Source organism: Echeneis naucrates, chromosome 4, assembly GCF_900963305.1.
Source record: "Echeneis naucrates chromosome 4, fEcheNa1.1, whole genome shotgun sequence".
Classification (NCBI taxonomy): Eukaryota; Metazoa; Chordata; class Actinopteri; order Carangiformes; family Echeneidae; genus Echeneis; species Echeneis naucrates.
Window position 1 is genome coordinate 7,530,678 of NC_042514.1, and position 141,571 is coordinate 7,672,248.

The 141,571-nt window shown below is 40.7% G+C and overlaps 10 protein-coding genes and 1 non-coding gene across 14 annotated transcripts in view; 4 read left to right on the forward strand and 7 right to left on the reverse strand.

The window, feature by feature from the left end:
• The window catches only part of tcf3b (transcription factor 3b), a 24,688-nt gene extending 16,514 nt beyond the window's left edge, over positions 1-8,174 (forward strand). The window contains exons 9-21 of one of the 2 annotated variants that reach the window (XM_029500188.1): positions 543-642; positions 740-840; positions 1,130-1,253; positions 1,403-1,461; positions 2,078-2,153; positions 2,583-2,644; positions 2,844-3,041; positions 3,778-3,889; positions 4,111-4,255; positions 4,543-4,596; positions 5,129-5,364; positions 5,481-5,629; positions 5,735-8,174. In XM_029500188.1, coding sequence (XP_029356048.1) covers positions 543-642; positions 740-840; positions 1,130-1,253; positions 1,403-1,461; positions 2,078-2,153; positions 2,583-2,644; positions 2,844-3,041; positions 3,778-3,889; positions 4,111-4,255; positions 4,543-4,596; positions 5,129-5,364; positions 5,481-5,623 — 1,410 coding nt within the window. In that variant the 3' untranslated portion in view covers positions 5,624-5,629; positions 5,735-8,174. The remainder of the gene's footprint in view (positions 1-542; positions 643-739; positions 841-1,129; positions 1,254-1,402; positions 1,462-2,077; positions 2,154-2,582; positions 2,645-2,843; positions 3,042-3,777; positions 3,890-4,110; positions 4,256-4,542; positions 4,597-5,128; positions 5,365-5,480; positions 5,630-5,734) is intronic. The other variant, XM_029500189.1, reaches the window with a different exon arrangement.
• Positions 8,175-9,550: 1,376 nt separating this feature from the next.
• LOC115042363 (cytochrome b-c1 complex subunit 10-like) lies at positions 9,551-11,601 on the forward strand. Its single transcript, XM_029500537.1, has 3 exons — positions 9,551-9,674; positions 10,478-10,619; positions 11,416-11,601. Exons 1-2 carry the CDS (start codon positions 9,613-9,615, stop codon positions 10,596-10,598), a joined length of 183 nt encoding a protein of 60 aa, XP_029356397.1. The 5' UTR covers positions 9,551-9,612; the 3' UTR covers positions 10,599-10,619; positions 11,416-11,601.
• A 373-nt stretch (positions 11,602-11,974) lies between these two features.
• mbd3b (methyl-CpG binding domain protein 3b) lies at positions 11,975-19,574 on the forward strand. 2 transcript variants are annotated; one of them, XM_029499848.1, is made up of 7 exons: positions 11,975-12,046; positions 15,583-15,742; positions 16,618-16,755; positions 16,842-16,932; positions 17,130-17,307; positions 17,840-17,992; positions 18,222-19,574. In XM_029499848.1, the coding sequence occupies exons 1-6, from the start codon at positions 12,033-12,035 to the stop codon at positions 17,985-17,987; spliced, it is 729 nt and encodes a 242-aa protein (XP_029355708.1). In that variant the 5' UTR covers positions 11,975-12,032; the 3' UTR covers positions 17,988-17,992; positions 18,222-19,574. The 2 variants fall into 2 exon arrangements, with proteins under 2 accessions (XP_029355708.1, XP_029355707.1); XM_029499847.1 differs by lacking the exon at positions 11,975-12,046 and adding an exon at positions 14,108-14,451.
• Positions 19,575-19,818: 244 nt separating this feature from the next.
• Positions 19,819-35,856, forward strand: LOC115041707 (unconventional myosin-Vb). The gene is made up of 35 exons (XM_029499398.1): positions 19,819-19,900; positions 20,567-20,677; positions 20,809-20,977; positions 21,750-21,894; positions 22,077-22,233; positions 22,325-22,468; positions 22,627-22,708; positions 22,854-22,961; positions 23,102-23,214; positions 23,335-23,603; positions 23,683-23,764; positions 24,279-24,419; positions 24,622-24,753; positions 24,943-25,026; positions 25,118-25,234; positions 25,344-25,441; positions 25,530-25,616; positions 25,773-26,093; positions 26,347-26,503; positions 26,677-26,916; positions 27,047-27,256; positions 27,392-27,485; positions 27,592-27,740; positions 27,843-28,058; positions 28,233-28,333; positions 28,454-28,568; positions 28,827-28,932; positions 29,278-29,391; positions 29,967-30,118; positions 30,439-30,528; positions 30,616-30,748; positions 30,832-31,132; positions 31,802-31,976; positions 32,063-32,143; positions 32,227-35,856. Exons 1-35 carry the CDS (start codon positions 19,871-19,873, stop codon positions 32,386-32,388), a joined length of 4,986 nt encoding a protein of 1,661 aa, XP_029355258.1. The 5' UTR covers positions 19,819-19,870; the 3' UTR covers positions 32,389-35,856.
• unc13a (unc-13 homolog A (C. elegans)) lies at positions 32,755-74,030 on the reverse strand. Its single transcript, XM_029499397.1, has 44 exons — positions 74,009-74,030; positions 69,598-69,627; positions 69,400-69,499; positions 67,816-67,933; positions 66,346-66,469; positions 65,712-65,782; positions 65,455-65,509; positions 64,759-64,788; positions 64,141-64,336; positions 62,821-62,940; positions 60,543-61,358; positions 60,096-60,189; positions 58,971-59,017; positions 58,695-58,773; positions 57,837-57,842; positions 57,555-57,629; positions 57,240-57,459; positions 56,075-56,302; positions 55,696-55,837; positions 55,130-55,299; positions 54,853-54,968; positions 53,928-54,091; positions 53,663-53,816; positions 53,398-53,466; positions 53,020-53,109; positions 52,719-52,853; positions 51,324-51,457; positions 51,144-51,229; positions 50,056-50,182; positions 49,837-49,933; positions 48,887-49,030; positions 48,685-48,762; positions 48,404-48,481; positions 48,116-48,204; positions 47,829-47,975; positions 47,316-47,439; positions 46,130-46,135; positions 44,168-44,197; positions 42,961-43,017; positions 42,768-42,848; positions 41,991-42,138; positions 37,836-37,928; positions 36,390-36,549; positions 32,755-36,293 (listed from the first exon to the last, which is right to left on the reverse strand). Exons 1-44 carry the CDS (start codon positions 74,028-74,030, stop codon positions 36,005-36,007), a joined length of 5,439 nt encoding a protein of 1,812 aa, XP_029355257.1. The 3' UTR covers positions 32,755-36,004.
• A 1,162-nt stretch (positions 74,031-75,192) lies between these two features.
• Positions 75,193-79,139, reverse strand: hmg20b (high mobility group 20B). Of its 2 annotated transcripts, none has more exons than XM_029500595.1 (9): positions 79,108-79,139; positions 78,612-78,725; positions 77,637-77,837; positions 77,164-77,284; positions 76,961-77,013; positions 76,777-76,843; positions 76,389-76,604; positions 76,062-76,194; positions 75,193-75,853 (listed from the first exon to the last, which is right to left on the reverse strand). In XM_029500595.1, the coding sequence occupies exons 2-9, from the start codon at positions 78,690-78,692 to the stop codon at positions 75,841-75,843; spliced, it is 885 nt and encodes a 294-aa protein (XP_029356455.1). In that variant the 5' UTR covers positions 78,693-78,725; positions 79,108-79,139; the 3' UTR covers positions 75,193-75,840. The 2 variants fall into 2 exon arrangements, with proteins under 2 accessions (XP_029356455.1, XP_029356456.1); XM_029500596.1 differs by lacking the exon at positions 79,108-79,139 and adding an exon at positions 78,845-78,867.
• A 1,592-nt stretch (positions 79,140-80,731) lies between these two features.
• On the reverse strand, positions 80,732-86,947 carry LOC115042251 (elongation factor 2-like). The gene is made up of 13 exons (XM_029500345.1): positions 86,844-86,947; positions 85,377-85,591; positions 84,648-84,829; positions 84,327-84,535; positions 83,993-84,171; positions 83,669-83,774; positions 83,125-83,377; positions 82,810-83,005; positions 82,335-82,701; positions 81,899-82,252; positions 81,584-81,766; positions 81,216-81,348; positions 80,732-81,084 (listed from the first exon to the last, which is right to left on the reverse strand). Exons 1-13 carry the CDS (start codon positions 86,844-86,846, stop codon positions 80,891-80,893), a joined length of 2,574 nt encoding a protein of 857 aa, XP_029356205.1. The 5' UTR covers positions 86,847-86,947; the 3' UTR covers positions 80,732-80,890.
• Positions 83,490-83,557, reverse strand: LOC115042665 (small nucleolar RNA SNORD37). The gene has a single exon (XR_003840702.1). It is a non-coding gene; the product is annotated as a small nucleolar RNA SNORD37 (small nucleolar RNA).
• A 21,648-nt stretch (positions 86,948-108,595) lies between the features above and the next one.
• On the reverse strand, positions 108,596-109,907 carry rxfp3.2b (relaxin family peptide receptor 3.2b). Its single transcript, XM_029500695.1, has one exon. It carries the CDS (start codon positions 109,781-109,783, stop codon positions 108,596-108,598), a length of 1,188 nt encoding a protein of 395 aa, XP_029356555.1. The 5' UTR covers positions 109,784-109,907.
• Positions 109,908-117,934: 8,027 nt separating this feature from the next.
• creb3l3a (cAMP responsive element binding protein 3-like 3a) lies at positions 117,935-122,496 on the reverse strand. Its single transcript, XM_029500803.1, has 10 exons — positions 122,476-122,496; positions 122,035-122,151; positions 121,612-121,855; positions 121,079-121,212; positions 120,216-120,326; positions 120,001-120,107; positions 119,425-119,493; positions 119,177-119,261; positions 118,521-118,614; positions 117,935-118,251 (listed from the first exon to the last, which is right to left on the reverse strand). Exons 1-10 carry the CDS (start codon positions 122,494-122,496, stop codon positions 117,935-117,937), a joined length of 1,299 nt encoding a protein of 432 aa, XP_029356663.1.
• Positions 122,497-131,762: 9,266 nt separating this feature from the next.
• Positions 131,763-133,936, reverse strand: LOC115042071 (homeodomain-interacting protein kinase 1-like). The gene is made up of 3 exons (XM_029500097.1): positions 133,354-133,936; positions 132,042-132,183; positions 131,763-131,778 (listed from the first exon to the last, which is right to left on the reverse strand). Exons 1-3 carry the CDS (start codon positions 133,934-133,936, stop codon positions 131,763-131,765), a joined length of 741 nt encoding a protein of 246 aa, XP_029355957.1.
• Between the last annotated feature and the right edge of the window lie 7,635 nt (positions 133,937-141,571).

A 141,571-nucleotide genomic window follows, 5' to 3' on the forward strand; every position in this document is an offset into this window, starting at 1 on the left:
TACGGTTGTCAGTTGATGCCATGGAGAATGTGATAATGCTAGTTTTAGGGTATTGCTAGTGGAGTGTGCATGGGTGTGTGTTGGCTCATTGAATGTATGGTATGTGTGCGAGCTGATACCGAATGTGTTTTAGGGAGGGGCTGCAGGCCAGGCAGTGCAATGTCACTGGGGTCCTGGGAGCTAGAGGAAGTGCTCACTGTGCACTGGGATTCAAGCCGTCGCTGTGCCCAGCATGCCATGGCCGCTGTGTTCTCCACAGGCGAGGGGCCGGCTTGCCTACACTGCCGGCAGACTCCCTCTTGCCATCTTGTGGCCACTTCAAGCTAGTGTTTTGTTTTGGCTTTTTTTTTTTGTTGTTGTTGTTGCCCCCCCCGCCCGCCTTAGATAGAGAGGATCGATACATTGCTACTTTGTCTCTAATAATATTCAAGAGTTGCATAGGAAACATTTTAAACTAGAATCATAAAAAATTTATATTTCAATGTGTAGTAATTATTGTAGAAATCATGGACTAAATACGACCCCTTTTCATGTGTGTTTAGGTGTACGCCTCCACATCTGGTGACGAGTACACCAGAGACAATGGAGGATATCCCGGTGCTAAGCCTGGAGCAGTCTACCCTGGTTCTTTCTACATGCAAGGTAACTTTTTGGAACATTTCAATGGAATGAGTTTTAATTTTGCTAATGCTTTGTGTCAATTCATTTTTCTTTGAAAATGTGTCTTGACTTCACTTAGAAGACCCCTGGTCATCCTCTGGCTACTCAGCCATGCTGGGCAACTCTCCACACATTGGACAGCCAGGCTCTTTTTCTGCAATTAACCCACAGGACAGGATGGTGGGTAGAAACAGCTTCTGTCCCTTTGTACTCTCACCCTCATCTTTTTTTTTTTTTTTATGGTTTTTGTATTCTATTGTCGTTTTTATGGAAATTAAATAATGATCTTGAAGGCTTAAGTTAATATTTAGACCAAGTATTTTGTCTTCTGCTCTTCCTAGCATCAGAAATGCTTCATTTTATTTGTCTGTGAATACATATTGAGTAATAAAACTTCCATCATGAGACTGATTTAGCTTGTTATGAGTGGAGTATGTGCCTTATGAAGCTGCTTGTATCCCTCCTCCAGAAGCGTCAACCCCTGCCTCTGTCCCCACAGAACTATCCTCTTCACGGCAGCGAAGTCAACGGCTTCCACGCAGCCCCCACTACCTACAACCACACACCCACCATCAATGGAGAAGGCATCATGGGTAAGGAACTTTTGAAATGAACCCATCATACAAGTGACACCGTTTGAACACCCTGTCCATTATACTTGTTCTTCCCCCCCTTCCCTCTTCTCTTCTCAAAAACAAATTATCGGGTCATCTGACTCACTTTACATATTTTGTCTCTGCAGCCAACCGAGGCACCACAGCTGGCAGTTCAGGAGATGAAATTGGGAAGGCTCTTGCCTCAGTGAGTTGCTCTCTGTTTGTTGGGTTTTTAAATTAGTGCTGGGTAATAAAACAATTACAACGGTCGTCACCAGGATTTTATTTCCTCTGACAATGCAACAATGTGATATTGTTGGGCAATTCATGTGAAGAAATGATGAATAAGAAGGAATTTAACTAAGAATGGCAATGCTGCTGACAACATTTCCATCAGTGGTTTATTTCTTATTTTTCCTGGTTAAATTCAAAACATGAGTGCTTTGTAAATTAGATTGATGACACAGCCTGACAAGGCCAAATTGAAGGGCTATTAATAATTGTCAACCTAAAATAGTAAATTATAGATTGTAAAATTTCTGTTATTGGTTAAAACTAACTCAACAAACAATCTTCCAGTTTGGCAGGCTTACCTTACATTTGGCTAGGGAGATTTATTTGGTCAGTTTGAATAATAGTTTTATGACAGGCTACATGACAGGATTTTTGAGAGATGGATTGCAAATATGTCTGTGGTTATATGTTTTTATTATATTGTCCATTACTGCATAGAATGGATTGACATGACTACTTTAAAAAGCATCGTTGCATTAGATACAGGCATGTGGATAATATTAGGGTGTTTTGGTTCAATCTTTCAGATTTACCCATCGGACCACAACAGTAATAACTTCTCCTCAGCTCCGTCTACTCCTGGATCTCCTCAGGGCATTGCAGGTAAAGCTGAGTCTACATAAGTAGATAATTTATGACAATGAAAAAATAATCAAAAGAAAAGTTTTTATATGTTTTGTTGAGGCAATAAATGTTCTTTACTAGCTTGTCTCTAGGTAAGATTCATGGCAAACCCTGTACATTTTGAAGGGTTTATAAACTGTAAAATTTTTATGGTTTTACCTTCTCACCCTGCTCATAAATTTCAGACAAATGATCAATTTCAGCCACAAAAATAAGTACATCAGACAAATTCATTCCATTTATTCAGTTTTCATCACAAGCTTTTGTTGGCACACAAAAAAGAATCAGTGAACTTCTTGGAGCAAAAATTATTCTCTGCATGTTAAATGTTCTTTAGCTCAGAAATGTGTCTGCAGCTCCATCTGGTGTTAAGTTAAATTAACACTATTCCAATATTTCTCTCTGCAGGTGGTCAGTCTCAGTGGCAAAGACCAACCACACCCAACTATGAAGGGCAACCGCATGCGCTGGTATGTTAAAACATTTTCCTGTTAGATCCAAGTTATTTGGACGCATGGACTTCCAGTAACATATTCTACTGCCATTATTTACTTTACACAAATACACCTCTAAAAACATTAAATGGAAACTTTTCTGTGTACACATGCTTCTTTGAATTTCATCTTGTCATGTTTATTTCTAAGTATGCAATTTGTTTTATTTATGTAGCAGAATAAAATGGAGGATCGTTTGGAGGAGGCCATCCATGTACTGCGTAGCCATGCTGTGGGCCAAGGCCCTGGCTTAGATGGCACCCACTCTGACATGCACAGCCTGCTGTCTTCAGTACACAATGGAGGCCTCGGAGGCCTCTCTCCAGCTTTTCCTAATGCTAGCCTCGCCCTCAGCAACAGACATCCTGCCATGGTGAGTCACCCACTCTCACAATTTATTTGTCTTTGAAAGACACTTTTAATGGTCTGGAACAAAAATGTGAGGCAAGTAAGAGTGTTCGTTTGTGCTTTTGATTAATTTGATCACAAACACAAGCTGTGTTGTCAACCAGTACATGCACATTTCACAAGCCTTTGTAAAAGAAACTTTCAGTATATTACAAAAATCACTTTTGTGTTGTTTGTAACATGGCTTACAAGAATGATAACAGTCAGTGTTACGTGTTTGCTGCACGTTGGATATTTTGATTAATTACAGCAGCTTAATTTTAGGTTAGTTTTAGAATGCAAGACAAATTGCACTTTTACATATGATTTGTCTGTCCTCGTGAGCTCAAAATGTTCCAAGGGGAAAATAAATGAAAATTGGTCTGCTGCATACACAATACACATACAGTGCAGTATCATTTATGCCACCTTCTGGTCAGAAATTAAAAATTCAAGCAGCTTTTTTTCTTTAATGCATAATTTTCAGACTTGCATAGCAATTCAAAATTATCTGCAAAATGAAATGAGAAGTGTAGTTATATGGCTAGGATTTGATTTTACTCAGCTGATGACGCGTACCTCTTCCCAGAGTTATTCTTTGCAGCCTCTTTCTACTTCAGTAAAACTAATACATGTAATTGAGGGAACATTTGTAAATGGTTTTGGACTGGTTCTGTGCATGTTCTCACCGGTTTCTCGTTGTTTTTCTCTACCCTCATTAGCAGGGAGGGAAACATGAGGAGCCCACAGGCCTTCCTCCCAGCAGTACTCTTCTGCACGGTCATCATGCATCCGGACCCACACCGTCAGCTGGCCAACCAGAAGGTTTTACTAGTAGGTTTGATTTAGAAGACCATAAAAATTGTTGACCAGTAACATTACATTATTCAATGTCCCCTATTTTGGCACTGAAAATCAAAGAAAAGCTTTTGTAGTTATTTTTTTCTGACATATTATTTTCCACCTGAATATTTGAAAACAATCTCCTCTGATTAACCCATGTTGTGAAAGTGAATATTTGAAGTTTTTTAAATGCCTTTAAAATCTCATTTTAGGTCTCCCTGGTGGCATGGCCCGCTCCACACACTCCTCCAGCAGCTCAGACATCAAGAGAGAAGACAAAGAGGATGATGAAAACTCAATTGGAGACAAGTCTGATGAGGAAAAAAAGGACTCCAAGGTAGCACGTAGTCGAACAAGGTAAGGTGGCTTTACTCTGGATTTATGTTTTTACTGGAAACTTAATAAAACGGATTAATCATGATATTAAATTCACATGCAAACAATATAATCACATAATGGTAGAGAATTTCTTCTCACAAATGCCAATTGTGAGAGTATAAAAGAGAAAATTTGATGCTGGAAATGTCCGCTACAAGGTTCCGAATGTCAGCTGTTACTCTTTCCTGTGTGTCCCGCTAATAGCTCAGTCTATGTTAGATGTTTAACGATGTCAAAATCCCCCTCCCTTCATGTCACGTTTTCAGAAAGGAGGCGTTGACCCTCCAGATGCTCTCTGGCCTTTCAGACCAGAAAGATGAGTAAGTTTCTCCAATAGAGAATCAATGTCTTGTGCTTTGTGGGCTCTTGCCAGACATCATTCAAAGCACATATTAATGGCACCAGTATCTATTAAATCCTTCTTGACAGAAGTGAAATGCTATGACATTTTTAACCCATCTGACTCTCTGTATATATGCTGCCAAGCAATTTTAAACTTTGATAGGGAAAAGATTGACTCCCAGTCACGCCAACACAACATGTCAAAGATTTTTTTATTTTTTTTTTTTTATTTTTTTGGGGGGGATGACCAAATGGTACAAGCCTGAGCTCTGGCTTATCATGCCTTCCCTTCTTACTAACTTACTTTGGTGTGGTAAACATTTTGATCGAGTCAAGAATGATGTTGCTTTTTTCAGTTTTCACTTTAAATTATTATTAACTGCTCATGCAACTCCATTCAGTACAGTAACAAATCCATTCAGTACAAAGTTCAACACTCCAGGGTGTGATGGTTTATTTTAAACATCTTTCGACCCATGGCTTGATTATTTCATCTCTTTTTGTACCCAGTCAGGACAATGAAGATGATGAGGACATTCCCCCTGAGGTGAAGCTGGAGCGCGAGAGGGAACGAAGAGTGGCGAACAACGCCCGTGAACGTCTCAGAGTACGGGACATCAACGAGGCATTTAAGGAACTTGGGAGGATGTGCCAGCTGCATCTCAGCCATGACAAACCTCAGACCAAACTTCTCATCCTGCACCAAGCTGTCAATGTCATCCTCAATTTAGAACAACAAGTCAGAGGTCAGTCCAAACGTCACACATTGTGGATGGGAAATACCTTTTTTGTTTAGCCCAATTAAAAATGCAAATATTATTTCATACTGATAAGGCCTCTTTCTGGTTTCCTTTTCTTTCAGAGCGTAACCTTAACCCCAAGGCAGCATGTTTAAAACGCCGTGAGGAGGAGAAGGTGTCTGGGGTCGGTGAAGCACCCATGCAGCTCTCAGGAGGCCATCCTAGTATGGGAGGAGATGGCCACAATCCAGTTGGCCACATGTAACACCAGGTAGGTCTTGAGGATTTGTTTGTTTAAAATCTGAACCTGAAGATTTAACTTGTATGACTTTTACAAGACAAGCCGTGAGCATAATGTTTGGTGTCCTTTTCACAGATCTGGTGGTGTTTCCTTGGCTGTCAGAGGATGTGGCCTTAACAAATTTCTTCCACCCATTATTCTCAGTGTGTGTGTATATGTGGACATGTCTGTGTATTGTCCGTTCAAGTTTCAAGATGCACATTCACACACTCGTACACACATGCATACTGCCAAAACTGACACAGCCTGTTTGTCACACTCCCAACCATGACTACAAGCTCAAATGTGAAGAACTTTTTTTTTTTTTTTTTTAATTTTTCCTTTGTTTTATACATTAAAAAAATTTTTTCCTTTTTTGGTTTCCACAAGATGATGGAACGCCGGAGTACTTTATGTCCTGCCACAAATTGGGACTTCACACACTGCCGAGAGGTGCTCTGGTGAAAGAAAGGAGACCTAAACAAACACAAATTGAATCAAGGATTTGTGCCTAATTGTTACATGTTTTCTATTTGACATTTAAGCAAATTGCTTTACATGTGAGGAACATTTATTGTAAGGGATTGCTTATATGTATGAGCAATTATTTTTAATGTATGTCATTCCCAGCGTGATGGTACAGTCTTACATATGTTATGTAACCAAACCTATAGTTGAAACTGAATTGTCTAAATTCATTGACTTTTCCTTGATCTCATCAGCAAATGTTTTGGGGAGAGCTGTTAAAGGTCACAAGGGAAGGTCAAAGATTTTACCATTCAAATGCAACTTACAAGACGGGAAGAGGCCCAGAGACCTGAAGGCAGTCTCTGACAGGAGCTGGTCTCGTCCCACAAGGCATCTGGAGACTTGGAATAGAAGACTCCTTCCTTGAAGGTCATGAATTATCCAAGTGGTAGAATCTGTCAACTACAAAACTGTTCTTCCTCTGTGTTGACCACGAATTCTAGTATTACTCCAGTAGTTCCTTGTCATAGGTTCAGGTTTTTGTACTGCTTTATATACTAAAGCATTCATAGACAAGACAAAGCACAGTTGTATAGGTTTAGGCTGGAAGTTAAATGTTGACCTGTAGTGCATTTCAGTCCCTGAAAGTCCTGTTTTAAAAGCCATTTGAGACTTGAGTAATAAGCGCCACCCAGTGCTGTTACTTTCATGAAATTGTTCACTGATGATGCCAGCAGACTTAACAGTTCCAAGCCCCTCGTCCCCTAATTGATCTTGTGTAAAAGACAAATAAATCTGGGTTCCTGTGATGGAGGGATCTCATCAGTGCGCAGTTGTTAAAGCAGATAAGCCTTTGTGTAACGAAGGCTTTCTTTTCCTAAGCGAGCATTCCCACTGAATTACAGCCCTTCACCTATCTCCAGAGTAAGTTTGTTCTCATGTTTCTTACTGAGAGAAGTGTGACGTGTCAATTCACTTCATACATTACTCTTTCATTTTTCAAAATTAAATATATATAAAAATATATATTTTTTGTTAGTCTATACATTGTAGATTTTTTACATAAATGGCAATATTAGTTTGAAGTTTAGAGTGTATTGTAGATGAGCTGAATAAGGGAATTTGACATTGATATGAATTTCTTCAAAAATTAATTCAAAATTGAACCAAGATGGCAGAGGAAAAGGGTCAACGGGTGATTGAAGACAAATGTTGGAAGCGTTGTGTATCCTGTATTTCAGTTTTAGTTATATGGCATATCATCAGCTACCCAGAGGAATTCTTTCTTTCCATTTGGGGGTATGTGGACAGTTTGTGCTGCAATCTTGTTAAAGTGGTCTGGCTTTAGCAGTGAGGCGCGGAGGAAAAGTGTGGGAAGGGATTTTTGTCTCTAACAGTAATTATGCAACTGGTTTTTGAATGTAGCTACCATACAAATGTCAATCGCCTTCATTTTCAAAGTTGTGTTCCTGGGTTTTGTCAATACAGTGTAAGTTTTCATTTCACCTTTTTCTAATGTCTGCCCTCAACTAAGTGACTCTGTGTGCAGCTCGCTTCTTTTTTTTTTTTCTTTTTTTTTTTTTTTTAGTTTCCTGCACATATTTTGGAGGCAGATGTCCGTATTTGTGTGTAAGGTAATGGATAATATGGAGAACAAAACAGTGTTATTGTGATGTTAATCCCATGTCATGTCATGTTTTGACTGCATTTTACCAACGTGTAATCACAAATGGGAGGTAAAGCATTTTGTGTGTTTAATTTCTACAAAAAGAGATGACGAGAAAGACCTATACAAGTCAATAGTGTGGCCTTTTCATTCTCAAGACTTAAGATGTCATGATGGGAGAGTGATACCTTATCAGTGCCTGAACTTGTATTTTCATTTAAAACAGTTTTAATTTGTGAACCATATCATTTCATTTATCATGGAGATTAAAGAGGTACTTGTTCATTCCCCCACCCTCCCTTCTCCTAATGCTTTTTTCAATTTTCAGGAAGAAGTTTAAATGGTATAAAGAGATTTTCTTTCTTGTATCTAGTTAAATAAATAAATGTTACATAGATCTTGTTTAGTTCTTATTCCTTTTTTCTAATTATTCAACTGGATTATATTGTCCAAACTGCTGTTTTAGTTAAGGTCATGGGTCCAGGTCATGAGTTTTCTTTCTATCTGCCCTATATTAAATCACTTGACAACAGGGTTCTGGAGATGCTACTTTTGGCTCTGATTGTCTGCTTTTGATGCACATTAACATGTTTCAGTGTATGTGTTGCTTCACTTTCAATGTAGGGAGTGAGTTTTATTTTCGATAGTAGCTAGAGTCTGATGACTTGGATAATTTTAAATTTCTGTATATCAGAGTGCAAGCCCTCTGCTGCAGTGGCTTTTGGTATATTTTGTCTTCAGTGACAACTTTCACCCCTGACCTTTTACTCTTCCAGCTCTTTGGTAACATTGACAGTGGCTTTTTGTGAGAAGTTCTAATCACTTCTATCAAAAAGTTGTATTTCAAGTTTTTTTTGTTTTGTTTTGTTTTTTTTAATATAATTATTACAAGATCAATAAGTGTGCTGAATATTGTCAATTTGTTCCAAGGGAAAATCTGACTTGATGTCAATTAGTATTCTGTGAACACCCCATTAGCCTGCAAGCTATATGCTGAAATTTTTGTTTGGGGGAAACTTAATTTCTCAACACAAGTTTTGACAGTTTGTGGAAAAGCATCCCTGACCACTGCAGGAGCACATAATGTCAACAGAAAGTGACAATATTATGATAGAAAGTGTTCAGTTGACAGGCTTGGACTTGTTTTGGTAAAGGAAAGCAGTAATAAAACACTTGCTTTCAACGATTTTTGTCATATCTTTGTTGAACTAAAAGGAGGAGAGACTATTGAGTGTTAAATACATTCACAGGTACAATGTCTGCCATCTTGGGAGTGACTCCTACAAGGTCGTGGGGGTGTCTCACTCAATCTCTCTCTCTCTCTCTCTTTTATATATATATATATACATATATATATATAAATATATATAGTTGAACTGTCCTGTATATAACAGTAATGTAGCAATAAATGTGCCATTTTTAATAACAGATTATACCTTTTCCAATGTCTGGCTTTTGAATATTGTATACATAAAAAGGAAAATAAAGGAAAACATTGTAATAAAGGGATTACTGTAGTTCGGAAAATGAATTTGTTCATACTTGCCATTGCTAATAGCCGAATAGGGAGCAGTTTCATATAAACAACCAAAAGCACCACAATAAATCCAAGGCGAGATAACAGCTGATCACTTAAATTCAGACGGATGCTTTAAATCGTTTGTGCTGAAAGCGGAGACCTTTACGTGTGGTGGCCTGGAACAACCCGGAGCTGCCGCTGCAGCCCGTGCAGGCCCTAGTTTATTTCTATCAGGCGCAGGAGCAGACAGCCTGGGGTCCTTCGCTGCCATCTGCCAGACAACGCTGCGTGGAGTTCAGAGCAACAAACAGGAGCGCCAGGATGGTCCAGAAAATACTAAGTACCTTCGTCGGTGCTAAGTACATCTCTATTTTGAGGACCTGGTGAGTTTGTTCAGTAACAAAGGTGAGGTGCGAAGCTGGAAACATTTCTCCCCCCCCCCCCCCAGACATTTTGTCGCGTTCAATACGACCCAGTCACCACCTCCGTGTCCTTCTGAGTGACCCGCTCTGTTTATTAGCCAACGTTAGCTTAGCCTGCTCCTTCATTTGCTGTTGTATGCGCTAGCCAGGCTAGTTAGCATCATCTTGTTTACCAAGTGAGCTGGCCAGATGGGGAGGGAGGTGCACAGATTGTTGTTAGTCACAGCCATCTCACACCAAGTTAGCTCGACGTGGATAAATAGTATTGCTAGAATTCAGTTAGTGTGAAGACATGTGGCTCTCAGTAACCTCCTGGCAGCTGTTTTAGTAGAAACATACTGTGTTCGCAGTAATTACTTTGACCTTGCAAAATGCACAAGCTCCCATAACTGGCCACAAATGTATAATCAAGAAGTATGCTAAAAAAAAACAAGTAAATTAAAATAAATACTACAACCGATAAGTTAGTTAAAAGCTATTCTTACTGTTGGTCACTAATTACTGGATAGTTAGGTTGTTCAATAATTTATTAAAATAAGTGTTTTCTCTCTTGTTTAACACAGCAGTTCAATATACATAAGACAGTTAAAAAAGAAGATGGATAAAAGAAAAGGGAAGAAGACTTATGCTGAGAAACATCATCCTGACAAAGAACATAATGATACTTGAGGGGTATAAGTGTCTAAATTGATGTTACCTTGCATGATTTCTACATTTCCGCCTCGTTTACGAATCCTATGATTGTTGTTTTTTTTCCTCTCTAGGGTACCGAACTTGGCTGCCTGGGGAACAGTGGGTGCAGTGGCAGTTGTTCACTTTACAGACTGGCGGTTAATACTAAACTATGTGCCATACATTAACGGGAAGTTCAAAAAGGATGAGTAAAGTCTCACACAACATTAACATGTGAGTGAATTGTTCATGTAACAGGCGCATGTAACTGTAAGTTCCTTCCACATATTTTGTTAGTAATGTTCAGTTGGATTGCTTATTAGTTTAAGCCACACCCGTGTATTTCTGATAAGAACCAGATGGGTGTAACTATACCAGGTGCATGTCCTGATTGTTCAAATAAACACTCTTGAGTCATGTTTTTTTTTTTTTTTAAGTTACTGGCATGCTTACACCTGGCTGCACCTGCAAACCATTTTGTCCCTCACTCTAAACTAAATGTTTGGAACAAGGTCAGACCAGTTTTGAAATAGAAACTGAATGAGATTATGATGAAAACAAAGCTTTAGAAGAAATTAAGTATTTAGCTAGGTCTGAGAATTGCATTTCACGGGTGACCTAGTTTTTCTTTTTTTTCTTTTTTTGTGTTTAAGTGTGTCCTTGGTTAATTAATAAGATACACTTGACTCTTTAGGTCATTAAAATTTGTTCTTCCCCGATAAGATTCCTTATCATAATACTACAAATCATAAATCCCAATAATATCCATGAAACCTATTCAGACCTCAAACTAATATATAGAAGTTCTGAGACCTGGTAAGACTTGCACACCTGTATCCTATACACTGTGCCACCCCATCATCACTGCCCTGAAACCTCATTTTGAGTGCAGTTACATCACAATATCACCCGGTTCAGACAGGAAACAGGTTTCCAGTCTGAGATAGAGGAAGGATGTGCTTTTCAAACATTCAAACAGATGGGTTTATGTACACTTTTACTAATGAATGGGCTGTGTGTCTGCCTGCAGGACCAGAACTTGGGGATGGGCACATGGGTGGATTGCTTTCACAACGCAAACATAAGTGGGATGCCCTGGCCTGACATTCGGTCACTGTGGGCTTGTTAAGAGTTTGGACTTCGGGATGCGCTGTGTATAAACACTGTTTTTGATTCAGTATTATTTAATATGAATAAATCTTTAACTTTGTCTCAATTTGTTTCTTTTTACTTTCCCAACTATGATTTGATGTGAGGTTTTATAATTTATTGTGTTGAAATCTTAAATCTTCCGTTGCATGTGGCAGATTGAGAAAAAAAAAAACATGATTGTGAAAATCTGATCTTGGTTTGACTGCTCATGACTATTTGTACTGTTAGAAAAATATTTTTAAAAATGTCTGAGGATGCATTTGTAAAGTCTTTTGGAAAATAACTCACGGTGCACAAAATGCTAATTTTACAGGTATTTCTGAAAGTATCACACTGACAATTCAGCAGACATTAGACTCATTTTATTAAGCAGGCTGCGAAAATTTGCGTGGATAATGTCTTTCATTTCTCCCATCGAAGGGGGAGGGGACTGAGAGGAGAGGGGAGAAGGGATTTAACAGAGCGACAGGCTGAAAACCAGATAGTGTCTTCAAGATGGATAAAAACGAGTAAGTACATCATTTGCAGGCTGATAAAACCACCGAGCAGGGCGTTAATTGTATCCGCAGCGTTTTATCGGCGGGTATGTCGTCTTCATTATACATGTGTAAGTTATGTTTATCTTCGATCCGCCAAATGCACTCGGTGGTCTCGCTTTTGCAAATAGCAACGATGTAGTCTGCAGCCAGGATGTCGGTCTCTCCTTCTAACATCACTGTGTTAAATGAGTCCGATCTCCCTGATATGTACAGCTAATGCTGGATCAAGCATGGAGTCGGTACAGTGCGTCGACAGGCAGCTATGTGCTGTTTCGACATTCATTTTTTTTTTTGTTTTTTTTTAACCGCACATAGCAGATATCGCTCTTATTTTTTCCAACGTGCTCGCTGCAGAGCCGGGCTTTGTAAATACATGACATGCTGGTTAAAATGGAGTTTGTGTTTCGTCGGTGGGGTTTACTTTGTTCATTCATAAAAGCCGGCTCCAAGTCCGCTGAATGACAACGGTGGGCTTTGTGGCGAAACGGCTCCCGTTTCTCGCAGCTCACATGAAACGATCCTTTTTTCTTTTTCTTTTTTTTTTTTTAAACTGTAACACGAGTCTCACTCTTTATTTCACTATTTCTACTAAATCACATCATCCGACCGCGTCCACTGCTGCTGTCACAACTGCATCTGCATGGTCACTATTTACCGTCTTATCTGTAGCAGTTGGATAATTTATGTTTCCCATCGGTTAATATGACTGAGCGGTCACTCAGGGTCAAGATAAAGATGTTATACAATAACACCGCCGGTAAAACACTTCAAAACAAAAGACCAGCATGCACATAGCGGGTCTTAAATGTCAGTCTTTCACTCCAGAAATCACCTCACCCTCGTTTTTCAAGATTTCATAATTCAATGTTTTGAGATAATCCTAATCATATATATATATATATATATATATATATATATATAAGCAAAATTCAACAAGATTACATAATATTGTTAAAAACAAAAGCTAAAGAGCAGCTTTCAGTTAACATTCTCTCAAGTCAATAAGTGTGCACACTCATGAATTTATAATAAAACTTAATGTAACTAAACATTTTACAATGAAATGTTTTGAATCCTTTTACAACTACCCTGCTTCAAATTCAAATCAGAATATTTAAATATGTAAATACACCTGTGCAAGTTTGATCAAGGGAGATGCTAAATTGATGACTTAATACAGTTATCAGATTAATATACTTATTTCATGCATTTAAATGTATAAAGTAGATTAATTTGTGTTAGAATTTTGTCCTACTAAAGAAAATAAGTATGATTACATTTATTCTATTTTCTGCACCTCTGTTCTGCTTTTATTTAAAGAGGTAATTAAGATCCTACAAGATTTTGATCTAAATTTTGGTGTAAATACCCAGAATAAATAAATAAATTCAGGACATCAAAAATATTTAAGAATTAAGAAAAATTAAATATCTGTATTAACAACTCTTAACATCTCTAAAGTTTACAGTTTACATAAATTGCAAATAGTGTGAGTTGTTTTTGAATGTATTTATTTATTTATTTATTTTTACAGAATTTAAATGTGGAATATTTAAAAGGTATCATTTATCTGATGTGGTAGCCCATGTTTAATGCTGATCACTGAGTTGGTGGTTTGATCTGAGGCTCATCTTAACCAGAAAAGCATCCGGAGTAAAATCTGCTCCAAAGCAAACATCCACAAGTGACCCTCAAAGATAGATAGATCGATAGATAGACACTTCGACAATCTGTTGTTGAACTATCAGTTCACGACCTTGTGGTTTTTTTTTGTGTTAAAGTTTGGAGAGTTTGATTGAAAATGGAAAAATATGTTGTGACTTCAGTTTAAACTTGGTTTCACCTCAGCCCCATCTCAGTACTTTTTCCACCCAGATGACTTGATGACTTAGACTAATATGTGCTTTTACTCTGAAGTCATAATTCCATAACTTCCTGTCACGTCCCGGCTCCCTCGTGGTGTCTTGATTTAGCCCGCGCGGTCCTAAGTTTCCCCGGCGGATGTAGCCCTCGTGGCCCGGCTTAGAGGAGCAGGTAGTGCTGCGGCCGAGGTCCGCGGCGGAGGGATCGGCGCGACGACAAAGAGATGAGATGTTGTTCGCCGCCGGGAGATCCCATTACGGAGGACGCATGTAGAAACATGGTGGAAACAAAAGCGTAAGAAGCGATAGGCCTGTCGTGCAGAGAGAAAAAGAAACACATCTTTAAAACCAGCTCACTCATCCGCACAAACTTTTAGTGGATTTATAAAGTCGGCGCGCCGAAATGGAGAAGAAAAGATGGGATTGCACTGCTCTCCCCAAGGGCTGGAAAATGGAAGAAGTGACCAGAAAGTCGGGTTTGTCCGCTGGAAAGAGCGATGTCTATTATTTTAGGTACTGACACAACCAGGGCTTACAAAAAAAAAAAAAAAAATCAACAACAGCAAAAAAAAAACAAAAAAACAAACAAACTCACAGATGCACATGACACAAGTTGGAGTAAAATAAGTAGTGTGTGTGGTCGGTATAAAGTTTGGGTTGGGATGGGGAGAGGGAGGGGAGGCGGCCCGACAAGGCCGAGCTCCTCTCACTGTTGGGGGGGGGGGTAAAGAAGGAGCCCGGCCCGGCCGCCTGGTAGCAGAGCCCCGGCAGGTCAGCACGCCTGCTCGAGGCCTCGGATGAATAAAACACGGTGTCATCTCAGTTTAAAACTCTCAGTCTTGCCATTGAAAGTGAATCAACAACGGCAGATTTGTTTCCATTTAGCAGAGGAGAAGAGCAAGATGAGGAACAGAGGCAAGAGAGGGGGGAGGCGGGTCGGTTGTATAGTTTGTGGTAGGCTAACTGTACAATCATACTGGTGTTAACTGTGCTGTGTGGTGTAAGATACATTTTGCATGAGTTACTAGCACGTATCCACCCACAGTTGTGCCTTCTGTTGGTCATTGCTCAGGCTTAAAGGTAATGTGTTGCTCCCACAAGTTGGAGCTGCGATGTTTCCATTATGAAACATTTGATCAAAGTGTTAGTATCTCCATGTTTACATCGTCTCCACTGATCCACACAGGCTGTATTTGAAGCTGTCCATGCAATGTTTTGTTTGGTATTTTTATTATATAAATATATATATATATGTGTGTGTGTGTGTGTGTTCATATTTACTGAGGATGAAAACAGTTTTCAATAAATATCTGGCCTCGAGTCAAGTATTGATGTAAGATTGCACCCATCTCATAGAGTAATGTGATCTCAGTGTCTTTTGTCATCTGAATGTGCTCTGCTCCTGTTTGCTTTTGACTTGTTGCATGTTGTCGGGTCTGTGGAAGTATTCTGTGTGATGAAGTGTGACTTGTCTGCTCTGGATCTCTGCCCTCACCGCTGATCAGTTCTCGGTGTTGACATCCTCTGTTTCTGGCCTCTCTGTTGTAGTTTTTTGTTTGTTTGTTTGTTTGTTTGTCTTTCTTTGGAAACGTTAATGCTAATACGGTGTTTTCTCGTGTCCTGTCACTGCCTCCAACCCGCTAGTCCGTCTGGGAAGAAGTTTCGGAGCAAGCCTCAGCTGGCCCGTTACCTTGGCAACCAGATGGACCTCAGCTCCTTCGATTTCCGTACAGGGAAGATGCTGATGAGCAAGCTGAACAAGAACCGCCAGAGACTGCGGTATGATAACAACAACCAGAATAAGGTGAGATGAACCAGACTCAGCCAGGCCACTCACTGTCGAACACAGCTGAAGGTGGCCCTGACACTAATGCTTCAGCCAAATCTTTTTCAGCTTAAAGAGATGTAAAAGTTATCAAATAGCAATGCAATTCACAGTGCGGAAGCAAAAATGACGATCATACATAAGTGTTGGTAAACTCACTTTACTGCTATGATAGAGTAAAATATGGAGCGTCCATAATACAGAAAGGAGGGAATGATGGCGTTAATGCAACCTGCAAAAAACAGTTTTGCATATTGCTGTGGCAGGTGCACCCAAAAAACATCTGCTCCACTCAAATGTTAAGCATGTACCAGACGTTTATTGTGCTTTTATAGGGAATGCAACCTCTCATCAGACAGCTGGGATCAGATCTACCTAAATGTCCATGTTGGTTCGAAACTGTTCAACTAATTTCAAGCAAGAGAAAGTTGTGAGTTGTAAGTGGATTGAAATTGAACATCATCTTATAAGACACGTGTCCCAGATGAGACTGTTGTTGCGAATTTAAAGAAAAACTTCATAAGAGGTGCTTTGTTTTATCTTCCACTAACACACCAGGTAGCAGTGTTCCGACTAAAAATAGCATTAAAGTTATTTCTTTCTCCTTTCAAACCTTTTTTTTTTTAACACCATATTAGTTAAATAAAGCCTTGGCCACTAACATAAAGCAGATCTGAAAATGCTACGTAATCTGGCACTCACATTGCTTTCAAGGCTTCGAATTTATGCATTTGTCTGTGCAGAGAACTGGATGCGGCCATTTTATGTCTAGTTTTTGATTGGTCTCTAATAACCCTGATTTGTTAAGTTGTGCATTTTGGCATCATTCTTTCTCTGTTTCTTTCATTATGAAGGGTAAACCTGACTTGAACACGTCACTCCCAGTTAGACAAACAGCCTCCATCTTCAAACAGCCTGTTACCAAGGTTACCAACCATCCCAACAATAAAGTGAAAACAGATCCTCAGAAAGCAGTCGACCAGCCCAGACAGGTAAACAGCATCTGCCCATCGCGGAGATTGTTGTTCAACAGAGACCTGAGACAAAAGTTATGATACTGTAACTTTCTTTCTCACAGTTATTCTGGGAGAAGAAACTTAGTGGTCTGAATGCTTATGACATTGCAGAGGAGCTAGTGAAAACAATGGAACTGCCTAAAGGATTGCAAGGTGACACAGCAGTTTTGTTTTTTTTTTTTTTCCCCCCAGATGAAAATAGTTATTTTCTTCAAAAACTTTGTTGTGTTTACCACATCAGTATCATTTAATGCTTTTTATACATTTTGTAGGCTATCACTAAACTTAAGCACAGCTGCAGAGTTAATGTTTCTTCAACATGTCTCACGAGCACGGTGTTGTCCTCCCAGGCGTTGGACCAGGCTGCACAGACAAGACTCTCTTGTCGGCCATTGCGAGCGCTCTCCACACTAGTGCTGCTCCCATCACTGGTCAGCTGTCTGCAGCTGTGGAGAAGAATCCGGGTGTGTGGCTCAACACGACACAGCCGCTGTGCAAGGCTTTTATAGTCACTGATGAGGACATCAGGTGGGAGAACACACATAGATTGTCACTTGTTTTTGTTTTGTATTTTCCAAGTTCTTTTTTTTTGTCAATATGCTACAGTCAATTTTGCAACTTGTTGGCATGTGTCTCTGTGAGAGAGGTGTATTGCAGATTTTCCCCCAGATCCTGGCTCCATTTAAAAGCAGGAAATAACTACTAAGGCAGTTTGAATAATAATATGAGTCATCTGTTTGACTAGTTCTTGAGATGTGAACTGGTTTTCTCTCTTCGGCAGCACAATAGAAACTATAGAAGAAATTCTAGAAAAAGCAGAGAGCAAAACTAATGATCTTTAAATGAACTTGCCAGTTAGGTCATCAGTTATTTGCCCAAAAATAAACCAGTGTAGCCTGTTGAAAATTTCAATAGTCCATAATAAGTGACCCTGCTCTTTGTTGAAAAGAAGGAAAAAAAAAAAAAAACAGATACACCATCTGTTGTTTGCTGATTCAGTGGCTGATATAGGCATCTGTAACTGCCAACTGTAACAGCTTCCTGTTGTGTTTATGTGTAGGAAACAGGAGGAGCTGGTGTACAGTGTGAGGAAAAGGCTGGAGGAGGCACTGATGGCTGATATGCTGGCCCATGTCGAAGAGGCTGCCAATGAAGGGGAGGCTCTGAAGGAGGAGGGCAACGGCAGTGAAGACATGGAGAGCGTATAGCACAGGTTGGTGAGGGGATGCTTGGAGAAATGGAGAAATTAAAAAATGCACCAGCTTGTTATTTTATTCCACCCGTGACTCACAGAGTAAGCAAACCTCAAATTTAACTGGTAATTTTAATCTCTTGCTCTTTCCTTTTAATGGGAGTTTCAAACTATTTGCCAAGTTTTTGTATGAACACATGACACAAAGTAGTTTGAACCCTGAAGAACTAATTGTTGTCTTCTCCTGTAGGGTTTTGTAAAGTCTGGATAGGTTTGTTCAACATCTGCGCACACTCATGGCCATGAACAGTAGGAGTCCTGCAGCAGCCCAGCCCTGAAGAACTGTCCCCCTGTATCTGCGTCCAGTTTAAACCTAAACCTGACTTACGCCTGTACAATGGAAAGACAACAACAAGAACTGAGTCTCCAATGCCTCCATTCGTCATTAACACCACTGGACAGGACTATTTGACCTCAGTACCCCTGAAGTGACTCAAAATTGATTTATTACTATGAAATTTAGTTTTTTCTTTAATCCTCTTAACAAGAAATGACCTAAAATGAACTTAGAAAAATTAAATATAACTTATATACAGTGTGCAAAGTTCCATGTTCAATGATGAGCGTATTTTTTACTAAAAAGCTTTGAATGGGGTTGTATTTTTTTTTTTTTTTTTTTTTTTGCGACAATCATGTCAAATCCAAACATTTTATGTCAGCAAAAAGTAAATTTGGGTGCTTATTGGTTTTGGCCAGATTGGAATTGAATGTTTTGTATTCTTGACGTGTCTCTGTCTTGATTTTTTTTTTGATGGTGAATACAGACTTCCCCTTTTCTGGTGGAACCAGTTTAGGGTTTACAACACTGAGTTGAGCTCATTTGAGGGCTATCCTGCAGACTGCTGACACTAATGCAGATGGTGTGGTTTGAAGCTACAGTACATCCATTGGCGAGGACTCAGTTAACTTTTTATTGTTGTATTTTCAAGGAAATATTATCTTTCGTGTCAGCTGTGTTACCCTGTGAGTTGTCCAGTATTGACCAAAGAGGAGTCATTTTGTCATTTTGAGAGGAGTAACCGTATTTGTAAAGTAAGAACGTGTGTACAATGGGGCTGAACATGGAAGAAGAGAAATGACTTGAAACCTCTTTGTATTGTACAACTATTACTGTTTGTAACTCATTATTATATAGGTGCTTACTGATGTTGTGAAACATTGCTTTTTAGTGCCAAGGCTTTGTTTCTGTCACAGCTTCAGTCCATGGTTTGGGGTTTGTTTGTTTGTTGTTGTTTTTTTTGTTTTGTTTTGTTTGTTTGTTTTTTTTTAACTTGTCAATGTTACCACACACATGCTGCCTCCATCTAAACCCACGCACAAAATTGGTGACAAAACAAATCATGGTAAAGATTCACTTTTCATGTCTTTTAATTTTTTACCTGAGGAATTTTTTTTATCCCTGTCTGTCAAGCCTTGATGGTGATTCACGTTCACATCATGAAATTCCCTTCTCAATATCAGCAGGCTGATTGCTGAAATGAATTTGATTGTATTACTTATTAAAATGAGTCAGTATGTCACTAAGTCTGCTGTTAGTGGGGTTTTTTTCTTTCTCACATATAAAATAAATGTAGAAATGTAACTGTATTTTGAAATACCTCAAACCTTGGATGTTGGTCATAATTCAATAATTAATAATATTAATTCAACATGCACGTCCAAATGGACAAGCCCCTGCTTCCTCTTTCAGATTAACAGTTAACCAGGCAGACCTTTGCCTATATATGGGCCTGGACAAAGTGCAGCATACTGTCACCTGCACACTGTGACTGCAGATGAGCAGGACATCAGCTCTTCCTTCACAGGGATGTCTTCATATTTGCCTTTCTGATCAACTTAATGATGGCAACACTAGAGCTATACAGCAAGGTAAGACTGAATTTATTTAAACATTTCTAATTGATGCACTCGATCAATATCTGCTGCATCATCTACCATTTCTTGGTCCTCTTAAAGAAAAGTAATGATTATGATGTCAAAGCAGCAGCGCCAATAGTTTCTGATTATTGCTTTACTGATTATATATGTTTGTTATGTTCTGGTCATTTAATCTGCCATAAAATGTGATTTAAAATTCAAATCACTACCTCTTCCTGATTTTTTAGGTACTCTTGAGCCGATCGGCCTCACTGAGTTAAAATCTGTGCTCTGCACTTTTTTTTCCACCGTATTTCTGTGAACCTGCACATTTTTAAGTCTCACTTTTTTGTAAAGCTAACACACTGATTTAGGCTTGTTGCATAGAGATAATGGATAACCCATGCAAGCAATTTAAAAGATGGATGACAAGCGTTAATTTTTAACACTGTTTAGGAGCCTTTTATGCTGATGAGGAACAAATCTGTTGTCAGGGTGGAACCAGGTAATGTGGCACATGCCTGAACTGTCAGACAGAGAATAAAACAAATGTCTCTTCTCTCCTAGATAGTTCCAACATAAGCCTATTGTGTTCAACCTGTTAGCTGTATCTACTTCCCTTTTATTTATTCACTGTGATATTTTTTGCAGTTTTGTAATACCATGTTCCTTTCGTAGGGAGCAAGTGTGTGGATTCCTGACCCTGATGCAGTCTGGGTGTCATCCCAGCTCCTCCAGGACTACAAACCTGGGGACAAACATCTCCTGCTACAGCTGTCAGATGGAAACGTGAGACAAGTATTCTCATTGTACAGAAATCAGTGTCAATGCTCAGGTTTTATAGTCTATAGAAAACTCCACCATGCCAATCTTACTGACTAATCTTGGTTATGATCGTCATTTCCCTTTTGCGTTGGCAGAAGGTTCATTATCCACTGGGCTCTGCCTCGGACCTCCCACCTCTGGGCAACCCCGACATCCTGGAGGGTGAAAATGATCTAACAGCTCTGAGCTTCCTCCATGAGCCTGCTGTCCTGCACAACCTCCGGGTTAGATTCCTGGACTACAACAGCATTTACACATACTGCGGTGAGCACTTCACAAGTCAACACAGTGTGAGATACAAATAAACTATCAAGACATCGGTGAACGTCACATTAAAACAGGGCCAACAAGTATACAAGTGACCAAAGGTCCTGGAGTTGTGCACTGGCAATATGTCAGAGACAGGCAGCTCCTGAATGCTTCTGTCTGCATAATTATATCTCATAATGTCACCTAAATGACACCAGGTCAAAGGCTGACACATGGAGGCAACTCCCTTTCTGCTACTGGTTACAGATTTTATTGCAAATTAGATCATGCAAACTTTCATCTCAAATAAATTTGTAAAGCAACTTATCATCCGAAACGTGAAAATCTTGTTTTTGCTGACTTCACTTGACTGCAGTGATTTGTATTGACAGCAGCAGAGTTTGAGTCTGGGGTTAAGTTAGATTGCTACATCAGCAACAAAAAAGATTTTCTGCAAAATACAGATAAGGTTTATCAGCGATGAAGCCAAGGAGCTTGAAGTTTATCATCTAGATGGCATCTAGATGGGAAACCATCCCCAAAATAATGTGACTACAACTACAATAACAGAGATAATCATGGAATCAGAAGTTACACAATTTTGGGATGTACCACATCAGGATTTTTCATTTGGATTAGTAGGTTGAACTGAAAACACTGAAGCCACTACTTCTGCTCATCCAGTATTTTCATAATAAATAAAAAAATACAGTGAAGTTCTATGAAATTAGTTTAAATCATCAAACTCATATTGATGAATATTTTCTGTGTTTTCCTCTCCCTGCAGGTATTGTGTTAGTTGCCATCAACCCCTATGACCAGCTGCCCATTTATGGAGAGGAGGTGATAGATGCATACAGCGGTCAGGACATGGCTGACATGGAACCTCACATCTTCTCAGTGGCAGAGGAGTCGTATCGCACTATGACCAGGTCAGAGCTCAAACGGCCAGTTCATGTTATCTTCATCGGGAGATGAAGTGTTTGTTGGCCTTTTTCATTGGAATGGTAACATTTCACACACTCTCTTGATATCCACTAGAAACCTGCAGCAACAGGGATAAGCATCACTTCACTATATGGGGCTTGATAGCCACTGTTCTTTGTGCTGCCAGGGAGGAGCAAAACCAGTCAATCATCATCAGTGGGGAATCTGGCTCAGGGAAAACTGTCTCAGCCAAATTCACCATGAGATACTTTGCTGCGGTTGGAGGAGCAGCACAGCAGACCAGCGTGGAGGAGAGAGTTTTGGCTTCTAATCCTATCATGGAGGTGATGGGTCTATATATATATATATATATATATATATGTAGAAAAAAACAAAACTAAACATGTAAAAAATAAAATTACTTCTTCTCTGCAGTCTATTGGAAATGCTAAAACCACTCGAAATGATAACAGCAGTCGTTTTGGGAAATATATTGAGATTGGCTTTGGAAGAAAAGGGGACATCATTGGGGCAAACATGAGGACGTATCTGCTGGAGAAGTCAAGGGTCGTCTTCCAGGTAATTTCTCACTCACTGCAAAAACTCGCTAAACCAAAAAAAAAAAAAAAACATTTCATATTTTAAAGCTTTCATTGTCAAAAACAGAAGCTTTATTGCCACAAAGTATATCAAATATCATGTGTTAATGTTCCCGATTGTTGTGGTTTGTCTGGAAGGCATCAGCAGAGAGGAATTATCACATCTTCTACCAGCTGTGTGCCTCCAGAGAGCTGCCTGAAATGAGATCCCTTAAACTGGGTGAGATGTAATCACAGTTAAATCAACCTCAGCTCGCTCACTCTCCATTGATAACCTTGCCCACACAGAATCCCTCCTCCATGTCCATGGTGTCCTGTTTGTTATGGTGTTGCATGTTGCTGAATGGTTTCATTCTCTGCTGCAGATGCACCTGAGTACTTCCGCTACACCAGCCAGGGAGGACAGATGCAGATACCTGGTACTGATGATGTGTCAGACCTGGAGCGCGCTCGCAACGCTTTTACTGTTCTGGGTAATATTATTATACAAAGCATTTGAATTCCCACGTACCTAATGTATTTGTAGACATTTGAGGAGACAAGTTTCAGATGCTGGTAGGATTGTTGTTGTTCTTGTCTGAACGTTAAAAGATGGTGTTTGTCAAAATTGCAGGTGTGCAGCCTGACCAACAGATGGAGCTCTTCAGGATCCTTTCAGCTGTTCTTCATCTGGGAAATGTTAACATCCAAGTCAGTGGGAGAAGTGCAGATAGAGCTCATATTGACGTAAGAAATTTGAAACAATCACCACTCACTCATTAAAAAAATTGTTTCCACATAGCCGTCATCCTATTTCCTCATCAGTGCATCACACCTTTATACTTGACAGTTTTTTTTTTTCCTCAGGCAGATGACCGCTCTTTGGCTGTCTTCTCTAAGCTGCTCGGCGTTGAAGGTCCTCAGATGGCCCACTGGCTGTGTCATCGCAGACTGGCCATAGGGGGAGAGATGCTGGTCAAGCCCATGTCGGGGCAGCAGGCGATGGAAGCCAGGGATGCTCTGGCTAAGCACATGTACGGCCAGCTGTTTACATGGACTGTGCAGAGACTCAACTCTGCCCTGCACACCCAAAGGGGACAGGTCAAATCTTTCATAGGGGTGCTAGATATCTATGGGTGAGTGGTTTGGCCTGGTGGTGTTTACAGATAAAATGTATCTTCACGCTGATCTGACAATGTCATTCTCTTGGAGCAGGTTTGAGACCTTTGATCGGAACAGTTTTGAGCAGTTCTGCATAAATTATGCAAATGAAAAACTCCAGCAGCAGTTTAACCGGGTAAGTCATGGCCAAGGCGTCCCTCTGTCTGTTGTTTTGGTGGGTTCGTATTCACGTGTGCCAATGGCAAAATTGTTCTCACTGTCACATACTTGGGTTAATCTCTCCTGCCACTTCTTGCCAAGAACTCCTTTAGTGTTTATTCCACTAACACAAACAGCAACACAGATGGAGCATGAGTGATTTTGACTCAGGATTAGAATAAATCTAGTCCTAAAGGTTGCTTCACACTTTTTTGTCATCCACTCTTTCCTCATTTTTAATGAACCTGTTTTAAATCACACCTAGTCACACAATGCAGGAGGAAGCACTGCTCTGTCCTGGCTTTCTGAGGAATGAGTACAGACTGTAAGAGAATATCTTTCCATAACAAAGCCGTCGATCATCTCAAATGGCTCCAAATGGTTGCCGTTTTTTTTTTTTGTTTTTTTTTTTGGTGTGTGTGTGTGTGTGTGTTTGTTTTTCTACCAGTTCAAATGTTTTCATTTTTCTAACTTCTGATTTTTTATTTTAGCATGTGTTCCACCTGGAGCAGGAGGAGTATGTGCGGGAGGAGCTGGCCTGGAATAGGATTGAGTTCAGTGACAATCAGCAGTGCATCAATCTCATCGAGGGCCAACTGGGCCTGTTTGATCTGTTGGATGAGGAGTGCAGGGTCAGTCTATCACCTCTTTTAGTCTTTTTTCTGACTCTCCTTACATCCCTATTTAACCATCTCTCTCTCACACATTTTTTTGCCTCAACTTTAAGATTGAAAATGTAGAATAGAAGCTTGAAGTCCATTTAAAAATCCAGTAGACGTTGGTGATAAGCTGTCCAGCTGCAGCCTCTGTGATCGTTTTGACATTTATGATCAGATGCCTAAAGGCTCAGACGAGAGTTGGGTCCAGAAGCTGTACAACCAGCACCTGACCAGCAAGAGACACCCTCACTTCCAGAAACCTCGCATGTCCAACAGCGCCTTTATCATTCTGCACTTCGCTGACATGGTGAGTAATGAAAACATTCCTCTGAGAAAAAAACTGGTTGTGAACTGTGAGAACCTTCCACTATTTATCACAATCTCTTACTGATGTTGCCAGGAAGCTGTTTGTCAAAGTTATGATTGCTGTCCAAAAGCAACTTATGATTCCCAGCAGTATTTGTATGGACAATTTTTGTGTTGTATTTTTTTTCAGGTGCAGTATGAATGTGACAGTTTCTTAGACAAGAATCGAGATACAGTCTTTGAGGAGCTAATTAACATCCTGAAAGCAAGTCAGGTAGACATGAGGTTCAAAATAAGTGTCTTAAGTTGATTTCATTTCTTTGTGAGCGGGGAATCAATGACATCTGTGTGTGTTTGTGTGTCAGTCTGAGCTGGTGGCTGAGTTGTTCCAGCAGCAGGAGAACGTGTCTGCTGTGGCCAATGGAAGCGTTCGATCCGGGAAAAGATCCACCCGAGAACACAAACTGACTGTGGGCTTCCAGGTGAGCTGCTTGTCATTTAGCCCATCTTTGTGTCTCGATAGAGCAACTCCTTAGCAACAGATTTCTGTATTAATCACACCTTAATGAGACTTTAATTTTTGCCTTCCAGTTCCGTCAGTCCTTACAGATGCTGATGGACACCCTCAATAGCACCACTCCTCACTACGTCCGCTGCATCAAACCCAACGACCTCAAAGAGCCTTTTATGTAAGTCCGCTCTGGGCTCACCTTCGCACTTAAGTCATTGTGCAACATTTGCATTACAGATGTGTTTTCACTAAACGACTCATGTTAGGTTTGACCCCAAGAGGACAGTCCAACAACTGAGAGCCTGTGGTGTGCTGGAGACTATCCGTATCAGTGCTGCAGGTTATCCATCCAGGTAAAGAGTTTTTCTTTGACACTCACGTCACTCCCTACAAAGCTCTCATACAGTTTGAGAGCTGATTCTTTAAAGTCATGCAGACAATATTATCGAGGAGGATCTTGATAATATTTCTTTTTGTGTGTGATTTCTTCACAAAATCTTCCCTTCTAGGTGGACGTACGAGGAGTTCTTCAGCAGGTACCATCTTCTTCTTCAGGGGTTTCGGAGTGAGGAGCAGGCCCAAGTCTCGTGCAGGAGGACCCTGCCTGATCTCATCCCCGACCCAGACCAGTACTGCTTTGGAAAGACCAAAGTATTTTTCCGGGCCGGTCAGGTGGCTCTTCTGGAGAGACTGAGAGCTGAGAAGCTGCGTGCCGCTGCTGTGATCATCCAGAGCCGAGTCAGAGGGTGGCTGTCCCGGATCAGATACAGCAAGATCCTCTGGGCAACGGTCACCATACAGAGATACTCCAGAGGCGCTCTGGCCAGACGGTGAGAACCAAAACAACACTTTTCTATCTACGTTCTGATGTTTTATTCAGTTTATAGGAGCCTGGCTTCCGTCAGTGGAGCTAAAACTGCACAATCATCACTCATTGCCATTCTCACACTGGCTTTAGAAAAACAAAACATGTTTCTGTGTCTTTTTTTACCCCGAGTTTCTTCATAATAAGACTTATTCCCTTTACTTATTTTTCCAAATCTTAATTAAATGTCTATTGTCTCTTTGTCTATTTGGCTGCAGGCTGGCTGAGACGTTGCGCTACACCAAGGCTGCCTTAATGATCCAGAAGACCTACCGCATGGTGGTGGTCAGACAGCTGTTTCTCATGATCCGCCAGGCGACCGTGACCATCCAGGCCTTCACCAGGGGTACACTGGTGCGCCGCAGATACAGAGAGGTCAGCGCTGAATACAAGGCTTAACCATCTAACTACCTTGATTAGATTTTAAATGTAGCTCTTTTCCCAGTTTAAGAGCATTTTGAGTTCCTTATTCTGCTCTGTTTAGAGGAGTAACTCATAGAGACATTACCTGAGCTGATTAAACCTTTCACTGTATTCACTTCCCTCAGTTGCTGGCAGAGCGAGCTGCAGTCTTACTACAGGCGAGAGTACGTGGTTGGCTGGCCAGGCAGATGTATAGGCGTGTGCGTGCTGCGGTGGTGTTCATGCAGTGCTGCGTGCGTCGCAGAGCCGCCAGGCGAGAGCTGCTGAAACTTAAGTCCGAGGCCCGCTCAGTAGAAAGGTACAGAGAGCTCAACAAAGGCATGGAAGTCAAACTGATGCAACTCCAGTTAAGAGCTGACCAGGAGGTAGGTGACAGGTTTCAACAGGGTCTTCATCCTGTGATGGGACCCCTGAAACTGCTAAAATATCTGATTTAAGACACCATTTTGTTTCATATTCTCTTTTCATAAATAAGTTATGTTTTCATGTGTCCAGGCCAGAGAGAGCTCCGCTTTGAGAGAGACCCTGCATGCAGAACGAGAGGCCACCAGCGCTGAGCTGGAGGCTCTGAGGGCCACTATACAGAAACTGGAGGCCCAGAAATATGAAAAACTTCAGCCCAGTCCTGCCATCAGTGAGGAAGAGGTCGAGAAGATGAGGAGAGCTGAGGACAAAGCTGCCCAGGAGATACTTCAACTCACAGAAGTAGGTCAAGAAAACTCTGACACCTTTCAAAATGCTTGTCTGTAATTACACATTTTCCTTCTATAATCCTTTGTTTAATAAATAAGTTTTCACCACTTTTAACTCTTTTCACTCTCCTTCATCCTTATTTTCAAGGAGCTGCAAGCCCTTCACAGAGAAAAGGACAGTTTTACCAAAGAGAGAGACGATCTTGCTGCTCGTCTCCTTGAACAAGAAAAAGCACAAGAAGGTGAGTTCTTGCAGCCACACAGTCAGCGCTAATGCCTAATTTTTTCTTTTTTATCCCCCTCTCGTTTCTATTTTCTTATTCTTACTCCATGTGTGTGTGTGCGCAGAGTTCATAAATCAGGCTTTAAATAAGGCAAGCACAGCTCTGAGGGAAGAGCTGGATGAAGAGAGAAGAAAGTACCAAGGTCTCCTGAGAGAGTTCACCAGACTGGAGCAGAGATATGACAACCTGCGAGAGATGAGTCTGCTCACAGAGGTTCATAACTGTGCCTGACTGAAATGTCCACAAAATTGCAGAATTTGTTTCAATTTCCACCTTTAAAATCCATCTTGTTTTTTTAATCCCAACTTATGACAGCACTCTAAGGGCCACAGAAGGGCCGACTCCGGCCAGAGTCTGAGCCTGGAGACTCTCTCGCCCTCACCTGTCCCACGGTCACCCCAGTCTCTCACCCCCGTCTCCCTGTCACCCTTCCCATCTGCTCTCCCCTCCCCGGAGGAGGTCCGCAGGATCAGCGTTACATCTCCTTGCTTGGAGGGGAGATTCTCAATGTGGAGCTCAGAAACATCGATGGTGAGAGAAAGTGGGAGTTGGAAAAACGACGAAACTTGGAACAAAAACAGAATGTCACAAAATGTTCCTCAGATTTATGTGTTTCATATATATATCCATCACACTATTTTGTGAGCACTTGTGATTGTTTTCCAGCTGCTGATTTAACACTTGAGTTTATGTTTGCTGCAACAGGACCAGCTGATGGAAAAGATGGATGTGGCCAAAGAGCCGGTGGTGAAGATGAGAGAAGAGGACCTGGCACACGCCTACGATGCTGTGCGAGTGGCCAATAAGTCAGTCTGAAGTTGCTCACTCGCTATCAGTGCCATTACCATCTCTGCCATCAATACTGCACGAACAACTGATAGATTGCCTCTGTTGTCTCATTTCATTTCTCTCTCTGTCTGTATCAGGTTTCTGGAGAATCAGCTGCGTACCCAGCGGAGTCAGTGGGAGCAGGAGATGGAGGCTCTCAGGTGTGAGCTCAGTCAAGCAATCTCTAGTTCTTCCTCTGCTGCACTGCAACAGGTATAAATTTATTAAAGCAGTCACCTGTCACGCATGAATTATTTATTCCTCTCTACTTTGTTTCCTACTTTCTCTCTACTCGCTTATCTCTTTCTCTCTTACATAAGCACAAGTCTCCAGAGTCAGTGTATTCTGAGGCATAGCTGCCCTCTCAACTCACTGCTTGTAATGCTGTTTATTTAAAAGCTTTTCCTCTGTTGCACTCCCTGTGAGTCACCTTGGTTGGAATCCAAAATGTAAGTGTGTTTGTGTGTGAAGGAACTGCAGGAACTGCTGGAGGCCAGAGAGAAGGAGTGTGTCAAACTGAGGAGGGAGCTGAAGGAGCTTAGAAACACAGTCTCATTGCGACAACTCCTCACTCAAGGTGAAATTTCATTTTCACGTCTCTCATATAGTCCAGCTCTTATATCAATATTTCCTACTTGTTTACAAATAATTGCTGTTCTACGAAAATTATAAAATCGAGTGTTTTCAATTATCAATACTTTATGGGACAATATTTGCTCTTTAAATGTTTTCCAAATGAGAACAGTTCAGTAAAAATCTATCATAAAATCACGTGTAGAAAAGAAGCCCTCACTCTGTTTACACCCAGCAGGTTAATGTATGATCATACTCTAACCCAGTTATCACAGCTTCTTTTACATCTCTGCAGTTTCTTTTTTGCTTTTGCTGCCGTTTCAGTTTCCCTTTTCTCTCCTCCTGTCAGCTTTTACCCCAGGGATCTTGTCCTACCCGTCACGACCGAAGCCAGCATCAGTGGCAGGTCTGCTTGAATGTCGGAAAAGAGATGAAACTAAACTCATCAAGAACCTCATCACAGGTGAGACTGACTCCTGCTTTCATCTGCATCATCCTCTTCCTACCACAACTCTCAATGCGAGGAACACGTAAAAAGTCTGTTGCACATCAGGGAAACAGAAGGACAACAATAATGAAAGATTTATTATGATACAGCGTATAGCAGAATGTACTTACTCACACATTGACATGCTGTTTGAGCAACCATAACGAACCACACTCCAACTTTATACAAAAAAATCGAAACATTTTATTTGCCTCATTCATTTGCCATCATCAAAATACAACTCAACTCGAAATATTTGAATATTTTAGCCAGGTGTTCATTGTGCATTCAGTCCATTTTAATCACTTGAAACTGAAAGGCTCTGATTAGAAGTGAAAAAGAAGACAAAACGTATCATAGCAAGATAAAATTCGCATAAAAAATAGAAACCTGTTTTTGACAATATATACATATGTACTTATTATAATAAGTACAGTGTCCCTGTGTGTGATGGTCTGACCATAGCAAGAGACCGCAACTTTGCAGCAACTCCTGTGTAGCTGACAGTTTTGACCTGGCCATGTTCACTCTGCTCTCTGTCTTTGCTCCAGACGTCCGTGTTGACAGCGCCCTGTCTCTGCCGCCTGGTCTCCCTGCCAGCGTGCTTTTCCTGTGTGTCCGCCAGGCCGACTGCAGCGGAGACCAAACTCGTGCTCGCTCACTCTGTAGCGCTGCTGTCACCGCTATGAAAGCGGCTCTGAAGGTAACCCGGGATCTGAACCTGTTTGGTGCACCATATGGTTGAGGGTTAATGCATTGAGGACAGTTCACATCTTGTCAGGTTGATTGTCACTTTACGGTAGAGGTCCACATGAACTAACTTTGAAAACACTGTCATGTGATTGCCCCTGATGGTTTTGCCCTACGTGTGCGTTTAACTCCAACAATCTAACTCCTAAGAGGAAAGTAAACAGCAATGTCCCACATGTATCTCTCTCTCACACTCATATGAAACATAAACACAATAGTGATGATGATCTCCACATGATGATGTCACGTCTTCTTATTTATCTGTTCCTACAGAAACATAGCAACGATATAGCTATGACAGCTCTGTGGCTGAAAAACACCTGTGTGTTAGGTGACCTGTTGACACAGCACTCCCCAAAACAGGTGGGATGAATATTCATTTATTAAAGAACAATTCTCATATTTCCAATATTGGCATATGAAAATATTTTTGGATGTATTACTTTTCAGACTCTTGATTCAGACGAACTGGTTCCACTGACGAGTGACCTGAGTGACCTTATTCGAGCCCTGAGTGACCTTTGTATCCAGGCCTATCAGCAGCTCCTCTCCATCACTGAGACACATCTGCAGAACATCATAGGTACGTCCACACTGAAGACGATACTGATGCTACTGCTCCTCTTCACGCTATCAGCTCACATGCTCACTGTCCCCTGCCCTCAGTCCCTGCCCTGTTGGAGTCTGAAACCATCACTGGTCTATCCGGGCCAGCAGCCAAGTTGGGAACACCTAGGAAGCGAGCAGGCTCGGAGCCCAGGACCGGACCAGGTGATGCCGCGCCCACTATGGCGTCAGTGTTGAGGGAGCTTGGCGCCCTTCACACCGCTCTTTCACATCAGGCCCTGCCCCTCGTGCTGATGGAACAGGCTTTCCGCCAGCTCACCTACTTCATCTCAGCATCCGCTCTAAACAGCTTGCTGCTGCGCAAAGACATGTGCTGCTGCAGCCGTGGCATGCAAATACGGTAAACAACCCTTAACTCTCCAAAGTTACACACACTTTAAAAATGTACAATGCTGAGAAATTGCTGACATAATTTTTGCTACTTTATGCTGCTGTTATCCTGAACCTGCCACTAACTGTGAGATTACTGTTTCTGAAAGATTTCTGATGAAGTACCATGATTTGTCAGGTGTTTAATTTACTGATCTAGCTGTGAATTCATTTATTTTAATTATATTAGTTTAACTTCCATATGTTATATCTTTACCTATTAAGATACATTGAACTAAAACGTCCCTCCATGTCATCTTCAGATGCAAATAGAGGTCAGAGGTCAAATCTAATTGTATATTTATTATCACAGTATACATAATATCTCTTTAGCTGTGTTATTTTATGGTGAGAATACTTATAAAATAAAATATTGTGAAGATTTTCGAGGATGTTCAAAAAATATCCATTGCATTTTATTAGAGCCTAAGGTGACACCATTAAACTGTTTTGTTTAATCTATAGGTCAGTCAAAACCCAAAGGAGACTTTACTGTGAATGCTTCATTTTCTGATTAATTATAATATAAAAGACATATTTAAGTTCTGTGTATAGTGTGCTTGTGTTTACACTTCGCCCTTTAGCTGCTGCCTGTACAAACGCATTAGATTTTCAGTCAACCTATCCTCCTGTCATTTAGGTACAATGTCAGCCTGTTGGAGGAGTGGCTGCGTGGCCGAGGTCTGCAAGCAGGAGGCGCTGCGGCCACACTGGAGCCGCTCATCCAGGCAGTGCAGCTTCTGCAGGCAGGGAAGAAAACGGAGGCAGATGCAGAGGCGCTGGTTCAGACCTGCACTGCGCTGTCCGGCCAGCAGGTGGGTCCATCTGTTGTCTGTCTTCAAAACAAAAATACAACGCTATGTTGATAACTTTTCACTGATCTCTGGTTTTTGTTTAACAGATTGTTAAGATCCTGACCCTCTACACTCCACACAGTGACCTGGATGAGAGAGTTACTCTCAATTTCATCCGTTCTGTCCAGGTACCACAGTCAAGCCCCATGACTGTAAGATCTGTTTTGGTTAACAACTTAAAAATAATGCGTCTCATCCTCTGCTTTCCCAGGGGCTTCTCAAAGGTCGCTGCGATGGGCAGCCTCCACATCTCCTGATGGATGTGAGGCGAGTGTTTCCTGTCACGTTCCCTTACTTGCCTCCTGCTGTCCTCCATGCTGAGCAGTTAGTCATCCCAGACTCCCTCAAGATCTCCTTTGTACGTAGAGTTTAGTAAATAGGTCATCTCCTCATCTCAGCGTCTTGATTTTAGTCCTTTGAAATTTAAATAACTTTCAGGATGTGATGCGACTTTAATTCCTCTCTTACATATTTTAGGGGCACTGATTTGTTTAATTAACCAATTGGTGATCAATGGGTTAGTCTGTATATGGTGTAACTGTAGACTTGGGTGAAGGAGGTGTGTGTTTCTGTCAAAATTTGCATCACAGCTCACAAACTAAACTTTGTTTGAAAAGGTATGAAGGCCAATTAATTGAAACTGAGTCATTTAAATTAGGCAATTCTGTAAAAAGAAATAAAAGTGTCAGTGTGACAAACATGGAGCAATATATATATATATATATTTTTTTTTTCATATTTTATTGGAAGCAGAAACACAATGAGACTGCAGTCCCAGTAACCTCAACCCTCAGTAAGAACAACCAGAATAATAATAAAAAAAAAAATTAGAAACATCTTGTGTATCAAAAAATTCTCATGCGAGTACTTTGTACCACTACACATCATCAGTAATACATATTTATATATTCACAACCATTTGAAAAATAGAAAACAAGAATGAAATATCAAAATAAAGGAGACAACAATTGGCAATTAACATCAAATAATTATGCGTGCTGGCACAAAACATTTTTTTTGTTTTATTGTTCCCCATCATGCACCATTTCTGGAAGTACAGGGACGGCACTGCTGTGCGGGCGTCTGTCTGTGTGGTCTGCTTAGCTGGACAGAACAGGACAAATCATGCATGTGTCTGCTCTGTCTCTCTGTGCTTTTCATTGTGCTTCTATATTTATCCTTTGTCCTTTCCGTCTATGTGCATTTCTGTTCCACATGCCAGCCTGTAACCCCAACACACAATCTGAGCCTCTGAGGGATGAAGACTTGCGTATCATTGTCAACAACAATAAACAATGATTTTTTTTCGTGGCATTTCCAGCTAGATGACAGTTGTTTACCTGTTCTTAAAGTTAGTAAAAGGTTGTGCAGATGGCCCCTTAGAGTAGCAGACCATGTACACACCAAAGAGTCTCACAACATGCTGAGATTCTGTTTAGTTTTGATTCCTAACTAGTTAACATTAGCAGCATGATGCTATATAATGCCAATGTCAAAACTACAACCTGGCAGTTAATTATTTGCTGTTTAGCCAACCTTTTCAACCTGACCTGATCTGAACAAATTGTTCATCTCCAGTGTGTACACAGTCTTCTTGTGTTTTCCAGTAATAGCTACATATCCAAAAAGGCACACGCGCACACACGCGCACACACGCACGCACACACACACATGCAATCTCGCACGCACACACGAATAATTCCCAACTGCCCAGTCACCTGGAGCAAGATTCAAGTCTACAAAAGAGCAGCAAACTTCACTTCACGTAGTCTGACATGTGTTGTTACATCCGAGCTATTTACAACACCCAACAACAACACTGACTGACATCTGTTCCACATTATTTTGTGTTTGTGTTGAAAAGCTCTAATCTCTAATCAGCTTGACTGCAGCTGTGATAGTTGGCCCATTACAATGGAGACAGCTTTTGCGACATATCAGACAACCACTTGTGCTGATATAATTAGGACAATAATCAATAATGTAAACATTATAAGACTGCTTCAAAAATGTCTCATCTACGTAGACTTTCTGATGCATAGAGTTCCTGCGTTCTTGTACCTCGTTCAAAAGAGGGCGCCATTTAAATTACTCCAAGCACTTTTGCAGGCAGAGGGGACTCCAAAGAGAAAAAACCAAAACTGCTGCCGTTAGATCATTTTGAAATCTTTTGTCCGTTTAAGTCTTGTAGACTCCAATCATCCTCATCACTGCTTTTTTGTTCACAACAAGCATAAAAACCTTATATAGACAAATAACACAATGAAAAAAAGGGGCATTCAGTGTGGCATGCTAGACGGTCCGTGGCCTATATTCAAAACATTTAGCTCCTGTAGACAAACAAAGCTAGAGCAGAGTATAAATGTGTTGCTATGGGTGCAGTAAAGACCCTGCGCTTCTGAATCTTCATACTACATCTCTGCACTGATTAACAGAGTAACTGACAAAATTGCAGGCCCTCCTTTTAGTGTCAGTTCCAGACATGGAGCGGTCTGGACCAGCAGCCCTTTAGCAGAGGTCTGACTTGTTATTAAGGATTCATCCCCTGCAGCTGGATCAATATACTTAGTAGTTCATTAGCTATTTGTGCTATCTATTTCTTGCATGCTATGTGGTCTTTTAACCCACAGGATGTTTTTGCAAACTCGGGTCTTGGGAACTCTTTGTTTTTCAGGCAAACTTTGATTTTCCAATTAATTTTTTCTTCTTTGTTAAAAGGTCAGATTTTCTCTCACACACCCGAGTGGAGGAATGTTTACAGTAACAAAGAATAGATGAGTAAATTACGCTTCAGAACTCTCCATCCTCTCTTCCTGTGTAATGGCTTTCTGTGATTACATTTGAAGGTAACAGGCAACACGGGTGGTAACATGAGGCCAACATTAGAACAAATTACAAACACACACTGCAAGCTCCACGTGTTCAAATGCAAATTATACTGTGACGTGCGGGCTCGCTCACTCCCTCTCTCACACACACACACACACACACACGTGAATGACAGTGCTTGACTACGTTTTTTTCTCCACCAGATTCATCTCTATACTGTCGCCATATAGGACACAGACATACTGTACAAGGGTCAACACGACAGAAGGCATTGAGGGTGTCAGGCAGTGTGCTCTGTTACAGGGTAGACAGACAGACAGACGGGGACAGTCTTTCAAGTTCCACATGTCCATTGAATAATCCTGTATAACTCTACATATGTCTGATATATTATACTTCACTTATAATGATAGAATTTTTCAAATATAAATATGATTTGCAAGAAAGCAGTAAATAAATATAAAAGTATCATAAATAAATAGTATTTTGTCCCCAATATGTGTTCCCCACCCTGATATCTGGAATGTTGGACGCTATACAGCCATTTTTGTTTTGCCATGGATTAGTTGGACAGTTGTGCTTTGGGCTGGTCTTGGCATATTTCAGCAATTATAGTAATATTCTGTTGGTCCCCCGGTTTAGCAGGGAGAAATGAGAGGAACTGGAAAGTAAGGGGAAAGGTGCTCAGGGTTTGGGGGAAGTAAGTAAAGGTAAGGTTAGTGAGAAGGCGGAGAACAGTGAGAAAAACAAAAGAAAACATTCAAAGGCTACAAGATATTTCTGACTGAATGGTCAAAATAAGTTTTTCTGGGCATGTCTGTGGTTATGGTATGTTATAATTCACCTCTATGGACAGAGCAAAATAGATACATACTCTATGATCAAACTGTATGTGGTGTTCATTTTAGAAGGATGGCTGATATCTGTAACGAAGACACTGGTGCTTTTCTGAAGAAAATCAAAGTGTTACTTAGCACTGGGCCCTTTCCACTGAAATAAATGTATTTACAGCACTGGGTGTGTGATGACTTGTCTTATCTGTGCTTTTCCAAGACTGGATTGTTAGGGCAGTTGTTAGCAGTGGCTCGGGAGAGCTCTAGGGCAGTAGGTGGTAACATCTGATTGCGCTTCAAACACTGTTTTAAATCGTGTTACGTCTCTTAGCTGCGGCCCTCCTCGGCAGAGCGTTGGTCGGACTTCAGCTTGACAAACTCCTTGGCCACGTCATCGTTGTTGCGCTGGGACAGGATGCGCAGCACGGTGAGGCCCGTCTCATCCATGTGGATGCGTTTACCAAGCGGCAGCCAGCAGGCGACGCTGCCTTTGGAGGCCACATCCTTCAGCTGCAGGACGGCCATGCCTACAGTGCGGTCCTCTCGGGCGAAGCAGTAGTCCTTCACACACACCTGCAGTTCGTAGCACTCGGGACCCACCTCGTTGCTCAGGGTGCTGCGGCAGAAAAGACACAAGCACAGGTGTTGCTGAAGCATCTCCACATAAGTGTACTTATGTCCACATAAGTAATCATCAACTTCAACTACTCACAAGGTGAAGGTTTCATTGTATTTAGGAGCCCAGCTGTTGTTCTTGGACTTTGTGGCGTATTTCCTCTTTTTGTCACTGAGGTGAGGCCCAATAATATAGACCTCCACAAACGGCCGGAATATTCCCTGCGTCTGCCACCTCAGGTCATTCGCTGCTACCACTGAGACAGAAGAGGTGGAAGGAGAGAGGCAGTTGGGAGGTGGGTGAGAGATTCATGAGGAGAAAACGTGTGAAAATGTGGTGTGAGAGCGAGCAAATCAAAAAATCCTGGCTCTCCCTCAGGCTTCACATTCAGTTTCCTGTCTAGATAGCGATGGCAGAATTGAAATTTGATACTCCATCACAATGCCATATTTCTTTGGCCACAGAAAAACAACCAGGCACTGGTTTCATATTCTATCTCCTGTATGGTCATATTACCTATTTTTATGTACGCATTACATTTACAGACTCACAGGTCCACTGATGATATTGATGTGTCCCATCAAAGGAGGTGAATATATATATTATGACATTTATAGTTCATTTCCTTCAGTTGAAGGCTTTTCAATTGATCTGAGTAATATATAAGAAAATAGCTGGAAATGGCTGCTCATGGGATTATTTATTCTTAGCTGTCCTTAGAAGTGGGAAAATAGATATTTTCATTTAATTAGTGGGAAATGTGAGGGGTCTCACCACAGCAGTAGCAGACCCTATTGTAAATGCAAAATACTAAATCTATTAAATAAAACAAAATCCAATAAGTGCAGAGATCTGAAGAAATGGAGGGATCGTAGAAAGTGCTGGTTAGCATAAACAGAGATGCTCTGGTCCTACGTACATTTGTTTTCTTGTTCCACCATCAGGGAAGCTGAGGCAGGAACAGGCTAGACTGTGATTGCCTTATCTGTATAATCCCTGTCGGAACACACAGGCTGTGTGATTGAGTTTAAATAGATGGGTACAGATCCAGAAGTCAGTCTGAACACCAGCAATAGTGACTTGAACTCGATAAGGCTGGCCAAAGGGAGTCAGCAGGGTGTGGAATGGCGTTTCCTTTTAGGAGTAAGAGATCAAGTGTCAAATTTGATGTTGTGATGGCGATATTGACTGGCTGGGATGATTAAGACAATCATTCAACCATGTGGCTATGACGGGGGAAACAAGCTGAGCTCTGCACAAACCTGGGGATCATCTTGCAGGAGTTGCAGGAGAATATCATATTGGGCTTCATCAGCATTGATAACTAACCCACTAATTTCAGTGTTGTACGTTTTAAACACACTGAATGACTCCAAACATTTCCTGAACTTGAGGTCCGCTTACCACCTTTTCCTGGAGCTTTCAACTGTATCACACAACCACATTAAAGATAGAATAGTGAGATGCAAACAGGACCAAGTCAGAGGCATGTCCCGCGGTGCAAGATCTGGAAAAGCCAAGTGGACCTTAAAACTTTTTTACCTTTCACAGTGACTTTGTGCTCTCCGGTGTTGGGGTGAGTGAAAATCTCCACATGAATGGACACCTCGCCGACAGCATCGTCTACTCCAGAGCCTGACAGGACAAACAAAACGTGTGGTAGGGGGGGGTTCATTAATACCCTGGATAAACTGTCTGTGCTCCTACCACAGGCCAAACATTAACACAACCCACTGTGCCCTAAAAAACAAGGCTCCATACCAATTCACTTGCAATTTCTGAAATTGAACATTGCAACTGATTTGGCTGTAACCGCTTGGATAGTACAAGCGAGCATCCCTTTATGCTAAAATAATCACTGTGTAATAGGAGGATTTTAAATAGAGCGCAGTGATCTGTTTGCTCAGGTTGTGCATATATTATGGTCTGGAGGTGGACAACCAGACAAAGCTGCTATGAGTGGGCAGTAGATTAAAAAAAAAAAATCTAAACACACGTACTGATGAAGTGGTTAGTAATCTTGGAATGACAAAACATCCGTAAAGAACTACAGTCTAGTTAACTCTGCTGACCTGAAATGGCCTGATTATTTCCTTCAGTTAGTCAAATTTAGACACTGACTGAGAGGCCTTTGTACAGATTAGGAAACTCAGAGGTACCAATTTGGATTGGATGATGACAGAAATTTGAGCCCACTCATAGGTGCCCCGTGTCTGTTTGGATGCAGGGTTGTTAGTCAAAGGCAGAGAAACCGACCGTGTGCTTTCTCCTGATCTACATTAGGTCAGGACATGCGCAGATGGATCTAGAAAAGTGCACACACCCATTCCTTGGTGAAAAACGTTTATCCAAGCACGGTAAGAGGAGGGACAAGAAAGTGAAGGGAGGAGATTGCAGCAGAGAGGTCGTTCAGCTCTGTTGTTGAAGGATGTACACAGCTTGTTAGATAAATCTGTACAGTGTGACTTGTGACAAGTTGGACATGTCAACTCAAATGATTTTCATAAAACTCTCTGAATAATGACGCCAGGAATGCAGATGGACCCAGCTTGAGATTCTACTTTGAATTTCGACTCCAAGTGCTGCACACATTTGAGTTAGTCCATGTGAGCGTCCTCTAGAGGTCTTGGGTTGCCTGGTTCCATACTACAGCTACAAATCTGAGTTTGACAGATCTATATGGCTCACTCAGGTTCCAACTCTTTTGTCTGGGAGGGAGATGGTGTTCCTCAGTATCTTGGTGTGGTTTTATTCTGCTGCTGTAAACCCTTCCACATCCAACTCCAGAAGGATACTGTGACAGATGGAAATTAATCCTCAAAGTTTTAATTAGTGTTTTCACTCTGTCGATGGCATCTTTGTGGCGACAACCAGCAGCCTGCGTGCATGTGTTTTTCCAACCAGCTGCCCACTAAACAAGGTGTCTGTGGGAGTTAGACGGCACAGTGTTCCTGGCATGCAGCTCTCTGGGGAGCATTATGGGATTGTCGGTCTCACTGCCAACAGGACCAAAGAGAGCAGCAGTTATCCATCTGGCCTTGTCTACACTGTGGAGGATGCCCATAAAAGATGAGAAAGAAACTTTGCTGGCTGGGCAGGCAGGTAGCTGGTGCCAGGAATGTGCAGGCTTTTCTCCTTAAACAAGCGCAGCAATCAGAGGTGCATATTTTGTACCATATTGTAAATGCACACCAGGACAGATATTGACTCTCATACTAACACTATTGCTCTGAGACATCAGCCAACTTTGCCGCATATTCACAAATGGTCCTTGATTAATAAGCCTGCAGCTTGTAAGAATAACAGTCACTGCAGATCAAAGTCCTCTTTCAGTAGCAGCCAAGTTCACAAGAATAAATTCCACCTCGCTTCAGTCATTCATCCTTTTCTAATCATTGACTAATGTGTTTGGGGAAACTATCTGGCTGAATCTCCTGGGTAGGAAGTAAATTTACATTTCCTTTTTACTGTCAAAGCTGCCAAGCAGCTGGCTGTTTGTTTTATATAACTACTTTCACCAGGAAAGCTGAGAAACATAATAAAGAAATGTGGGTTTATAAGCATCTAATTGAACCTATGAAATTTCAACACAAGAAGAAGTTCAAGTGCCACTGAATGATTGTTTTCCTTTCGCTCAATTTCCAAAACTTTCCAAGAAGAACTTTCAGGTTGACAAATTCTGATATTAATCTAGTAATTAAATAGTATAAATGTTCAAATTGCTTTAAAAAAAAAGGGCATAAATCAAGCTGTTCATGTTAAAATGAACATTTTTCAACTGATTTGCTTATGAATGTTTAAAAAATCCGAATTAAACCAAAAACACATCTAGGGATCCAAGCTATTTTTAACAGTCTCTCTAAATCTAACTCATCCATGTTAGAGGACTGTCAGTTAGCTGGAGCTTGTGCAGCAGCAAATGAGGTCAATACACAAACACTGAATTCGCTGAATGCAAACAGCTTCTGGATTTGTGCGTGTGAGGAAAAAGTCAGATCTTTTGATACAGATCCAAAGTGGCAGAAATCAGACCACATGACCCGAGGGGCTGTGTCTGATTAGCTCAGTCTGTGAGGGGAGGGGAGATGAGTTGAGCACCCTCCTCTCATCATTGCTGCGGGGGGTGAATGCACGTGGGAGCTGTGTGTGTGCGCGTTTGTCCGTCTCTTACTGTGTTTGTGTATGATGACAGAGTCGGCAGGGACAGAGGACCCTCCCAGACAAACTGAGCCAACAGCCATCATCGTCTTCATAATCTACTCCTCTTCATCAGCATCTCTCACTTCAGACACAGCGGGAGGGGCGGTAACGTGGGGGGGGTTTAACCATTTCCTCTTTGTTCTCACAAAACACTGTGCTTCTGCTTCAGAAACCTTCAGTCTCACTCAGTCACATTGCTCTCCCTTTTACCCACACCCACACACACACACACACACATGCTTGCTCAGCCCTTGGCCTCTCTCCGTGACATCATGCTGCATCAGGGTGCTTCCACACTTTAATGCATTTCTGTTGTTTTCTTCTGATGTCCGCCACATCATGCTGAAGTGTCTGCTCATACATACAGTCCAAGGCGTATGTATTCAGTGCAGCTCCATACATACAGACATCAGTGTGTATACAGTGGTACATGCATGAATGCATAAAGTCCATGTCATTATTGTTGTGGTGGGCGTGTGTGTGTGCAAAAAAGGCAGCAAGAGAGAGAAAGGGAAAGGAGGTATGTTCAGTTTGTTCGCTGCACTTGTCTGCTGGAATGAGTTTGAGCAGGCAGGGGAGTTTTGGGATGCACATGGGGAGGCAGGAGAAAGGTGGAGAGAGTTGGGCTTTGGTCTAGAGGCTTTCTGGGAGTTTTGGATATCTTGGGCTCGGAGCCTGAGTGTCACATACCCTTGTCTGGGTAAACATCCTCACTAGTGGTGAACCTCACCCCCTTCCCGTCGAACACTGGCCCCACAGACAGGGCAGAAGAAGGGAGTAGACAGAGAGAAGAGAAACATGTAGAAAGATGAGGTTTGCAGAGGTTACAGAGAAGAAAAACAAACCAACATGTATAAGTCTTGTGTCTAATGAGTTATTTCTAATGAACAGCTCTGGTTGTTTCTTTATTCTTCTGATCTGCAGTGAGGAGATGGCCTGTAACATGCAAAGCTACCACAGATCTACTCCAATAAAATGTATTTTATGTATGCTCCAAAAAGCACCTTTTTTTTCCTAATTAAAGTTTAAATGATCACACACTCAAGTAGCATTTCAACCAGCGGGGACAGTGTGTCAGCATCAGTGCTTCCACAAAGATGAAGGCTGTTATTGTAGCCATTTGATGGTGGGATGGAGCAAATGAATCAAAGAGTGAGATAAAAGAGGGGGTGGGTATTTTTTTCATTGCAAATAGCTGTCATATCATGTAAAGGATAGTGTCTGTGTTTCTGCAGGCTTTACGCTCTACAAAGCAGGCACAACATTTTCAGGATCTAAAGCCCTGCGTTTGGGAAACCCTTAAATCAACAAAGGAGCGGGAGACGCTGCGTGAAGTGGCTCCTCAGAGAGCAGAAGGAGAAAAAAAAAAAAGGGATATAGAGACAATCTGATTCAGAGAATTACACAATATTAGAAATTAGGTTTGCATCTAGTAAAGAGAGTCGAAATCAGACAAAGAAAGTGAAGAGAGTCACGGAGAAAAGACCATGAGGTTACCTTGTGTGTGCTGTGACTGGACAAAGGTCTTAATGAGTTTGTCTGTGGCTTGTGTGTAGAGCGAGAGGGCGTAATGAAGAGACTGGAGGTCAGGACTCTTCTCTAAGAAAGTCTTCTTCAGACCCACACCACCAGCATGGAAGTATTGCTAATACACACAGAAGCAAACAGACAGAACAGAACTGTTAACTTATGTCCTGTTGGGGGAGATTATTTCTCATTACTGATCATTTCTTATTATTTGTCAAAGAATTGATGGTCCCTTGGTTATAAAATGTCACAATTCTTAAACTTCCTTTGTAGTGAATTGAAAAACTTTGGTCAGTCAAAATATGAGCTTTTAAAGCATTTCACCATATTCTGTGTTTTTATAGGCCTAACCCTAACCCTGAGTCAAAAAAATAAAAGAAAAGACTGCAATGTAAACGGCAACCCAACACTGATGAAGCTTGAAGGATCACTTCAAGTGTCACCATGTGATGGCAGCTTCTGACACAAGCAAAACCAATTAAATATGTATATTAGCACTTACAAGGAAGATACAAAGAATTTTTTCACGTAATTGAAAAACACACATACGGTCAATACAGTTGGGTTTGTTTTTCTTTTTTTTTGTTTGTTTTTTGTCTCCTTTAACCAAACATCACCTGTTCCTAAATAAAGAGAATTTATACAAATAAATCACACAGCTATAAAGATAATAAAAAAAAAAAAAAAAAAAAAAGAGTAAAGAATCTGGAAGGTAAAACTGTAGATGACACCATAAAGGAAATTTACCTTGATGGTGTCGAGAGCCAGCTCTATCACTGCACATTGCTTTGGTGTGAGCGCTTTGGCCTCCTCACGAACCATGTGCTCCTGAAAACAACCACAAAATGACCAATCTGTCCATTCAAATGCTCTGCGTCATCTTTTCTGAGCCATTAGAATCAGGAGCCCAGAATCCAGCGGTGTAAAAATCAGGTTATACCTTCAGCTTGGACAGCTGTCCCAGTTCCTTTGCAGCATTAAAGATGAGCTGAGTGCCCTGGATGAAACACCGAGAAAAAGACAGATAGAAGAACGGTGGACAGGGAGGGAGAGGGAGCGAGAGGAGTACTGTTATTATCATGACAAAACAGGGCAACAGTAAACGGCTTAGTGTCACACTGAAGACAGCAACGTTTCTGACACACATTCATAACCACTCACTCTAAGCCGCTTTACAGATGTCAAGGAACCTTTTCCTCCAACTGCTGTTATCATACTTATCTGTGATTTACTCATTCCAAAACATTACGCTTGTTATACACACACACACACACACACACACACACACACACACACACACACACACACACACACACACACAATTACGAAGAGAAGGGAAAGTGGCTCAGCTCGTGGCGAGGGAAAAAAAAGGTAGACATACTCGTGCTTTCCTGAATACACACATGCACACACATAGCAGCTCTGCAATTTCACTGTAGTGCACGTAGGTATTTAGAGGAAGTCCAACCTAATACAATACTCTACTAAAATAATGCCACTGAGGCCTTCAAGTCCTATCTTTGGTTACAGCTCTGGATGTGAAACATCATTTTACAAGAATCCGCAGGTGGCTCGTACAAACATCACAGTTAAGGCAGAAAATAAAAGAAATCTATGTTGAGGAGAGCATATCATAAAAACTATAGAGAAAAATAAATATACACATCAGCTATATTTCAGATTCTGAAATAACTCTGACTCCCACTGGTGTTACACGATACAAAAAAGTGTCAGACATTAAAGAAGATGCTGTTACCTTTTGCTGTTGACCCTACAAGCAAATGCACCAGAAGCCCCAGGTTAAAGGGGCTCCCCATGACTTGCATTTCTATGATTGAATGTCTGGTTTTTTCTCTTCTGTGTTGCCTTCTGGCAACGTAGCAGGTTAGGGTTAGGGATTTGTGCTGCGTTGGCGTTTAAATGTTCGCAGCTTCTCGCTACAGCATGACTGATAGTATGACTCCCACAGCATATGCTGCAAAACAATTAAAAAAAAAAAAAAAAAAAAAAATATATATATATATATATACACACAATCAATATTTCCACTGCTTTGTTGGACTTGGGAACTTAAGTAGAGTGACACAGACATGGAGAGAAGACATGGAGAGACAAGACACATTGATCTGAAGGGGTTTAGTCCTTACATCACTGTGAGAAGCACTCTTCAGTCTCCCCTGGAAAGAGAGCATTTGGTTAATACTTCAAGCAGTGGCCCGTCCCTGCAGGCTGACTTAAAACTGAACATGTTGCTCTGCTCTGCAAAATGTAAATAAAATTGGGGGTGCTCATCACTGCCAGGGATGTTGCCATCTTTATTTATTTATTGATTTTCTTTTTTTTTTTTCTTTTTTTTTTTACCCAAAATCAACAATAACATGTTTGTGTCTTAAATAAAGAGGGACAAACATGACAGGAGTCAAAGGTTGTGGCAGGTACCAGGAAGCAAGGAAATACTGAAGAGTAAAAATCCTAATTTCAAAATTTTTCTTACAAATATGATGCACTCCATCAATTTCTGACTCTGATTCTGATTGGAACTGGTTAATTTCTGTGTTAAATGAAAAGATTGATACAACTCTTAGGCCTTTGCCATAAATAATGGAGAAATTTAGCCCTCCTCCCCCAGAAGATTAATAAATCTGCTGACCAGCTCTCCAAAAGTAAACTAATTAGTAAGACACATCTTCGACTTTTTGCCAGCACAATAGAAAAAGAACCTGCGACAATTTATCTAGCGGAAACAAGTTGTGACAGGCCAGTCTCTTTGCTCACCAGTCTTTTTTTTTTTTTTTAAAAACTAAAAACTGCAGTGTCATGTAGTGTTGTTGGCTGGAAGACCAAAGTGACACTTTTTGTGTTTGTTTTTGCCTTGACTGGCAGTAGAGATGTCAAGAGAACATGTACAGAGGGGAGGGGTGTGACATGAAACAAGGGTCCCAAGCAACGATGTGGCAAGTAGTCATGTGATCCACTGTTGATATAAAATACTGATAACAGAGGCATGACAGTATCAATCTTCTCATCTAACCCTCAGCTATAACCTCAGAAAGGTAGTGTCTATATTTAACTTGTCAGCTAAAAGAGGAAAAGGTATGTTTCAAATTTTAGAATATCCCAGAATTCATTATATTAAAGCTATGTGTTGACTTTGCCTCAGACATAAGGTCAGAAGTCATCACCTCAGACCAAGAAACATCTTTCCTGACACATTGTCTGTGCAACTCTTCAATTTGGTACCAATGTACGATTTGCAAAGGCATTAATCAAGATGACTGCCTTACTTCATTATGAAGAAAGTCAGCTACTAGAGCTTTAAATGCAACACAAAAAAATTTTTGGACGGTTAATTGAATCCATCTTTCATTTTGACATCAACTCAAACCAAAAACATCCTCTAAGAAGGAGCCATTAGTGCATCAGGACTGCTGATATAATACCTGGATTACAATCATCAGATGACAACAGAACATAAAACCAAACCAGGACGGACCAACATAGCAGGTCTGCAGAGACCTACAGTAACGTGTTGTAAAATATAGTGAAAGAAACTGCAGTTTTGAAATAGATCAGATGCAAGCAACAAACCCACAATAGGGGGTGAGGAGTCAGGACACAATTCAAACAGGAGAGAAAGGACGGAGGGTAGGTGGGGCAGAGAAGGACGGGGGAGGGGGGGGACTGGAGATGGGGGTAGGACGGCAGATACCAAGCCACCGAGAGATCAGTCACCCCACCAGAGTCCCAGTAAAAGGACACAATGCATGAGAAGAGACAAGGCAACAACAGGCGCAAGAAAGGAGTACCACTTCCTGTTTGAGGAGAGTGCTCAGGAAGAAGAGACAGCAGAAGAGGGGGAGGGGGCACTGATTGGTGCAGATTGTTGAAGGGGGTGGGACCTATCGAAACCAGTCAGGAATGCACCATGCTTCTGTCTTCTCAAAGGAGAGACAGAGTTGGAGAAGAGAAGAGAGATGGGACAGAGGCTGTGAGAAACGAGAGGGTGTGATGTGGGGCAAAAAAACAAGGGACGTTCGCAGCCACATGAAGCAGAGAATCAACCACCGTAGACGGACAGACAGACACACACGCAGGAGTGCTGTACTTACAATCATCTGTGGAGGGAGAGCGGTGGGAGCAGGACGTAATAGTAATCACAACAACAACAACAACCAGAGAAAAGGGTCAGTCAAGCTGCAAAGAGCCCCACATCAATTAAAAACACAAGTTTGGGCCTTACGGCTGCAGGGACCAGGAACCAATTTACACCTGTCTAAAGCCTGGACTCAAGGACGCTTCTACAGCTCAGAAAGGTCTGAAAATTAGTAGCTTTAATACTGCGGAAGTGTTGAAGCTTTTAACAGCAGCTTCAAATGAACAGCTACTCTTTAAAAGATCATGTGGATTTTACACACTTTTCCTGTTTCTGTTTATTTGGACAGAGCCGAACTACAGACATGTAATCTGAAGCTGAGCCAGTCACGACAATAAAGTGCTGGCAAGTACCACAGATGACAATTAGAGATTATTAATTGCCTTAATAGTGATATGAGGCTCTTTCTTTTATAACCAAACACAAATAAGAACATATATATCCAAAACAAAAGAAAACAAGTGGCTGCTTTCCAAAATGTACGATTCTTCTTGGAAGTGGGCCAGATCCTTTGGGCAAACATTTTCTGCCGCCCTGTCGTTCGTTACTCATAAAATCAGGAATATCGCAAAAATAATTTTCAGCTGACAAACTGGAGAGCAGCCATGAGCTGGTGTCATAATGATATGGTGCACTCCTTTCTTCTTTCTCCTGTATCTTTTTTTTTTTTTTTTTTTTTCTTGGATGACTGAAGGTACCGGGGGCCATGTTAAATATGATGTGTGTAGGGGCTGCAGTGTGGATAGGATGCCATGTTGATGTGAAGCAAAAGCAGTTTGATCTTCCTCCAGCACTTGTTTTACAGGAGGGCCATCCAGAATCCTAATACACACAAAATGTCTGCCTTTGTATCATTCCCTTTCTCGTCTTCCTCCTCTAACTTTGATGCCGCCTTGGCAGCTTCATGTGCAGGTTTGTGAATGTGTAGGTGTGCGTGTGTTCCATGTTTTGTAAGTCAGGTCTCTGTTGTCTACCTTATGCCATGGTCATCATCAGAGCATATTAACTAGTCAGATATTTGTTTTCCATGTTGGTTTTTCACTGGACTTTGCATACTCACATGACTCACTATGTGTATTTTTGTGTGCACTTGTATATCCAGTATAAGTGCTAATTTATTGTAAGAAGCTGTGTGCTCTCACCGTTTGGTCTGTGAGTGGTGGCAGGACAATGGTCTTCTCCATTGTGTTCATCACCAGCTTCCACAACTCCTTCAACACACGCTTCAGCACAGTCTTCTCACAGATCTTAGCAAACAAAGTCAGGCTGGCAAGAGGTGGGCGGAGGGAGAAGAAAGGAAGGGGAGTTGAATAACAAGCAGCAGAACACACAGGTGAATACTGTTTTGTTGAGTGGAAAAACTTTTTTTTTTTTTTTTTTTTAAAGACACCAAAGAATGGAACAAAAATGGGAGGATGATAGAAATCCCCTCATGACCAAAAGACTTGTCAGGCAAACGGAAAAGACTTTCACTACTTTCCTAGCCCTAACCCACACTTAAACAAACTCTTTTTTGCTGAGACAAAAACAGCATGTCCACAAGTTTATCTGACCTTGTATAAATAGTTTTAATAATGAAGTGACTGCAAAACTGAAAAAAAAAATGAAATAAAAATAAATTATTAGATTGTCATAAAAAATGTTAATTTCCTCACTTGCTGTCTAGGAACTCCATGATGGGCTGCAGGACGTTGTCAGCATCCTGGGCCACGCTGCTGGCATTTCCTATATTTGAGGTTCCCTTCACCTGAGCTAAGATGTCCCCCATCTGCTTCACATTTTCCTCAATATGAGGCTGGAAACTGCAGAGGAAAAAAAATGGAGGGTGATTTTAATGTCTGTTCAAATACACATCACATTCATGTCAGAGTTAGCGTGCTTGGGATGTAGATTTCTCCATGGATGAAAATACGCATGGCACAATGCGTGGGAGAGTTTCTACCTGACAGCAAAGACCCTACTGAGATCGTCCATGACATTGTTGAGCTTCACCTGCAGGTCTTTCAGGATATCACTGGCCTCCACACACAGCTGAAGTGCAGAGAAAGAAACACACACACACACACACAGAGCTGGCTGCAGTGATTGGGCAGTAATCATGTTGCTAATGGACACGTTAGTGAACTGAACGAGGCAGCTGTGACAAAATGCACACACACACACACACACACAAAGTGTAGCTGGTGAATGATACCAGATGAGGGTTGGATGAAAAGGGGGAATCACTTACATCTTTTCCTCCCATTGCTTCAAACATCTTCTCCAGCTGAACTCTCAGCTGTTGAATGTTGTTGATCAAGATGCAGGGCTGAAGACAAGATGGCACATGACTGTCTGAAACACTTCTAAATTCACAGTGCATCACCTTTTAGGATGTCATTTAAAAAACAAACACTTATATAAATATAAATAAACTGAACACAACTGTAACATATCATGCATATTTGGCATTGGCTGAACTGACTTCTTTGCAGGAATATAAATGGGTTCATCAGGTCTTTGGCCACTCACCACCTTCTCCATGGTGACGTAGTTGGCAAACAATTTAGAGATTATATCAGCATAAGAGAGAAGCACATTGCTGATGGTCTGAAGAGGGAAGAAGAACATCAAATAAGTCATCAGGTGATATATGAAGATCAGTTTCTCTGTCTTGATTGAATGATTTACTGTGCTATGATTTTACTTGAAACTAAAGTTGTTGTCACCGCACCTTGGCAAATCGCTTCATGTAGTGTCCCACAATCTGTGGATCCGGACACTCTAGTTTCCTAATGATCTCGAAGCTCTGGTTGAGCTGGGAAAACACATCCACCACCGAACAGGAGAAGAGAGCGTGCTCTGATGTGACCTGGAACTGTGCGGCAGAAGACGAGAAGATTAAAAACCCACACAGGGAGTAGAGGAGAGGTGACAGATTAGATCAGGAAAAGGAGAAAGGCTAAAGGTTGAGGATGCAGGTGAGAGGCTGACATTCAGCTGAGACTTGCAAGATGTGGCCCATGGGCCCCTTCAACTATGTGTGCTATATTAAACTGGACCTTTGTTATCTCTCACTGCATGTTCAGAGCCTCAACAATGCTGCCAGCTGAACAGCCATCTGCGGACAGGTGGGAGCGCCTGTCTGTTTCCCTCTAATTGGCTGCTTCTGTGTGTCTGCTCTCTAATTGGCTGGAGGTGGGTGACAAGGTGCTCTTCAAGAGAGCCTGAGTAATGAGGTGAAAACAGTGTTCCTGCAGTCAAAACTGATTTTTTTTTTTTTTTGTTTAAATAACAAGGCCATTAATTCACAATATCCTGCTGTCAGAGTTATCCGTCTCCTCGAGCACATGCACGTCTTATCTACACTTCTTTCAACTTCGGAGGAATCTCTTTACATGATGAAGCACTTGCACTGAAACATCCTCTTAGCCAAACACAGTTTTGGCTTTGAGCTTGCTCTGCTGTGTCCGTGTCTCTATTGCTGTCTTTGAAGCATTCACGGGAGGCAGGGGGGAGCGAGGAAGAGAGTGAAGGAGGGCGGAGAAAACTTTGGTAGATAACTTTTGAGTGTGATAGAGGAAGTACAAAGAAAGCATTAAAGTAACTCTGTCTAAACAACAGTGACTCAGCATTTCCAGGGGAGCAAACAGATGATAAGGAGAAAGAGCTGGAAGCTTTTACCCCGTCTTTTTTGTCTCTTTCCAAAGCACCGTGCAGAAAGTCCCGAGACACTTCCTCATTTTCGTCCAGCCACTGGATGACAAATGGCTCAAACCACCTATGAAGAGAGGAAAACATGGAACACAAATTTGCATATACACACAAAAACCTTTAGTTCCATATTCTAATATCTACGTATGTGTATGTCTCTGAATCAATGACGTTCAAGCGGCTACTCACGCAGGATATTCAGGCACTCTGCTTTTAAAGAAGGGAAGGTCTTTGCAGTACTCGTTGTATAGCCATTTGACTTTGAAGTGCAGGTTCATGTAATCTGCACTCTTACACAAGCGATTCTTTTCATGCTCTGAGGGAAAGAACAAATCAGACAAATCCAAGTTACGTAAAAAGTGTTTAAGTGTTTAAGTTCACCTGCAGTTATCACACATCCACGGTGCCTACAGAGGCATTGTCCAAGAGTCTCTCATGAAACTCACATCCTCATGGATTTGTTGCATATAATCGATCGAGTACACAATCATGTTTTGTGTTGCTGTGATAGCTCAAGACAATTACAAAAGAGAATTTTAAGAAAAAATTAATAAAACCTGAAATTTGGCATGAGCTTTCTTTTTTTGTTGTTGTTGTGCTAACACAGAAATCTAAGATCCATAAGCATAAGAAATATTACCTTGTGTATCTCTACACCAGGTGATAATACATTTTTCAACATTTATTTGTTTGTAGGCTAACAAACCCCCCCCCACCCCTGCTATGGCAGTTTTGAGCTCTGTGACGAATCACAAGACGCCCACTATGCGTTAGTCCTTTGCCTGCCTTTGTGTGTTAATGGATGGAAAAGATTTTAGTTTCTCATTTGCAGACATTGAAGCCCCTGTCTATCTAATAAGGAGCTCCTTAAAGGTCATCTGAATTATGTAACCCATTTGATCCCTTCTTATGAAATCTCAGCCACACCTTTAAGAGCTCAGTGGTGCAATATATATCAGACAGATGGAGATATTAATATAGAGACATATTAGCCTGAAAGCAATGTGAACCTCTTGAGGGCTGATTTTGAACAGACCAAATAAATAACTCCAAATAAAAAATAACTCAAATGATCTAAAGTATTTACATTTAAAACCACCCGGAAAAGTGAAGTTGAACTAACCGTTCAACCTGTTACAGATCACTCTGAATCAGTTATCACCATAAAGAGAACTTAAACCACCAAGTCACTGTTGGTGGTTTCATTTCTAAAACTAATCACCAGCTCTCTGACTCTGTAAACTCAGAAGCTAGAGGTATCCATGACATGCACTCACCCTCCATTGCATATTTCATATCCTGAGCAAACAGGTTCCACATAACTTCAGCACTGATTTTACCCACGTTGAGCTCCTGGGGAAATCTTGATGGGGGACAAAAGAATGGAAACATGCCATTAATACATCTGATCAAATTTGACAAAAAGAGAAGCCACAGAAGAATATTAATGAACATACTGGTTTAGGCAGGGAGTGTAGGAGTTTTTGTCCTCCTCGATGATGGAGACAATAAGGGTGATGAGTTTGGACCAGAAGTCCAGATTCTTGATGCTTGGTCCCTGCTCCTCGGGAGGCACTGCACCTTGCTTGGCCTGGAATCCAAACAAAATTAACACAGGAGGTTTTTTTGCTTGCTGGTCACTTAATTACAAATATGACAGCCAAAACAAATATCAACTTGTAGTTGTGAAATTGTGTAATTGTGAATGTGTGACCATTCAATTCTCTTAATGGGAGTTTGACTAATGCATTTTTTTATTATTTGAGACAGAGGGAATTTTTTGAAGGGAATTCTTGATTGTGTTGCTAACTGACTCAGAATGTCAACTCTCTGAGCGACGTCTTTGAAATAGCTGAAGATGCGTAGGAAGTAAAAAAACAAAAAACAAAACAGAACTAAGATGAGCCTTGCAGGAAATGAAAAATGATCTTGAATAAATATAGCAACATCCCTAAGGATGAAATGTTTATTCAAAGGCAAAAATGCTTATTTGAAAATTCACCAGGCAGTCTGAATGGGGACTCAAAGCAAGTTTTGCAAATCCATGTTGAAATATGATGCAGGAATAATGGATGGAAGAGTCTGGCCCACTCAGACTGAAGGGATGATGGAGACAACTCTCCGCTCTTACACTCAAAGTACAGGCATGAACACCCAGCAGAGTCACAACACATTTTACACACCAGAAATCAAACAGGGTGGACTTAAAAATATTACTTGTACACAGGAATCTTTCTAAGGGGAAAAATTAATTAGCCAAGGACCTGTAAAGGACACTTAAGATTAGTAGAATTTGTGAAGAAAACAGTAACTAAATAACTTCTTCACCTACAACTTATCCTGTTTGTTTCTACTGACGAATAGAAACACAGTACTACTGAAGAAAAAGAGACCTACATCATTCTTGGAAATGCACAGCAGAAAAGTAGATTTTTTTCAAGCATGGGAACAGGAACAGGAAACACAGCGTGAACTGACAAATTAATCTTAGCCTTAGTAAAACTTGTCCACGGACTGGGTCTGTTCTGCCAACAACCACATTAAGAGACTGAGCAACACCTCTTGTTACAGTGTTGTCTTTGCTCAAGTAATAATAATAAAGCAAAACAAAACCTTAATTACTTAGAAAAAAAATAACACACTGTGATGTCACATAACATAGATGTGAAGATAAAACCACATTTTACATTTTTTGTTAAAATATTTGTTTGGTATAATTATTTATAGTGATGTGCAAGTGACGGCCACGCTAATAAGATAATCTGAATTTAAACATTTTAAGGATGAGAGAAAGAGAGAGAGAAACTTTTGCTCACACCTACATTGGCATCCTTTTCGTTACTGTTTCTTACCGGGTCTGTCTGATACTCGCGGCTGTAGAGTTCATGACAGTTATTAAAGATGTACTCGTAGGTGGAGTTGAGGCAAGCTTTGACACAGTCCTTCACCACCTGACTGGCTCTGGGTGGAGACTGAAGTTCCTGAACCTGAACACAGAGAGAGAAAGAATGAGACTCATTCATTTTTTCATGATGACCTGACCAGAAAAAATACTTTAAACACAGAATAAAGCGTATTGCTGTGTTTTTATTGCTTTCTTTACATGATTTAAAACACTTGAAGACACGTGGCTGGAAGATGAAGGGACTGTACCTTCATTCTGAAGAAGGTAATACTGGTGAGGAGGTCAACTGTGGACTTTAGATCCTGCAGCCTTTCAGGACTGCTGGCTGGGAAGTTGTTCTGCAGTCAGACCAAAATATAAAAATAATAAAAGAAGTGGTGAGCAGTAGATGATATCACCTCCATCTTTGTCCGGTGTGCTTTGCTGTTTCCATGGGCAAGATTCAGCATTGTCACACAATTTCCATCACCACCGAAAAACAGTGTGGGTGTCTGCGCTGTTTGTTGAATGTCTCTGAATGTTTCAAACTCTAATTAACACATCCGGCTGCTTTGCTTTAGTGTTTCAGGAAAAAGAAAAGCATTAGAGATATAGAAGATAACAATATTAACAAAGAAATATCTTACTCGGTACATGGACAGGTCGATTCTTAGCGAGTTGTGCAGCTGATCCAGAAGCTTGACAAATCGCTCTTTCTGTGTGTATAGTAATATAATAGAAATTATTAAACAGATGGCCAACACAGTATGTTGCTTAAAATATGCAGTACATTTAGATTGAAAAAGAAGTGAGTGGTAAACACAGGAATTATGGTGCTGTGTGGATAAATTTGTAAAAATTAAACTATTTGCTGAACAAAAATGTGCCAGCTGTTTCTGATTAATATCTCACCCCAAAGTTAGAGGCTGCAAAGCGGTCAGAGGCAGAGACGTTGTTTGTTGCCTGTGTGGTGTGGGCGTAGTAGGCGTTGATGTTAGCCAGCAGGGTGCTCATTACTGCAGGCACACCTGGACACATGTACTTGGATGACAGGCAGGCAAAGTGGCTGCAAACCAGAGATAGGCATGTAAACAAACACTAGTTAGTATGAACACACGGAGCGCTGGATTCATGAAAACAGCAAATGCAAAACGGCAGTTTTGTGACAGTAACATACGTCATTGCCTGATAGATTGACTCCACTCCGTAGCGCATGGCAAATTCATCCACAATCTCCTGGGGAGTCTCCTCAAAGTAAACCTTCCACGCATCGTCCCCTTTAGCATCCGGGATCTTCACCACTCCGTTGTTCTGGATGTCTGTCACATAGTGGAAGAGGTTCTACAGAGAGGAAAGTTCGAGAGAAGAGAGGAGGATACGTGGAAAATACATTTCACTGTACAAAAACTAAACAGATTTCAACCTCTCAGCCTGTTTACTGTTAAAAGGCCAGGCTAGTTAAATTAGCCATTAAACTAAATTATGAGGCCAACACAAGGTGCCGTCTTTGCTACTCAGCCATAAAGCCTTATGCCGTAAAACATCCTGAGTTGGCTTTGTGGTTTATGGCCACTTATCTTCAGCAATAACAGCGGTCATTTGTCGGTTAAGGTTCAGCTAATGTGCTCTGTTGAGTAATGGGCCAAGTAATGATTCCATACAAGGATGTGACTGCTCTATAATCAATCAGTGGAGTTCTCTGCACAGACTGACGCACGCTGGAAATGGGTCTGATGTCGTTGCCTTTCGAGAGGTCCTTTACCTTACAAGGACCAAGCAAACTTCACAGAGGATTAACTCCAGTTTAATTTGGAAAGGATCCATTGTAGAAGCGCACGTCACTCAAGTGAATTAACCTGTTTGGCATGGCTTATTTGGACGATTTAGCAGAGCGATACCCACACACACATGCACGCAAACGGCTGAAGAAGCACTATACATGTCATTAATGTGATGGTAGAACATTTGCAATAGTACTAAAGACACTTTAGTAAAGATAAAGCAAAGCTCTCATCATCCTGCTTTAAGAAAAAGAAAGTACAAATGCTGATGCATCCTTTAGCCTTCTGCCTGTTCAAATATACAAACTGAAACACACTTACCTCATGCAAACAGGTGTACTGAACGTGATACGGAGCGACTGTCTCCTCTCCTTTGATTTCTACATTAATGTGCATGCGGATAGCCCCAGAAACAGCTGATTTGTCTGTACGCTTGTCTGTGAAGAGCACAAGAGAGACAGCAACAAACACAGTCACCAAATTTACTGCTAAAGAAACGTCTTGATCTGAAGTTTAAGAGTCCTATAAGTGAAGAGTTGGGAGAGCTGATTATTGGATTAATGCAGTAGAAGGGATGCAGATTATAAATTTAACTGACCAAGATTGTACCAGACGTCCATCTCTCCACTCAGAGTGCGCACCTCGATGATGGTTTGACCGAGGAAGTCATCTGACTCCCGCTTGAACTTCTGCTTCACACGAGACTTAATGTCATCATCCTCATCCCAAACTCGCACCTTGATGCGATCTGAGGAGTTGTGACATTCACTACATAGAAAGAAACAGAAAATCACCCACAGCTGACAATGACAGCTGGCCAAGGAGGTCAGATGGATTACTTTCTTGAGTCACTACATTGAGCTAGCGTAATACAAAACTAAATTTATTTAATTTTATCAGGAGAAAGTCAGTAAAAGGCTGCAACACTGCAACAACTTGAGCTGAATGTCAATAGAAAAATAATAGTAAATATATTTCTTATAACAATAAATTCATATTTTTCTAAATGCTCTTTTGACCAGAACAAGCAGAGATGCAACCAGCCAGATACAATCGATTGGAAACACCCAATAACGTGTTAACTGGTGATGAAGAGAAATAACTGAAACTATTACTTCCACAAATTTCTTTTTCTTTTTTTTTTTCAAAAAAGTCTCAACTCACAAATTAAATGTCTCCTCCCAGACGGGGTTGAGATTCCCGTAGATGGTCTTGGTCCTCTTCTTGGTCTTTCCCACCTGGACGGTGACATAAGGATCACTGGATCCGGTTTTATCCTTGGCTTGTAGACCCTGGGCACACAGCACTGGCAAGGGGGAAAAGGGCCAAGTCAGCCAGTCTCTGTGTGTATGTATGTGTGTGGTTGTGTTTGGGTGCAAGCAGATGCCTCTTAACTCGTCTGACCTTCTGCCCTATTGCCCCATAACCAGCACCTCTCTTCAAGCAAACGGCCGCTTGTCTGTGCATGATGTGTGCTGTCTCCTCAGACTTTGATGTTGAAAATGTTGGCCAGCTCCCTTCATAGCTTCTCTGCTGCACTCACCTGTGATGCTGATCTTGGCCGACCATTTGGAGGTGCCATCGAGTACGCTCTGTTTGATCTGCTTCATGTGGGTGACATGAGTGGACTTGGGGACGGTGAAAACTTCCTGAATGAGTTCAAAGATCTCTGGTTTGTTCCGCTCACGGATCTTCATGCGGTCTTTAAGAACCATGATGATATTTTGGGTTCGGTCCTCGGCACCATGTTTAGAGCTTTTCTCTGCTGCCCCTGGTTAGTGGCACAGTTACAAAAATGATCAGATGTAGAAAAGCACAGAAAAATAGCTGCTATGAGATACATATGGCTCTTAGTCCTCATACAGTTAATTATGGCAATAACTGTGAAGATTGCTGTCTGGAGAATAGCATTTTACAACTCAGAAAATGATTTGAAATTGGGGCACTTAATTCAGAGCAAATAAGAGGACTGCAGAGGTGATGACAAACTTATATTTCATGAATGAGAAGCAGGCATTTGTAGGGAAATAAAATATGGTGTAAAAGAGAGATGAAAGCAAGAGGTGGGTGACAAGAAAAGACAAACGGCTTTTAATATCCACTCGAGAAAACAAGGAAAATAAGAAAGTAGGAGTGAGGCGAGAGGGAGGAGGAGGTTGGCACTGACAAATAGCAGTAAGAGGAAATAGATGGCTAAGATAATTTACTATTTTTTAATAAATGAAAAAAAAAGCAGCAATGACTAACATCTAAAAAAAAATAAATAAATAAAAAATCAACAAAAGGTTGTGCAGCCCTTATAAATATGTGTGATTGTAAAATCCTAAATATGAAGCTAGCAGTTAGTTTAGCTGAAAATGTGGGGAAATGTTTCATTGTTTATTCTTAATGAACGTTGTCAAATAACAAAACAAATTGTTGTCTGTATAGAAAACTAAGCTAACCGGCTGCCATTCAGACACGAGAACAGTGCCAATCTTCTCATTTAACGTTGCAAGAGTAAAAAAAAAAAAAAGAAGCTTGTATTTCCTCAACTGTCAAAGTACACCTCTAAACAATGCATGAACTGATTAAAAAATAATATTTTACATTGGTAGAGGGAAACGCAACTCCTGTTACATCTATAGGCTTCAGTATACAGCATCATTCATCCTTGAACACATATGAGACTATGGATTTATGGATGAATTTTGTAACATTTCTCTTACTTTGTAGACAGTCAGCATTGAGCAGATCTTGACACTTTTCGTGGCATTTCACTCCACACTCGGTACAGCGCATGCCCTGGCGAGCGATCCCCCACAGCAGGCCCTCACACTCGTAGCAGTAAGTAGGTGTCGTGGCAGTCCACACCTCAAAGTTATGCGGGGTGGTGCAGGAGATGGGATAAATGAGGGCCTGGAGGGTCTTCTTATAGACATGACTCTTCTATACGCGTGCAGACAACAAAAGAGGAGGTTTAAAGGGGGGACGATCTTTGACCTTGAGAAAGGATGACATGAAAAATTGATCTGAGAACTGACCAGCTCTTCATTATGCAGCGTGCTGGATGTCAGGGCCGAGGTGATGCCTGCTTTCCTGGAGTTCTGAACCAGAGACTGAGAGACAGGACAGAAAGTCTCATTTTTCTTGGCTTCTTGGCCACTTTTTTTAATCAGTGAACAATGTGTATTATTACAATCTGCCTGGAAATATATACCAAATGGTTACAACAAGCTGGAGTTGACAACTTAAGACCCACCAGAAAGCTAGTGGATCCTGATAATATCAGTGTTTCATGAGCAAACGGTTCCAATGTTACTCACCATAGCCTTTGGCAACGAAGAGAGGGTGGGAGGAAAAGAGAGAGATTTAATATAATTAAAAGACAAGAAAGAGGAGGGAATTTTCCATGGACATGTAAATGTACAAAAAATATGCTGAGAAACTGATGTGGTTATTGAGCATTTGCTGTGTTTTGGAGGGATTAATAAAGACTGGAGAAAACAAGCATATTGCATTTTCAATTGTCCTTCTGGAAAAATAAAATAACATTGAGAATTTAATGTGTATTTTACATCTTCTAGTAAAATTTGAGGCATTTTAACCAAGGCAGAAAAAATGGAGTACTGATGTTGGAGTCATAATTTAATTTTTATTTTTTGTTAGTATAAGGCGTGAACCATGATTTAAAAGAAAAAGCAGCTTGTACATGTGAGTTACAGGTTCCTCCAGCAGATTTATACCTTTGGTGTCATTAATGAGGCGGTGGTAAGAAGGCATGGGGAAGATGGGAGGGTCAGGTTATGGAAAAGTCTGTTTTGAGATAGCATCTGGTAGACATCAGTGTCTGCAGAAACCTCTGGCCTTGCTAGTGGCCTCTCAGCCCTGCAGCTTGCTCTGTCATGCTCTAACAGCAGGGAAATTTTATCATTGTCAGTGAGCACAGCGGATGTAGTGCAGTAATAAGATGAAGAGAAGGACAATGAAAGAAAAATGAAGAAACAAATAGAAAGACAAGGACAAAACAACAAAAAGAAAGCAGAGAGCCAGAAGATGACCAGGAGCCTCTTTAGCAGTAAGGAGCTCTGAGCTGAGTGAGCGCTGGGCTGAGTGATCAATGGGCCGTGCACACGAGAGACACTTTAGTCTGGGAATATAAAGAGATTAGCACAGAAACTCACCAGATCTCTGACCAGAGGCATCGCTTTCCTCTTCCTGAGGTCTGGCATGCTGTCAATGCTATACAGAGCGCCACCCATCCTGGAGGCAAAATATGCACAGAATAGGATTCAGCATTCCTTATTTTTGTAGCTGCACTAGCTTCTATAACATGGATAAAACAACTCAGTTAGATAGTACAATGCAGTCAGATATTGAGGCCACGGGCCTGGCTTTGGGTTGGTAGGTTATAGATTTTCATTGACCCCAGTTGTAGTGTGAGTGTCACAGTTATTTACCCTGCTGATAAAAGCAGAGAGGCGATGCCAACACTTTCTCCTCGGGCCTGTGGAGAGAAAGAGAGAGAAGAAATGAGAAGGAAAGGCCTACAGGGTGCCATTAGAGCTTTGGCTGGAAGGACGGGAAGTATCATGTTTATAGCGCTGTACTATACTGTAGTGGCCTTTATAATGGGAAGAACAAAATCAAGAGATATTTCATGGAGTTCCTTGGCAAAAAGCAATATTTCATAGCAAGTTTCACTAGCTGCTGTTTCCACAATAACCTAAAGTGTTCCCAGAACTCACAAATAAATAATACAACAGTGGTACAAGTGAGAAATAGAAAAGGGGAAAGCAGGAAAGTGCTAAAGTCGTATTGTGTCTTTGTTATTGAGTCGGGTGACTGCTGACCGCTGATCAGCAATGGCTTCTCTGTGTTTGAGGATCATAGTAAAAGTAGATTACAGCCAGATGGCTATCTGGGTAATAATATTTCTAATTCTATCTGTTCTGTTATCAAAAGACACAATCTTTGTCTGTCTGCCTCTTCAGGGAACATCACAGAGCCCGGATGCTCGCGTCACACTGAGGCACAGGAATAGTCATGATGGGGAGAAACGCCTGGCTTTGAATATGATGCTTAGCAGGCTTACAGCAGCTTCCTATGTGCTGCTTTGCCCTGCGTAAACGAGCTGCACAGGATACATACAACATAAATTGGACTGATTAACACACTACTGGCCACACCCACCTGAGAGTCTGCTCCAGGCGTGGGTAATCAGAGCGGACTACATGCAAATCGCTACGAGGATGGCAAACAACTGAAAAGAAAATAATGAAATGGCAAAACAATACAAGGGGTAAACAGAAACTATCAAATAAACACAAGACAATACAGTGTAATCCACAGCAATAACCAAAAGCTGGAGAAAACCGTGGGCCAGTCAACAACAACAAAAACACAGTAACTGAAAAACATGCGGGGGCTGACGCAACAAGTCAGCGAGCTCAAACAGTGGACTTATAAATAACAACAACAGAGACAACATACTGTGTTATCCAGCTGCCTTCACCTGACATGAACGGGTCCAAATGTATATACACAAAGACACAGAGAAACACACACGGGCACACAGGCTGTACCTCTTGCAGCTGCAGTCGCACTCTGCTGAAAAGTCGAAGCCAGTTGGCTTTAGCTCTGGCTGGACCAGGTTCCATGATTTCTCGCTTTGGGAAGCTAAAACAATAATTACAGAGGGGAGAATATTTTCATTGATTTTAAATCAAATCAAAACAAAGTGACATCAAGGCACTTTACACATAGAGCAGGTCTAGACCAAACTCTTTATAAAATGATTTAAAGAGACCCAACAGATAATGTACTGTACTGTACTGTAATATATATTAATCACATTAAAGGGAAACTCCTCTGAGCTGTGTTTTTTTGGGGGTGTCAGCTGTACTTGGGGACTAAAAGCACAAAAAGCAAGTCACTAAACTTACAATGTGGAGGTGCATGTGCTGATAGTATTTATGAGGTTAATTGAGATTTCTTCTTCTATAGAGCTGTGAGGATTGAACAGTGTTCACCTTGGAGCAAGGGGCTCTTCTGTTTTCTCCTCAGGAGCTGAAGGGACACTGTCTGCAGCTGGAGGCTGCTCGGTGAGTTCAAGTCCGCCCTCAGGTTTGGGCTCAGCCTCCACGGGCTTTGACTCTGGCGCGGGAATGTGTGCTGTTGTTGTAGTGGTGGTAACAGAGGTGGTGGTGGTGGTGGTGGTATCTGGCTTTGAGAGTGCAAAGGTAGGTTTTGTGGAGTCTGAACTAAAAGGCGGTAATGTGTCATCTTGGGAAAGCGGAGGTGGACCCGGAGCTGAGGCTGGGGGCTGGAGCTGATCGGGGGCTGGGCGCTGCTGCTGATGCAGTGATGGCTGCTTCTCCAAAGGAGGTCTGGTGGTGGACAGCCCATCAGAGGGCGCCACCAAGGTGGGGGCAGTACTTGTGGGTGTTGGGGTGTAGGGCGGCTCCTGGTCTTCGCTGAGTGTGCCGTCAAGTGGGTACATATCTTCATCTTCCTCATATGGCATCTCCTCCTCATCTTCATAGTTGTACTCTCCTTCCTCCCCGTACATGTCGCCCTCGTCTTCATCATACAGCGCCCCCTCCTCGCCTCCATCTTTGACATAACCTCCCTCGTCGCTGTAGATGCCTTGGGGGTCTTCGCCATCCCAGCCTGGGGAATCGTCCTTGCCATAGCTGACCGAGGAGTGGCAGGAGTGATAAGAGTCATTCTCATCATAGAACTCCGAACCTCGCAAGCTCTCACCGTCTTCAGGAACAAACTCCTCACTGAGCTGAGAGCTGCCACGGCTCAGCTCACCTGATGAGGCGTAACGACTGTCTGTGGGACTAAAGGGAGGGGGAGATGCAGACACATGTTACATAAATACACACACACGGCTTTCTAAGTAGACTAGTTGAGTTCCCAGAGTTGGAATAAGGAGTTTGGTTGTTGGTGACACTTAAGGAACTTGTGCTGGGGCCGGGGAGGGAGGCAGCTAATCAACGGGAAAAGAGGAGAGATTTAAACCAACCAATGAGGAAGCAGGGGATCAAACTAGTGATGCATCTATGTAACTGTTGAGGGAACCCATTTTTTTAGTGAATGGAAAGTTTACTATGGATACTAGTTCACTCACAAATAAGTACAGAAACACACCATAGAAAAGCATGTGATTAGAAGAAGCACAAGAACACAGTCTCTGAATAGGCCTATTTAAATGGGAGAGAGTGAACCTGGAGAGGTTGGGGGTAATTTATGAGCCTGGTGGAAGAAAAACAGCCTCTTTCTGTAGATAAATAAGTGAATAATATTTATTCACAATGATGAATGAGGACATCAGACATTGAGGCAGACCATGAGTCAGGGAGAGATTTGAGACACATACAAAAGCAACACACACACACACACACACACACACACACACACACACACACACACAAATGTGCTCACACATTATTATTTCGTCTCTATTGATTACAGTCAGCTTGGTTCAATAATGCATAGCGCAGGAGCAGTAAAGGTGAACTATATAATGGCTTTGGGCAGTGAGCCCCAGGGAATTCACAAATAAAGATGACTGGATGCCTAAATACTAATTTATGACACCCTTGTTCTTCTCTATTCATCAGGTATCGCACAAACAAATGATTGAATAGAAATGCTCATCTACACTTTCTCAGAAGAGAATAACCACAACATATTGTAATGTAGATGAAAGTAACCATAATCTATCTTGACCTTTCTGCGAGCTCCCCATTGCCGGGTTGGCGGCCTTCTTCTGTCTCACAAGTGGAAATTAAATGTGTATAATTGCCAAGCGTGGGGCACCCAGAATTAGACAGAGCTCTCCTTAAGGTCTCACACAGGATGAGGCAGTAATAACAGGCTGCCACGTTAGCAGACAGATAGACAGATTCACAGAGGGTTTTCCATAAAGTCCAACCAACAATTAACCCAACCAACACACACACACACACACACATTGCCAATCACTCACCCAACAGAAAACTGCACAGAACTTAAGAATAAGAATTTAAAAATGAAGAAGATGGACACGATACATTATCGGTGATACTGATGTGATTCTTCACTGGGAACACAGTAAAGATAGATGCAGGACCAGTGGTTTTCTATTAAAGATACAGAATATATACATATAGAGAGACAGGGTAAGAGCGCATGCATGCAAGCACAGCGAGCGAGGAGGACGGGACAAGTCCACCACTGACGTCACAGCGAGACGGAGTCACAGGCCGGAGCAGGAGGAAGAAGAAGAGGAGGATTTGGAGAGGAGGTACAGAGACCCACCTATCGGACAGTGAATGCCTACTGTCTAGAGAATACTGACGACTGGTGCGTCGGCTCGACCCTGAGCCTGAGTCGATATCGCTGCGCCCGTTGGTGGCCGAGTCTAAACTATCATAGCGTCTGGTAAGAGGAGCAGGGAGGGAGGTAGGGAGGAAGGAAGAGGTGGGAAAGGAGCATCAGTAGAGCTCAGTGCAAATCTTTCAAAGAAAGCTCTAACCAAACTGAGCCTCTGCACTGCCCGGTTAAAGGACAGGTTCACATTTTTTCAAGCCTGTCTTAAAACATCAGTCGTCTGCCTGTACGAATATTTCTGTTGACACTGCACATCAGGAGATCCCCTGTTCATGCAATTCAAATGTAAGTGATAGGCAAAGCTAAAATGGGCCTTCAACCACCTGCCTTTTTCAAATCAAGTGGGCATAATCATAAAATTACTCTTCTTAGTGTGAAAGTCCTTTGTGTTTACAGTCCCCAAAACACTGTCTGGACGTTGGGAGATGTTTGGAGTCCCATTCATCCACAATGAATGGGACTCTCCAATCTAAACAGCCATTAAGGGCAGGAGTAATGATTTCTGCAAAGTGATGTGTTTTAAGACAGTTTGAAAAATTATAAACCTGTCATTTAAACTTCTGCATGAAGACCTCTAACTCAGGTTGAGTATTTTACCCCTCAAACCTTCTGTTTCAGTTTTCTCTCTGCAATGCATCATCTGCCGTCTGTATAACACATGTCCAGAAGTGATCAGAAATACTGCAATGTCCATGAAATAAATAACATTTATTTTCTGCAGAACACAGTAGAGCAGAGGACGTAATATGGGGTTTCTGATGCTCATAAACTCAACATGCATACAAAGGTGCAGGCATACATACACACTCCCACACACAGTAACATACAAAAGATAACCACAACGGCCCATTTCATTTGTGACCTGTATACAAGAAGTGTGTGTCTGTGTATGCTTGTATACACAGGCCAGGGTTAGTCTCTAGGGGAAGAGAGCACAGCGAGACAGCATGTTACTATGTACAACACAGTGTAACAAAACAAGCTCAGCTCCCTCTGGGCTATATGTTGGACTCCAAAGGGATTTATTAACAAAAAAATTGTTTATCAAAAATGGGAAGGGTGATATCATATTCGCTGCATTAAACAAGCTTTCTCTCTTGAAGGTTTTGCTGATATATTCCAACAACAGCCCCCCCGGGTAATCTAATTGGTGGACATGAACAGCTAGACTCAGGGAAGAAAAGGAAATCTCTGCTATCGCTGTGGCTATTTTGATGAGTGTAGTGTGTGTGTGTGTGTGTGTTTTACCTCATGGCTCTGTGGTCATAGTCCAGCTCGTGGATGTCATCATTGTAGGAGTGTCTGTAGTGCTGATGTCTCATGGGATACTGGTGCATGGAAGCGTTGGGCTGCGAGGTGGTGTAATATGGAGGCGGGATGCTGTTACTGGTCTCACTGCGATAGTCGCTGTCCCTGTCGTCCACTGCGCTGTCTGGGTCGTCGTCTGGGACAAAATGAATGGACAAGAACAGACGGTATTATAATTCTACAGTGTCCATATTTTGGCTTTTATAACATAATTTTTATGACATCAAACAGGGTGTCAGGGTGTGGAGCAAACGCTCTGAACTGTCCCCAGTGTTTGGACAGTCATGACAAAATTAGATCAACAGAAAGGCAACTGCAAATATTTTGGCTTCATAACTGATGCTAAAATTCCCTCTCTTAAAAATCTAAAAATCCATCTCTGCAGAAGGGAAGGTCAGAGCGGATGGGTGTGGGGAAAAAAAAAACAAACAAACATATTCACAAGACAGCTAATGGGTTCTGAGGAAAACTGCACAAGATCATTCCATTAAGGGAGACATGAACAATAAATAGAGAATTGCTCAAAGTCATTAGCTGAGGCGTATGAACGAAACTTACTTTGCTGATCTCCCCACAGACTCCAATTACCTGCGAGGAGATAAAGGATTGGGAAAACCAAATCAGGTTTTGGCCATAAATTAAACACATCATTAGTCACACTCTGGGTAAACACACTTAAGAAAATAAGCATTTTTATGTGCACAGCGTCAGGGAAAGCACGTGTTTATATATGCATATATGCATAGAAAAGCACAAGGTCTTTAAAGTAGCTTAGCTCGAAATGATCTTTTGTTTTCATGCTGCTGGCCTTGATGCTGCTAAGTAACAGAAAACATTGACATTGTATTGAACCCACATAAGCACCATATTACTTCCCAACCTCTACTGCCCGTGTATTTATACGATGCACACTTATCTCCCTGTGCCATCATCATCACACAAACAGGCAGGTTGATATGTCTGACAAACCAGTGCATGTCGGCTCACATTCATTACACATGTGGCACCTATAAGTCATTTTAGTGCTCACGCTGGCCTGAACTTGCTTGATTTGTCACATCAAGTTGCCTCCCTCTCTTCGTGATTTAGCTCATCTATCACCCTCATCTCTTCCTCCTGCCTCGCCCTGTTCTCGATAATCCAGGGAAACGGCGTAGGGGGGAGAGGGGAGAGAATAAACTGGAGGCAAAAAAAAGGACACAGCGTGGGGTAACACAGGAGGAGGCGGGTGGGGAGGGTACAGGCAGCACTCACAGCACTGTGTGGTTGGTGCATGTAGTGGCTGCTCCTGTTCCTCTTCATATGCATACTGGGGAAAAAAAAACACATCTCAGAAAATGGTCTTACATTACCCCTGAGGTAAAAGCATTCATTCTTGAAATTCTGTTGTTATTGGAAAGCCGTTAATTTAGGATAAAGACATAAAAGAAAATGCTATTAGGAGGAAGGAATAAATAGGTAAGGAAATTCAGTTAAAGGAGTGATGGGAATGTGATGTAAAATGTTCTTACATCTTGATCTCTCATTGCATTAAGTTGCTCAAGTTTCTTGGCCCAGTATCTGGCTTCTTCCTCTGGAATGTCTGCAGCACACAACAAAAACAAAAACACTTGACACAGTACTCTGCTCTGCAAATTCGATATTGGACAGTATGATTAATTCTCTTTTCTATTTATATCTCTTGCTATGAGCCCCCAAATTAGGTTGTGAGGGAAAGTGCAACCATAGCATTGAACAACAGCTTAGCATCAGGCTGAAAGTTAAACTGGGTGTGTTCAATTGTGTGTCCAAAATGGTGTTTTGTGGCAGCTGTAATCACACCCTGCCGTGGTGTCATAGGGTCCTGCAGTGCAGAGAGTCTGGCACAGTCTGGTTCTCAAAAAAACGTACGTTTTTGAATTTATTGTCAATCATGTAAGTTAGAGACCACTTCGATAATGGACACTGCAAGAAATCACAATAGTAATAACATTATAGGTAGTTGAAGGTTTGCATCGTACTAGTAAGTCGTATTAGTCATATTACTGATTGTCAAAGCAGTGGCCGTCATCATTCTGCTTATATTCAGTTGAAATAGTGCATGTAAAAAAAAAATATATATATAGAAAGCACAGGACAGAACAAATGAAAGTAATAAGGATAGACCTAGTGGCAGTTCAAAACGGGTGTCAAGCAGCAGTCTGTGAAAAGTCGGGTCTTTGGTTCCACAGATCTCACTCTCGGCCATGATCACATTGGAGTCCAGAGTCAGCCACTGACCTGGACCCTCCTGGAGAGAAAAGGAAGAGGAGGAGGATGACATATAAATCAGGGTTAGGGTTAGGGTTAGGGTTAAATAACCTTTTGAACCTTTGCCCTGACCCCGCCGTCTCCTATTCTCTCTGGGTTTTTTTTTTTGCAATTTAAAAAGTATAATTCAAATGTATGAGGGGAAAATGTAAAGTATCAGTTAAGTCATTTGAGTATTGCCTCAAAGTGATAACACAAGTTTTTAAATGTTCACCAAGAATTAGTTATTGTACATAATGTTCTTTTATAAACCTTGGACTTGGCCTTTTTACATGTTTGTAAGTACAAAGATTGAAAGCGCAAGCAACAATTAGTCAGCTTTAGAACTGCAAGAGATATTTTTTATCTTTCCAGAGAGCCAGAGAAACATTTTCCCCTGCTTCCAATAGTTGTGTTAGGTTGAAATAATTGCCTCCAGGCTCCAGCTTCATACTTGATTGATCTTCTCATCAAACTCTCAGCAAGAACATGCATTTCCCAAAACGTTAAACCATTTCTTTAAGTGAAAAATAAAAGAAAAGGCGTTTCATTCATTGGACCGAAAAAAGAAGTGATAGATATAAGCCTCATCACTCCAAGTTTACTCTGAACTTTATCAAAGCTGGGAAAAAGCCTCAAGTCAAACAAATATTGACCTACAGCTCCTAACAGAAATCTTATAGCCTAAATCGGTAACGCTACCATCTGTGCCCACCACACCATCATACAGTTTACCTTAATTAAGTAGATACTAATTCCAAATTTGGACTTTCTTGCTTATGTCAAGAATAATATATCTTATAAAGGAAGCAGGAGATATGTTACACTAAAAATAAAAAAGAGCAGCATACAGCTGGGAAATACGCAAACTAGTACTAATTTTCTTACTGGTAACCAATACTAACCTCTGTAAAACAAAACACACATGTGCTGTCCTTTGGTTTCACTGCTTTCCTATTTTTATTATTATTATTATTATTATAGGAACGCATAGCATAGATTGATCTGCATATAGCAATTAGTATTCACTTCCAACATGGATGAATATTAAGTGAGCCTTGTGTGAAAAGCCCCTCAGGATTAATATTGATGCTGCACAGTTTCTGCATTTAATTTGACACAATTTTTACTTTCTATACATTTTAATTAGATGTACACACAACAGAAATACAAATAAAAGTGAGTCACCAGTCTCCTGCTTTCACGTAATGACCACAAAATGTGAAAAGGCTTTGGGTTTCTATCATGAGTTGATTTGGCTCATTTAGTCATTATATTAATTCATCACTTATCACTGTGTATACACAGTAACTTAAAACCAAAAGGAAAGAAAAGGCAGCAGTGTACCTCATTGGACTGTCGTATGCTGTGCAGGGGGATCCATAAGGTTCCCACCATGGTGTCCCAGATTAGGCCTTTATTCCACACCTCCACCGTCAGGCCCAGATCCAGGCGGTTTATTTCACTGCTCAGCAGAAAAAAGAATATTACAGAGAGCTGAGAAGAGACAGGGTTATATGTAGGCATCTCATTGCATAGCGGCTTTTAAAAAGAAATACAGTCTGTGTCATCAGGAGCTGCACTTAATTCTGGTGATAGATATGCACTGTGATTCAATCTGCTGAGGGAAATGAGTCACTCAGCATGAGGATGAAAAGAGAGGGCGATTGTCAACCAGCCCGTTGGCAAGATATAAGAGAGCATTGATAGGATAACAACAAAGACTATCTACATTTCTGTGTGACAAACAACAATGAACTCTGCCTCATTTTCCCATGAAGCATTAACACGACATACAGCAGCAGAAGAAGTATCAGGGATTGGTAATGTGACTACAAATTTATCTGACAGATTATCAACTCTCTAAACACCTCATTGTTGAACGGTGCTTCTTCCCAAGCCCACTGGCTGCATTAATCGAATCAAAAGCTAATAAAAGCCACAGCTTGATATGAAAATGCATCTTTCTGTTTGGCTGGGATGTAATATACAAAATGGCTGAACAGGGGGATACCTTGGAAAGTGGAGAGAAGGAGATATGAGGGAAGGAGCGTTTTTCAGTTTAAAACTCTGATTACCCTACATTATTATTATTATTATTATTATTATTATAAAAATGGTAGACCTTCTGTAGTTATGAGGTGTTATGCAGCTGGGATATGAAACTTTCTCGACCAGGTGTGTGAAGCAGATCAGATGTTATGTCATCTGCACATGCAAAATGACACTGAAAGGCAAAAAGCAAATAAAAAGTGGAGGTCAAAAATATTTGCTTTTATGAAGCAGAAACATCATTGCTGCTGTTGTGTGTTGAAAATTTTTCATCTTTGTGGTGATATCTTTATTCGTGCGACTAAACAGTATGTATTTTTTCATCTTTAATGCATGTGGATGTAGATAACTGAAATGATTGATACTTTCCCTCTTTCAGAGGGCACAGATGAGTAATGATGTCAAAAAGCCACTGTGACAGAAATGTTAAAGCTGAAGGAAATGGAAACAGAGCTTTAAACTGAAAGCTGTTTTCCAGTGACTCATTGTCTTCCCTGCGCTGTAAGACTCGCTATGGACAGCTTTTATAAAATGATAAAAATCAATACAACAAAACCAGAGACATCCTCTTGTTAAATTGTTCCTTGTCAAAACATATAGCCTACATTACCCACAATGCAATGTATACAGTTATTTGTCTGTGAGGCCAATACAGAAATAATTCCTCCAAAAACCACAATCATCATGAAGGGAGAAGGTTGATCACATTATAATGGTCTTCATAACTGGAAGCCAGGTATGAAAAGCAGAAAATAAAGTAAGAAACCTTCATTTGGCACAATTAGGCACCTTAGGCAAAGTCAAACATGACAGGTGCTTAAGGGTGAAAAGACGAGAAAAGAGGAGTAGAAGACTACAGAAAGGGCAAGAAGCACTCACAACATGAAATCCTGCTCCCAGCACGGCTGACTGCCGCGCACAGCGATGGTTGTGCTTTTAACATTCTGCACCTTCAGTGTCACGTATGTGTTAAATTTCTCTGTGAAAAGGAAAACACAAATAGCACTGGTTAGGCCGGGATTCAGTGAATGTTAGTAACAAATTGATGATCTCCAAAGGTCATATGTCAAAACGCACCTTGGGGTCCATCAAGCTTGGCTTTCTTGACTGTAAAAAAAAAATTGAGAGAAAAGCCAATAAATTAGTCTAACAATGGCAAAAGTGAGTGATGTATTTGTCGCCCTTCAGTGATTGCACATTTTTGGTGGTTTAAAGGTAACGACAGTTTGTTTCATGTGTGCAGTGTCATGTAGTGTTACTCTGCAGTTCTCTGCATTTGTGCGTCAAAGTATGGCTGGTTGGTGATTCACAGAAGACTGACATTTCAGAAAGAGGATGGATTGGGTGGGGCTTTCGGGGTGGGGGTCTCCTCAACCTGGTTCTCTTCTCTCCTCTTTTGGGCATAATGCCAAGATCTCAATATGTAAAACTGCATTTATTCACCAGTTGATGTCAGAGTCGGGGAGTCACTGGGCCAGAAGGTGACAGTAAGGAGAGCAGCATCCTCTCTGAATGGTGTGTGTGTGTGTGTGTGTGTGTGTGTGCGTATTGTCAATAGGGGGTGGTGGATAAAAGACTAATCATGAACGTCTTTTGTCTAACACAATAGATGAAGCTCTTATAAGATGCCAGCTCCTCCACACATGGAGGTACCAGATTGACTTTTAAAAACCACAGTGACGTCAAAGGCGTTTTCATTATTCATTCGATCCTGCACCCTGCCGATGCCCAGCATCACCATGTTGGACGGTGAGATATTAATATACAGAGATCCGGTTTTCATCCCTGCTGACTGCCTCTTGCCTAGTACTACATTTCCAGAAGGAAATACAGAGAAAAAAAGCACAATATAAAATAAATCTAATTGACCCTCAACAGTAAGCCATTAGATCCATCTGAGCGTCACACAGATCCATCTGTGTGACCAGTTAACAGAATGACTTCATGAGGCATAACCTGCAGTCCAAAGGTCAGAAAAGAGGCAACCAAATAAAGAAGAAGTCCAGAAAAATGATGGTTGCAAAGGTAATGCTGGTAGAGGGCATGCTCTGATTCAGTTTCACACTGAGTAACAGCAGAGCAGATATGATAATCATTGTGGATAAATTTGCTTCTAAAAATAGCCCAACCCCAGCAAATCCCTGGGAAAATGCTTATCATTTAAATATCGCTATGATTTATGAAGTAGGTGGTGGAGTAATTGGTGCGGCAGCACATGTGCCTCTTAGCCAACTTCAAAGTAAAATCCCCGTGCTGATATCTTAGCTGCTGACAAGGCAGTCACACATGAGGGGTAAGGAAGGTTCATCTTTATGGAAGCACTGAGTATACATTTGACGAAAAGACATCCAAATGAATTATTTCAGCTTCAGACTGACTGTAAATGACAGATGCAACCGGGCAACACTCTCCCTCTCCCTCAAACACTGTGCTGTTCTCACCATCAATCAGTTATTGGTTCTCTCTCACTCTCTTCTCCAAGCTTCCCCTGCCATGTGGAAAGTGTGCACGTGTGCTCCCTTTCTATCTCTTTCTCTCGTGCTCCATTAATCTCTCTGTGCAGCCGGATGCGGGCAGAGTGAGCTACATCCCCAACACTAAAAATAACCACTTCAGTGTGACAAGGGTGGGGGGTGCAGAAAGGGGGGTAGGGTACTTACAGCTCACAGGCACAAGACCAAACCACCATCGCTGCAGTTACAGCACAGAGGGAAGAGTGAAAGGGAGTAGGTGTGACATATTTCTGCAAACCCTGAACAGAAATGTTGATTCCCTGCCACAGTAATTACAGGATCTCAGTTTTACTTGCTTTGCCAGGGAAAATGTAACAAATCCATTCACTCGTGTCCTGGTGAAGAGATGCTAAAAGGGTGTTTATTTCCTGAGGTTTTGCAATCAAAAGCTTTCAAAGGAGCCCACACTTCAGAGCAATTACACATGACATCAGGAACAACGATATAAAACCATAGACTGAATTTTCAGTCGAGAAACTCTGATATTAAAGGAGAAAGTAATGATGTACGCAATTAAGTTAAAAAAAAAAAGAAAAGGTTATAGAGACGAAGAGGTCATTACTGTCGATCTCTGTCTACTCTGCCCATTAAAAGTCAATCACACACCAGCACACCACCTGCAGGAATATATTAACAATGTTGATTATACCTGCAATAGGACTACTTCAATCTAGTTATGTGATTTAATATTTTTTCCCAAATCCACAAGAAAACCGGGCAAATTCTTCACAACCTACCTTGACAATTGCGCAGCAGTCATACTGGAGTACAGGAGCATAAAGTGTGTGTAGCTTTGGGATAATTTAAACATAAAACACACATTCTATGTTGTATCTGTTGTACACATTTCAATTTTGGGTGTTGCGCCGAACAAACAAAAATAAAAAGCTAACGAAAACTTGGTGTTTTGTGTCTTACTGTCTGTCTGGTTTAACCAATGATCTGAATACATATGTAAATAATCTTAAGTAGGTGTTAATGAAAGAAGGTGACACTAATGAGGATAGCTTTCATAGCTCACTCTGCTATGAATTTAGGGTTAGAGTTAGAGAGAGAGAGAGAGGGAGGGAGTGGAGGGGTTGCCAGATCTGAATATGCTCATTCAGCTTCTATGGCACAGGATACTACTGCATCTAACATCACCAGACGTGATGTAGTTCAGAATAACTCAGTGCACCATCATCATCCCCTTTATTACTTCACCTCGCTCTGCTCACCGCCACAGTGAAAAAAATATAATATCAATATAAACCTAGCAGCAGGCCTGTAACAGTGTGTAGAAACTAATGAGAAAATGCCAACGGAGACCTAAAATACCATTGGGGTTGCTATGCCAACAAAGCTTCAGGAAATAAAGCAGCCATCAACGAGCCTGAATCGCAATCCTGGCATCTGTGCAATCAGCTCTAGCACTGGTGTCAACAACATACAGTTGCAGCCTCTTCAAAAACACTACACACCTGCTGCTACTTCTCCCTCAATCTGAACAAGACGCTTGAAGGAATCGCTTTTAATTTTTGTGTGACTGTTCCTGGATACCACCGGGCTCTATATTTGTCAAGTGTCAGCAGAGGAAATCTATGGCAAGTTTGTAGTTCAAATGCCCCCCTAGTTCCAGTTCAAGTTGTGACTGAGGAGCTTTGATGAACTATGGAAACACGCACCAATTCAGCAAAGACTTTAGAGAGCTGCAAAGAGCCCTCTTCAAAGTTGTTTAAGATTTGTGACAAGTGATAGGACCGTGATGTGCACATTTTCAGACACACGTGTGGTTTAAGGGTCAGTCAATTTCTTGAATATCATAAAAAGGTTCTGAATGTTAAAAACAAAAGGAGAACTCCGTGTGAAAAAAAAAAAACAACACTTCTGCTGACAGTGATAGAGTATGTGTCAGATGATTTAAACTTTAGGTTTTCAATGTGTGCAACTGAGGAGGTCACATGAGACTCCCAGGATAATAGCATTTAATCCCCCTGACATTTAGTAAACCTTTCCAAATCTATTTCAGTCATTCCTGAGAACGACTGTCTCCCAATTAAACGAAAGTAAGGTTAAATAAAAAGAGGTCTTCAGTCTTGTTTCAGAAACCCCCACCCTACAGAGCTTTACATGCTTTATATGATCACAAGTCTGCCCTGCCTTTAAATGAGTGGAGGCTTATCATCAGAGAGAATCAGTGATAAGACCTTTGACGACAGACCAACTCACAGACTTCTCTGAAAACAATTACACACGCACTACCAATGACAAGACAGACATATACAAAGCAGTCATAAAACAGCAGTGTTTTAAGATTGGCCTTCTTTACACCTTATAAAAACCAGTTGAATTGAATTATTCAGAGGAGCAGGCTGTCACTACAGAGCACAGTCTATCGGAGAAATCACGTGGGTCAAAGAAAGCCTATATGCGCCTGCACACGCCTTTTTCTTCTAGTGCATTAATCCATGAAGGCTGAGATGCAGCATCTACATGTACGTTGATTTTTAAAAAGCAATTGCCATCAGATGTCTGCCACCAAACACCCAAAGCTTCTGCAGCACTTTGGATTACATCTTGTTTTACTACGTTTGGCAGCGGCTGCCAGAAAGCATACACCTACTCCATAAATCGATACTATAGCAATGCCAGGTTTTGGAAAAAGCAATACAGGCTGGCATGGGAGGCGGCATGAGTGAGATACTTCAGGTGATTGACTGTTAACTAAGAAAATAGAGTCTAAAAATACAAAATAACCTGAATTTGAACGGAACTGATCGCCAAATGAGTGTGAATTGCATCAAACTGCAATTTAAAGAAAGTTAAAAAAAAAAAAAAAAAAGAAAAAAAAGAAAATTAAAATAATAAGATTTTTGTGTACATTGGCTATTCTAAAATTAGGTAAATCTCAAACAGAGTAATAATGCGACTTGGAGCCATTTGGGCTTCAGTCCAGCCCAGCCAAGACGTGGAGTAGGTGTCAGTTTTCCTCTTACCTCCGACGCACAGCAATGACATTTCTTATGTGCGCCTTTAGTACAGAATCCAGCTTCTTCGCCAGCTAATCTGTGCGGCTGTCAGTCCGGGAGAGACTCGCTGGGCTGGGGATGGAGAAGCCGGCCGTCGGTCGCGGACACCGGGCCTGGCGGGGCTAGTTACGCCGGTCAAAGAAGTCTTCGCACTTTGAAGGGGGACGCCAGAGCCGCAAATCTGTCTGCCTTGCTTTTATTGCGATGCTGCCTGTCTAAAAATTGTGCCTCCCCCCCCCCAACCCTTACACCTTCTCTCAGCTTCTCGCTCCCCAACACACAGCCATCTTGTTCAGCTTCAGCACCACCGCTGCGTGGACAGCTACTGGTAGTGACGTCAGGGCGGCGAAGTGTGTTGGGGGGGGGGCAAAACTCCTTACACCTACATATTGTACTGATCTCAACAAAATAACCTGGACCCACTTTTAAGGAAACACTTGAATTGCAGAAGAAAACCTGACCATGTAACCACTACTGTTACTGCGCATTCACCTTCAATGGATGTAAGAATATATACATGCATTGAAACAATGAGTTGGTTGTTGCAATATATTAGTCATAAGCATTATCAGTCATTAGTCATAAACTATTAATTTGATAGTCAATTAAGTCACTTTCAGGCCAGAATGGTAAATATTTCAGTGTGAATTGATATTCAAGATTGAATATCAGATTTGATATTTCTATGTGTTTATCGTTACAGTAAATTGTGTATTTTTGGGTTCCAGACTGATGCTCATCGCATTTTATAAACAAAAAATTTATTGGTAGATTAGTTTAAAGCGTAAATCATTTTTAGCTGTAGCTCTTAGGGGAGTATGTTTACTCATCTAAAGGAAATGAGTAGGAAAAAAATTGTAACCTGTCATAAGCAATCAATCTTGAAGTTTAGGTATTTCTGAGTCACCACAAACTGACTTACCCTTAAACTCTGGTTCATGTTATAATTACTGCCTCCTGAGTGGAACAACATCTCCTCCTGCTGGAACACAACATCCTCTGCATCTTCAGAGTCTGTTTTAGGGCTAGTCCTCCAAAAATCACATAAAAGAAGCAAGTTTTACGAATAAATTCTATGTAAACACATAAATCTGAAGAGTGGTTTAAGATAAAGCGTGGTTCAACACAACTGCGTGCGTTCCAACTTTTGTTGCCATCATTTTCAGTATGGTTTAATGAACATTTCAAAAAAATACAAATGTACACAAATATATAATATTCTGACAATCCCACAACCTGCCATTATCAATGTAACTTCAAACATTGATATGCTTATGTTTTATTTTTACTTTCCAGTTGTTTTTCATGCAAACTAACTAACTAAACTAACTCTACGTACATATTTTCTACCTAACACAGGCCAAATGGCATTTAATGTAAACTGTTTAATAGGCTTATCTTATTGGACAGTTCAGGCACCTGCAGGAAACTACTGATACAAAGCTATTCGATAAAGTTAGGGTCACTCCAACAGTACTTATGGCAGTTAAGAGGTTAAAATCACATCACATTTTTTTTATATTCTTTTACTGTAAAAACCCTCAACACTTCCACACAGATTTACATTCACAAAAAAATCCTGTGCATGAATACACATATTCCACAGAATAAGCATATTCATAAAGGGAGACATGTGCACATAGTCTGTGTGTGGTCTGATGAAGTGTTTGCACCCTTGCCTGTACCATCATTAAGATAACCACATGTGTTGTTGAATGGTACTGACTTGACCTAATACTACTGAGCTCGTCATGTGTCCCTCTGACGCAGGAATGAAAGGACCACAGGAAGGAGTGTCCTCATAACTTCTCACTGACAAGGAATTGAATGACGCAGACAAAGAAAACATGACATTTAGAAATACAACTTAAATAAAAGATTCGAAAGAAAAAGAGCTGAGATTTACAACAATGTGTAGTAGGTAGTGTCATATCAGTGATCAGGAGATATTATTATTGGTCAAAAACAGGTTATTCTGCTGTGATGCATCTGCTATAATTGTTAAAGATGTTTCATTTACCTGTCAAGATGAGAGAGGACCTCACAGAGCTGGCTGAGCAGAGCGCGGTGCTTATGGGGGTTTCCCTCCAGTACTCCACTGAGGCGACTCAGGTATGAGTCCAAGTTCCCAAGAGAGGCTGTCTCACCTGTACCTGTTCAGAGAGAAAAACACCTTACTTATACATTTCTTTTTATTGGTGCACTGCTCCGAGACCACCCAGTCTATATTATGACCAAATGATCATAATATTATCATATAAAAAGAACCTTGTAGGAAAATTTAACCTGAGAGCAGCAGAGCTAATATCATTAGTAGTTGTTTCCTCCTGTCTAAATGACTGCTGACCTGGCAGTGGGACTGTAGAGAGACTGTTGACCAGTGTGTGTTTAATAGCCAACAAATGTTGTTGAAGAGCCTGAGTGCGTTTCTCGTCCTGCCCCAGTTCAGCCTCAAGGCGCTCCTTAGCATTGTACATGTCCTTTATATGCCGCTGTAATACTGCATTCTGCTCCTCAAACTCAATGTTGGCCTTACGGAGCCGTCGCAACTCTGCCTCTCGAGCTGAAACCAGAAATTGAAGTAAAAATGAGAGTAAAAGATTTAGTCTTAAGTCTTAGTTAAAGTCTTCCAAGACAATAAAATAAATGCACAATTCTGTTGTTCCTGCAGACAACAGACAACTTTGTGCTTCATTTGTGATGTATCAGAATAATTATTTTCCATTTTCAGTTACCTTTGTTTTGATCAAGAAACTCCTCAGTGAAGATAGGGATGTCAAATCTGTTTGACAGCTCAGATGCCTGAAAGATAAAAGTAGTAAATGGATGACGTAGCTGTTTGTAGTTCATTCAATCAGGACATTGCAGAAAATACAGTAAATTGAGGATATAGAAGATACAGAATATATAGGCATGTACCTTTGGTAGAGATGACCCTGAACTAGTACTGATGATGACAGATGGAGCATCTTCTGAAAGAAAAAAATGTGGCCATGAAACGGCTCATATGGAGCAAAATAAAAAAAAATTTACACGTACCATTGCCCTGGTGATGCAGTCTTTATGTAGAATAAAAAATACAAATGTTCGAGCTGTAAACAACATCATGAAAATGAATTCACCTTTCTTGATCCTTTTGTCTTGTATCTTAGCACTGGTGATCTGATAGGCCTCAGTCTGTTGGTATTCCTTTAGCTCCTGTGCATACTGCATTTTCTCCCGCTCTGCCTCATCTAGATAGCGCTATCAATAGACAAATAACAGTGTTACTTTACTGAGGGGGAAAAAAAATCTGACTTCCCTCAAGAACTGAGTTATTTTTTAAAAACAAAAAAACAAACAACAAAAAAAAAAGGTCATGTGGCCCCTTTTATCATAAAAATATTTTGTCTGTGCAGTTTTCACAGCCATCAGAATGGAAAGGACATAACCAAGATGGCAACGACATATTTATGGAAAATAAACAACAGAAATATTGCTGCTCCATGAAACAAAACCCAAATACAGCAACATTCTTGACTGAATTTCCACATCATTGTGGATATCTGTCCAACAGACCTCTTTTGCTAGATAGAAAAGAAGTTTGAAAAGTTACCTGTTTGTCATTTGGAGCTAATCTTGTCCATTCTGCTCCAAGTCTCTTGGTGATCTCTGGAAAAGGTAAGTCGGGGTATCTGGCCCGCATATGTTCCCGTCGTTCATTCAGGAAGCGGACATATCCTGTAACTGGTGCCTTGGGACCATTTGGTAGCACCTTCTTTCTCTTCTTTCCCTTCGGCCAACCTCTCTTTTTAGGCTGCAGAGAGTAGAGACAGCACTCTTGGTCAGTAAAATGTTTGCAAATCATTGTTGTAGCATTAAATATCTTTGTTCCATCGTCCATTATCCACAAATCGTCCACAAATATTTGAGGAGCTGGTGGAGCAGGGAGTAGAAAGTGCCCCATGAACAAAAGGCTACAAGGTCCTCATCTGTGACGCTGGTTCAGTTCCAGCCATGTCATTTCACTCTCTTTCTCCCCCGTTTCCTGTCACTGTTCCAGCTGCCCTTTCTAACAGAGCCAGAAAAGGTGAAAAATAACAAGAAAAATCTACAACAAAAATAGAAAAACTTTTTTTTTTGGGGGTGGGGGGTGGGGGTCACATAAATTAATCAGTTCTTAAAAATTGTCAAATTTGATCTTGTTTTGACAAATTGATTATTTGATAAATTGTTCCAGACCCCATACATAGGGTTGATAGAAGGACTACTTTAGTGCAGCTTTGGAACCTATAGTTTGTCTTTTTCACAGTAGTTTTCTACTGTATTTATTGCCATGCATTTCCCCCACCCTCCTGTAAATAAAAAGTTTAAACTGCTTTGTGACTTTTGATTCCAGGACTGTTTCAATGGTGTGAATTACTTGTATTGTGTTTAATAAATGGAAATGCCCGCATTGTAACAGTGTAGTAAAACCCTTTATTTAAAACGTTTCATGAAAAGCAAAACTCCACTGCAAATCATGATAATCCAACCTATGCAGTAATATTCACAAAGCCTGTTTACTGTGCTGGGATGCAGCAGGACTCACCTCTTCTTGTGGCTGATCCCCTGAATGTGAAGCTCTGAGCTGCTGCGATGCATCACTCTGCTCCTGTTTGATCCCTCCCATGGTCTGGTTCCGTGCAAGTCTGCAAACGGGTCTCTATCCGGTGGGGACGGAGTGAGAAGTTGTTGGGTTTTTTTTGTTTGTTTGGTTTTTTTTTTTTTAAGAAAAGGGAAAAATATATTTTTCACATTAATGTCTCCTGTGCTGATGCTAACCTGCCTGCTAGCAATTCAGTCAGGCTAACTGGCCGCACAGTTGTAACACACGTACACGCATACAGACACACACACACACACACACACACACACACACAACGGGCACAAAGGTAATCCAAACTGCTCACTGTCCTATACGAAAAGAAAAAAAAATACTGCTATTAAATATGTTTTTGTACATTTAATAATGTTTTCCGGCCCCGGACAGTGACGGTTTTATACCACAGTCTCTACTTTTTTAGGATAAACGTTATATTACTCACCGATAATGAACCCCTGTCCAAACAGGAAGAGAAGCCAGCCTGTCCTCTGATTGGCCGGTTCGGAGACTCACGATTGGGCCCCGCCCCCAGTGTGCGTATGCTGCTAATGTCTGTTCAAAATAAATAAATCAAGCTGGTTTCCGTAAACATTCAGTCGGTTTTTCGCGTTTTTTAAGCAAACTTTGAGTACTAGTAGCGGTGTAAGGCGGTGATAAAGCGAAATTCCGTAAGTCAAGATCTTTTCAACTATTAATAGTTTTCATACGTTTATAAAAAAAATACCCCTAAAACTACAGAAAAACGTTGCGAGTTACTATCTAGTTATTTTACAAACGTGAATGATACGTATATAAAAATTGAACAGAATTTCACGAAAAGACGTGTCGTTTCAACGTTTCCTGCTTTATTTTGAAAGTCTTAGCCGGAAGTTGGTTTTAGCCATCCATGGCGTCCTACACCTCCAGATGATCTCTGCCAACATTAAAACCTTTCAAAATGTTCAATTTAACAAACCAGGGGCGATCGAAGGAAATATTAACACACTAACATCTTGTTTGAACGTGCGAAAAGTGAACACGAGTGTAAAACTCGGTAAACGAAAGGAAATGAGGTCATCAGGACCCCTTCTCTTTAAGAGCATCGGCTTTGTGTGTCGAATGATTTTCTACAAAATCAGACAAACATTTATTTTCAAGTCAGTGTTTGGCCTACAATACACATCCTGCGATCCCTGCAGTTGGTGAACTCCAGCTAATAGACAGTCTCCTGGTTATTTTTAAGTTATTTTTCCTCACAGGGCACACAATTGAAACTAAACTCCTTAAAATAACTCATGTCCTCATTTGGTTTTTACTGCCAAGCCTTCCCCTAAATTCTTGGCAAGAGTAGAAGTGGACGTCATCTGTTCATTGTTTTCAAGGATGAAGGGTTCAATATAATTTAAAAAACGGAACTAAAGCTCTAACGTGGCAAGTCAGTTGAGTTGAAGCTGGAGATCCACTATGGCACACAGTTTATTTGGTTTTTTGAGAATGTTTGATATATTCCACAGCATGATAAGTAACATCAAATTGATTAATTTGTAATTAAAAGCCCATCCTTTTAGGGGTCGTGCTCAATAAATCAGAGCCAGTATAATCAATGTTCATACAAACATTTCAGTTATTTAGTGTGGTGCCAGAAATATGTACTTTCCCACTGAACAAAAATAAAAAATTCACTTCATAACTTCCAACCACTATGCATAATTTGATAAAAATGTCAGCTACCTGTCAATTCCTGAGACTATTACAGCTGTAATTCATCACACAAATTCACAACTTTGCATCACCCCCCCCCAAATCCAGGACCACTGTGGAACTTCATCCTATCCAAGTGTCATGACCATATCAGCATTCAAAATTATATTCCAAGTTTTAAATTTGTTGCATATTGTGAAAATAAAATTAGTTCAACTTAGTCCAACTTCCGGAGCCAATTAAAAATGAGCCTCTAATTTGAGCTCATGTGTTCACCTTTTAAACTCAGGCAAACTAGACAGGTATCAGGAATGCAGTACAGCCATCATCTACCAAATCAAGTAACTTTAGTGAACCCCCCCCCCCAAAAAAAAACAGAGTCAAAATTTTTTTAATTCCATTTTTATTGTTTACAATTTTTGTAGTCGTTTATTCATTATTATCGATCCTTTTGGCAAACAGTGCTCACTATGTTCTGTACAGTCCAGTCCCATGATCTAGCTTTTGGTGGGAAGATCAGGCATGAGCCAAGTGGTGTTCCGCTTTTACAATTTGTCCAGGTAGTTGTCCAAGGCTGGGACACCTTCTTTGAGACCCTTACGTTTACGTGTCTCCATGACAACAATACCAGGCTTGCTTGCAGCTTCCATTGGATTTCCTGGCAGGATCTGCCAGTGGTCGAATACGCACTGTGGGAAGGCCTGGCCACCGGTGTTGGAACGCAGGTCAGCTGTGAAACCTGGGAATGAACAAACCAGTACATTTCGCATATTTGATGGTAGCTAGAATTTTCAACAAATTGAAAACAAAAACATTCAATTAAAATTGTGCCACATAAGACTGCTGCTCTGTTTTAAAAAGAGGGCATACCAAATGACTCCATGACAGGCAGGTAGGCCTTGATGACACGCATTGGTGTTCCCAGGACACTGGACTCCTCAAACACATGACCACGCCTCTTGGTCAACACACCATAGATTCCACCCATTGCAACTTCAGGACACTACAAAGCAGACAAGAGATAATAGGTGGAATACACAATAATCCACCATGTTAAAGACATGCAAGTTAAAAAAAAAAAAAAAATTTCAGTAAACTAATTTTGAGTAAAATCTTTTGTAATTTAAAATCCTAAGAGGTTTTACAACCTTGGTGAGATTGTTAAAGAAAAAGGTGAAATATGCCAGTAAACCTATTAAGTAGAATCAACCAAATACATGTGTATTTGTGTCATGTACCTGGATCTCCACCAAATAGACGGGTTCCATTAGCCTGGGCTCAGCTGTCAACTCACAGGCATACAGAGCTCTACGGGCTGTGGGAATAATCTGTCCACCACCACGATGAATAGCGTCTGTGTGCAGGGTCACATCATGGATGTCAAAGCGGATGGCACGCATGTTCTCCTCACAGAGGACACCCTAAAGACAAAAAATTATGAATTAAATTACATGCAATCTACAAATCTCTGCATGAAACCAATAACCTAATAAAATACTGTTTAAGTTTGAGGAAATTTTTGTACAACAAACTCCTTCATATGGTCTTCTCACCTCCTTGACTGCCCACTGGAAGCCGGCCACAACGCTGTCCTTGATCTCACTAAGATACTGCACTCCTTTGGTAACATCCACCAGCAGGTTGGGACCATTTCCATCAGGTCCGAAGCACCAGATCTTTCTGGCCTCAGTGACGTCCCACTCATACTTGTCAGCAAGGTAACGGGCACGGGTCTTCAACTCCTGACGAGCAGAAACCTCACCTTTCTCGATGTCCTCTGCCAGACCATCTTCGAAGGGACGGGCCTTCATGAAAAGACGGTTGTGCTTGTTGGGTGACTTTGACAGACACATGACACTGGACTCTGAACTGACGGTCTCTCTGTAGGACACCACAGGTTCCGATTTCTGAAAAGAAATTTGCAGGTTTGAAAGCAGAAATGGTTGAAGGAAAAGTGAATCATGGATTAGTGCAAGATCAAACGTTTACCTTGAGTGGGATGCAAGCATGGTCCTCTTCCAGATCTTTCAAACAGATCTCCAGATGCAGCTCTCCAGCTCCAGCAACAATGTGCTCTCCAGACTCCTCAATGATACACTGCACCATAGGATCAGACTTGGACAGACGCTTCAAACCCTCCACCAGCTTGGGCAGGTCAGCAGGGTTTTTGGCCTCCACAGCAACTCTGACCACAGGGCTGACACTGAACTTCATGACTCTCATGTTGTGTGCCTGCTCATAGGTGGTGATTGTTCCGGTCTTGACAAGGAACTGGTCCACACCAACCAGACCCACGATGTTACCACATGGCACATCTTCAATGGGCTCAACATAACGGCCCATCATCAGAATGGTCCTGACAAAAAGCATTGTATATTGATATTTCCGAGCTGACCAATAACTGATATAGTTACTTCAAACACCAGAACGTATATTTATCAACTGACCAAATGTTAAAACCAACCTCTGAATTGGCTTCAAGTAGAGGTCGTCCTTCTTTCCGGGGACAAAGTTTGGTCCCATGATGCGCACTTTCAGTCCAGTAGAGACAGACCCAGAGAACACACGACCAAATGCATAGAAACGACCCTTGTCACTGGTGGGTACCATCTTTGAGATGTACATCATCAAGGGAGCCTTGGGGTCACAGTTCTTGATACCTGGGGAACATATTAGTTTGAAATAAACTATTCATTGAAGACAAAGCAATAATTATTCATGTGGTGCAGGTGTGACCTTTTAATCCTCTTAACAAAAGTTAAACAAATCAGTTCCGTACCCATTGCAGCGTCATCATCTCCAGGGCCTTCATAGAGGAGCTCGCAACGGTACTTCTGGGCAGTGACAGGGGAAGGCAGGTGGATAGTGATCATTTGCAGAAGGGCTTCACCAGCAGGCAGCCAGCGACGCATGACAGCCTTCAGAAGAGGTTTACCCTCTTTATCCTTGTCCTCAGCATCCAGCTTGATTTCCAGCTTCTGGATCAGTTTTGCAGTTTCCTCCTTTTTGAAGTTCATGATGGCATCAAATACCTAAAAGATTTAAAAAAAAAAAAAAAAAAAAAAAAAAAAAAAAAAAAACATGTTAAATAACTTTAACATGGCTAAGAAAAATCACATCGAAACAAACCATTGGTTACGCCTTGCTCAGACTGAAGGTTATCATCACTGGTAAATCAGGTCAAAGTGAAGAATAGTCAAGTCATCACTTGCAGGCATACTGAACAACTTTTTTTAGGCTATTGAATGAAGAACTGTTCATTTGAACTTATTAACATGTACTGTGAGCAAATACAGTGTGCCTACAAAGACCTGTCAAGTTACCTTGAAGATGGGGTCCAAGATGAGAGCAACAAAGGTGCGGGAGTACCTCTTGCCATCAGGACCACTAACACTCTTGCTGAATTTTCCAGTGTCTACATCATAGTACCTAGAATGAGAAGTTAAAGATTCATCAATCCAATAGTCAAAGAGACACCTAATTTAAAAATGAGCAAAGTTTGAAATTATTGGATTACAGAAGTTAGACTGTAAAAACTTACATTATAAAAGTCATTTCTGTGTGCAATTATCCTTTTGCAAGTGTCACTGAATTGCTGTTAATAGCCAATCACAGGCACTTAAGGTGGCCATTATTTGGTGACTAACCTGTCACCCCACAGTTTCTTCATCATGTCTTCCACCTTCTTGCAACGCTCAGCTGGTGTCATCTGGGTGTTGCCCTTGGCAGCAAACTTGGCTGCATACATCTCAGCAAACTGCTTCAGGGTGAAAGCCCAGCCATGGAGTCCAGAACCAAAGCCAACAGTACCAATAACTGGATCAACCTAAAAGTGAAAGCAGTATATCAGTGCATTTTAACAGATTCTTCATAGAAATTTTAATGTGGAGAAAAACCAGAGTAATACTGATGTAGTTTTACAGGTGAGTAACATGAAGCCTTTGTTAGTGTAGCATTTTAAAGTAAAATTAAGCCACTTACCATGATGTTACCCATAGGTCCATCTTCTTCTCCATAAGTGCAGATGATGACGTTAACATTCTCAACAATACGCTGGAACGTCTGGTAAAGGTCTTCTGGTTCCAGCTGCAACTCCAACAAGGCACGGTCCATCTTGTTCATCATCAGGACTGGCTTGATACGTTCACAGATGGCCTGACGGAGCACAGTCTCGGTTTGCACACACACACCTGCGTAGGCATTACATTAGTAGAAAGTTTATCCCATTGGAAAAGCAAGATAACCTGTGAATATGATTTCAAACAAAGTACAATTAGAACCGTTATTCAGGCTTGAACTTACCTGACACACAGTCCACAACAACCAGGGCTCCATCAGTTACACGGAGAGCAGCAGTCACTTCAGAGGAGAAGTCAACGTGCCCAGGTGAATCAATCAGGTTGATCAAGAAGCCAGAACCATCCTTGGTCTGCTTGATGAAGGCCAAGTCATTTTCACTCAGCTCGTAGTACATGGAAATGGCACTGCAAGTTGGTAAAAACATCAATTTATTTAGCAGTTGACTAACTGGCTTAACTGGCTGATTCCCTTTATTTCCCCAGATCAACAAGTCTGAACATAAGCTGAATGTTAAAGCATCAGTGTGTGTGTGTGTAAAAAAAAACAAACAAAAACAATAACAAAAAACAAACAAACAACGCTGAAATGGTGTATGTATAGTTTTTAAGCTGTGTCATTCTGGATGAAACGATTGCGACACTGTGACAGCCTAGGATTGTGGTGAGCAATGCACTGTTCCACAAACTCTACCAAAACTTTGCAAGTGTGCCAAAAGTCTTTCAACAGTCACTTGGTAAAATAAAAGGAATAGTTTAACCATTTTAATTCTCCAGTTAAGTTCAAATATAGGTATTTCACAGATACACACCGTGTGTAAGAAAAGCGCATAAACACACTAAATGTTATTCATCTATTTGACGCCAAATGTCCAACTACTTTGAAGGCAAACAAATTTTGGGCAGGAGGTGAAATAGCACTAGAGTGCATTTTGATATATGGCAAGATACTTACGTGGACTTGATGGTAATGCAACGTTCCTGTTCATCTTTACGAGTGTCTGTGAAACGGGTCTCTCCAGCACGGGCTGAGGCAATGATGCCAGCCTTCGACACCAGCGAGTCTGTCAGAGTTGACTTTCCATGGTCAACGTGCGCAATCACAGACATGTTACGGATGTTGGCCTTTTTGTCCATGATGGCACGGATCTGGTCTACGGTAAAGTTCACCTGAGGAGACAAATTCAAGTTGTAAAACAGTTACAAAAAACAAAAACAAAACAATTTTAATGTCTTAATCTTGAAGCTTCACACTGTCGGCCTTTCTCCCATTTCCCTAGGCCATTACTGCATAGTATCCTATTGAGATGAAATAAACATTGAGGGCATTGAAATGCCGCGGGAAAAGTAAAACTAGAAACAAAGCATTCTGCCAACAAGCTACAGAAGGCCCTGATATGGTGCAAAGAAATGTGCGCACACAGCAAAGGCACTTTGCTGAGCCACCGTTTTCTCAGTGACAACCAGCCACTGATAACAGCAAACAGGAGTTTAAGAATGCATGAAATGTTTATTTCTAAAACAATTCCCTCTCGAGCCAGCAAGTTAAAGGGATCTTAGTCATTTCACTCGACAGTGACTGCACCCTTAACGGAAATAGTTGCTGACGCTACATGAGCTGCTCCGTACCTCCACCCAGGGCGTTGGGTACCCGCCATGTCCGCAACGATTACGTTCGTTTTATTTACGCTAAACCAATTATTTCAAGCATCAAATTTATTGTTGCCAATATGTCTGGTCCTTATCTAGGATGACAGCTAACGTACGCCATGATTCATCGTTTGCTGGTGGATTTAAAACGCAGCAGCAGCCGGCATAATATGTCGACATGAATAGGCCACGTGTACAGACTTTGACATTATGCTAAAGGCTAAGGTTAGCTTGTTAGCCTCCGGTGCCGGGCGCACTAAAAAAAGCCGGCGAATTGCTCCTGCCTCCGGGCTCAGCTTCAAAAACAACGCGAAACATGTTCATCTAGTTAAACACACCAGTCACAGTAAATACTACACTGAAGTGGCGTCCGTGTTACAATTCAACAACAATATCGCCATTTTAATGGAATTGGCAGCTCACGTCAAAAAAAAAAAAAAAAAAAAAAACGCCACTATTAAAAGTTAGCCGCGACACTTTGGCGTCGCAGAAGGTTTAGAAGTTTAATATTATTTCGACACAGTTTCACTCAAATGTGTAACGTGTTGTTTAGTTGGATAAATAAGGCAGCGAAGCGGCACAACGGGACCGGCTTTCTGTAGCCAGCAGGACGGGTTATGAAATGGTTGCCATTTTGTTCAAAGCACAAAGTACTTTCAGCGGAGCAGCGCGGCGCTCCGGTCCTTCTTCTAAAAACGGACGATACCGACTCCGGACACACTTTCTGTGGCCGCGGAGCCAGCTGCCGCTCGGAGAAGTGTTTTCGACTCACCATTTTGACGGATGGTTTTGGATTCGCTTGGTGGAGAAGAGAGACGGGAAATTTTTTACACTGCCCACCTCACGAGGGCATAGGCAGGGAAGAGACCGCTGACGTCAGATAACGTCAATTTATACCGCATGCGTCCGCCATGTTGCGTAGTCACGCACTTGTGTTACGTTGTGGGTCCGTGGCCTGGACCGATCAGGACGGCCAGGGTGGTTTGGTCCTTATTCATCCTTTAATTCCAGAAAGAATGAAATGTGAGCAGTTCTGTTTGAATTTGAAAAGAGTGGATGACAGTAAAGGTTAAGGTTTAAAGATACTCTGCTGAATGGAAATCATAATAAAATATATCAAAGTATAATAATCGTTAAAACATGGATTCATATACACCAGGGTTTTATTTTTTCCAGATTAAAATATTGTTTGTTTGTTTTTTTGCCTGCTGGCGGTATTTCCCTGGGGTTCTGTCAGGGGAAAATATTAGCATCATAAAATAGGATCAAACCTTTTAAATGCATGTATCATATTTTTGGGTTACAAATATACTCGTCAAAATCCTTCATTTCAGGTTGAAGTGTGTAGTGTATGTAATGACGTATTTCTCCATGAATCACAAGCGATCCCATCTCATCCCATCTCATTGATACAGATTTGCTATTTCTAATATTTTGATTTCATGTTTTATGACTCTGATAGAAACAGTAATATAAAGACCAGGCAATACATTTCAAATCATTCCCACAAATCAGAAGGTTGTCAAGCTTTTTTTTTTGTTTACAATTTTTTTTTCATTTGATGCAAGCATAATACAATACAGTGAATTAAATATGACATGTTGCATAGATTACATGCTTGTATGAGGCAACCTTTTGTTTTTGATTGCTTGCTGCACCTGCTCTGCAGGTAATCCCTGTAATCTGATTTCTCAAGGCAAATTGACAAACAGAAATAAAAAGCACACTTCACACATCAGTAATATCTCTCATAATTAATAAAATAAAATAAAATAAAAAAAATAAAATAAATCCTTAAAAATGGGGAAAATTGTTGAACACAGATTATTTAAATATAAACAATTATTGTTCAGGCTAAAATGTCAACTGTTTTGCTTGCATTGAGAATAAAGACAGCAATATTCTTTTCCTGTTTTGTATAAATATTTATTACTTCCAGCAGATGGTGCTCCAGCTTCACGTTCCCACTCAGCTTTCAGCAAAACCAGTAACATAAAATACAAGTTGGTTATTTCCACGTTATCACAACAACTTCAGCCTCACTTATATGACAGTTCAATTATGGGATGTAGGCTGCCATAGAAAGATAAAGTCAATGTTTTCATGACTAAATGTCTCCATACACCCTCAAAGTGAACGATAGAGTTTGATGTCTTTCTAGGATTACAGTGGAATTAAGGCAGCAACTTCACTCTCAGTAGACCGAATCAAACAAGCATTTTACTTTGATTGAACCAAACCCTGTTTATTTTTTCATTTGTGTAGTTTTGAAATACACATGCAAAGACGCAAGGAAGATAAATAGAGAGATAAATAGAGAGATAGATAGATTTTTAACCTCTCAGTGGCTAATGTGAATGATGACTAATGAAGAATGTCAAAATGTCAACGTGAGAATGTCAAAAATCATCCAGTGATCTTCATTATGATTTGCATCATCTCCAGGTCATATCACAGCAATTCAGCAATTTTGTCAAAAACAAAAAAACAAAACAGTTTAATCTTTCTGTATTACACAACTCAACTTGAATAATTTCAGAATGTACTTTACACTACACCGCAGTCTATATTTCAGCGTGATAAAGTTCTAATGACAGGTAGACAAAAGGAGGTCTGATATTCACTGACTGTCAGGGTTACACTGGAGATTCAAGATTGAAGACAAAGTGTTTATTGTCATGTACAGTAAAGAAACATGTTGCCCTGTACAACGAAAAGTTTTTATTAAAATAAAAGATATTCAATTCTAACTGCATAATAATCCAATGAGGAAGGTCCTACAATAAAATGCTGCCTATGTTTCAATAGTAATATTTATAATTACATTTGCTCTTGTTACACCAAAAACACAATTGTTATTATTTTTTCTGAGGTTTGAGTTTGAGAAGTTTAATTAAAAATTTATCACAATACCAGAGCCCTTACTGATCTAAGCTTCAAGTGCCTTAAATTTAAGCCTGGTTTTAAAAATGTAGCCGCTTTTATTGCAATTAAAGACATAAATGAATATCGTGTGTATACTCAAGAACATACATTTATGCATTTATCGCCATCCCAATTCAATGCTGAATGACATTTTGTCAGTCTATCGGCAAGGGCAATTAAATTTTTGTCGCTAAACATTCTCATGATGCCATTATTTGATCAATTATATGAGCATGAACATGTCACAGAAGCACCTTTCTAAAAAGCATCAGAGTATTTCGTGATTCATATACTTGGTGATAACTGGAGAATAATGTAAAACAGAATTTTACATTCACACACAGAGGGAGGGAGAGACAAACACAAATAGAGTAGATGCAGACAAACTAAACTGAGCAAATTAGAAAATGTTAATTGCCTGTTTGAATGGAAAGTAAACTGTAGAACATTTAGTCTTTTAATGCCATCACCCCTGATTTGCTTGTCAAGTTGTGTGCTGTGGCTCTCGGTATCCTGTCATAACTAACAACATGCACATGAAATGATTGACAAGGACAAATGGCAGGCAGCCTGAGTAACTGACCATAGATTGAAATGACACCAAACTTTTACAGAGATTTTTAGCTGCTGAATGTGTCTTGTAGAAGTTAAAAGTTGTTTTGCCTACTGTAAGAACAGTCACTGTTCTTATGGTAGTTTCTGTGACAGAAAGAGACAGTAGACTGACATACCATATCCTCATATTTGCTTCAGTCTGATCCCCAAAAATACATGCCTGAAATTCTGTCTGCATCTGTCACTCATCCAGTCTCCCCCGTGTATCTATCATGTTCTTGCCTTGAATCTTGCTCCCATTTTCTTTTCGCAAATTTCGCAAATGTGGCCATCACACAAAGACATCAGTGGTCTTTGATGAGTCTTTTGATTAAATTATAGATTTAAGTAGTTTACAGTCAAAAACACAACTCCTGATATGTATTTTTCACCTATGGTGACACTTATTTCTTGAAAAGAAACAAAAAAAGATGAAATCCTTGTCATAGGGTGGAGCTCCAAATATATCTCATCTATAAATGTAGCTCAGACAGACAGCACAAGCATCCTATCTCCTGGAGCTGCTCCCAAGTGTCATTATGGCAAACAGCAGGCTTATGCTATAAATAATAGATCAAGCAAGTAAACAGTTTTGTGTGACAGTGTTAGCCACCATTACATAAATGTTATGGGTGACTGTTATGGGAGACATAAATGGCTCCCACAACAATATGATAAAAAAATTTGATGAGTATTGCAGACAGTTTTACTTCAGTTTTCAGAAGCTCTCAACAATAACTCGATACGATGAACAAATGCTATATACTGTAGAGATATTTTTAAACAAATATAACAAAGCAGCATATTAATTTCATGGAAGTATGCACTTTATATGTAAGAGCACAGTCACAATACAGCTCTGTAAAATGCTTTAGTTGACACTGAGCCGTTTGTCATCCAGGATAACAATCATAAAATCACAAACACAGTCCAGTACATCTGCTGTATTGTGGGGACCAGCTGAACCTGAATGTGCAGGAGCCTCCAACCTCTATGAGGCCTCCAAACAAGGCCAACTATATATATATATGAATAGAAAAATTAAGCAATACATTTTTACAAATGAAATTTTCCAAGAGCTTTGTCTGTATTGTGATGCTGATGTGTGAGATCAGGGTTCATGCAGTAACCAAGGAAAAATATTATGAAAGCCCAGACAGTTGCTAAGGACGAGAGAGAGGAGATAACATATGGAAAACTGAAATCTGGACCAACTTACCATGTATCCTTGCAAAATTCAAAAACTTGATTTTAATTATCCGGAAAAAATTTGGGATGATGTGATCTATGGTGGGTTTGAGCCAAACAAGCAGATTCCTTTTTCCTTAGAGAATATATGCGGCACTAGAGAGTTTCATTTATGGTAAATTGGGTACTTTTTGTTATAATCATGGAAGCAGCCCCTTTGATTTACATTTTGCACATGGCCATGCTGCTTTTGCAATTGTTTCTAAAAGTAACATGGTCATTACTTAGAATGTAAATCCTTTATGACAATGCTGACAAACAAAACTATTTTTTCCATGGAGTGAATGATCACTCTGTCTGCCTCTCTCTGTCCCTTTATCGCTGTCTGTGTGTGCTTACGTCTGAATCTGAATTGCTGTAATTAATCATATATTGTAAATCCTGAATGAAATACCTCCAGGTGTTGATATTGTGTGTCATGTTGAAATCGCAGACTGTAGCCTGTCAGTGGAAATTCTCTACGTGCTACCGGTGTTTTCAACAGATAGTATCCTCCACTGTGAACCAGTAATTGAAAACCTTGAATTGTGAGTGTGGGCAAAGAAGATTGAGGAGCCTGTGAGCGTGTTGTGCCGAGGGTGCTCTGCATTCTTTATTCAGACCTATGAATGAGTAGAAGCAGAGGAATTGTGTGACTGGAGGGCCATGCCGAGCAAATCATTCAGTGGATTAATGAATATGACTGCTTGCTGGTATAGGATCAGTTTCAATCATAAATGTATTTTTTAGGTTACTGCTGTTACCATGCCAACAGCTAAGAAGCACAAAACTTTAAAAACATTTTGTCTGTTTTATTGGTAGCTCTTATGAAGTTTCCTACTGAATATCCATCCATCCATCTTCTACCGCTTTTTCCGTTTCTGGATTGCAGGACTGCTGGAGCCAATCCCAGCTCATTTTGGGCGAGGGGCGGGCTACACCCTGGACAGGTCGCCAGTCCATCATAAGGCCAACACACAAAGGCAAACAGAGACGAACAACCGCTCACGCTCGCATTCACACCTACGGTCAATTTAGAGTCCGTGCTCAATGTCACCCTTTTTAATCCATGAAAACTTATTTTAGCTTTATGTAGCAAGGACTGTTATCAAGTGCAGCCTTCAAAGATGGTTTTATTCTCCAGCAGGTATCTTTTTCATCAAGTGTTTTTTTTTTTTTTTTTTTTTAGATTTGTCGGATTTGATGATTAATTTCTTGTTTATTTTGGTGGAGCAATTCTCAGGGGCTTTCTTGAACACCTGTTTCGGCATTGTCCAGCCTTCAGTCAGACCAAGAGGCTTTCCTTTGAGGGACATGTGGCTTTCATCTGACAGTAGTAATCACTCATGCTTCAGTTTTGCTGCTTTTGAACCTTACATGGAGCTGACAGCTAAGGATTAGAGCTCTCCTTTTTCTATCTCTTTTCTCTGTCACTGAAACAAAAGCCCCGTGTACAAGCTCTTTGTGTCTAGAACTTCATTCACCTGTTGTTTTGACCAAAAGCTTAACGCAAAGTTGGGTTGCAAGCAAATTTGTTGACTGAAGAATCTCCTCATCATTTTTAGTCAGAAAGCCTCGTAGGATTTGCTGTGCAGTTGAGGTCCCAGAGGGTGTACGACTTATCTGATTTGTGTGTAAACAAGACGTTAAATTAGATTTCCAAGGTCCTGAGTAGACTTACAACTGTGACTTTTAAGATGAGAAGTGCTCAGTGAAATGGAAATGCAACGCACCGGGCAGCTTGATCTGTGGAAGAAGATTATGGAACTGAAAGCTCCAGTGATGAACAAAGGGAGCGTGAAACACTGTGTACTTCTCAAAATTAGACAGGTTTGCATGTCCTGATATATTATTGGCTTTTGGATTTTGTTTGTGATCTCTTCCATTTGTAAATTAAAGTGCAACCAGGCCTTTTTTAACTTGATCTTTCCTCTGAGGGCTTGGTCTTAATCCCTGGACATCATTTGCTTGCATTTTTCCTTTGCTGATTAGTCTTAGTCTTAAAATGTGTTTCAGTGGTACAATGAAAGGTATCAGAATGTGCCAATGGAATATTTGCTAATAAAAATAGAGTAGCTCAAATCAAGTGGTCTGATTGGTTTATAGGTGTTGTATAATTTCCATACTCAAGATTGATGATGTCAAATTACTTTTCACAGATCTATGTCACTCCACAACTGATCATCAAAATAGTAATCTACAGGGAAAACAGCTGTTAGTGGTCAGCGGTTATTGGTAGAAGATGAATGAATGAATATAAAATGCATATAAAATATAACATTTGATTGGAAAAACAACATAGTTGCGTGTCCATTACTTTAACTAATATGAAACAGCATATGAAATAGCTAATTTCAGTTCATTTCCACAACCTGTCCGAGCTGTTGCTGAAAAGATGTGAACTTCCATTAGAATTTCCAGTGTGGTGCTCTGGACATACTGCATTTTGAGGTTGAACATAACAGAAATTTCTCCTAATTTTTCAGGCACTGCCAAATTACATGAAAAAAACAATTCAGTGTTGTTGTAGAGCAAAAGAACCAAAAGTTTGGGTCTGGGGTAGGTCATCACTTGATGTTTTGGATATTGTGGATAATCTTACATATATATATGTAGTCATATGGTTTTGGTGGTATGAACATCAATCTCAAAGACTGTTGAAAGGATTTTCTGGAAAGATACATTACACAGTAATGTGCCACACTCCTGTTTCTCTGTGATCTAGGTTAAATTGTAATATATCAAATTTGGGAGATTATGTGGGTATAATCTTTCTATAATTGGTCTTTAATGACACTCTGGATTTGTCATGATCCCATTCCCCCCAGTGTCTTGCTCGTGCCTCCTTCGCTGAGTGTCTCTCCCTCTTCTGCTTCCAGGGGTAGATAGGTGGGCAGGAAGCAGAACAGGAGAATGACCTGTCTCCAATAACCTCATCAACATCAGTACTTAATACCAGTCTCTGCCGTCACTCCTCATCAGATCATCTAAATCATCATCCAAAAGAGGCTCCCTGATCCTCTGCTCTACCCGTCTATTCATCCCAGCCCTCCACATGCTTCATTCAAATTCAAATTATGCAATAAATCAATCACTACCTTTCACTTTGTCTGAGTTTGCCTCTGGGTCCACTATTTGCTGCTACACAACAGGATTCAACTTGACAGGAAGTAGACGGGGCAAAAAAAACCCTATTCATAGTAAGGCAAGTTAAGGTTTCTTCAAACTTAATGCCTGTGAGAGGTTGATGCTCTGATTGTTCTCGCTCCATGAAATATCTTCAATCAGCCAGTCAACCGAGAGGAGTCATTGATCTAATAAAACAGATATATAGAAATACAGGAGTCTTAATGACTGGAAGTCTGTTGGACTTCATTTTAGTTCTTTATTGTGAAACTATCAGCAGGATCAAGCATGAAGAGTATTAAATATTCAGATAATAAACAGCATGTGGCAGCTGTTGAGAGCACTTTATCTCACCCAGCTGTTTTCATTTGTGGATGTTAAGTTTGTGAATCCAAACAAGCTTAAAAAAGCGATGACATTTGAAAAGATTCAGTTCCCAAATTCAGTCTGACTAATGACCCAGTTCTGGAAGAACATACTAAGCTCTTTTAGACAAAGACACCAGCAGGAAAGCTTTATTGAAATGCCGCACTGATATCTACACTCACACTCTTACATTTGAAAAACAGTAATTTGCTATTGCGTATTTCTGCATACTCAAATGAAGCATACATTTGGACTGCTTGGACACTAAAGATGGTTTTGTTTGTAAAGAGAACTCAAGAAAACTCAACTCAATACCAATGTTATTGGTATTGAATTGAATGGCAGTGGGACTCATATCAATGAGCACGTTTGGTTTTATGGAGCAGGTTACTCATGGTCACGGTTGGTTATTCACACAGAAGTGAAGCTGCTGTGATAGTTGATAACAAATGTGCCACTCCCATCACATCACATCAGTTTGTAAAGGTTAGTATGCAGCATCACAGCGTTGTACATCACATTGGTGTGCAGCCCATGCTGTTATTCCTCATTATGTCTGCAGGGGACCCACTCGAGCATACGACTGGACTGCCAAATAAAAATGAGATTAGTTATTCCTTCCTGCGAGATTTTAAGAAACAGGGAAATGATTCTGCTTCAATATCTTCCCCGTGTTGCGATACAAAGTGAACAACCACTGCCTTAGGTTCCATAGTGTCACTGTGTTGTTTTGTGAAATTATTATATTATAATCATCTATAATGACACGTTTGAAGATGGTTAACTCTGCGTTAGCTGAGCATCTGCACTTAAAGTCCTTGCTGTCATCTGAACTCAAATGGATGACAGCTTCTTTCACTGACTTGGAAAGCATTTCTGTGCAAAACCGTTATGTTAAAATATCAAATTCAAGAGAAATTGCTTTTTTCATGGCTTGTGGTCTGGGACGCCTGATAAGGAATCATTTAAAACATTGATCAATAGCAAGTGCAATAGCAAGATAAATCCATCACAAACAGTAAACTTGTTATCATTCTGCTACTATGAAAATAAACTAATTTCCCAGACAGATATCTGGCACACCACTTTATTGTGAACAGTGAAAGTGTACAATTCATATGAAATGCATTGTATAAAAAAATGTCAAATGTTGGCTGAGCAGGTTCTCAGCCAGGCCATGACCTTAACTCATATATAAAAGCAGAAAAAATGAGGTGTTGGAAGGATGTTTAAGCCATCCAGTTGCTTCAAGGGTAGACTGAGTTGAGTGAGGTTCAGTAAACAAGCAGCAGGAGGTCAAGAAAGACTTCAGTCCACAGTCCCCAATGTGTCATGTTTCTGATTTAGAGTTTTCCTTCCGGGAATGTTTAGAAGATTTTTTACTCTCTCCCCAAGACCAAAGTAGATAAAAACACCATCCATTCATTTTTGCCAACGGGAGCAATCCAAGAAGCTGTAAAAGTCATATAATCACTCATAAGTTCAGCTGACTGTGAAACTGTTACACATCCACCATATGTTTTTTAGCCAGGATAAGGTTTAAGAAAGACTGTGGTTAATTTCTAAGAAATAATTTTAATTACTGTGATATCAGATGCATCATTTATTCACATGCAATAACAGCCAAAGGTTTGGACACTCTTTCCTATTAATTTCAATGGAAAAGTATTCAAATGACCACTGTGGTTATTCTTTATCTAGCTTCTCATCTTCACCAATATAAAAAACTAAAAAAAAAACAAAAACAAAACAGAAACACACAAACCTAAATATAATATGGAATATTGATAGTCTAAATAGGATGAAACATGGCTGAAGGAAGCGAACAACTTAAAATGGCAATGTAATTGAATGGCAGACAGGGAAACATACAGGGGAGCAGGCTGGCAGGTTATTCTGTGTGTTTTGGAAATAAGAATTAATCAGTAGTAGTAGAATCAATTCTTGAATATGGCATGGCTGAGAAAACAATCTGGCGATCAGTGGGTGATGACCTGGTTGGCTGATAAGCTGTTTTGTTATGAGGTGTGCAGATGTGCTGGCTGATCAGCAATCAGAGAAGCGAGACAACAACACATGAACAAAACAAACCCCAAAGACAAAAAACAGACAGGGGAGTGGAGGAGGCGGGGTGGAAAGAGAAACACTGAACACAAGGAATAAACAGATGGCATGGTCGAGTACTTTGGCTTCTTGGGAAATAAAAGAATGAGCTGAAATATGTTTCATCACCTCGTAGAGCTATGGGAGCAGCGTTAGGTGACAATTCTCTGTGCCAACAGCTGCTTCATCCTTTATATAGTCAATATAAAAGCACTGATTAACTGCCATGGATGACATAACTGCTGCTCTCTTTATATCACCATCTGTATGGTTCTGACTGTTGATACACAACTAGCTTCCATTTTATCCTTGACCTCTCTACTCTGTGGTATATATGAGATGTATACACAGTGTGTAAGGCGATTCTCTACTTCTGTATTCTACAGGGAAAGAACATGGGCACACAGCATATGAAGTCTCAGCTATGAACATCATCATATTAAGGACGTTCAATTTTTACCCAGCCACTAGGGCAGCTGGCTAAACTCACACCCTCCTTGACAGACTAAATATCATTGCCAATGGAGAAGAGACGGAGCAAAGGGTGTAGTTATCTATGAATACCAGGAAACATCCAAGGAAATTACAATTTTGTCATGTCTGACACTTTGGGAAATGATAGCACCAGACAGTCAGATGACATGCTTGTTCTTCACAAGTATTTATTTTAAGATAATAGAATATGTTAACACCAGGAGGAATTTCCTGCCGATGCTCATAAAGGGCATGGTGGCTCATGGCTTTTTCATCTGTCTTTCTTTCCTTTCCATTACGATTCAAATATTCATCACAACCCCCTTCACTTTCAGTAAAATATAGCCATTCTTAGAGTGCAGGGAGTGAAGGGTTGTTAGAAACACTGTCATGGCGAATGCCTGTATGAATTCAGCCCTTTGGCTCTGTATGAAATGTACAGAGCTGCTTTTGATAAATGAGAATGTCTGATGACTGGACAGCTGTTGATTGAGTGTCATATCTAATAAGGTATCGGTCAAACGTGGCGGCACTCTGATGTTCCCAGATCGAGTAGGCTTTAATTAGCACCCTCTCTTAAAATCACAGTGAGAGTTTTGGTGGGAAAGGGTTACAAAGCTTTTTCTGAGGCCCTTAGGATGTGAAGTGTTGGGAGTCTGTGAATTTGGACATGAGTAATCTCTCTAATAGGGGCAGCAGTGGAGATATTAGGTTTCACATTGAATTTTCTTCATTTGTCGACCTACAGTCCTAAAGTCAATCAGCTGTGAAGTAGCAAACGTGGGCAGAATAGTACCGATTATTAATTAGTGTGTGGTTTATGTAGAATGGCCCCAAATATTCATTCTTTCAATCATCTTCTATCTCTTCAATCCCAGCTCACTCTGGGCGAGGGCGGGGTCACCCTGGACAGTTCGCCAGTCCATCGCAGGGCCAACACACATAGACAGACAGAGACCAACAACCACTCACACTCAGACCTACAGACAATTTAGAGTGACCAATCAGCCTAAGTGTGATGTCTTTGGACAGTGGGAGGAAACCCATGCAGGCATGGGGAGAACATGCAAACTCCGCACAGAAAAGGCCCCAGGCCGGGAACTGAACCCATGACCTTCTTGTTGTGAGGCTAACCACTATGCCGCCTTGCTGCTTTAGCCCCAATCAGCCAAAGGACAAACATCAGACAGGCAACTGCAATACACTTGTAAAGATCAGTAAAAGGAAGGTATGCAAGACTTTCTAATTTGACAACTTTAAAGACCTATTCCTCTACATGTAGTCTGCAGCATGGCTGCATGACAGCATACGTCTGCCCTGAACTCTCTCAGTCTCAGGGTTGCCAGATTCTTAAAATTATTTTCATGTGTGATTTTCATCCTACATAATAACACTAGCATGTTAATTAATAAAGAAGATCCATCCAATGGGCTGTTTTACTGCTGGAGGGTAGGATAGGCATGCCATTAAAAAAGGCTTAATTTGATAAAGAAAAGAAATTTGGAAATAAAAGCAAGCAGTACAAATAACTACCCAAAGAAAAAATGCAAATATTAACACAAAAAGAAACCACACCAACAACAACAACAACAACAAAAACATGCTCTTAAATTATAACCTTTGCTTTTGCCCTCATGGGCCAAGCCGTCAATCAGCTGGCCTGGCAGGACTTTCCAGCACAGGCCGAGTATTCTCCATGTGTGCAGCACTTCCATGCCTGCCTTAAGGCCGAATCCTTGACACGACAGACAGAAAATCTTAAAATTTGAAACCTTTCTGAAGTTTGTTCTACATCATACTCCACATCTAGACTGCGCTCATTGATGTTTACTCTTTGTAATTTCAGCGAACAGCTATGCTGCATGCAAAGAGGCCACTCAGTCTGGGATTGACAGTTGACTGACAGCTGGCCCCATGAGTGAAAGGCAAAGGCAAATCGAAAAAACAGCAAGAATGAGGCAGACTGGGAAGAACAAAGGCAAATAATAATACATTATACAATAAAATAAAGGCAAGGGGACGAAACGACAAGCAATAGAGTAAAAAATTTCATATCCATTTATATTTACATTTCCATATTTTTCATATTTTACTTTATTTAAACATTCTCACTTTTATTTCTACATTTATCTAATTAATTTATAGATTTTTTTTCGGGGGGGGGGGGGGGTAATAATTAGCACCAACTCTAATACTTAAAGAGCGAAGATGGAAAAGCTACTAGTGGTGCTAATAGATAAGCAGCTTCTGCCGTTGCCTTCAGAAATAAGAATGCTTTGCTGCTGTCATTGGCTGCTGGAACAATATTAAATATTCATATATTTTTCCAATGTATTAATTATATCTGATAAAGCTTTACTGTAAATGCTAACACTGGTTTGAACGTACACAGGCAGGGTCTTATTTCAGTCGGGGGTGGAGGGGGGGGCACCTAAACATGAATTATCTGAGCTGATTCTGTAGCATAAACTGTTTCATAGCTTAGTTTCAACATAAACCATTCATTTAAGAAGCTGTTTCTTTGCCCTGCACAATAAGCTGGATAAGTGAACCTTGTCTTCGACAGCCTTCCAAATAAAATTGCTTTCTGGGTTTGCAATCGCTTATTGTGTTCAAATCTTAATGATTTCCCTGATCAGTCATGCAGCCCCGCTCAGGGGTAGACAGTAATGAAGTAAATTTCCCTGAGTACTGTACTTAAGTACAGTTTCGGAGTATCTGTACTTTGAGTATTATTTTGGGGGATACTTTTACTTTCACTACATTAGAAGGACAAATATTGTTGTAATGGGTGAGGTTTGGACCCAAAAGCAGCAACAACAAGACCAGGGAGATTTGTAATGACCTTTATTGTCAGCAGAAGCAGGTAAATAAGCACAGTTCAGTTCCAAGGTCCTTTAAGGGGCTTGAGGGGGGGAAATCTGCCCAGAATGAAGCTGTGGATGACGCAGCAGTACCAGGTAGAGGGCAGGTCGGAACCAGGCAGAGGACCGGAGAACCAGCAGGTAAGGTGTCACGGGAAAACACTCACATTGTAGCACTGGGGAGGGAGGACTCAGAGCAGCCCCGTGAGCAGGCAGACAAAAAAACCAGGAAGGAGCAAGACAGGTTCGCAGTCCAAAACAGAAGGGCTGAGGTCTTTACCAGGGCGGAGACAAGGCGGGTTGGTCAGGAGCAGGCAGGGTCAGAACCGGGAGATCAGGCAGAGGAAAAACGCCGGAAAGTCTTGCATAGCACAAAGAACAATCTGGAAGTGAGCTAGGAGGAGAGTGGAGCTTTTAACCTGCTGCAGCTGAGTGAACAGGTGACTGACGAGGTGGGTGTGGCCGGCAGATGGGGTGAGCAGGGGAGTGCTGAGTGGAAAACTACTGGAGGCAGGTACGTATGGAGGACAAGTCATGACAATTGTACTTTTTACTCCACTACTTTTCTATTGATGCTCTCGTTACTCACTACTTTTATGCTAGTCTAACGTGACTCGTTCGTTGTTTTTAATTAACACACACACCTCTGTGCATGTTCCAGGTAAGAATATACTTTTACTTGGATTAGCGTAATATTTGACAAGAAGTATCTGTACTTTTAGTCATGTAGTGAGTACTCTGTAGGTGTGTACTCTGTCCATCTCTGACTGCTGATACAGTTTTCTGTAATAGTTATGGTACTCTTTTCTTGTTGTCGTTAGAAAAACATTTTTAATCCAAACGACTTAGTATTCACCCACTTGGAAATCTGTGCATGCGTATCACACCCCCCCCCGAAACATTTACAGTTTTGACTTGATTGGATTGGGGTGAATCCAAGTTGAAAACGGGTGCAAGGACCTGTTCATCGCTGCATGCAGCTCTAATTAGATTTTAAATACCATAGGCTATGAGCTGAATTAATTTTGAAAACATCACGTATCCCTGCACCACTTGCAAGTAAGCACAGTAGTCACTCCCCGACAGTTTACGAAACACTACATGAAATATTTAACATAATATTAAATATGTTTACCGATGGACCAACCGGGGGGGGTTCACAGACCACAGGTGAGAGAGGCTCAATTAAAGCAAAAAAAGAAGTTGGATTGAATGTAATGTGAGTCACTGATTTCTACTGCTTTGGTAGACAGTTTAAAACTATCTGTCTGCATGCTGGGGATAAAAAAAATCATGTGTTATGGGCGAGATTTGTGGCTGTGAGGATAAGTCAAACAAAAAACGATTGCCTCAGCTGATTGTGATTTAATTCTAACCTTTTGACATTCTTTCCCTTCATTTGTTTGGCAAAATGCTGCAAAAAAAAAAAAATAAAAAAAAATAAAAATATATATATATATATATATTTAGTCACAATGCATCCAAGCAACATTCACAACACTGAGGCTTTGCCTTGATTATTATGATCTTCTGAGCAATCTCAGAGCTAATGTACTTCACAATTCTGTCAACACCTCAGCTCATCATGTCATGAATATACAGCACGGTTGTGATTGGCATGAACGTGCTGTATATTAATTTGCTAATTAATTGCCACTAATCAGTTGGTATTATTCCACTCACACAAAAAACAAACAAACAAACAAACAAACAAATACAACAAAAAACGGGACTGAGCCAAAATGTAGGTCAACACCTTGGAAACATGTTGGCAGCATATGACACATGCTTTGTTAAGGACTGAAGATAACCTTCAAATGTTCAGCATTATCGCATAAATGTGTTATAGTAGAAGGAGAACTGTCACCAAAGTGTTGTGTGTACACAGTTAGTGTGTAATTGACTGTGTATACAAGCAACCAGTATTAAAGTCAGACCTTGAACATGTTGAGTAATTATTGTACATTTCATTTTGTATAAAAAAGATCATTTATCGGTTTAATTTCAAGAATCCAAGGAATTTTCCAGTTAAGTCAATAAAATAAATCTACCTACCCAATCAGTTTTACAAAATGTATTTATTTCTCCTCTTGGAAGTGATCTGTGTGGTCTTGATGTCTGGCTAAGCAAATAAGACGTCATGTTTATTAAACTACTCTACTATATGTTTCATTGGTTTATTATTATTTTAAATTATTATTATATTGACCTAAAGATGGCACAAAATCACACATTTTACAATTTATTCTTAAGAGAGGCATGGAAAGAGTTTAGCTTTAATGGCAAAACAAACAATAGTCTTTCTGACTGATCAAAGTCTAATCTAATCGAATTATCTTCCTTTGGCATAATCACATCACACTGTTGATTATTATTCATCGGTACAACCAAGATGACTAAATGACAAGGTGTCAAAAATTTACATTTTTGTTTAGTATCTGACAGCCATATCTCAACCATATTAGGTCGGCCTGCACTCACCTCCCTCCCCATTTTGGCCTGCTGTGTGTGATAAAGATGGCCCCAGACTTCATTTGACGCCGAGGAAAAACAGATAAAGCTCGAAACACCGGCTGGTATTTTAACTAATCTATTGTTCCTCAATGCTGGGCGAGATCAGCAGCAGCAGCAGTGAAAGGTCAGACAGACTGGAGCAGGCAAAGAGGCTGAGCTAATCCCTGGAACTGCAGCTGCAAGTGACCAAAGTTGAAGCGGGGTGTAACACGGCCCCTGATTAGCACTACACCCTTGGGTCAGATTGAGGACTACTGTGAGTCTCTATCCAAGGGACTGGATGAGTTGAGGCTCCCTGAGGAGTGCTAACATCAATAAAGAAAGAGACGTGATAGCGACAAAGGTAAACATTGTCATAGCTCTCCAGCCCTGACAGATTTGGCAAATAATGGACTGACATTTGATGGTGAAGACACAGCGTTCCTCTAGAGTGTTAAGTAAACAGCTGTTTAAGGTTTACATGGTGCAAAACTACCCATGAACCTTAGTGTGTTGGTATTGTCATTGTGAGCATGTTAGCGGGTAGCTCAGACAAACAGTGTCTGCCCGCGTGCCTTTAGACTCCGAGGCGACAGTTGAAAAGTTAAAAAGTTTTAAGTGGATTAAGCTGCAAGTGATATTCCTCTCTGAGTGAAACGACACAGAAGTATCTAAGCGGCAGCCACACAAATGCACTGTGAGGTTCTCTAAATCATATGGAAAGAAATTCAGTGCTTTCTATCTTATTAAGCTTAGAATAGAATGTTTAGGGCCGTCCTTCACAGCGGGAAGGGAGAACGTGCCATCCCACAGTTCCTTGGTAAAATAGTCGGGGGGGAAAAAAAGCTCTGAGAAGAAGCAACGTGTGAGTGCTGTCACACTATTGTCCTGTTTGAAGGTACATCGCTGCTGCTAAATTCTTTACATCATCACTGCTTAATTAGTTTCATTGCAAAAGGCTCAACACGATAATCAAAGCAGCAGGCACAGACTAACCCTGTTTTCAACCCTAACCTAAATATACATGGGGTGCATGTGTTATTCTTGTTTCTTTTTGGCTGACACATTTCCTTTTATGCTGAGTCTGACACTCTTCAGTGTATCTAACCTCTTCCTTACCTCTAGTGTTATCTATTTTAAGGATCCTTGCTGGGGCGAATTGATCGAATTGTTTCCTGGTTAACGATAAATAAATAAAAGAATTCTTGACTGACCTCTCTGTGTTATGTGGAACATATCGGGGTAAGGCTCAAAGCTGCTTAAACATTTGAGTGACTCAGATAACCAAGGACTCTGACAAGTGAAGACATGAGAGAATATTTTACTGTGATGTACGAGCAGGATTAATGCATTTTTCATCATATACACTACCATTCAAAAGTTTGGACATACTTTCCTATTAATTTCAATGGAAAAATGTGTCTTTTGACTAGTAGAGTATATGCCTACATTATGCATGTAACAATGCGTCACAAGTCAGTCACACTGCAAGCATTTTATGTCATGCTCTTTATGTGGGCAGTAGCAAAATAAGAACATTTGCTATATATAAATGGTACTGTTTATTTTCTCACTGAAATCACGAGCAGGATCACAGGAATACAAATTGGGTGAAGAACCCACAAGCAGAAATTCTGGCACAATGTGAATGATGACATGTAAAAATTCTGTACAAATAGTGACTTTATATTATAATATATTCAGAACTTTTACAAGCAAATGCATCACTAATAACCGGAAAACAGCAGTGAGAGCAACATGAATTATGTTCATAATTACCAAAAGGCATCTCAGATGAAAATTTCCACTTCTTTGTTGAAGGTGAGGCCAGGCTCAGGCCACGTTGCATACCTCCTTTATGCCCAGATAATTGGTGGGCATTAGTGCGAAGTTTGAGAAAATCTGACTCAGAGCTGACAGAAGAATCTGACTGTCAACAGCAAATTCTCCACCACGGATGAGCATGTTAATGTTGGTGTGACCAGGGGTAGCTCAAAATTCTCAAGAAGTAATTAAGGACAGTGACATGAACATAAATAACTCCAAACTGGGTCACCATCATGCTCACGAGTCAGAACATTGTGTATGATCTGGAAAAGAAGGTAAAATTGGAGTCCAACCTGGAGTCCAGTAATCCGACCACAATGTGCACTTTGTCAGGAATGATAAACTGTTTTCAAGACAGGAAGACCAGAATATGTTTTGTGGATTTTAAGATTCAGCTCACAGCACCCTCACTGTTAATAATGTGCTCTTTTACTGCTTGGTTCATGAGACAATGACCACGCTGCAGCAGAACAGGCACCATGTTGCCTTAAGCCACTTGCCAGGATCCAGTCCAGCTCTGCTCTCTCTGAGTTTTCTATCCATGTTTTCCTTCTTGCCCAGGAGTGGGCAGGACTCTCTGGAGCCTCCACCTTCCTCTGCTCACCTGATCCCAGTCCACTTGATTTACCTCCACTCTCACCTGCACCAGATATAAGCCAGCTCAACCACTACACTGTGGGAGTTTGTTGTTTCAGTCGCAGCATTACGTTTGACTTCAGTCTGCCCTTTGACCCTTTCGTTTGGATGGTTCATTGATACCTTTGCCTTGCACTCACCTGTCTTTGTGTTGCTCAGTCCTGCTGCGCCCAGCCCTGTCGTCACCTGCCTGGCTTCCCTGCATCCTCGTCTGCTTGCCTGGTATTCTTCCTCACGCTCAACACCCAGAACACCGTATATATTTGAGCACCTTTTATCACAGTGAACAGTCATTAGCACCTGATCTGCAGTATGGTTTCAGTCTCCATTCAGTTCAGCCGAGTAGACGCCTGACACCGGTGGCATCTTAAGTTTACCACACTTGCATTCATCTGCTGCAGTTGGGCATTGAGCCAAAAACAGCCAAGTTAGGAAAGCTACAAAACAGAAAGCACAATTGACAAATGCGTGAAACTGGTTCAGTGTGAGTTAGAGAATCACATAAGTGGACTGGAAAGGAGCCATTTGTGGTCAGAAAGGAATGACAGGGGTGTTTTGAGACAAAAGGAAACTGAATCAACGAGTGACTAAACTGTGACAAGTGAGCGGCACAACTGGAGACACTAGCGGAACTAATTGGATAGTGTCGGCCTCTAATACCGACTCTATGGTGGCTGACTTTTAAAGATATGACTGTAAGGCGAAGCCACACAGTTATTTTGGGAAATCTTCAAAAGGGTACAAACTTGTCAAATGCATTGAGCACAAAGAAAGTGTGCTGCTTTAAACTATTAATTAGACCAAAGTAAATTATACTTTAGGGAGTTTGTGGAAACAAGATAAGTGTCTTATTTATGGCAAGTGAGTTAAAAAGCACTTGTGAGTTAAATTCCAGGAATATAGGATTAAATTGTGAGGGCTGCAGACTACAGCAGTTTTATTTTCAACAGCCACATGGTACTCTATTCTGTAATTGTTAAACTGGACCAATTATGACAATATCCAGGTCAGTATTTTCCCTCTGACACTTTGTTAGCTTTGCATGGTTTGCAGGTAAGATGGCTCATTTACGCACTTCTGCCTATTATGTAAACTCCCAATTGACCCTCTAAGTAAATATTGGACAGGTAATATTATCTCAGGCAGAATAGGTGAGATTTGTTTGAAATGCGTGACTATAATAAATCTGTCAGGTTGTCACAAAATGGGGAAAAAAGCCATAACAATGGCTCAACTTTTGCTGCATCTGGCAAAAGTAAACACCATAGCAGCTCCCCTTGAACTAATGGGGTTCATTCATCTCGGATCTTAATGAGCTGTCCAGTTTGTCTGCTGAGTCTGTGCGTGTACACCACGAATAGGTGAGAATCTAATTGTGTAAGAATAAAACTGCCATTAGGGTTTAGATGAAGCTCAGCCCCAAGGGTGTTGCACAACCTCATACTACCACTTCCTGTTCCAGGGGAAAAATAGATGTTGATTAAACTGCCTGACATTAATGATTAGTGAATGTCTCTTCATTCAGATGTTCCAGTGCTACGTCAGATGAGGAACTTTGGCCCATAAGAAATTAAGAAATTTCCCAGTTGTTGAAATTACAGCTAAAGCATTGGGTCATGTATTAAAAAGATACCAGTTAAAAGTTTGGGCACGTTCATTCATTGTGTCCAGACGTTTCCCTGGTAGTGCAATACAATGGGAGCTCAATGTCATCCTGCTGCCTTGGCATCTATATAAATCACCAGGTGACACCTGGATATCGCTCCCTCTTTATGAGAACATTCAGAAGTGCTCCCACTCCTCAGCTGTTGCAGGTGTGCAGGTTGCCATCTACAAAAGTGCACCTCCATAGCTAAGGGTGAAAGCAATGGACAAAGTGTAACACAAATGTTTTAATCTGGGTGTGTGAAGCCTGAATGTAACTGACAAACCACTTTAATATACCAAGCAAGGGGCGGAATTGCAAAAGAAAAACTGAAAATTGTTAAACTACCAGTAAATTCCCTTAGACTCCTTCAATATTACATTAAATAAGGTCCCTGAGATTCAGCGTAGCAAAAGGTTATACAAGTCACTAAGTCTGTTTTACAGTAATGCTGTTCCCAGCGTAGCTGAGTTGGCCCCTTGGGTAAATATTAGCTGTGGGCTCTTATTGACCCCGTCCTACTTCCCCCTCTGTGGTGTATGCACTATATTTCTATCAAGTATGGCACAAAAGGCAGATTAATTATATTTTCCTAGAACCAAACGTAGCCGTCACAGTAATTGTCCTTGCTGGAATATTCCAAATATGACCAAATTGAATATGCAACATGTGAGCACATTAAAAATTGAAATGTCTGGATGTTTGTACTTTGCCTTTCAGTTTGGAGGTTTCCTTTGTCTCGACTTTGCCGAGGTTTGTGTGTGACCTGTTTCCAATTGTGGATATTTAGCCACCATGTTAGCCACCCTTTTACAGTACCTGCTGTGTAATTCCTCTTTGTGACCATTTCCTGGGTGGAAGATTGCAATATTTAGGTGGGCACAGAAGCATTAATTGCACTCCACATTACAGGAGTTTTAGTTCAGTAGTGGGGGATTTTTTTTTTTCCCCCTTTAAAAAAAAAAAAGGATAAAAGGTTTTCTGTCATCTGCCAGCAGTTTTTAACAGTACTGCCTTTATTTCCTCGTATATCTGTCCCAGGTAGGATAGGAATGATTAGGTACTCATTTTCAGCTGTACTTCAGTCATTATTGTTGTTGTTGTTTTAACTAATGGTGCCACCTGTTCCACACACAGCTGGCTAATTCGGGTCTCATTGTCTCATTCTAACTGTCTGGCTCAATTATTCCAAATCATTGAAGAATTTCCATTGACTATTAAAAAAAAAAAAAGCTCAAATGTACTCCAAATAAATGGTTACGTCATCTTAGAGTACAGAGATGCAGTATATTTACAGAAGAGTGTTTCACTTTCACTCGGTGCACCTGCAACACTCAGATGAAGAGCTGGTGTTGGAAGGCTTCATTTTTATGAATGAATGTTTTGAACACGCTTCATATTGAACTTGAATTTTTAATGATTGTTTTATTCTGAAACGTCTTGTGGCTCTGAGCAACCAGTATAAGTAGGTTGGCACTGTCACTGAGAGAAAAGGGGGAGACAGAGTAAATTTTCCTTGGTATTAATTTATACAAAGTATCATCCTCTTCTGAATTCTTAACAAATATGCACCAATAAGCTTTCATTTACTGTTTTATTGTCTTTCAGATACGGTAGATACTTTCATGTAATGTTAAGCCACACTTGAAATTATTTGTTCAAGTATTAATTTGTTTTTACAATATCAAGCCATCTACACAATTGCGACATCGAACAAAGACGCACAGAAAATATCTAACACAATGAGGAAACCTACCAATACAAATCTTATTTCTCTAAAATATTCTCCTCATAACTGACACTTGTACCAAAGTAAATCCCTAAGCACTTTAGTCTGTTTTCATTAGTTAGGTGCAGATGCTGTGGCCAATTTTAATTGATGTTTACAAGATTTAAATGGGCTCATGCCAAACCTGGCTGCAAGCTGCAGCTATTTCAGTCTGTTACGAATAACATCCATACATATTCATTAGCAAAAAGTAGTACTCGCCTGTTCAGAGCACACAGAGGGAGATGAGCAGCAAGAGTTACTGTGCAACAAGATAAGACATTTACAGCTGAGAGAATGGGGTGATTCCCACGGGGTGGTCCGCTGAGACCAAAAAAACAGATTTTCTGTGTTCAGGGATGAAATGAACACACTTTCAGGATACACAGCAGGTCAACAGTTGCAGCCTAGACTTGTTTATTTTGTGTGACAGTCATTCACTCCGTCGGCTGCTCTTTTGGTGTGGAGTCCCCTGCTCACACGTCCATTTGTACCAGCACCAGAACAGGTGGGGACTCGGCCACCTTGGCCTTGCGATGCAACAGATGAGTGAGGCTTCTGAAGGATGGAGTGGCTCGGAGGAGGACTTCCTTCAGGCCAGCCCGAAACTCTCTGCGGACCAGGCAGTAAAGCACAGGGTTGAGGCAACTGTTGGTGTGTGCCAAACACACAGTCAGGGGAAAAGCGTAGGCCTGCACGTTGTAAAAGGCTTTGCTGAAAGGAACAAGGTCAAACTTAATGAGCACTCCCCACAGAGTCAGCGCCTGATTGGGAAGCCAGCACAGAAAGAAGGACAGAACCACAATGACAATGGATTTGGTGACTTTGGAGTGTCGTTTTTGGCGGCCCTGCTGAATCTCCGGGCCTGCTGCACCTGCCACCCGCCGGGTGAGGATGAGGCGAAGTAGCAGGAGATAACAGACGGTGATTATGATCAGCGGGATGAGGAAACCCAGCAGAACCTTTTGCAGCTGGTATAGACCCAAAAGAAGCTGTGGGTCCAAACTTCCTGAGTCTGGAAAACGCACTAGGCATAGCTCCTCATCTGACACCTGGGCTGTGGTGGAGTAGATGGCATGAGGCAAAGTGGCAAGCAGAGAGACGGCCCAGATGCCCAGGCTGGTCCACTTCGCCCTGGCTGCTGCTGCACGTCGGCTGTGCATCTTCAGTGCAGAGGAGATGGAGTAATAGCGTGCCACGCTCATAGCTGTGAGGAAGAACACACTGGCGTACATGTTCATGGTGGTTACAGAGCTGACGATCTTGCACATCACACGACCAAATGGCCAACGGAAGTCCAGAGCCGTGTCCACTGCCCAGAAAGGTAAAGTCAGCACAAACTGGAGATCTGTGATAGCCAGGCCCATGACAAAGCAGTTGATGGACGACTGCTTCTGTCTGTAACGTGAGTGCAGCAGGTACAGAGCCAGGGAGTTTCCCACCAGCCCCAGTGCACAAACTATAGAGTACACACATGCTATCATCCCACGCACCAGCAGACTGGAGCTGTCTCCCTGCAACTCCATGATGGACTCCTTGGTGAGGAGCTGCAGCCAGCAGTGGAGGGATAGGTTGCTGCTGGGACCTCCGCTGTCCTCCTGCAGGATCTGCTGCTCACAGGGCTCTGCAGCCGGCGGCTGGACTCCAGTCTCATTCTCCTGCATGGCTGCACTCTCCTGCTCACATATCACCCCGGACTGCAAAGTGAAAACGCTGCGTGTCACCAAAAAAAGCCAGAGGCAAAACTTTGTGACTCTGACATTTCCAGCTCCCACAGATGTTGTCCTCTGCTCCGTTATCCTCTCCTCATGAACACTCCCCAGCTCTGCGCGCCACGCTCGTTTATAGGTGCCACGGGGACGCGCGCAGCTCAGTCGCGCCGCCGACGCTGCCCTTCCCACCGTGCAGGGTGGAGCGTTTAGACAGGACTCCAGATAATCATACATAAAGTCTTTAGAATATGTGAAGATACTCATAAGTGTAGATAAAACGCCTGTCTAGTTCAGCGACTGTAAATCAGTCTGACATTCATATTACTCCCTCCAGGAAATAGACGGGTCCACAGGTCTTTACGTTACAGATGGCTTTTGTTTTTCCTTCCCGTCAGAAACGCCACAAACCTGGAAGGAGGAAGTTCACTTGGCAAATAAAGGAAATCTATTATCGTCCCCCAAACTTTAATCTGCACAAGAAAACTGAGATAAAATAGGACTTAAAAAGAAAAATCCTACACTAACACAAACACACCTGCTGCCCACCCACCTCACAATATTAACTCCCACAAAATCAACGATCATGGAAAAACAAAGTGGAGAAATATGCAACCAAATAGCAAACTGTAATATTGTGGCAGAAAGGAGTCAGATGGGGAATCTCTTTATTCACAACGCCGTGAGAGAGAAATCCAACATTACACAACGTGATATGCCTTTTTATACTAAAGACAGGCTGAGTGTGTGTCTATTGTGTGGATAGCCGTCGTCCTTATCTTGACCTTCGACCAAGATGTTTTCTACTTATTGCTATGACTCGTTCTGTCCCAGCACAGGTCCTGGTGAGCTGGTTCTCGCATTGACACCTGAGCAGAGACGAGGCCTCTGTCTGTCCCCTACAATAGTAATGGCAGCTTTACACATTCCCTCCTCAGTAAACGTCCTATTCAGAGTCCCCCTGCATGCTGTAACTTAAAAAAGGAATAAGGGAACAAGATTGCATGGGGGTTAATTACAGCAAAAGCACGTAACTATCTTCAGAAGTGTCTCCACTCTGTTGCTGGTTTTCTGTTCAATCAAACTGTAAGAACATGCTCCCTCTATTACATGAAAACGACCACTGTGTTGTGCTGCGTTGTCTATTAGCTGGCATCCAGTGGGGAAATGTGCCATACCACCCGTCGAAGCTGCTGCAACGTTTTTCCAAAAGCAGCACCCATGTGAGCTGTTTCTACAGAATCAATGTAGAAACAGTTTTAGACAAAACAAAAAGGACACCGGGTATAAATCAGCCCTGTAACTGGTGTTAGGCTACTTATCATGTCTGAAAGTTATACCTCCCTCTAAGTTTTTAAACAAATTAAAAAGACATTGCTGGATGGGAAAAGAGTTAATCTGCGCTGTATTAATCCTTTGTGACCCAGTTTTTGTCATCCTAACAATCCCAAAACCTCCAAAGTACAGGCTCTGACAGTCTGCTGCGTTTAATGTTCTAAGCATTCCAGTCTGAAATGTTGAAATAGTCAGCAAAGGCTGCTCACTAAGCACCTGACGTTTCACAGGTTTACTCAAAACCACTTTTCATCCACTCAAGTTGTTATGCAGCTGTGAGTCTGGATAAAACTGCCTCTAATTACCTGTAATAATGGGAAGCCACTTACCTTAAAGCTCACACAATGTGGTAAAAAAAACAAAATTCTCCTTCGCTTTATGTGTGTGTTCTAGGTTTTAGCATTGCAACTTCAGCTCTTCAATGCCACAGGCAGGGCCCTCTATCAGGCTCTAGAGAGCTGCCAAGTTACTTAAACAGCGGAATTAATATTCTCCCAGGCGCTGTTTGTATTCTAAGGAGGGCCGTTTACCTGCAAATGGCACAAAAGTCAACATAGCACTAACACTTTTGGAATAATTGGTAGATGTGGGCAAGAAATTAGCAACATTTTCAGGGAAAATATTATGAAAATGTGTTCAAAATTCACACGATGCTGTAAAACTGATTATTTTGACTTTACTTGACTACAACTAGATTTTTGGCTTTCACATTTAAAAAAGGCAGACCTACCTCTGACCATTCACTGTGATCCCTCTCTGTGTGGTTGAATAATGTGGACAGTTCGCATGGTGGACTGAACCACCAAAGGAAATCTGTAGATGACACGCTTTCCCGTTCATCTGAATGGGAAGCGTGTCCAAGCTTTTGACTGGTACTGTATAAGATGCATAGTAATCACACAATAACACAATCGTATATTTCAAAGCAGTCTTTAACATGTGACTTGTGAGATTTCCAGGTTAGTGGTTAGTTAGTTAGTTAGTTAGTGGTCGATGTGTTTGGGGATGGAGGTCCAGAGGGAGATTGTTCCACCCCCCCCCCCCGTCTTCTGAGTGGTGGTGATATGACGCCGGTGTCAGAGGAGCTTGTCTGTCAGGTAGTCTGGATATGGAGGGCTTTGTGAGTGAGCAGGAGGGTTTTCAATTGGAGCCGCTGTGGAGCAGAAAGCCAGCTCGTCTGCCAGGTGTGTTTGGAGATGAGCAGCAGAGCACTGGATGTTCTGGGGTTTGGGAATTTTTGGATGAAATGAAGGCATGCATCAGGGTTCAGCAGCGGAGGAGGAGAGGCAGCGTTAACTTACTTTATCATTACATGGTATGAAGCACGTATGAAAGTCAGAATGGAAAAATTAAAGAAACTGAACCCCCCCCAGAGATGACATTGTAATGGTGTGGGGAACTTTCAAACTCTTAAAATGAGGAATTCTGCTGACTTAAATATTCCATTTTTATTTTATTTTGAATAACAAAAATAGCAGCATCTATTAAGTAAGTAGTAATGTTGTTAGTAGTAGTAGTAGTAGTAGTAGCAGCAGTAGCAGTAGTAGTAGTAGTAGTAGTAGTAGTAGTAGTAGTAGTAAGGTTTTCAAAAGTGATTCACATTAAAACAAGAAGTAAATGAAAGTTGGCAAAAAAATAAGGGAATGTTTGTACCTTCAAGCATTTGTAAATACAGAGTTAAAAAACAGTGTCATACTGTAACTTTTTTTTTTTGGGGGGGGGGGGGGTTGACCTTTAATGGTAAGCGGAGCCACCAGCTCTGGGGCAACACCGTGCCAGGTTAAGGAAACCTTCATGTGTTTGTACTGTGTATCTGTTTGGAGCAGGTGTGTTGACTCGCCCCCTCCCTCACCACATCGAGCTCTTCCCTCCAAACTCACTTCTGCCTTGCTGCATCTGAGCCTGGAACTACCTGCATTATTTGTGATGGGTCATTTGTTCATGGGAAATCTTAATTCCTCTCTGGGTGTGTCCTTCTCAGCATTTTACCTCAGAATGGTTATCTGAGAATCCCACAGAAATTTGCCATGACAGAGCACTTTATTTCGGACAGTTCTGTGATATGTACTTTTGATATGTTGATGCATAAGCTCCATAGTAAAAAATGTTACTCAGGAATCTCATTTATTTGTTTAACCAGACAGATAAAATGTATGCTGCCCTCCTCGAAAGGGGAAGAGCTGTTTATCTTTGTGTTAGCTGACCCTGCTCAGTGTAGGAGTGGAGAAATTGCAATTCTAAACTGCCAAAAATCTTAAAAAGGAAAGTGGATCCAAAGCTGATTTAAAATGCTTCCTACTCACAGTGAGGTGTCTGCTCTGTTAACGTTTTACAGGGCTTGCCCTGCCCACACTGCTGTCATTGTGATCAGAGGCTGATGTAATTGTAGTGACTTTGAGTCATTTCAGAGTGTCTCTGCCTTCAGACTACATTTACATTTCTCCATTCAGTCCAATGTGAACTGTAACAGCAGCTGTTTTTGTTTTTTTTTTTCTATTTGGGCTAAAACCCAAACTGCAAAAATGTTGTGCCAGGGGTAATTTTATCAACATTGATGAAATATGTGAGGAAAGAGCACCCTTAGAGCAGACAATCAAAGTTGTTTATTTTGTTTTCTATGAGATCATTTGTATTCAGTTCATCCTTGAATGCCTGTTCAAAAGTTAAAACTGACAATCTGGCCAAGGGCAGTCTGCCATTAAAACTGCTGAGCAAACAAGTGTACATTTTGCTTTTCACAGTGTACCCAGCCACGTTTTATCTTATGGATTAGAACTGTAATCTGCCTCATGCAGTAATGATTTCTGTCTTTTCAGAGGGTATACATTTTGTAATGTAAAGTCACATAAATAGATTATACAACTGGACCAAATTAACATGAATGAAGTGTATAAATTACACTTCAAGAATTTCATATTATTGATTTTAATAGGCACAAGAAAAGTAACTCATTTGCAGAGCTTTTGATTTAGCTGATGTCACTTCAGCCATATGGGTTCAGAGGAGCCCGTCAGTTGTTTGTTTGGTGCAGTCTGCCCTTTACCCTGATTAAACCAGACACCGCCTAGCCAACCATTAGGCAACATCAACAATTTTCCAATAAATCTTGTCGACTGTGTGACGAGAGAGTAAAATATGTCAATTTTTTGTGTTGTGTCCAAAATATAGTTTAAAAACCAATATTTAGTTTCTCTCTATTACTCACTTTCCATTTTTTTCATGTTGAGCTACAACGTCTTTTGCCTACATATTTGATTTAGTTTGCTTAACATTTGTGAAATACTTCATACAAATTGCTCTTTGTGTGTGTGTGTGTGTGTGTGTGCGCGCGCGCGTGTGCGCGTGTGCGTGTACTGTGATTATCATGCAGTTCATCTATTCCAGGGCAAAGCCACTGGTAATTTCCTGTGCTGATGTGTGCCTTGACTTGAGAGTCAGAGAGGTCAGTGAGAGGTTACAGTTTATAGTGAAAATGGAAATAAGTGGCATTAAGAGGTTGCTGACTAAAGTTAGTACCAGCTCATCAGTAATGTGACAATAAAGGTTAATCTAATTCATTAACATTCATTTCAACCAAAAGCAGGGACAACGTACATTTTAAAGCAGTGTTTTATTCTGCAGGTATAATGAAATTTCATTCATTACATGCTATAGATTGAGGTATGTTGCACTTTTGACAGTCAGCCAATTTTCATTTAAAAATTTTACCTTAAAATATGAGCTTTTTTTTCATGATGAATAATAAACTGTCCCTGTAATCATGTTAACTTAGTGCAGGAAAAAAGACAGCAGAAACGTCCAAAGAAGTGAGCTGTCAAACTTCAGTATTTTACATGGGAACTGGACCTTCAATTCCCCCCTTCTTAAAAAAAAAAAACCCCAGGGATCAATAAAGTCATTCTGATTCTCTCTGAGTTTTGTGCTCCTCACCAAACCTCCAGCTAACTCCTTCTGTTTATCTGGGTCAGCTTCAATCCTTGAAAGAAAAAAAAAAAACATTTGTAAATTAGAAAAAGAAACTGAGGCCATTCTTTGATTCACTCACTCCATTCCAGACACTGTGTGGGTGCAGATCCACAGATGTGTCGAGGCCTCCCGGCTCCAAACGGATTTGGCTAATCAGAGACGCATCTTAAGGGGCTGATTGGAAATGCTGTTGATCAAAAAAACTTTCTTCCTGATTAAAGACAAAATAAGAGTCAAATAAGACAACAGGGGACACACGGAGAGCAGAGCGATGGATAATGAGAGAACCAGGTCATGAATCATCTGCCCATTATGAGACAGAACACATTTTGTGTTTCTAAAAAGCACGTGAAACAAATGTATTACTTTTGTATAACTGCTGAAGCTTCCCTCACACTAAGATTTAAATTATTCTGTGTGAACTGGTCATTTTAAAGCGGAACCACAATCCTTTCCATTTCAGACGGTTAATACTAAATTGTTTGTAAATTGGACAAGGCCAGACCAAAAGTCAGACCTGAGCAGAAGAGAAAGGGACAGTTAATCAATTTTGCAGAGATTAGAAAAAAAGGGAACCCTCCAGTTGCAAAGAATAAATAAATTACACACATCCAGTAAACATTTGGTAGAATTCTTTTCCTCTAAAACTACAGTTAAGTTAAAGTTTAGCAAATTAAAGTGAACAGCTGTTTGAAATGCTCTAATTCTAACGTTTTCACATTATTATGCCTGAAAACAAACATAGTAAGAAATATACCTTGTCATTTATTTTTGGAGTTGTGCATGTTTCTTCAATTTTTAAATGTACCCAATCCAAAAAAATAATTTTAATCAGGGTGAAGTCTGATTTGTCTGCCTGAGATTGGTTTTATACCCTCCAGGTGCATTAGCAAGTGTTGTGATTGATTACCAGAGGATCAAAAACATTTTTTTTTCTTTTTCTGGCTTTATGGGATGACATGCAGCAGATGACACTGACTGGAAGTGAACCAGTGTCACAGACCAGGACCATGCTGCCTCCTGTTTATGGAGCACGTGCTCTACCCACTTTTCCCCAGTGCCCCAAAGCTCCGTTTTTAATATCCTCTTTGCACACATTGTATTTCATTTATTATGTATTTGGATCTGAAATTTAAAAATAAATGAAAAAGTAATAATCAAACGTTAGACAGCTCAGCTCAATGGCGTCGCTGAGTCACAGACTTTTCAACATCAAAAACTTTATTCAATGATTTTTCAGGCTTTAAGATCCAGGTTTGTTGTTTTTAGAGAGAATGACGCCTCTTTGAATAATTTGGATGCCAGTAAAGCCCAGCAGTCTGGATCATAAGTTATCAGAAAACCAATCAATGCAAAGCTTAGCAGTCTTGGCTCTTAACCCCTTCCTGACATCCTGACTATAATCCCATGCTGTCTTTTCTTGTTATTTTGATTGAGAAAAACAGAGCAGCAGAAGTAACGTGCATATCTGCATAACAGATTATTCTGGACAGTATAGAGATAATAACTTTTATTAAGGGACAACTATTCACATTTTTGGACAATCTCTTAAAAAGCACTGCATTGTGTAAATTCAGTAAATTCAAAGATTTCTTTTCCTCCAGCTCAGTAATCATTTGTGTTATTGTCTGACTTTTGATTCAGAAACAAACATGTCTTCCTCATCAGCCCCAGTAGGACTTTTACTCCCCATAATGTGCCAACTTATCCATTCAACATAGTAAACATTATACCTGCTAATCGTGAAGATGTCGGCCTTTGGACTGTGGTTACAACATTGGCATTTAGTGCAAAGTGACTTATTGTGTCTCAGTGTATCCTCCAACTCCTGGAAGTGTTATTTATCTTTGTATTCATGGCCAGATAAAGTGTGAAGGAAGTACTGTACTTTAGTTGAAGCTGTCAGGAACCTAACAAGGCAACTTCAGAGAATAACAGCAGGAAATACCAACCAGCTCATCACTTGATGCTGCTGTTCTTCTTCATATTACAAATTTCATTTGAACATGCTGCAAGAGCTTCACGCAATTATCAGATAATAGCTTTTGTTAGCTACTGACAGCCTGACAGCCTACTGTTGGTTTGTAGTGTCAGCTTCATAATCAAGGAAAAGAAAGACTAAAAGTAGAAACTAGAAGTATTGGTTGGAATTTCAATTTCCCTTTGCATTTACATTATTTAAAGTTGTTTTTTATTTATATATATATATATATATAATTTCAGTAAAGGCTGGATATTTTAAGACATTCTAGGGAAATAAAAGATCAGAGAACTCATCAACACGCAGCAGTGTCAAGAACAAGAAATATTGCGCTGTGTCCTAAAACTTTATAGGAAAAAATTGATCCACAGTGTTTTGATCCTACTGATCACATTTTGACATTTTTAATTTAAGACAGTTTTATCCAGAAATAAGTCCAAGTTCAGATCAATTCTTCAGTGAAAAAATGCTTTCAAATTCTTTTACAGTTCTACAAATTATGCGCTGGGGATCAAAACTGTACACATCATCGAAGCCCTATTTACGCAGTCTCACAACACTAATTTACTCTGGCATTTTATCAAAGCCAAAGGATACACAGTTTTGACAAGCAATTTCTATGTAAGATTCAAATCTAAAGAGTGTTATAACAGTATAACAAAAAAAGGCAAACATACAGGCTGAATATATATATTAAAAGCAAAACAGGAATGATTGGACCTAATTTCTGTCTGTGTAAACAGCAGCCTCAGATAATTCCCTGCTCTACCATTAGGAGAGGAACAATTTGGGGAATTCGCATATAGCTAATTCCATCATGCCGCTTACATGTCGTCAGCGTGCGGTCGCAGCTTCGTGGAGCCTTGAGGACCCAAGGTCACAGTGGCTATGTGACCAGTAATTGGGTCTACATGGAAATGGTCAGTTCTTTCTTCCTGACTGCTGTTTACAGACATGGCCTCAAAACTGGACTGATCTTGGCTCACTCTTAGCTTTCCCATCATTGCAGCGATGTCTTCCTGTCCCTTCTCTCCAGGGAAATGCCGATGCAGAGGCTCTGACTCATCTTCCATTGAGAATGGGGAATCAGACACATGCAGCACACGGGAAGCCTGAAGGTTTTGCAGAGACCGAGACTGAACTGTGAGAGAAAGATATTGAGAAAAGATTAGCAAGTTCACAGCACATGGACACACTGCTCTATTTTTCGGCATAGCTCTTTATAAACTTGGTCTAATCTTTATATTTTTACAAACTGAAATAAATCCTCGGCTGTGAGGCTCTGTGGGGGAGAACTGGTTCAGCTGTGCATGAGAATGAGGTTGTAACAAGCTCCTCTGCTGTGACAGAGAGGTTCTGGATGAGTTGGTGGGTGGGCGCAGCACAAACATATTTGCTGAAGATACTCACTCCTCACTGGACTGAAGTCTCCCTGGCTGACTTTCGTGTCAGAGAATGGCTTCAGGCTGGGAAACAGGATTAGGGAGAAGGAAAGCAGGAGCACCTGAGAATGTGATAGAAAGAAACAGAGGAAAAGATGTCAGTTAGCAAAAGGACAGTCACAATAAGTGGAAAATGTGTAATTCATGCTGCATTCAACTCAAAGACAGCAGATATTTGAAAATCTGTATAGTGGATCTGCTTTAGATTGCTATAGGAGAGAACAGTTAACTGAGTTAACGGTTGAGAATAAAGCTAGCTCATACATATAGATTTAAAATTACAATTTTTAGAGTTCTGGTCCACTTATGTTGCCTCAAGTCATTTTATTTTATTCCACTGTAGTGAGCAAAACCAATAAAGGGCTCCTGTTCAAATTGTACATTTCTCTCAATGTGTCTCATTGTGTCCTTTGGGATGTGTTGTCCATTGTGTACATATCCAGATAACTTGTTCTCAATGGCTAATCCAGCTGTTGTTGCTATTCTGTTTGCTATGAGGGAGAATTTTTATTTATTTATTTATGTATGTATTTACGTATTTCTTTATTTATTGTTTGATGAGTCATTTGGAAGTTTTGGACAGTTTGTTTATCTGCCTGGCACACACACAGAGAATGTCCCTACCAGTACACATGTCCCAGTCTGGGCTGGCTTATTAGATGTATTCATGACTAGAGCTTGCAGCCTGCGCAACTGTTCCATTAATGACCTGCAGAGAGGAGAAGGTACAAAAAGAGGAAGAGAGTATGTAAGATGAAGGGAGAAGGCAAAAGAATTGATGAATAAGACGCTTGTGGGAAAAAGGCCATTTTGAGTGATGAAATGTAATGCGTTTCCACATGATTACGGAGAAGAGGAAAGAAATGACTCACATGTTGCATTTCTCTAGCTTTGACACTTTCCTCTGCAGCTCCTGGTTGTGTGCATTGCAAGCAGCCATCCTAGAGGAGATGGCATACATGAGAGGAAAGACGAGAGAAAAGAGACAAGGTCAAAGCCCTCACTCCCAAAAAGAGACTGTGGAAAGTGATGTTTCAATACTAGATAGAAGTCATTAGTCTTTTCAAGACAATGGTGCCAATTTAATCAGAGTTTTGTTTTGAAAGGGAATGAAAGAGGGGCGTTTTAGTCTTTCCATGATTTACATGCATGAACGTTGGAGGATTTTGTCTCCAACCACAAGTACATATTGTACTATGCTAATACACTAGAACCTCACAATTTGAACCACAGCTGTTTACACCGATCAGTGTCCCATAAGGAAGGAGCTAACAATCAAACAAATCAAAGGGAGTTTAAGCAGTATGACACTAGTGGAATGAATCAGACTTCCACAGCATAAAGTGGCTGAGGGCTTCCTTTTAGAAAACTGGGGAAAAAATAAAGGAGAGCATATGAAATCTGTTGTCATTTCGCTTGTTACTGCTCTGTAAAATTTAGACTCATACCTGCTCTCCAGTCCATCAATATACTCCTTTTTCTTCTTTCGGCTCTCCTGTGCAGACTGCTTGTTGCGAATCTTCCGGCGTATTTTCTTCAGGATCCTTTCTTCATACTGATTGGCAGAAAGGGGAAGGCAACATTGTAATTTTAAGCCGCAACTAGATAACCCCGGGGGAACTTCAAATTGTTTTAAGTGAAAAAGGTATTGATAGTGATGTACCTTTGTGAGCGGTAGTTGGCTGGGGAGAGTCACCCCTTCCTTTGCTAAAAGCTTCTTCTCATCGTCATTCAGAATCAACTCTTGAATAGAGGGCTGGGATGGCTGTGGGGGCTGGTGGCGAGATACAAATATTAATATTTAAAACATCATCACTGTTTGATTAAATTTTCTCTTCGTCCCTACAGCTCTCCCTCCTCCCTCTTCACCACCCCACTCTCTCTCCCGTGAGCTTCTTGGGAAGTAGTTACATGAGTGCAGACTATCAGGCTTCCTTCATCACTCACATTTCATGACTACTTTAAAGTAATTGTGGTTTTGGAACCTAATCTATGTTCTGCCACTGTCTCCTCCATCTTATTAAACTTGGCTCTGAAGATGGGATCAATACCAGGAGGGTGCTGAGCTCCAACCCACTTTATACCTTTGAGTGTCACAGATAAACGTATTCGGCTTGTTGTGGCCCACTATATTTACTTGATGACCTCCACTTTCAGCAGCATTAGCTTGGCGAATTAAATGACTTCTACAAATGTCATTTAATGTGATGCTGCCAGGACTTTTTCTCAACATAATGGATTTTTCACACTTTAAAATAGTTAAAACTCAATGATAAAACAGCTAACAAAGTATTAGCAAGTGCCACAAAAATATCAACTTCAACAAAATTCTTATTTCTTCCTAGAATGATCAGAATAGAGTGCCGAGATTTCAACTAATCATTTGCATTTCCACAGTTCTGCTTCTTTGCACATCAATGATTTCAGTGTAAGTGTAATCACCCACTTTTAACAGAAACACAAGTTCACACATAAAGTAAACAATAGGGTCTGTGAGTCAGATATCCACAACCAGAAAACACTTACTGGCTCCGGTGTGCCGGACAGGAGCAGATCTTTGACAGTTAGCGGGAAGCCAGAAGGCAGCTGTGGTCTACATCCATCTGAAGGATATTCTGTAATCCTCGTCCTGCCTAATGGGAAGCTGGGCTCCCAGCCATCTGCACCCACATGGACACAAGGATAAACATAGCACACATGCAAACAAACATCAATAAGATATTCAATTCAAGGATGATTCTTTACATCCTTGGATAACATAAAAACTAACATGATATTTGGAGCCTGAATGGTGCTCAAATACTAGTTACACTGGTTGGGCTCCTTTTTTTTTTTTTTTTTTTAATCAGCAATTATGTCAGTGTCTTTTACTGTTTAAATACTCTTGTACTTTGTCTCAAGTAGTGTATGAAATCGGTCTTTATGATGTTGTTTGTATAGGTGATAAGATGAAATAAGAGCTCTGAGGATATTTTTGGAATTAGAAAATACCCTAGATGTATTCTTGGGTTAGGGTTATCCTTGAAGCTGAAATTTTGTTACGGATGTTTGGTACTCACTGAGGTCAATGGCAACGTTAGCTTCCAGGGCTGCCTTTGTTTGTGGCACCTTACTGAAGTACTGAGCGTCGCCTGGTGGGCTTTCTGGATGCTGTGGACTGTCCATCTGGTCTGAGGGAGGGTCCTCACTGATCCCACTGTCACTGGGAGATGGGGACCAGAGAGGCGAGCCTGACACAGAATCGCTTCCACTCAGGAGGGCATTGAGGAAATCATTATTGGCCGGCTCAGGCGGCAGCATCTGCTGGGTGACAACCCTAAATGCTATCATTAGTCTGTCTGTTTCAGTTGATGACATGAAGACAGATGGGACAGTCTTTTCATAACACAGATGGACTATGCCATGGGTGAACTATACAGTAGATAGAGACAGGTATTCGTTGCATGTAAACGGGACATTAGAGATTGCATGGTCTCACACACATTTAGGTCGTGCACAGGCCAGGTGTGATGGGCGTCACGGCATTCTGGCTCTTCATGACGGAGAATCCCATCGTTTTGATCAAACAGCCAGTCGAGAAGCTCAATACCATCGCATCCCTGAGATGAATTCATAACATTTAATGACAAACAGTAACTGTAAGGTTTCATACACCCCCAGAGCTGAGATACACACCGTACTGAACAATACGTTCTCCCTAATCTGTTATTGAGAAGACAGTTTTTATGAACACTTGTAAAAATTTTGTCATTTCTTACACTGTTTAAAAAAATTGCTTGTCTGTAGCTGTAAGGAGAATTAACATTTAAACCCGTTTTTAATTTCTTCTCAAGCCTGAACTTTGTTCTGTCGGACTTCCCCCACAACACATATCTGGCAAACTACATTGCAGTAAAAATAAATAAAAAAAATACGTTATTTACCTGATCTGGGTAGTGCTCCATAATGTGTTAGTACGGGACACCAAAGAGGCCACCAAAACAACAAAGATGCAGTCAAAATATCAGATTTGCTGTGTTGTCCAGTAGCTTTGTTCTTCCTAAAGAGTCTCCGCTGTGTCTCTCAGCTCTTCTCAGGTCCAAAGTTTACACTCCAACTCAACACACCCAGCCATCTAGCCTGCTTTGTCCCCATTGGCCAGGAGGAGATATAATGTGATTGGTAGTCAGTACACAACTCGGGAGCTTCACAAATTGGTCTATCTGGTCACAGACGAAAAGAAGTGGCCACCAAGATGTAAAACTTCAGAAAGGTCAAAGTCTGTTGCTTCTTTTCTTTTTATTTTTTAGATAGCCTATTGACACAAGGATAGCTCTGACCTTTGGCATATATTCATAACCCAATAAACATACAATGGTCATGTTATTAAAAAAAAAAGACAAAACAGTCAAGACCAATGTTTTTAAAAAGTAAGAATGGTAAGTCAAGTTTAATTTTATAGTGTTTACAAATGCAAAACCACAAAGTGCTTTTGATTATTTGAAAAAATTCTAAGGGAACAGTGATTCAGAGGGGTTAACCAAGAGCCACTCCGAATTAAATGTTTTCAGTACCTTCAAAAAGATGTTACAGGAGTCAAAGGGTTGCAATGATAAGGAACAGGCAGTCCATAAATTGGTGCATCACGCTAAAAAGTTTGGTCACCTCTAAAAAGACTAAAAGTCCAAATGGCCATTTAAGGTCAGCACTGTCTGACTATGAAAGGCTCTAAAAGTTTAAATGGATGGAGATTTAATAGGAAGCCAGTACAGAGAGAATAAAGCTGGTGTAGCAGGCAATCTGTTATTTTCTGTTTAAGTAGTTGTAGCTTGGATAGTTTGATTCAAACTAATAAAAAAGATGCCAATAGTTATTGCAATAGTTATTGCAATTATTTGTACAATAAAGCAAATAAATGCTCATAGTTTACATATACTGTAGGATTGTTATGACAGTATATTTGTAGAGTAAGAGGGAGTAAGACAAAGCTTCCTGGTGCGTCTTCCATTGTTGATTTACGGTCCACGCACTTGTTTGAAAGTGTAATTATTTTCTTTACCCAAGCTTAAAGCCTGTAGTACACGTGCTTTCAACATGAAGCTACACAGCCAACAGCCAGTATTTCTACAAAACTCAGCAGCTGACTCAAGCTAAATATTTACTGTATGGCAGACATCAAAGTGGTACATTTCATTTCATTTCAACAATCAGCAACCAAATCAGTAAACACCCCTCGCAAAATGTCAACCACCAATATCTGAAACTCCCTCTCTAAGCCTGTTCCCCTCCGCTCCAAATGAATTCCTGGGAGAATTGTTGTCCTGGTCAAGATTAAGTGTAAAAAATAAAATATCTTCTTGATCTTCCCTGTGAGGCACAAAATATTTCAGATTTGCTGCTTTCGCCATTCCATCAAAATCTCACCCTCACATCCTCTCTGATCTCATTTCCAGGTCGAAGGTGCAATGAGGTCACAACCAGTAACCACCATATTATCAGTTACTGATGCCATTTATTACAGCTGGAAATGTATTTGATTTGGCAGCACAGATTTCATGTTGGGGCAGCTCATAAAGAAAAAAAAATCTGAGGTGAATATGAAGTATGACCATAATGTATCAATCATTCTGTGTTTGACTAAGCAGGCCATGAACAGATGGAACCAGTGGAGCTGAGCAGTCACAGTTAACACACAACACACAAATGTCTCAAAAAACATCATCAGACCTGAATACAATACCAGTTACAACAGTGTAATCTAAATGTAGAGCAAAATGATTTTTAATTGTGTTAGTTTAAGTAATAAAATCTAGCCACCACAACCTCTCTTACAATTTAATGTAATGGTCAAAATTTACTGTTTACATTTTGTCATTAGTAACAAGTAAAAAAACACAATATAATTAGTGATTCAAAGCTTCCTGTGTACTGTGTTCCAGACTCAACATGATTTTTGCCATCTTTAATTAAACAAATTTGTGGATAAACATACTATTTTGTGACAAACACTGTTGTCTGCTATATTTAGAATCATGGAGAGCTTATATCTGACTGCTTGATGATGAAAACAAAACCATGTGAAGTAATAAAGAAAATCGATGTGACACATCATGACACATTATGATGATATTTACTTGAACCAAATTGAGAATCATTGATTTGATGTAATCAAAATGGATTGTGAGATCGGTGAAGCTTCACAACTCTTCTGTTAGGTCAATTTGAGTTTGTTTTTGTTACTACTATAGCCTGAATGTAGTGCTATTTATCTCATCCTTTATGGCCCCAGAACTTTGTAGATTTTTTTTTTTTTTTTTTTAGTTTGCTCATTTCTGAGAGAATAAAACGAATTATCTTCTATAGTCATCCATGACTTCTTGTAACTTTCATCTCTGCCCCTTAGGAATGTTAGCTGTCATCAGAGTGCCAGGACTAGTCTATCGGTTTTCATAAAACAAGCATTACTTAATCATTATTGCGTTGTTATCAAATGGTGTATGGTTCCAAAGTCTAAAAGCTCTGAAGGTCTAATTACTTCACCTTCCTCAAAGTCGGAGAAACTCCATGAAAAGAGGGTTACCAAACGAACACTAAGTTATGTACTGAAGAAACTTCTAAGTTTGTGTCTTGTGGCTTTAACTTTGTTCTTGTTATCAGTAGTACCGTCAGATAGAGGCAGACATGTTTTATGTCCCACCAGTGTGTCTACCACTTATCTCTTACTTTGTGTGTGTGTGTGCGCGTGCGTGCACTGGTTACTAACTCGAGTAATTTATAACCTCAATCAATCTTAGATAGATTTGTTTATAATCAAATGTGAGAGAAATAACTTCAATGATATCTTTAGATATATGTTCGTTCGAGACATCGTTTATTGTTTTCACAACTTTACAATGATGCTGTAATTGTTCAAAAGTTTATGCAAAGTCAAGTATGTAGTGTATCAATTTGTGGGCGTCAGAGGTGGAAAGTAACGCAGTAAATTTACTTGCGTGCTGTGCTTAAGTACAGTTTTTTAGTATCTGTACTTTACTTGAGTATTATTTTTGGTGGATACTTTTACTTTCACTTCACTACATCTGAAGGACAAATATTGTACTTTTTACTCCACTACATTTCTATTGATGCTCTCGTTGCTCACTACTTTTGTGATAGTCTAACATTTGTTGTTTTTAATTGTAATTGTTTTTGTAACACACACCCACACACACACCTCTGTGCGTGTTCCAGGTAAGAACATGGCCAAGATGTATAATGTTCAACCTACCTGGATTATTTCTCCATAACGATTGGCTCATTCTACATTGTACATCGTGGCCATATTGTTATCTGGAACACACACACACCTCTTGCATTCAGATGATCGCATATTAGCTGTAGCCAGAGTTTGGATGTCTTCTGTGGACATCACTGACAACAACACAGTCCAACTCCTCATCCCTCACAGCTGAATACAGGTCTGTCTTTCTGCACAAAAAACATTAACAACGAGTAATGTCCCGGTTGTGTGTGTTGCTGTTTCTGAAGCGGAGTACTTCAGAAATAACGCCAACAACTTGAATAAATTCCTCTTCACTCTCTGTTACCTGACTGCAGCTGCAGTCCTCTCCTCTCTGTCTCTTCCTTTCTGATGGAGCTACCAAACTCAGCTGTTTCTGTCAAAGATAACATTTTGTGTCAGGCTTTAATACAAGCTAGGCTAATGGACGTTAGCATTAGAGCTGGACAGTTAGCATACGTTACAAGCTAACTGCACTGTTTCTTACCTTGTGCTATGTTTCTCGTCCCAGTTTCACCGTCAGCACCTCTTTTAAATATTTATTTAGAAAATATCTTAACACTTTATTGTCTTATTCTCTTTTCTTTTCCTTTCTGATCACCGGACTACCGAACCTCAGACGACAGAGAACAGCCTGGCATAGCAACAGTAACCAAGGGGGGCGGGTCTTAGCAAAGGCTCGGGGGGCCAAACCATTCGTTTGGGGGGGGGGGTACAATTTGGAAGAAAAAAAATAAGAAGCTCATTTAACTCAAATGTTCCACAATCTTTTCAACAAAGAGGCATATTTTGAGAAATGTTGAAAAATTATTCCATAATTTAATGAGGGCATAGTTCTGGGTCCCCCTCTATCCTGGGCCCGGGACAGCAGACCCGTTTCCCCCCCACTGAATTTCGATGGGTGAGTTTGATAGATAAAATAAATTCTTGAAGGCTGCAACAGGACAAATAATTAATTAAATCGTGAAATAATTACAAAAGTTTTTATATTTTTATATTTAATGAACTGGTATATTAAATTTCATTTATATCCCAAACTAGGAAACAGAAATATTGAAAAAAAAATATTTTTATCATAAATATAACATATATGATAGATATCTACTTTATTTATCCTGATGGAAATTCACTTACATGCATCACTCACACAGCAGACAAACAATAATCCGACTCTGGGTCTTCTGTCCTGAAGCTCTCGTTCACTTGTCCCATGGCCGCTGCTCAGTGTGACCGGCCTGAGCATTCCTCTTTAAGCAGGTGGCCTTGTGGGTAATGTGTGACGTAGTCAGCACGTAGCCATGTTGTGTTGTGTGTACATGTGTAGTGAGCTGTAGCTGCTGTAAACTTTATAGTCTGTGTGATGAAGCTCATAAAAGTCCTGTGTTGTGACGTTGAAGGAAGAAAGAATAAAGCTGGTCCATGTGTTCACCTACTCCGCCTCTCCTCTTAGCTAGGACTGCTAGTTACCCTGGTTACCAGCATCAATGAACCAAGCTCAGGTGAAACAGACTTACCTTTATAGCTAGCTACACTAGCATTAGCTGAGCTAGCTAAAGTGCGGAGCCGCGACTATAGCTCACTAATTCTCGCCTCCATTTTTGCTGTCATCCTGAATCTATGACAAGAAGCACAACCGGCAGAGACCGGATCCCTCCACAGACCGGTTGTTGTAGGGCCTCTTTAACTGAAGGTGTGATTGAGCTATAAACATGTCTGTAGCAGAATTGCATCAGTGTATTGTATAATGACAACAAAGCTGTGTTTCCTGAGGTATTTTTTTATACTGTTATTAATTTTTTTTTCTTAATTAAGTTTTTTTTTAAGCAAATATTTTTGTACTTTTACTTAAATAATATTTTGATGAAGCCACTTTTACTTGTATTGGAGTAATATTTGACAAGAAGTATCTGTACTTTTGCTCAAGTGGTCCAAGACGTCCTCTGGTGGGTGTGGAGTGATGCTGGGCTGTGCCATGCACATGCTTCGCCATGCCATCAACCTGTAAGGTCAGTGGTCTGACAGCTGGGCAAAATATTAATTTGAAGGTGTCTGGAGGGATGTAGTCTGGCACTTGTCTTCACCATTAATTCAACTTTTTTTTTCTTTAACTGATTCATTTATGTCAAACCTTGTGGGATGGCCTTGTGATGGATGGTCACTCACCTTCTGCAGTGATGAATTATGTGACCAAGTGCTCTGGCAGTGCCTTTAGCTGATGAGTTAAATTTACATTTGACATGACATTATCAAATCGCCATTTGAATGCTTCTTGTTAGGTTTCATACTCCTGAAATCTGAATGAGGGTTAACAAAGGACAGCATATTCCTAGATGAAGGGACAGTGGAGTATGTTAATGAGCCTCTCAAGACAGCAACACACTGAGATTTATGGACACAGAAGGCCAAATGTTAATCATTAGAGTAAATGCCAGCCTCAGAAGAACTGTTGCTCTGTGAGACCACCCAGGTGGCATGTCAAATTCTAAACAACAACCCCAGTGAACACTGATTTCCAATGAAGAAAACTAAGATGTACAAACAATACGTATTATGATCCAGCTATGGGAACAGTAGCCTGGTTGCCAGATGTTGAAATGTGTTCATTAAAAAAATGTTGTGCATACATTAATACTAAAGCTATGTCCCAGTTCAAGGTCTGCATTCTTCCAAGGGTGAATTCAAAGGCTGATTATGTCACAGCTCTGTGCAAAGGTTTTCCTGATGTGCAGGCGTTGTAAGATGAAGCCCACAAATTCCACAGAAAATTAAGTAGAAAGTAAAAGAATAGTGAGAATTCTTTCACTTGCTGCAATAGCACCCAATAGAATGCATACTTACACTGGGCCAAGGCCAAACACAAGCCCGACATACATCTGTAGGTGCTGTGATTTATTTTTTCATAAAATTACCATTTCAAGTAGTCAAGATTTATGGAAAAAACACAATTTGTGGTGTAAATTGGTTTTAAGCTCCTGCTGACAAACCAATAATAACAACAAAAAAAATCATATGAATGGAACCTGACAGCCTGTAAATGACAAACTGTATGGGTCCATGTACTGAATGAGTATTCCTTATGAATGGATATTTGCAAATGACGTGTGCTAGTTGCATTAGGATAGTGCAGTTTTCATGAAACATTGGTTGATGATCAGCATGTTTTTGAATGGTGAAATGAATCGATTCTCAGCTCAAGTCGTTTTTTTGGTAGTTTGGGATGAATGTATTTTTTGTAAAAGAAGATGGATAGCTGGTTGTTAGTGAGGAGACTGGGAGGATGCATAGACAGCCCTCACTGTCAGGCCAGGACTCGACTCGGGAATCAGATACAGTGACCAGTTCAAGGCAGATGCCGACTTTATTTAACTCACACAGAGAATTCAAAATCACTCCAGTCAGAGGCAGACAAAAACGTGATCACAGAAATTGCTCCAAGTGGAGGCAAGCAAAAACCAAAAAGAAAGGTGGAAACGCTCGGTGATCAGAAGAAACAATCAGACAGGAACACGTGAGGAAGGGCAAGTGACCTGAAACAAGAGGAAAGTTAATTTTCAAAATAAAACAGAAAGTCACAGAACAAAACAAAACACCAAAGTTTTTCTCACTTCACAGATTTGTTTTAGCTGCTCTCCAGCTTTATCTGACCTCCCTCCCTGGGAGACTGACAGAATACAAAATAAGAAAACCATTGGAACAGGAACATCACACACCACAGCTGTGTCCTGTGGCAACGTGTTTTTTCTTTCTTTTTTTTTTAACCATATTCACATCCATAGTACTGACTGTTATGTCACTGGTCTGGGGGAAGCCTCGACACAGAATGCTTTAAGCCCCCTCTCTTCCCACTCCCAAGAATGGCCAGCCAGAGAGAAGCACAATTCACATGTAGCATATTTATTTTTAAGACTCAAACTAAATACAACTAAAGATAAACCCTAAGCTTACCTACTTGATAAATAAAAAGACAAAACAAAAGACCTGAAATTAACCTACCTCCTAGTTTGAAAACAGGAAAAAGGGAGCATAGAAGGAATCATCTTCTCACTCCTACATACTGCTACTATGAGAAATGTAATGATGATTTCACATATTTACATTATATAAAGCTCTCACAAAACATGGGGGGGCATTCTCAGATGGAGATTATCAGGTGGAGCCTAACCAATCAGCTGGCAGCACACAGGAAAAGGCCACCTGCAAATCCAACATACTCACACACTCTGATGTGAACACAGGCCACATCAGTTACATGGTAGAAGTGTACCATGTCTTGTCTTGGCCTGCTGACAAAGACAAACAGCACACACGGAGGGAAAACAAACACTCAGATTGGATTGACATCAAACCCGAACCCTAATCATTCAGGTTAGGTTATATTGTCCTCAATATGTGAACAAATCACAAAGTAAGAATGTCAAAGAAAGAATCAAATAAAAGTCTGTGTTCTCACAGTTGTCTTATATAAAATGATTTTTCATAATTTTTAGCAATTAAATAATACTTCTTTTTGTGTTATTCTGAAAGTAAATCATCAAGTTTATTAGTGTCATGGATTGAGTTTTCTATGTTTGTGTTGGTCACATCCTGTTTTATTTTGAAAGTCTCATCTGCCCTTTGTGTCAGAAAGTTACGTCCTGGTCTTGTTCTGTTTCCCTGTTCTTGCTTGCATTCCCTGTCCTAATGTGGTTCACCTGTATCTTCTTTAGTTCAGGGTGTAAGTCTTGTTTTCAGTCCAGTCTTTGTCTGATTCCTGTCTTTGGCTGTTGTCTGTTGTCGTCTCGTTGCCCTTGATCCATGTTCACAGCCTTAGACACACTTTTAAGTTTTTGTTTTTTTAATTAAAAACGTTTATTTTTCACCACCACCCCGCTCTGCGCCTCCTACATTTGAGTTCTCACCCCCACTCGCTTGACAATTAGTAAATGAATCAGGGAAACATTTGTATGCAATTTTTATTATTTTTATTTTATTTTGTTGAATACTATTAATAAACTATGAATAACATATAATAACATGTTTACACTGTGGAAGAAAAGAGGAGTGAACCCCGGATAGGACTATCACAGGGCTGACATATAGAGACGTACATTGACAAACAAACATTCACACTTAGATCTATGGGCATTTTAGAGTCACCAATGACAGACATGCATGTCTTTGGACTTTGGGAGGAAGCCACACAAGCACAGGAAAATGTGCACCGAAACAAACTAATGACATTCTTCCTGTGGGGCAACAGCACTGACCTGCTCAGATGTAGAGATGCAGGTTCCAATCTCACTGTGTACGGTGTCAGTAGTAAACTGCTGTCTTCTTTGCTGCTGATGAGAGACCTTGAAATTTCAGGCATTAGGACCACATTGGACTGCGTTGTATCTTTAGGTGGTGTCATTTTTTTTTAATTAAGGGAGAAACTGGAGCACCCAGAGAAAACCCAAATACGCAGACATGATGAGATCCAAAAATCTGAGACCACGCTATGATCTCAGGCCACACTGTGTAATTGTCTCTCTTTATTCGATAACATCTACTCTCTGACATAGTAACTTTGAGAACATCCTTGAAAAGAATCTACAGGCCCGATTGAAAAATTTACGCTTGGTTTTAACTTCGACAAATCCCTCAGTCTCAACCCCTTTGTCTTTGTTGTCCCCTTCCCCATCAACATTTTGACAAATATCTGAGGTAGAGGTTGCCTTGGTAATGGTTTGTGGCTTCACAACAGTCTTTGGTCTTTTCTCTTTGTTAGTAGACACTTTTGCAGCTTTATCATGGTTGTTGGTCTCGTTGGCTTTATCATCACATGATGGCAAATGAGAACTGAGGTTTGCATCAGCAGGAGAGTGTTTGGTGAAGATGAACGCGTGTTCCAGTGCTTGGATGGGAGTAAGTCTTTCTTCAGGTTCTACGTGCAGCATCTGTTTAAGGAAGCTTAAAAAGACATCTGTGTCCTTAGGGATCTCTGCCACTGCAGAGCGCAATGTCACAATGTCATTAAAACTGGTAACCCTGTCTAAAGCACCCATAGGGTGATTGGTTTTGGTGCCTTTAACAGACTTGCAACAGCTCAGTCCACACACTTTTTTCAGCTTCCAGAAAGACCCCCTACGCCCTTGAGAATGGTTGAAATGGTCAATGGTGTGAATTCCATTATTCAGCATCTTAGCACTGGGCTGACCCTGCACCTTAGTGATGACTCTCATTACCTCACGTTCACAGTGTAACGGATACAGATCCTGGCCGAGGTACATGTAAGCCAAAACACAACCGAGACCCCAAATGTCTATGGCCTCATCTACTTGGAGGCCAAGAATGACTTCAGGGGCTCTGTAGCCAATGGCCTGAACGACGGTGCCAGGCAGTACTTTAGAGACTGCAACCGTTGTGCCGAAATCAACCAGTTTCACCTTCAATGGATTCAACTGATGATTAACCAACATTATTTTATTTGGCTTGATGTCTGCATGTGCCAAACCAATGTCTTTGAGGGCATTCAGAGCCACCAACATCTGTTGGGTGATCACTCGAATTTGAGACACCTGCAGTGGCTTTCTTCTTAATTTCCTTTCAATTAAATCTTTTATACTCATGTCTAGCATTTCAAATGCCAAACAAATGTGTCCCTTGTGGTGAAAATGCTCAGTAAACCTGACCAGGTTGTTCTTGTCATAGTCAAGTTTCCTGAGTTTTTTTAGCACCCTCACCTCTCTTTTACCAGCCAAAGTGCCTTTCTTCACAATCTTCATGGCCATCTTCTCTTTTGTATCTAATCTTGTGCATTGGGCTAATTTTCCAAATTTCCCCTCACACCGGAATGACTCAATTAGGTATGCACCTACTTTACCAGAAATAATGTCATTTGTTTGTATAGGAAATGTTTGGTGTTTAGAGTCTTGACTAACAGAGCTATGTAACTTTGCCCTAGTTACACCAATTGTTTTTTTAACAGTGGCTGGGTCATCTGCTGGAGTTCCAGACTTGGAGATGATTTTTGTGACTTTGTCAAGTCTACTGGTGTTTGGTGATTTGTCATCAGTTGTGTTTTCCTCATCTGTGATTAAGGTGTTCTGGCAGGGAGTATATGTAAATTTACAGCTTGAAACTTTGGTAAATGTCTTCAAGCGCTGGGATTTATCAGGTGATCCTGTGAGGTGACATTTTTTCATTGTTGAAGGGGCTGTGAAGGTACTGGGCTCAGTATTTGTGTCATTCAGCAAGGGGGGGTTAATGAATTTGTGCTTTAGAGCTTCCTTGGGAGTGATTCTCTGTTTAGGATCTACATGCAGCATCTGTTTGAGAAGGCTTAAAAAATTTTTGGTGTCTTCATACTCATACGTGCTATCCACGTCACAAGGGTGAAACTTTTGCAGCTCCTCCAGTCTTTTGAGCGTGTGAAAGGAGCCCATGTACACTTCAGCCCTGGGGCTTTTATTTGAGCAACATCTAAGAGGGCACTCTCTCTTTAGCTTCCATTGATAAGGGGGGTAGATATCTTTGTAGAAAAAGCAACTTGTATTAGTGGCAGCATCCAGCAAATGATTACCAGGCTGACCCAGTACCCGTATGATCACTTTCAATGCCTCATATTGGCAGTGCAATGGAATAGGGTCCCAGCCAACATACAAGAAAGCCAAAACACAGCCTAGACTCCACATGTCCACAGCCACACCCAGCGGAAGGCCCAGGATGACTTCAGGGGCCCTGTAGCCAATTATCTGTATTATTGTGCCAGTGTGCATTCTGGAGAGAGGCAAAGCCATACCAAAGTCAATTAGCTTCACCTTGAAGGAGTGCAGGTTTTGATCCACCAACATAATGTTGTCAGGCTTGATGTCTGCATGCACCACACCTGTTTTCTTGAGGGCGTACAGAGCCATCAGCAACTGCTGTGCAATCATTCGAATACTAGGCAGACGTAATGGCTTTAAGCTTATCCTCTCTATGAAGCTTTCAACGCTCACATGCAGCATTTCAAATACCAAACAAATATGTCCGTTGTGTTCAAAATGCTCGATAAGCTTGATCAAGTTGTACTTGTCATGGTCTACATTCTTGAGTCGCTGAAGCATGACTAGCTCTCTGTTACCAGCCCAGGACTCATCTTTCCTCACAATTTTTACAGCCATCTTCTCTTTTGTGTCTAATCTTAGGCACTGTGCCACTTGCCCAAATGCACCTTTCCCTACAATCTTTTGTACTAGGTACCTATTTTGTCCACCAGAGAGAACATCATATTTTTCTAACTGAAGGTGCTTGTCAACATTTCGACGAGCAGCACGAATGAAAGTTTTCTTTTTATTCACAGTTTCTTCAGCAACAACAGTGTCATTTAAGTCAGTGTGCCCTGATGGTCTCTTGTTAGCAGGGCCTCTGTCTGCTGTGCTGCAGCCTTTGTCCGGGTCAGATGTGACTGAATTTATACTTATAACTTCGCTGGATGTCACAAACCTCTTGAATTTAACTGACAGTTCCTCGTGCTGGCATTTTTTTTTCGTCAAACGGGCCGCTGTCACATAATGGTTTGCATCCTTGGAAAAGTGTCTCATGGTGATGAATCGGTGTCCCAGTGCTCTGCTGGGGGTGATTCTTTGTGCTGCATCTGCATTCAGCATCCGTTTGAGGAGGCTGAAAAAGGCCTGCGTGTCCTCCTGGGCAGTGGGACTGTCCTCCTCAGGGAAAGTCCTAGCAATGTTGTTAAAACTGTCGCAGTTCTCAAAAGCACCCATTGAGCTGTCGGGTGTGTCTGTATTGGTGCAGCAGGGGAACTCACACTCTGCTTTCAGCATCCATGAAGAACCAGTGGAGTTTGTGATTTTAGTGAAAAAGTTTCTCATGTAAATGGCGTCATTCAGCATCTCATCTTCAAACTGACCCTGCATCTGGGTGATGATTTTCAAAATTTCCAGTTGACAGTGTGATGGAAATGGGTCCTGATTATAATATAGAAATGCTAAAACGCAGCCAAGACTCCACATGTCTATAGCCTCGTTCCATGGAAGGCCTAAAATAACTTCAGGGGCCCTGTAGCAGACCTTCTGAAAAATATAGCCAGGGCGTATTTTGGAGGTATGAATAGCCGTCCTGAAATCTATCAGTTTGACCTTGAAGGGCTTCTGCTTGTGATTGACCAACATGATATTGTTGGGCCTGATGTCTGCATGTACCAGCCCTATGCTTTTGAGGGCATTCAAAGACACCAGCATCTGCTGTGCAATTACTCGAATCTCAGACAGAGACAGCGGCCCCTCCTTCTCTAAAAAGTCATGAAGGGTTATGTCCAGCAGTTCAAAAGTCATACAGAAATTTCCCTTGTAGTTAAAATGATCAATAAACCTGACCAAGTTGTTCTTATTTGGGTCAAGCTTCTTGAGTCTACGAAGATTGGCCACCTCTTTTTTTCCAGCCCAGCCCTCGTGGCTCCTCAAAACTTTCAAAGCAGTCTTCTCCTTGTTTTCCAGGTTTAGGCACTTGAGCACTTGGCCATATGTTCCTCCACCGCAGACACCCTTGATGAGGTACTCACCTACTTCAGCAGTTAGAACATCAAATTTTTGGAACTCAAGGTGGCTGTTCTTAAATTCAACAGGGGAAGGTGAAATTGAGTTTTTCATCGTAGCTGGTTTCTCTTCAGTTTTTCCGTCGTAGTTTAGTCCTTCCTTTGACGTCATTTCAAAATTCCACGAGTAGTTCTCTGTGCCGATACGAAGTCCTCCGAAGGGGGAATTCCAAATCCTTGTTAAAGTGAGGGGTTGTTCACTACACGCCGGTAATAAAGTTTCCTTGGTAAATCTGTAGTACTGTTAAAGGAAGCTGCTTTAGTCCTTCTCTCCATATATAAACATTCTGAGAGGATCCTGATGACATCGCAAAGATGCCTTTGAAGTTTAGACTGACAATTCTTTGAAGTTGTGACATCACACACTGTGTGCAAACTGACCACTCAGACACTCGACATTGGAAATGCCAAATAATTGTTTAAAAAAAAAAAATGTCAGCCTCACATGTATACAACAAAATTCGAATGACATTAAATTATTTCTTTTGAGTTTTTTGTACGTTTGTGCATTGCCATGGTAACAATAAAGGTGCCTATATTCCATACTAGAGTTGCCATAAACAGTCATTTTGACCACTTCATGATCATGACAAATACCTAACTGAGATATGTATGTATTATTGTGTTACAGAATATTTTAAAAGCACAAAAGAAGACCTTAATGTACATTTTTACAGGCTCAAATATACATTTATTAATTTTGATATCATTGCATATACTACTCCTAAATAACAACTAAAAACCTCTTGTCTGAATATGATTATACTATTTGTGCAGTCATAACAAAAATTCAAAGAACTTTGAAGTGAGATCATCTTAAACAAGAAAAATACAGAGAACATTGTAAAAACCATGAGATAATTACATAACAGTGATTTTATATTAACTAATTACATCAATAGCTTGCTTGACTATTTGAACCTCACTGACTTAACAGCCTGACTGTTATTTTACAGAAATTTAAAAATACTGATGATACATACATTTCTTTTTCATATTTTAAAGACAAATTACTGTATATTTATACAGTATTATTAAATTGCGTGCACATGTAAGTAAATTGAAACCAATTATCTGTCTTTAAACATGTTGCTCATTATTACAAAGGCCAATGTCTATCACAACAATTTAACGTTGTTCTCTGTAATTTCAAAGCACAGACACTCCCCAACAGTTCGTAAGTTGTTTTTGTTTTAACCTTTGCAGCATGGTGTGGTAAATGGGCAAGAATCAACACACAACAAAACTTAAGAGAACTGGAATATGGACAAATAGGAAGGTCACGAAAGTGAAGTTAGTTAAGTATATATCCTGGAAAAAAAAGACAGGAAAACATTTACTCTATTAAATTATTTCAAATGAAATAATGTTCTAGATGGATAAAGAAACGGCATTCTGTAAGAAAAAGAAAATAAAATCAAATAGTTTGTTTACTGTGCACTCAGACATGGTTAGGTCAAAGCCTAATCGTACTGTAACAGGGCATCATGCCGTCCATCTTGATATTTGTTGATTGCATCGTTTGTTACCAGCTTGTCAGTTCGTGATGGAGATGTTAGTAATGGTGTTCATTAAGTTTTTGACCAAAGGTTAGAGACATGTAGCCCGTAAAGGCTCCTTAGCACTGGACGTATATGTTTATACTGCTTCATTAACGTGTGTTCGGCTGAAAAGCTAACACAATTACTACACTGGTCATGATGGCATTCAAATGTCGGAGTAACTGATTATACTTGGTGTTGCTAGTAAACATTCATAGTGTCAGATTGTTTAAAGCTCAAATGAACTCGGAATGAGAAGAAAATTAGTCAATAACTGTTTTGTCCAAACGTGATCAATCAGACAGAGAGGACCAGGAAACACGACGAGCTGAAGAATTTTAAGAGGACATTTCAAGACAGTAATGTTGTGAAGTGACCTTTTACGTGTCATTACTTACTAGACTCAGTAGTTGTCAATATGTTAGACCGCTGAGACGTTGACCTCTCAGCCATGTTGAAATTAGCCTCCGCCACGACTAGTAGGTTGTTCCATGTGCTTGGAGTAAAGCAGTTATTGAGAAGAACGTCGGCTCCTTGTTAGTGATATAGACAAAAATATCACAAGTAATGTGCCCCTACGTGCAGAGTGTGTACAAAGAGGTCATGCGCATGCTTTGTTGCTACAGATCATTAAAATAGCATTTATTTAAACTTATGATAGAAAACATGTCATCATCCTTCTTATGGACTTTACAGTGACCCTTGGTGTCTCCTGTAATTTCTTTTTTCTCCAGAGGAACCAAGGACCCAGCTGATTACTGGCAATTTCAATGTTGATCTTTCTTTATTGGCTACTGTGGTATCTTTTCATTTTACTTATTAAAACACTTCATAATTGGGTTTCTGACATTCGAAAATAATTACGTTTGTTGTCAGAACCATATGGAGACTATTGAGTCATACAAGATAAAACTGAATTTGAAATGCAAACTAAAAAAAACGACCACAACCTCTTCAGCTCTGCAGCACCAAATCATGACCTCATTATAGCAACCCTCACAGGCAAGACAGACCAATAGACACCAATAGACAATTCATCTCAGGGGACTCTGAATAAATTGTAAATTTACATCTAAAAAATTAAATAAAAGGTATATAATCACATAAGGTGTATGATCACAACAACTTATAGACAAAAAATATAGATTAATATTTTTTTTTCTATAGATACCTGACTGGATTCACTTTGAGTGTATAGTGTATTATGATAAATTGTACAATTTCAGTAAATCTAACCTGCAATATGCTCTTGAAATGCTGTTTCAAAATGAAAATGGTTAAAACATAAACAATATTTGCTATTGTCTCCCCAGAGGTTTATTAAAGAAAAGGGTGTGGGATTGAGTTTGTTCCCAAATGAGACTTTAGAGTAAAATGGGAGGTACTTTTAAGTTTTGCCCTCTGCTCTTGTTCAGTCTCAATATTTTTTTTATTTTTCTTCAGTTTTCAGTTTCTCTGTTCAGAACTCAGCTGAACAGAGAAACTGGATTTTCTGGATCTTCCTTGGAAAACCTCAACACCCGTGCCTCAATGGTGAAGAAAATCAAGGACATGATTGCAGAGCTCAAAAAGGCCATGACTAGAGACTTTCTCATGGAGTTTGGCTCACCAGAGTACCTCCTGAACGCTGCAATGGCATTGGACGACTCATCTTATGATGACGCCATTGTGAAATATCTCCAAGTCTATCTGAACGCCGTCCTCAGCAGTCCTCACCAAGAAGAAAAAGAAGAAGTCCCAAGTTGCCAGGTTTTTCTCAGCTGTGAGGACCAGGCCCTTCAGGGCAACTCAGCTGACTCTCCACCTGCTCCAACCTCAAGATCAACGTTTTAAAAGGACATTTCTCACGGCGGACATTTGGAGAGCAGTCAGCTGAGCAAATTTACCATCAAAATGTCCGCTGTGAGAAACCACCATGGTCTTTGCTGTGTGGACAACCAGCAATCCACAGCAACGATCCCGGTTGGACTCCCATCCGTTCTCCCAGCTCTTTATATTAAATAAAACAAACAAACAAAAACATGTTTTGTTTTTGTTGATTTTTCTATCATTTAAATAATGAACACCGTCTCATATTGACGTTTTGAGACTGTAAACTCTTTAGGAAAATATTTACTTAGCTGATAAATCAGGTAAACACACAGGTGTGTTCATATATATATACACAATATATTCTATGAATATTCTATTCATTTGAATGAGAATGTGTGTCCAAACTTTTGGCCTGTACTGTATAAAAGTTGTGGGGACTTAGTTGTGGTTTCTAGTAAAAAATGTCCGGAGACATCGCTTCTTTTTGCTTTTTACTGAACACTTGCTTTAACAAAAAAGCGGAGCCACTGTTTACATATTTAAGATGCGTTACTCTCTTCTTCTCTTAATCTGTTACTCTGTACTAACAATTTCTTCTTCTTCTACTCTTTTTGCGAGTACAACTAAACATGAGTGGCACCTTGTGGACAGAATGAGTAACTTTTTAAACAACCAAACACTGAATTATCATCCATTATTTATATACTTTTAACTGTAGTTTAACTTAATGAAATAATGTATTCATGAACTAAACCCATGAAATAAAGATACAACATCCTCCCCCCCATGAAGGCAGTTCATATTCAAGTCTCTAAAGGATATAAGAGTTGAACTGGTCTTCTTAATATTGTCCTTTCTGGTGTGCGCACAGCACAGGATCTCACAAGTCCATCTCTTCCCAGGAACAGTTCTTTAATCATTCCTGTTTTCCAAACTTGGCGTGGCGTCCTGTCATCTCCGATGAGTACCAGGTCGCCCTCCTTTAGAGGGGTTTATGGTGGGATGTTTCTGGTATGTGCTGATCTCAGTTCTAGTAAATATTCCTTTTTCCAGTGAGTCCAGAAGTCGCTGAGAAGGCACTGGCGGTATTTCCATCTTCGGGTCAGGTCCTCACGGATACTGCTGGAGGTTTGATTGGCAGCATGAAAGGGCTTAGGTGGTAAGGAGGAGAGTCGTCTTCCAATCACAAAGTGTGATGGAGTCAATGGCTGAGGTTCCTCTGGTTCATTGTAGACAAATGTGAGTGGTCTTGAGTTTATTGTTGCCTCTACCTCTGTTAGCAGAGAAGACAGCTCCTCAAAGCTCAATGAAGCCCTTCCCATTACTTTTTTCAAACGCGTTGTGCTCTTGGTCTTAATATATACAGGACCTGCAAAATCCACTCCGACAATTTCAAATGGAGGTGCCTCTGTGATTCCATCTCAGGGAAGAGGTGCCGTTATCTGCTGTGTAGCCTTTAATCTGAATTTCTCGCATGTAGTACAGGCTGCGATCAACCCTTTCACCATTTGTCTTGCACAAGGAATCCAATATTTTTCTCTTAGCTGCACCAGTGTGTCTCTCATTCCTGAATGCATCACATTGTCATGAGTGTTTTTGATGAGCATTTCAGACCGTCTATGATTGGAGGGCAAGATCCACGGATGCCGCTCCACGGAACTCAGGTTTGAGTGTTGCAGTCTCCCTCCGACGCACATTAAGCAATTTTCATCAAGGAAGGGCTTTAAGTCTCTGATTTTTGAGTCCTTGCCAATGTGGTGCCCTGCCTTTGATTGAGTCATCTCTTTCTAGAAACATTGGATTTGTGCCTCCAAAGCCCAGTGTCTTTCAGCTTCTGCAAGTTCCTCGGCTGTCAGCTCTCCCTTTCTCTTTTCCTCTGAGTGGATGTTATGAATGAATCATCTGATCCAGGCTGTGACTCTGAAAACAGTTTTCACCTTGCTGTAGTTCTCCAGTTTTAGCAGTGAATCTGATGATGCATTTTCTGTGTTATTCAGCTGGACCATGACATGAGATGATTTTAGTTAAACTTTTATTTCTTCTTCGCAGAGCTCACTATTAGAAGACTCTGGCCGCATAGCTGAAATGAGAACGGGTGCTCCTGACCACCAGAGCTCATTTTCTTTCAGTCTTGAGGCTGTTTGACCTCTTGTGATCAGATCAGCTGGATTCAGCTTTCCACTGCAATGTGACCAGTTTTCTGGCATGGTCAGTGACTGTATTTCCATTACTCGGTTTGCAACAAATTGTTTCCATTTTTGTGCAGGGTTGTGAGTCCAGTGTATTACTATAATGGAATGTGAATACATGCAGATTTGTGTCGAATGGATGTTCAGTGCCTTCAATAAACTGTTCCCAAGTCTTGCTGCAACCAGAGCCCCCATTAGCTCAAGACATGGCAGGGTGAGTTTCTTGATGGGTGCGACTCTGGACTTGGACATAACTAGCCTGGTGACAGTTTCTCCACTGTCTGTCTGTCCTTGGAGATATGCCACTGCTCCATAGGCTTTCTCATTGGCATCACTAAACACGTGGAGAACTTGGCCTTATTCATTTTGCACTTCAACAGCTCCATATCATCTGGGAATGACGATTTGATGGATCTGCAGCAGCTCTGTGCACCACTGCTGCCATCTTTGAGCGAGGTCATCTGACAGCTCCTCATCCCAGCTAATTCCCCTTTGATACGTCTTGAGACATTTCACTCTTATTGTGAATGGTGTCAGGAATCCCACGTCAAATATTTTAGCTGATTAGTGAAGGATGCTTCTCTTTGTGTTTTCCTTTTCTTTGAAAATGTCCATCAGATGTTTGAGCTCAAAGTCGTCAGTCTCTGGCCTCCATACCAGACC

What these genes read in the sequence shown, in the direction of transcription:
- LOC115042363 (XM_029500537.1), top strand. Translation starts at nt 9,613, where the DNA reads ATGGTCCAGAAAATACTAAGTACCTTCGTCGGTGCTAAGTACATCTCT. An exon ending in ATCTCTATTTTGAGGACCTG is followed by an intron (nt 9,675 to 10,477) that starts GTGAGTTTGTTC and finishes TTTCCTCTCTAG; the next exon opens with GGTACCGAACTTGGCTGCCT.
- mbd3b (XM_029499847.1), top strand. Translation starts at nt 14,342, where the DNA reads ATGGAGAAGAAAAGATGGGATTGCACTGCTCTCCCCAAGGGCTGGAAA. An exon ending in CAGTCGACCAGCCCAGACAG is followed by an intron (nt 16,756 to 16,841) that starts GTAAACAGCATC and finishes TCTTTCTCACAG; the next exon opens with TTATTCTGGGAGAAGAAACT. An exon ending in GTCACTGATGAGGACATCAG is followed by an intron (nt 17,308 to 17,839) that starts GTGGGAGAACAC and finishes GTTTATGTGTAG; the next exon opens with GAAACAGGAGGAGCTGGTGT.
- LOC115041707 (XM_029499398.1), top strand. Translation starts at nt 19,871, where the DNA reads ATGATGGCAACACTAGAGCTATACAGCAAG. An exon ending in TGCGCCGCAGATACAGAGAG is followed by an intron (nt 26,504 to 26,676) that starts GTCAGCGCTGAA and finishes CACTTCCCTCAG; the next exon opens with TTGCTGGCAGAGCGAGCTGC. An exon ending in CCTCTGCTGCACTGCAACAG is followed by an intron (nt 28,569 to 28,826) that starts GTATAAATTTAT and finishes TTGTGTGTGAAG; the next exon opens with GAACTGCAGGAACTGCTGGA.
- unc13a (XM_029499397.1), bottom strand. Translation starts at nt 74,030, where the DNA reads ATGTCATTGCTGTGCGTCGGAG. An exon ending in AGTAGGGTCTTTGCTGTCAG is followed by an intron (nt 47,976 to 48,115) that starts GTAGAAACTCTC and finishes TTTCCTCTGCAG; the next exon opens with TTTCCAGCCTCATATTGAGG. An exon ending in AGAGTGCTTCTCACAGTGAT is followed by an intron (nt 43,018 to 44,167) that starts GTAAGGACTAAA and finishes TGTTTCATCCAG; the next exon opens with GGCACTCAGCTCATCTTTAA.
- hmg20b (XM_029500595.1), bottom strand. Translation starts at nt 78,692, where the DNA reads ATGGGAGGGATCAAACAGGAGCAGAGTGATGCATCGCAGCAGCTCAGA. An exon ending in GTTTCTTGATCAAAACAAAG is followed by an intron (nt 76,605 to 76,776) that starts GTAACTGAAAAT and finishes TTCTGGTTTCAG; the next exon opens with CTCGAGAGGCAGAGTTGCGA. An exon ending in CTCTACAGTCCCACTGCCAG is followed by an intron (nt 76,195 to 76,388) that starts GTCAGCAGTCAT and finishes CTCTCTGAACAG; the next exon opens with GTACAGGTGAGACAGCCTCT.
- LOC115042251 (XM_029500345.1), bottom strand. An exon ending in AGATGATGACGCTGCAATGG is followed by an intron (nt 83,006 to 83,124) that starts GTACGGAACTGA and finishes TATGTTCCCCAG; the next exon opens with GTATCAAGAACTGTGACCCC. An exon ending in TCTATTTGGTGGAGATCCAG is followed by an intron (nt 81,349 to 81,583) that starts GTACATGACACA and finishes TCTGCTTTGTAG; the next exon opens with TGTCCTGAAGTTGCAATGGG.
- rxfp3.2b (XM_029500695.1), bottom strand. Translation starts at nt 109,783, where the DNA reads ATGCAGGAGAATGAGACTGGAGTCCAGCCGCCGGCTGCAGAGCCCTGT.
- creb3l3a (XM_029500803.1), bottom strand. Translation starts at nt 122,496, where the DNA reads ATGGAGCACTACCCAGATCAG. An exon ending in TGTCCGGCACACCGGAGCCA is followed by an intron (nt 120,327 to 121,078) that starts GTAAGTGTTTTC and finishes TCTCGCCACCAG; the next exon opens with CCCCCACAGCCATCCCAGCC. An exon ending in GCCAACTACCGCTCACAAAG is followed by an intron (nt 120,108 to 120,215) that starts GTACATCACTAT and finishes TCTGCCAATCAG; the next exon opens with TATGAAGAAAGGATCCTGAA.
- LOC115042071 (XM_029500097.1), bottom strand. Translation starts at nt 133,936, where the DNA reads ATGGCTGTAAAAATTGTGAGGAAAGATGAGTCCTGGGCTGGTAACAGA. An exon ending in ACGGGTACTGGGTCAGCCTG is followed by an intron (nt 132,184 to 133,353) that starts GTAATCATTTGC and finishes CAACGGTTGCAG; the next exon opens with TCTCTAAAGTACTGCCTGGC.